At 35.1% G+C, this 144,179-nt stretch overlaps 2 protein-coding genes, 1 long non-coding RNA gene, 1 other non-coding gene and 3 pseudogenes across 7 annotated transcripts; 3 read left to right on the top strand and 4 right to left on the bottom strand.

Annotated features, from left to right (window-relative positions):
* Positions 1-9,500: 9,500 nt before the first annotated feature.
* Positions 9,501-34,878, bottom strand: SKIL (SKI like proto-oncogene). Its single transcript, XM_039865020.1, has 7 exons — positions 34,733-34,878; positions 31,351-33,114; positions 20,164-20,261; positions 18,843-19,075; positions 15,347-15,588; positions 14,828-15,052; positions 9,501-14,193 (listed from the first exon to the last, which is right to left on the bottom strand). The coding sequence occupies exons 2-7, from the start codon at positions 32,446-32,448 to the stop codon at positions 14,038-14,040; spliced, it is 2,052 nt and encodes a 683-aa protein (XP_039720954.1). The 5' UTR covers positions 32,449-33,114; positions 34,733-34,878; the 3' UTR covers positions 9,501-14,037.
* Positions 11,433-11,554, bottom strand: LOC120604746 (uncharacterized; annotated as a pseudogene).
* Positions 16,052-16,170, top strand: LOC120604719 (5S ribosomal RNA). The gene has a single exon (XR_005653395.1). It is a non-coding gene; the product is annotated as a 5S ribosomal RNA (ribosomal RNA).
* LOC120604804 (uncharacterized) lies at positions 28,533-28,651 on the top strand (annotated as a pseudogene).
* A 28,794-nt stretch (positions 34,879-63,672) lies between the features above and the next one.
* Positions 63,673-129,125, bottom strand: PRKCI (protein kinase C iota). Of its 4 annotated transcripts, XM_039865016.1 has the most exons (19): positions 128,789-128,923; positions 119,227-119,271; positions 115,836-115,957; positions 99,293-99,382; positions 97,618-97,668; positions 94,782-94,867; positions 93,529-93,669; positions 90,873-90,927; positions 89,492-89,550; positions 81,330-81,506; positions 80,786-80,883; positions 80,032-80,118; positions 77,840-77,975; positions 74,188-74,275; positions 73,101-73,226; positions 72,235-72,314; positions 70,659-70,748; positions 70,175-70,290; positions 66,452-66,539 (listed from the first exon to the last, which is right to left on the bottom strand). In XM_039865016.1, exons 3-19 carry the CDS (start codon positions 115,948-115,950, stop codon positions 66,452-66,454), a joined length of 1,683 nt encoding a protein of 560 aa, XP_039720950.1. In that variant the 5' UTR covers positions 115,951-115,957; positions 119,227-119,271; positions 128,789-128,923. The 4 variants fall into 4 exon arrangements, with proteins under 4 accessions (XP_039720949.1, XP_039720951.1, XP_039720950.1 ...); XM_039865015.1 differs by lacking the exon at positions 119,227-119,271 and having other exon boundaries at positions 63,673-66,539; positions 128,789-129,125; XM_039865017.1 differs by lacking the exons at positions 93,529-93,669; positions 119,227-119,271 and having other exon boundaries at positions 63,673-66,539; positions 128,789-129,047.
* On the bottom strand, positions 111,196-111,314 carry LOC120604801 (uncharacterized; annotated as a pseudogene).
* Positions 129,126-129,202: 77 nt separating the features above from the next.
* On the top strand, positions 129,203-142,551 carry LOC120604377 (uncharacterized). The gene is made up of 3 exons (XR_005653321.1): positions 129,203-129,342; positions 135,760-135,806; positions 142,394-142,551. It is a non-coding gene; the product is annotated as an uncharacterized LOC120604377 (long non-coding RNA).
* The last annotated feature ends 1,628 nt before the right edge of the window (positions 142,552-144,179 follow it).

Below are 144,179 nucleotides of genomic sequence, written 5' to 3'. Positions count from 1 at the left end.
GTGATGATTCAGAACTCTTTGCTTTTGCACTCTTATATTTTCTTTCTGTATTCATACAAGTTTGATTTGCAGAAATTATTTTATAGGAGTATGTCCCTTTTCTGAGTGAGCCATTGTGTTTGGGGGCATTTCATCACCAGGGTCTCTTGATCTGGATGTTTTCAGATATTTTTTTTTTAGAACATTAAGAGAAACAGCTTTTGTATTACTACAATATAAAATATAAAACCTAAGCAACATCATTTCACTGAAAAAGCAGTTATAATATCTGCACTCTTGTGACTCCATTAGCATTTGATATTCTAATGAGAAAAATTCAACCAATCAGAACTCAAAAATGCCCAGATCACACAAGTCACATGCACAGAAGCATTTGCAAAGCCAGATTTCAGAACTCAAGCACCAAAAGATAGAGAGAGTTGTCAAGTTGTTAAGATTTTGGAATGGAACCTTCTGAGTTCATATTCTCATTTCATCGTTTGGGCTGTCTCTTAACCTATGTGACTCTCAATTTCTTCATCTATAAAGGAGAAACAGCAGACACCCTCATAGGGTTATTGTGAGGATTAAGTGAGATAACTTATATAAAGTGCATAGCACAGTACTAGGCACTCATAAATGCTAGCTACTCTTAGTATTATTAATAAGCAATATAAAGCAATCAGAAACATGAGTTGCCTTTGATAGAGACTAAAGCTAAAGTAATCAACTGATTATCATTGTGTATTAATAGGAGAGAAACCATAAAGTGAATGTCTAAATGATCCCAGCACAGATGTACAAAAGGCTGGTGGAGTGTAAACTGTTTGAATTAATATAAGTAAAGAGAGAGCATGTCTATTGAAAAGTTAAGTGGGGCAGCCAGGGAAGCACACAGAACTGGGATACAAGAAGCAGACAGAGGCCTTAAGAATCTTCTACTATCCATAGGAGATGGTGTGGTGGTCCACAGACTCGAGGATAGAGAACTCTTTGGCAAGGTTCTCTATATAGTGGGGAAGTCCCTCGAGTAATCTTGGCTGTGACTCTCTGTCCCAGGCCCTTCTGTGATTAGAATCTGACTTCTTACACAGCATAACTTAACAAAATGACATTCCAGGTCTACCATCATCCCAGGCACTGTTACTTTTAAGAGTCAGTCTCTCGGGGTCCAGTCACTCCAAACAAGTGTCAACAGTGGGTCCCCAGACCTTCTGGACAAAGACCTTTCCAGTAATTTTCTCTTGGAAAACTTTGCCATGCATACCATCCATCTTTTCACATTTCTGCAATATGTAACAAAACTAGAAAGCTGTACCTGAGACATGATTCCAGGTCTTCCAGTCTTAGGACCAATATTCTTCCCATTATGAAAAATGTAAGTCTTTCCTGTGGCTTAAGCATACGTTTCTTAACCTTATTCTTATTTGAAGATATTTTAAAGGGGAAGATTAGAAAGCCAGACAGTGCCCTAAACCCCAGATGCATACTAAACAAAGGAAACAGCCTAGTTAACTGTTTTTCTACTATTTACACCTAAAAATAGTCAATCGAACTAACATATGATTCAGTTAGAGAGATGATGTACATGGTACTGGCAAAAGTGTTTTCTGGCAAGCATTTAAAGCCTATATTGAAAGCAAAGATTGGGCTAAAGGAGTGGGCTCGCAGTGACTACTAGTGGTTGTCTTTTATCATTGCATGGCTGGTAAAACATTTCTGTATAAAGGGGCCAATGTCTTACAGAGAACATGACTGACTGCAACTTCCCACATTCCACATGTGGGACTGTTAGACCCAAATGAAGTGTACATTGCTCTTTGAAAACTTTCTTCATATAGTTAGAAAGATGCATCTCTTTAGGAAACCAAACATGAAAACAGGATTTATATGAAATTACTTAGGTGAGATTATTCATTTAAAAATAAAGCACTTTTAATAAGACTCCCATTTAAAAAATAAATCCTTTTAGTGGACTTTAATATTTGATAATTCAAAAATTTAACATACACACACATTTTTAGAAATATCGTAGTACAAATTCTGGATGTTTTCAGATATTCTTATTTGTAGACATTTTAAAGAGGAGGATTAGAGAGCCAGTATACAAATGTATCAAACATAGACTTCAAAAATGACATGATCTGTGAGTTTTGGGTTTTGTCTGTTTTGCTGACACTGACATCTCTGTGTGGCACAGTGCCTCACAAACATAAAGACACTCGATACACATTTGTTCAAGGAGCTTAACTGAAGGGTTCAAAAAGAAAGAGAGAGATTGAATTTGCAAGCCTCCAAGTTTCACTAGGATGTTGTCTTTGTTTGTTTGGGCTGCAATAACAGAATACCACAGACTGGGTGGTTTATAGACAACAGACTTATTTCTCACAATTTTGGAGGCTGGAAGTCCACGATCAAGGCACAAACCAGCAAATTCAGTTTCTGGTGAGAGTCCTCCTCCTGGTTCATAGACAGCAGTCTTCTCCCTGTGTCCTCACATGGTGGAAGGGACAAGGAAATTCTCTGGGGCCTTTTTTACAAACACATTAATCTCATTCATGAGGGCTCCATCCTCATGATCTATTCACCTCCCAAAACTCCACCTCCAAGCATCATCACATCGGAGATTAGGTTTCAACAAATGAGTTGGGGGAGATACAAATATTCAGAAAAGGTGCAGAATAAATCAGAAGGTGGGAATTAGAACTGGTCTGGGAGTGAGCAGGAGACCAAGCGAAGGTCTTTTGTTGTCTTGGGTACCCAACTGTTGTCCTCGGTACAACAGAGCCATCTCCAATCAAAGGAAAGTGTGCTGCTCAGGTCTCAAGCAGAAAAGTCTGATCACCTAGAGACGCTGGTCTCAACCACAGTATCTCCACCAAAAGAAGAGCAGCACCTTCTCAAGTTAATTCCATTTAGAATTGCGAATTCAGCTACTATGGGTGAAAAATTGCCCTTTCAGGGTTCCGTTTCTTGACCTTTATGTTTCAATTGTAATACCATTCCTTTACAAGCCATTTTATTCCAAATTTCCCCTCCTTCAGTGTGAAGATAAAGCAAAATAATGAAAAGCTTGCACCTGGAATGTTAGGTCTCAGTCCTTTCTAGAATGTTTTTTCTCTCTTCTGCCTTCAAACAGACAATTCTATTTATCTGTTTCTCGACGAGCAGTTTCAGAATACACTGGATTATATCGTATCTAATTCAGCCTATAAGATCATACTTCCTGAGGAACAATAAAAGTCATTTTTAGTTCAAACTTGAAATGATATTTTCCAAAAATATAATAGTAATAAAGTAACGAAAGTAAAAAGAAAATTAACTAGAAAGCCACACCATTGAATTCTCTTAGAAATTAAGAGCAGCTATTTCCATTTAGCTACCTAGGACATCAAAATACAGAGCAATTTGTCCAACTTCAAGTCTTTTACTGAAAATGTATGAATTATAAAGTGATCTAAACTATCATGTGTGCTCTTATTATTCATTCAGTACATAATACAAAAGCATGAATTATGTTATCAACACTATACTGCTCCATTAAAAAAATGGTCAGAAGAGAAGCCTCTGTCTCAATCTTACCAACTGTTTTCCTTTGTTTGTTTTTTACATAAATAAAGATTCTACTTTATGAAATTATGGGGACATTTTTGGACACCAAGATCCAAGGGAGACGTTAGAGCAGGGTGGTTAGGGCACACTGAGTTGGAATCCTGGCTCCATTACTTACTAGTTGTAAATAACTTGACTTTAGACAAGTTATTTAATCTTTTTGTTAAGTAACTCTGTTTAGTAACTAATATTCTATTTCCTGCCAGTAAATGGTATTAAAAATAGTAATTATTTTTTAATTGCTATGTGAATTAAATGCATTGCTATATGTAAAATGGACAACATAGTAAATACTCAATAATGTTAGCTTTTATACCAAAAATAGTTAATCATTTGTTTGTAACCCTGTTTGAAACCAATATGATATCTTAACCTTCAAATTACATAGTAATGAAATTCAAAACATTTCATTATCTGGTAGCAGATGAACAAGAATTTGAAAGGAAAACAAATGGCATCTCTTCTCTAACTACAGGATAAGGTCTTCTTTAACTGCTAAGAAATTTCTAGTCACGCCCCTCTTTTTGCCATTAATATTTAACAACTAGATATAATTCCTTTTTAATTTTACTGATAATATTTTTGCAGAAATTAGCTTGGCCACTGGAGGGCTCTCACAGCCTCTCATTAATGATAAAGGGATTCAATAAAAATAAAACTAAGAATGAACATTACAAAATACCAATAGCACAACTGATACACTCCATTTCAAAAGTAATTCAGCAATACATAGTAAAAGGATTTAAAATATGTATATTCTTTGATCCAGTTTCTAAAAGTCTAAGAAAATTTACTATTAAATGTTCAAGTTTTTCAATTTACGTTTCAATCGTATTCAACTAAGAAGTAGATGATATGTTATAAATTATAAATTTCAAAATACAAATTGTTAGGTTTTATTTTGAAATATCTGTACAGTTGGATACTGATTTTTAAATATGTATAAATATCTTTGAAAAATATACACAGAAATGTTAACAAGCAGTTCCTTTGGATAATGAAACTGAAGGTTTTTCTCTCTCTTGTTCTTTAGGTATTGTCCAATTTTCCATAATGAACATGAGTTAATTTTATAATGAAAAAAATAACTTTTTAATTTAAAATATTTCCGACATTTTTAAATATTCATTATTATAAGGTTCTATAAAGAATACTTGTATCCCTAAACACTATGTGACTATCCTGATGATTACATCACCATCTCATTGGCAGTCCTCTTTACCTTCAGAACACAGTTCAAATCCTTTAGATCACACGGGCCTTTTATGACACAACTCTCACAGCAACCCCTCCCCTTCTTTGTGCAGCCCACTACCCCAAGCAGCATCCACACCATTTATAATGAACTTCTTGGTAGCTCCTCATAGAAGATTTGCCACACTTTTTCATTCCCTATTTACACCTACCCATCCTGCAGGAAATGACCTCCACCCAGCTACTTTCCAGTCACCTAAAACTTGTTAGCCCAAGAACCTCCTGTGACAGGACTGCCCTGTGTCTTCCTATGAAGTTCTAAAGGGTTCCTATAGGGCTTGTGCATGCTTTTATCAAAATATGAATTACTCATATTATAGTGTTTTGTCTCTAATTTAACTGTTTGAATCATTTTCTCAGAAAGTATATAATATTGCACTCATTACTAGCCTGAAAACTTTCCTCATGCCAATTCCTTCTGCCTAGAATACTTTCCAAGACAGCCACAGCTCTCTCCTCCCCACAGCTCACATTTCTCCAAGTTCTGTTCAGGTGTCATTTGAAACAGGAATATATCTCATCCTCCAGGTTGAACTCCTCATGTTCCCCCACCCTTCTGTGAAGAACTTAGCCACACTGCTTTGAAATTATCTGTTCAAGGTGTCTGGGAGTTCTTCAAAGGCAGGGGCTGTGCCTGACTCATTGTGGTAAGTCCAGTATCTAGCAGCGTCAGTGCCAGGTCAGCACAAATATTAATCATTGTTATTGGAGCTAAACAGCTTCCCTTAAAAGCTTTCTAAACTAAAGTTCTAGCTATACTAAGTATGCTCAAAAAACTAAAGGAAAACCTGCACAAAGAACTAAAGAAATAGAAATTATAAAAAGAAACAAAACAGAAATTCTGAAGCATTACGAGAGTCGTAGAAGAGAAAAAGAGGACTAGAGATTTTTTTGAGGAAATAATAGCTGAAAACTGCAAATTTGATGAAACACATGAATTTACAAATCCAACAAGCTCAAAGAACTGCATATAAGAAAAAAAAATCAACAAAACTGACAAACATTTAGCTAGATTAAGAAAAAAGAAGACTCAAATTCTAAAATCAAGAATGAAAATAGGTACATTTTAACCTACTACACAGAAATAAAAAGAATTTTAAGAGAATACTATGAACAATCATAAGCCATCAAATTAGATGACCTAGGTGAAATGAATAAATTCTTAGAAAGCAACTTAGGAAGAAAATAGAAAAACTGAATAAACCTATAATTATTAAGGAGATTATATCAGTAATCAAAAACCTCCAAACAAAGAAAAGCCAAGAAACAGATGGCTTCACTGGCGAGTTCTACCAAATATTTAAAGAATTAACACCAATCCTTCTCACTCTTCCAAAAAATCAAAGCAAAGACATTTTTTAACTCATTACATGAGGTAGGATTTCCCCAATTCCAAGACCAAAGACCCTACAAAAAGAAAAAATAAAACTACAGACCAATATCCCTCATATCGATGCAAAAATCCTCAACAAAATCCTCAAACTGAATTCAACAGCATCTACATAATATTTAACATATCAAATTAAAGTGGCACGTCTTAAATTTTTACTATGCTGTATGTCAAATATATTTCAAATAAATAAATAAATAAATAAATAGTATATTGAAAGGATTATACACCCTAGTAACTGGGACTTATCCTTGGAATGCAAAAGATGGTTCAATTTACAAAAACCAAGCAAAGTAACACATCATAGTAATAGAATGAAAAAAAAAACCACAATCATCTCAATTTATATGATAAAATTCAACACCCTTTCATGATAAAAATACTCAATAAACTGAGAATTTCTTCAACATGATAAATAGGCCATATATAAAAAACCCATAGCTGACATCATATTCAATGATGAAAAACTAAAATCCTTCCAGGGTTAGAACAAAACAAGGATATCTACTTTCACCCTTCTATCAACATAGTATTAGATATTCTAGCTAGAGCAATTAGGAAAGGAAAAATTTAATTAAAAGCATCCAAACTGAAAAGGAAGAAGTAAAACTATCTGTTATCAGATGATGTGCTCTTATATGTAAAAACTCTTAATGACTATACACACACTTGTGCACACACGCACACAGTTAGATCTAATAAATCAATTCAGCAAAGTTCCAGAATACACAATCAACTTGCAAAAATCAACTGCATTTGGTATATACTAGCAATGAACAATCCAAAATGGAAATTAAGAAAAGAATTCCATTTACAATACATCAAAAACAACAAAATACTTAAGAATAAATTTGACCACAGAGAAGAAAGATTTGTACAATAAAGACTGCAAAACATTGCTGAATGAAATTTAAGATGACATAAATAAATGGGTACACATTCCAAATTCACAGGTTGGAAGACAACATGGTTAAGATGACAATCTTATCCAAAGTGCTCCATAGATTCAATGCAATCCCTATCAGAATACCAATATGATAAAATTCAACACCCTTTTTTTTGTAAAAATAGAAAATCTCATGCTAAAATTTATATAGAATTTCAAGAGACCCCAAAGAGCCAAAACAATCTTTTAAAAAAGAACAAATTTGGAAGACTCACATTTCCTCATTTTAAAACTTACTACTAAGCTACCATAATCAAAACAGTGTGGTACTGGCATAAGAACAGATACATAGACCATTGGAATAAAACAGCCCAGAAATAAACCCTCACATACATGAGCAATGATTTTCAACAAAGGTGTCAAAACCATTCAATGGAAAGGATAGTTTTCACCAAATGGTGGGAACTGGATACTCATATACAAAAGAATAAAATCAGAAATCTTACCTTACACTATATACAAAATTAACTCAAAATGGATCAAAGACCTAAATGTAAAAACTAAAAATATAAAACCCTTAAAAGAAAATATAGGGGGAAATCTTCATGACATTGGATTTGGCAATGATTTCTTGGCTATGACACCAAAAACCCAGACAATAAAAGAAAACACAGATAAACTGGACTTCGTCAAAATTTAAAACTTTTGTACATCAAAGGACACTATTAAGAGTGAAAAGGTAGCTTACAGAATGGAAGAATATATTTGCAAATCATCTATCTGACAAGGGACCAATATCCAGAATATATAACTCCTACAACCCAACAACAAAAAACCCAATTAAAAAATAGGCAAAGGACTTGAACAGACATTTCTTTAAAGATATACGAAAGGCCAATAAGCACATGAAAAGATGTTCAGTGCCATTAGTCACTAAGGAAATGCAAATCAAACCACAATGAAATAACACTTCACATCCATTAGGATGGCTATTACCAATAAAATGGAAAATAAGTGCTGAAGAGCATATGAAAAAAATTAGAAACCTTATGCATTCCTGGTGAGAACGTAAAATGAAGCAGCTGCTGCAATGAAGTTTGGCGATTCCTCAAAAAGGTAAACATATGTTTAACCAATATATTGAAACTAATAAAATGCTTTTAAAAAAGTTAAATATAGAATTACCATATGATCCAGCAATTCCACTTCTTGGTGTCTATGTACCCAAAAGTATTAAGCAGGGACTTAAACAGATACTTGTAAAACAATGTTCATAGCAGCATTATTCTAATAGCTAAAGTGTGCAAACAACCCGAAATGTCCATCAATAGATGAATGGACAAACAGAATGTAGTACACACACACACACACACACAATGGATTGTTCAGCCTTAAAAGGAAAGGACTTATGACACATGGTTGTACCATAAAAGCATGCTAAGTGAAAGAAGTCAGACACAAAAGAACAAATATTTATGATTCTGCTCATAGACAGAAACTAGAATAGAGGATATCAAAAGCTGAGGGAGAGAGGTGAATAGGGTGTTATTATTTAATATTGTTTCAGATAATGAAAAAGTTCTGGAAATTGTGGTGATAGTTCTGCAACATTGTGAATGTACCTACTGCCACTGAATTATACACCTTTTATGGTATGTATATTTTGCCACAGAAAAAAATAATTGGAGGGTATGGTAACCAGACTCTAAGATGGCCTTCAATGATCCCTGACTCCTGGTATTCGCACTCTTGTGTAATCCCTAGAATTGATATAGACCAGATTTAATGACTCACTTCTAATAAATAGGATAGGGTAAAAGTAAGTGCGTGACTTAAGAATCCAGGTCATCAGATTGTGGCATCACTTTCTCTCCTTTGGATCACTGTTATGAAGGGCTCCATGACAGGTGCACACAGTGAGGAACTTGAGTGGCTGTCAATAGCCATGTGAGAGCTTAGAAGCAGTCACCAGGTAACACCAAAACTTCAGCCCAGATAACATAAAATTGCACCCTTCTAAGACTCCTGAGCCAGCACTCAGCTAACCTACTCTTGGATTTCTGCCCTTCAGATACTGTGTGAGGTATTTGTTGCTGTAAGGTGCTGAACTTTGGAGTAATTTGTTATACAGTAATGGATAACTAATACCAGAGTTGTGGGTATGTGCTAAGTTAAAGCATTACACCAAGTATCATGAAAGAGAATAATCACTAAATGCCAGTATATTCATCACCTGAAATATTGCATAAATTTCACATTGTATAATTTAAAAAAGGTTTCTCAACTCAATCACTTAGTGTGTAATGAATAAGACTTTAAAGGAGCAAAGGAGAAAATGTCAACCTTAAGGGACAAGAAAGTAGAGCTCATACAGGATACTAAGATGGCTTGAATCAATTTTATTGGCATTAAAAGTTTTCATTTGGAATTCAATCCACGATCTACACAAGTTATTTACAAGGCATGAAAATGGAAACAGCACAAAATACAATTGAGGTATAAGCTAAGAGCACAGTATGTCATGTTTCAATAAATATAATTCAAAATTTGTAAACTAAGTAACCAGATAGATGAGTCTTGTTTTATAGTAAAACCATATAAAATATTTATTTCACGTGAGGTAGAGGACAGTTTTGTGTCATGTAATGCAACCAACCACAGCAATTTTAACCATAAAACTATACATCATTGGCAAATTTTTAAATTGAATTATGGTCAATATAGTCAACAATTTGTTTCAACAGTTGCAGAACAGGTATTTCATTTACTGCCTTCACAGATTAAAAATTCTGAAATAATTTAAGACTACTGTGTTGGCTTAATAGTATCAGGATAAACAAATACTTCTAACAGAATGGTTGAAAGCATGTATATTTTACTTCCCCCAAACTATAATTCCCCAAAAGATATCCTATATTTAGCAATTTTTAGTAGGACTTTTTTAAACTAGAACTACTTTAAGTATGCTGTGCTTTATTTTCAAATGAGGTATCTATATTAAAGAAAAAAAAAATCTTATAAATTCTTTTACATTCAACTAATTTAATATACTATTTTGTTTTCTGGGCTTAATTTTTAAATTTTAGTTTTTACATTTGAACACTTTCTAATTCAAAAACAGTAGCACTATATAAGACATTTAATTCTATTACTTAAAAAAAAAAGGCCCCAATTTTTATTGTGTAGTTTAAAGCCATTTAAAATGGAAAGATTTTACAAAAACAAAAAAACCAAAACACTGTCCTTTTAAACAAGATGTAATATAGAATACCTACATGAATTTTTCCAATAATGGAAATGCTTAAGTACTCTATACTTGAAAAAAAATTAAGCCGTTTATTCAATCCCACAATGTATAATACAGCAGTAATATGTCCCTTATTGCTGACAGCTTCAATATAAACTATAAACAAGTAGTTCCAAGCACAGAAATAGATATACAGTATGAGCACAACTTTTGTTGTTAATTTGTAATGTCCTGTTGTATGAATTAAATGCATAAAAGCAAATAAAAATGAGGATTAGTCCCTAAACAATCAAAATATGTCTTTTCATTAAGAAGAAAATTTTAGAAGCTCATCAAAAGCCTTCAGCACCAGATTTACAATTAATTTTAGAGAAATACCTTGAGCATGTTTCATATTGAGTTTCCTTATCATTTTATTTTCCTTCAAAAAGTCACAGGTGTGCAAATAAATTGGTTGTTTTGTCTAAAAATATATGGATAACCTGCAAATATCATTGTACTTGGTCTATTTCACCTACTTTAGTAACTGGTTTTTAATTCAATATGTACAAATGATTTTATATCTCAATAGGTAATATATTAAGTATACTATAAAATTAGTTTAAGAAGCATAAAAGCATCCTAATTCTCATGGACACAGAAATTCAAGCTAAAGAATATGCTTCACAAAACTAAAGCACAAGCCAAACCTATGTTGTTGGTTAAATCTTTTCATAGTGTTACAAGTTGCATTTATGAAATTAGGGTGGTTTTGAGCTTCCTCGAAGACAGCAGATTTTACATTTACTACCTTTATAGATTTGGTACCTTTTTCTCATAGAGTACAGAAACTATCATCACCCAAATTAAACATCACCCATCACCCAGTAAGCTAGTATTCTATCTTTTCTTCCTTCTAAAGATGCTCTAGCACTCTCGATAGGCCGTTCCTTCAATGCAGCTTTTTAAAGCATTTTTATATTTTTCCTAAAAAGAACATTACAAAATCTGAGGGAAAATCTGCTTACCTAATGATTTAGCACACAAAACAACACAAACTTTAAACTAGCAATCAACACACAAAATGAGCATGCAAAGAATAGAAGAATAAGTTTATATGGATAAGATATTTTAGCAGAGGAAACTTTTATTAAACTGACAAAAACAGATGCTACACTTGATCTTAGCCAAAAGGCTGAGATGTGATAGAGGCCACTTTTAAAATATTACAAAATCTCTATATTTTCAAGCTATGTGGTGCAGTTTAACTTAAAATTATTTTTAACTAGAATAGGTATAATATTTACAAGTGACTAAAAAACTATTTTCAAGGAAGTTAAGACAGAAACCTATGGCACATCGAAGTATCTTCTGGAAAATGAAGACTACACAATTTCACGTAACAAGTTTTCATTATGTGAAGAACTAGAAAAAATATTTCTTTACTCAATTGTAAATTAAAAGTTTATGATAATTTAAAGTGTTTAAGCATTGCTTAGAATTTTGCAATTCTAAGTAAAATATTGCAAAGATGAAGCAATTTATTTTAGAAGTTTTGGGTTGAAACTTAAGTAAATTTAACATTTACTAAATAACAAACAGAAAGATCTTGAGTGAATTAGAAAAATAAATGAAACTACAGGAGCTTGAGTTTGTCTCTTAAAAACCTTAGCTGTAACACGGGTAATTCACAACTAAAGCGAAACTGTATCATAAAATGTCTTTCTGATTTTTCTTTCTCCAGATCTAAATAAAAAGTATTATGAGGGTAGGTCATTTTAAATTTGTTCCTCTATGTCATTTTTACATTTGTTCCTCCTTGAGAAGATTCTAAAAGTCAACGAATTTAATTGCAGGATTGATACAGTAAAATTTAAATGGAAAATAGATAATACACATTTAGATTACACTCTAGCGAAGAAACTATACTTTGGGGAGTACAAAAATTCATAAGCCCGATCCTGTCTGATCTCAAGCTAAGCAGTGTCAGGCCTGGTTAGTACTTGGATGGGAGACCACCAAGAAAGATCAGGTGCTGCAGGCGTAAAAAATAAAAAAATAAAAGATTGTAAATTGACAAGATCCTTGCAATCTGTGAGGTCAATCAAGGGTTGCCTGTACAAAAAAAAAAAAGGAAGTACAAAAATTCATTTAGGATACATTAGTATCACTAAGCAAAATATAAAAATAACTAGTTTAACCTACTGATTTTTGAAGTTCTGTATCATTTGAGTAGCTATCATTTACGCTGGGAACAGCATATAACCTTAACTCTAGCTGATTTATTTTAAAAATAAACTTAGATCTCAAGTAATTTCATTCAGTACCTTACGCGAGAACATGAGAAACATAAAATTCATGGGATAAGAATATCAATTAATAGTAGCTTCAGGAAACTTCCTTTAAAAAATGCATACTAAGAATTTTACTGAATATCTTTTAAGCCACGAATTAACTAATAAGAAATTTGCCATTAAGGAATGAGACTTTTCTGTGCAAAAAAAAAAAAAAGTGCAGAAGATGTTGCCCCTCTACCAAACTACAGAATTCCTCTCTTCTAAAAATTATCTAAAAATCTTTTAGTAGCAGATGACTAAAACTCCCTATATTAACCTATCATACACTAATCAGTTGACTGTAAATTCCTGATTTTGATAATAAGTAGTAATTGAAATGGTCCATTCGGGCAAATTTTGATAAGACAACATTTAAACATACAAAAGTCCAAAATAACCTTCAAGGCATTTAATATTTTACAATTTAAAGGAAAACAAATTATATAAATTTCAGTAAGACCCATAACTACATATAAAAACTGTACAGGAAGATTATGGATTGTATAGAAACTGATGTACATCAACAGTATCAGTTTTTCTCAAGAACATTAACATTTCACACCACTATTAACATAAACAAAAGTTCAGAAACTTTTACATTTTATTCTCTCTCTCCTGACATTTCCTCATAAAAAAAATAATTCTAAATATAACCACGTATAAACCAAAAATCAAATTACAACTGCTTCTTGTGTTTAGCAGCAGGATTATAACAAAGCATACTATCATTCCCCATTTATGCCCACGGGGTGTGCTATAACTTCATCAATGAAATTCTTCTTTTGATAAAATGTCTCTTAGGAGACATTAAAAAGAAGAAAACTGATGGAAATTCACTCCACAGTATGAACAAAATAAAAGCAAATTTTGTATATAATAATAAATATATCAACTTAGAAAGTAGATCGTTAATGGAAAAAACTGGAGATTCAACCCCTTGAGCTCTATATATTTGAAATATGACACCACCATTGTTATCTAAAATTGAGTCTGAAATATGGATAACAAAATTGACCACAATTATTTTCCACCATACAATGAAGCTTTTAAAAAGTATGCAACTGTTAAATCTGCATTAGAAATATAGGCAGGTCATCTAATAGTTGAAACCACAGAGTACTGTTACTAAGCTGGTTGCAAAAAAAAAGTACAAAGAAACATACATTTCCATTCATTTGGAAAATGTAAAAATTTATGTACTAATATATATAATTTCTTCATTTTCTCTGATCTACAAATGGATAAAACACCTAAGTTATCTTCATGCAGATAAACTGTTCGGAATTCAATTAGCAAAGCAAACAAGCAAAATAAACCCTGTCGAGAATACACAGACGAATCTCTTTAAAGGTTTCTATTCTTTAGCAGTCTTTGATTTCAAAATCTGCAGCTTTAGCTCTTTTATCATCATTTCTAACTTCTGTCTTGCCTCCCGTTCCTGTCTGAGTTCATCTTGGAGTTCTTGCCTATCCGCCTCGGCATGGTCCAATCTCTGTCTTAATTCTGCCAACTGTGTGATTTAAAACAACTTTGTCAGTTTTCATTCAGTTTGTGTTTCCATTTAATCCTCACATAATGGCAAAGATCTTCCTTCAAATTCATCTTTATAAAATGAGCTATTTAATGCATACTATAATCTTTTGAATATCTAATACTATTAATCTGACTTTGATATGACATTGAACTGAAGGAAAAACAAAGGGTTGAGAGAACTGAACACCCAGCATATTTTCATTATGCACTAGCTTTAGCACACCTCTCATCATCACCGCCTACCCATGTTAAGTGTTATTTGTTCATCTTCTCCAAGTTCATTTTTGCTCCGGTGTTTTTAAACAGTGGACAACAGTTCATGTTTATTAATTTGTTGGTCTGAAAGCTAATATACTACATTAAAATATAATATAACACTTGATATTCAGATGGAGATTAGCAATTTGGGCAACTAAACTATGGAAACCCAATAAAAGTTTAAAGTAATAAAGCAATCGAGGTCAAAAAGTCACCTTGGATGATATAGCATAAAGTTATCTATAACAGAACTATTTTGAAATCTAACCCAATAAAATGAGCTTGACAAAAAATAATTTCTTTAACAGCTTCAATTTCCATGTTGAAAGGGCACTACAAACAGTAATTCTTACCTGTGCCGCATATTCAGCTTCTTTGTCTTTTTCCAAATTTGAGTCACAAGTACATTTTTGCTTCATTACCTGCTCTAATTTTTTCTCTAAGTCTTTCTGTTCAACATAAAATTCTTCCATTCTTTGAGCATGTTCATTCTGTAAAGATTCAAGCTCTTTCTGTAAATTCTGCTGTTCTTCAGTGAGTTCCTTCATAGCTTTTGAACTATTCAACAATTCAACTTCCTGTAATATTAAAAAATCACAATATAAATTGTATTTACTTTATTTCTATCATGTTAAAAATTTCAATTCAGGAAAAATAGGACATATAATAGCTAAAAGTCAGTTGTCATATCAGTTTTATGTAGAAGTAATTATCTTGAAAAACTATTTTCTCTAAAAACAAAGTACATTAAAATTGCTTGAGTATAAAACTGAATAATCTTAAATATATCAGCAGCATCTCATCTTGATTTATCTTAAGAATAGGCAAAAGTATTTTTTCATAATGGGCTATTATTTAGATAATAATTTTACCATCTGAAGTTGTTGCTTCTTCTGCAAAATTGAGTCCAATTTTTCTTGCTGTTTTACATAAGTTCTCATTGCTTCTTCCATGATTTTTCCCTTATCATCCTCACAAATGACATCTTTGACAAGAAGTGGAGATGAAGCTGCAGTATCATGGTCAATTCCCGCCTTGCTTGTGTCTCTGACTGAGTTGCAAGTGGTAGACTCGGGTTTCTTTTTACTTACAGAATTATTTGAGATGAATGGATCTTTATAAAGCAAAAATGAAGAAAAAGAGTATGAATATCACTCTTAAAAAGTCACTAGAGCAATCCATAGATTAAAAACTAATCCCATTTACAAATGAAATAAAAAAATACTTAGAAATTTAACAAAAGTAGTACAAGACTTGAACAATAAAAACCACACAACATCATTGAAAGAAATTAAAGACCTAAATAAATGGAAAGGTATCCCATGTTCATGGATTAGAAGACTTAATATTGTTAAGAAGGTGTCATGAACTGAATGTTAGTGACACCTTCCTGCCTAGAATTCGTATGTTGAAATCCTGACCGCCAATGTGATGGTATTAGGAGGTGGGGCCTCTGGGAGGTGATTAGGTCATACATATAGAGCCACTACGATGGGATTTATGCCCTTATAAAAGAGATTCCAGAGAGCTCTCCTGTGCTTTCAACCATGTGAGGACCCAGTAAGAAGATGGCTATTGTCTACGGCCATGCCACCCTGAACACACCCGATCTCGTCTGATCTTGGAAGCTAAGCAGGGTCGGGCCTGGTTTGTACTTGGATGGGAGACCACCTAGGAAGACTAGGTGCTATAGGCATTAAAAAAAAAATTAAAAAGATGATGGCTATGAACCAGGAAGCAGGCCCTTGCCATACACCAAATTTGCTGATGCCTTGACCTTACACAGTTCCTCCAGAACTGTGAAAAATAAATGTTTATGATACCAGCAGTCCCCAACCTTTTTGGCACCAGGGACCAGTGCTCCTATGAGAATCTAATGCCTGATGATCTAAGGTGGCGCTGAAGCACTGGGGTGCGACTGCATATACAGATGAAGTTTTACTCACTTGCCCACCACTTATCTCCTGCTGTGCAACCCAATTCCTAACAGGCCATGCATGGACTGGTACCGGTCTGTGGCCCAGGGATTGGGGAACCCAAGTGTAAGCTACCCAGTCTATGGTACTTTTGCTATAGCATCCCAAATGGACTAAGACAGCTGGTAATACTCACCAAACTAATCTACTTTTTCAATGCAATATATATCAAAATCCCAGTTGGCTTTGTGGCAGAAACTGACAAGCTAATTCTAAAATTCATATAGAAATGCAAAGAATCCAAAATAGCCAAAACAATCTTGAAAAAGAGTAACAAAGTTGAGGACTCACAGCTTATTACAAAGCTACAGAAATCAAGACTGTGTATAGTACTGGCATAAGGATTAAGTCCATAAATAAACCCATACTTATATGGGCAACAGGTTTTCAACAAAGGCACCATGACAATTCAATCAGGAGAGAATATTCTTTTTGACAGTGCTGAGACAACTGTATCCACATACAAACAATGAAGTTGAACCTCATACCATATATAAAAAGTAACTCAAAATGCATAAAAGACCTAACTGTAAGAGCTAAGACTCTTCTATGTAAATCTTTGTGACCTTGGTGTTTTAGACATGACACCTATAGAGAATCAAAGAAAAAATAAATTAGATTTCATCAAACTTTAGAACTTGCGTGCTTCAAAGGACACTAACAAGAAAATGAAAAGACAACAGACAAAATGGCAAATGATATATCTGATAAAGGTCTAGTATCCAGAATATATAAGGAGCTCTTAAAACCCAATATAAAGAGAAATAACCCAATTTTAAAATAGGCAAAGGATCTAAATATATATTTCTCCAGATTTGCAATGTCCAATAAAAACATGAAAAAACACTCAATATCATTAGTCACTGAGGACTGCAAATCAAAACCATGAAATACCACTTCACAACCACTAGGATGGTTATAATCAAAAAGACAGACAATAACAAGTGTTGACAAAGATGCAGAAATTAGAACCCTCATAAAGTGCTAGTGGGAATGAAATTGTGCAGCTGCTTTGAAAAACAGTTTGACAGTCTATGTTAAACATAGAGTTACCACATGAAACAACAATTTCACTCCTAAATATATACCCAAGAGAAATGAAAACATACATCCACATTAAAACGTGTGCGTAAGTGTTTAGAACAGCCAAAAAGTAGACACAATACAAATGTCCATCAACTGATGAACAAAACATGGTAAATATCTATCCACACAATAGAATATTATTGAGCCATAAAAGAGGAAAGTACAACATGAACTGAGAAAATATGCTTAGCGAAAGAAGCCAAACAACAAAAGGCCACAACATATTGTATGATCTCTTTTATATGAAAATGTCCAGAGTCTATAAAGACAGAAACTAGATTAGTGGTTGACAGAGGCTGGGGAACGGGGAGAATAGACAGTAACTTCTAATGGATTCCAGGGTTTCTTTTAGGGTGATGAAAATGTTCTGAAATTAAGCAGTTGTGATCATTGCACAACTTTTGTGAATTTACTAAAAAACCACTGAATTATACCCATTAAAAGCATAAATTTCAAGGTATGAATTATATCTCAATTATTTTAAGGTACTAGAATTCATTAACCTGGGAAATAAAATATAATGAAAATAGAGTATAAAGGTACATTCAAATTATTTACCATATTTAAATCCAAAGAAAACTAAACTTTAAAAATCTCAAAATTAAAGTACAGAAAACTCCCCAAGAATCTCAATTATCTATGTAAAGAGTTAAATGACTAGAAGACTCTTCAACTGCTCCCAAAAAGCTGAAATAACTGTTAAACTTATCTAAGCTATAAGCAAAGCTCTGCAGCTACATGGAGGGTAATATAGGAAGCATTTAAGCAAACATATCTTGTTTGGTCTGCGCTGTAACTAGGCAGCTTTTTTTTTAGATATCCAGCCAGCGTTCTGCATTCATGCCATCTGCCTGGCTCCCACAGCTATGAGTTTTCTATCCTTCCTTATCCCATGACTAAGTTTCCCTGAGTCCTATACCCAACTACTGTTCCATATACTTCTTAGCATTATTAAACAGGTTCTCAGTTCACAGCAAATTAGAAAGAAAAATAAGGACCTTCTGAAGAAATCTGACAGCAAAGAAAAGGCAGGAAGGGGAAAAAGTAATTAGACAAAAATCACTTGCAGTATGAAGCCACGTAGCCTATACATCAATCTCATTAGCCTCTGTAACTATCGCCATTCTACAAAAGTACAGCAACTGAGGTTCTAAATAGTCACTCCGAATTTTGAAAGGTGGCATTTTTTTACAATAAAAGCTTCAATTACCTGAAAAGTTCTCTTAAATGGAAATCCTCTTTGAAAATGCTGAATAGGTGTTTATTAGACACTTGATTTTTAAAAAGATAAGTTCTGAATACTTACCTAAACGGCTACATAATTCTCTACTTGTTTTTAAATCCATTTTTTCCTGTTCCTCCAGTGAGACATCTGGATAAGACACTGTTTTCTGATGTTTCCCACTACTGTGAGGCTTCTCTGACTGTCGTGGTAAGGATCTACTTGCCTCTGTCTTTGTGATCTCTTTAGACTGGGATACAGCAGAAGTAAGTGACACATTTGGGGCAACCACTTTATCACACATGTATAAGTAGTAGCTGAAAACAAAGAAAGGCATAATAAGACATGTGTTACCTTTAGGTAAAAAGCAAAATGTGTTACATCTATTTCAATGGTTAAACTTTTTTTTTTTTTTTTCACCAAAACAGACAACATAACAACTCAGAAAATAAGGGGCATAAAAAAGAATTCTTGAAAAAGTCAGTACTTTAGGCAATAAGAGCAAAATTACAAGAAATTTTTGTTATTTTGCACAAAGTAATTTCTAAGCACGAAAAAGGTACTCACTGGAAAAGAAAATCAGTCTCTTCTCCTACCTTCAAAACCACTTGAGAACTAAGAGCATGAAGTACTTTACAGCTCTGAGTAGGTAAGGTTTATGCCAGAAAGAAATCAAGACTATATGCTACTTTGGAGGACCATTTTCTTGCCTATCACCCCTCCAAAGGAAGGAATCATTGCTCTTTGTTATAGTGAGGCTGATTCAGTCCCGCCCTGTATGGCTATGGCTGGGTTCACCACAGGCCTAATGAGGAGCTCCCAGGGCCCTTACAAAGCTCTGAGAGAGAACAGGCACTCTGAATGCTGCCCCAGCTACTGGGCAGTCCTTGAATCAAACTCCACAGAACAATCTTCCTAAAATACTTTAGTACTTCCTAAGTATTTGATAAAACAGCAATAATAAACTGCAAAACTAAATCGAACTAAGATCATTTTTATTTAAAATATAAAAACTTGATTTTGAGTGAGGAGTGTAGTTACAATGAAAGCTTCTAATTTTCAAAAAGATTTCTTTTTAAAACATCAAACTTGCACACTAGACTCTTGAAGAGTTGGTTTACCTCTTGAAAGGAAGTAAGGAAATTAAAAGAAAACTTTCATTTTTTACTTCAGGGAAAAGGGGAAATGACCTCTTTCTAGAAAATAACACAGAAATACAAGAAAAGGTTATCTTAAATATTCAACACAATTTATAATTCATTTCACTGATTAATAAGAAAGTAAAGCTAAATAATGAATTCTCAAAGCCTAGAACAGACCTAACATATAGATGTTGGTTGAATAAATTAATGAATGAATGAACAAACAAACAAATGAATAAACTAACGAGCTAATATCCACTCACCTGGGGTGTAATAATGAATGTGTCTGAGAAACATGATCATGTTCCTGCTTTATAACAGGATACCATGACGGTAATTCCATTCCTGATGGTGTATCTATCTGTAGAAAAATGTAGAAGGGAAAGTTTATGGAGAGAAGATATTATAGTTAAAATTTTAATGTGTCAATCTGATAGGGCCTTAGGGTATCCCTGGAGAACCCTGACAAAGAAGAGTTACATTAATTACGGTCATCTTCTAATAAGACAATCTTTCTTTAAAGTACCATGTCTAGTCACTTGAAACTCAAAGAGACTGCTACATGAACTCTCCCATCACAAGAAGTTTCACTATGCATGTTAACATGGATTCCCACAAGTGATCTGATCCAATTTTATACTTATGGAATCTATTTTTTAAATCCATTTTAAATAATAGTACTCTGAAAATGTACAGCATTTATAAGTTGGTTCTTCTACAATCAGCTAGAATATACTCCATTCATATTGTATTTATTAGCATGTAACATTCTACATCAATAAATACTTTGCCAAACTAAATGTGAATCCACTTTGCTAATAACACGTATCAGTAAACCATATTTCCTCATAAACTGTACCTGTAAATAAAGAAGGTAACTGGCTACTTAATGAATCTACCTGATAAAAACTTTATACATCCTGCTTAATTCTAACAAATACTTCATTATGTAGATATCATTATCTGTTTTACAGGTTAGAAGACTGAGGTTCAGAAACTGAGAAAGAATAAATAACCTGTTACTAACTGCTCCCTTATTTTGGTTTGCTTTATTACTTTGTCTCCCCTCCGTATACACACAAATATTTCATATTATAGTAATTACCCTGCTCTTTTGGGAAAAGGGTGTCTTAAAAGAGGGCAATTCACTAATGGAGAAGGGGAAAATGAACTGAAAGGAGGCATGGTTCAGGTGAGCAACAAATATAGGAGGTTAACAGACAAATCTAAGAGTGAGGGAGAAGGGAATTGGGATTGAGATAAAGGAAAGATGGGACAAAAAGGAGAGCTGGATATTCTTTGGACCCTGCCTCTGAGAGGCTCCATTCCCTTCTGCAACTAGCTAAGGTGTGTGGAGAATGACATCCTTATTCGAGAATGGATAAACACCACACTCAGGGGGACAGCCACTAAATACCAAGGAATTAGGAAAACTGTCCCACCTGACATCCTAATATTCAGTTCAGAACCAAGAAACTAAGTAAAATGAATGAAAATATCTCCAGATGCTAAGCAGTTGTGATTAAAGCAAAACCAATTCATAAACTGTCCATGGTTTGATCAGGGAGTTCTTGCTAATGGAAGAAACCAATGAGGGATGAAAAACCTCAGGAGAGGCCTGAGAAGTAACCCACTGTGCCAACACAACAGGCTGAAAATGGAAAGGAAACAGCTTTGGAGCATACATTACATAACTTGACCAATTAGATGATTCAAAGCCAATTAAAAGCCAAAAACAAAAATACGGTAATTTGTATTGGTAGGAGACTGACATTTTTGTTGAGAATCACTAGGCAAGAAGTTTGAAAAACTAACAAGACCACAAGATGATGGGGCGGGGGAGGGGGGGTACGGAATCACATTTTTAAAGGATTTAAGAGTTGAGGATTCAGTGATGGCCTCTAGCCTCTAGAGTAGATTTAAAAAAACAAAAACAAAAAACTTCATAATCCTGATCAAATATTCTAAAGAAGTTCAGAATCTGAGGCAAAATCAACTGCTTATTAATAAAGTAAACCAATCACTTGTTAACATAGTTTCTCAATCTACAGCTCAGTTCTACCAGTAAATTAGAAAGGGAGCTGACTGCTGGCAACAGAAATACTAAATGATAGATGCTAGGTGACAGCTGACAGCCTAAGGAGAGGAGAATTACAGAACGTAAATATAAAAACTGATTCAAAAAGCAAAACAATTTGAGAGATTTTTTATAGGCTAGGCAAATAATTCAATATATCTCAACTGTCCCCGACCCTTATCACAACATAGTATAGTAACCAATGTTTAAGAAGTCTTGAGTCAACATGACATCATTAAATTATATTCTATATTTATACCACATATAAATAGTATGTCAGATACATATATACCATACTACGTACCACTTAAAAAGACTGAAAACTATTAAGACATTGTAGAATTCATGACAAAGTTTAAAGTTTTAAAAAACATGTGCTGAGAAAAGTAGCTTCATTATCCAGAAAATTCACTTAGGCAGAACATTTGCCACCCCAACACTGTATGATAAAAGAGGTGTTAATTGGCATGGATAAGCTCACACTAACAAATCAAGGAAATATAAGATCAGCTTGAATTAAATAAGAATTTCTTTTCTATAAGTCATTTGTTAAATTCATTATTCAGAAAATAAAAATTCCACTTTAAATCAGTTTTATATTTGAAACAATGTACTGCCCAAGAAATAAACTGTTTCCATATTTTTAAAATTAAAATTACTAAAACTGATTTATATGTTCAAAAAGTTTTCCTATTATGGATATCTGGAATCTCAAATCTTCAGAATAGCAAATTCTAAACTTTGGCCAAAGATCTTGACTTAAAATCTGACTCAATTTTGATCATTTCAAAACTCTACAGCTTGATTTGTCTAAGTTTTACTTTTATTCATGATTTAAACTCAAGTATCTTTATTGGATGGGAGACCACCTAGGAAGACCAGGTGCTGTAGGCATAAAAAAATAAAAAATGAAGGATTGTAAACTGACAAGGTCCTTGCAATCTGTGAGGTCAACCAAGGGTTGCCTCATCTTAAAAAAAAAAAAAAAAAAAAAAGACAAACTCATGTATATCTATGTTTCTACACTTCAAATGCCACCTTAAATAATTGTTAGTACATTTATTTAAACATCCATCCCTCTCTAGTTTCTGTCCCTTATTTGATCTCCTATTCTCACACAATCCCACTAACAGAGTTACAGATTAGGGGTTCTAAGGAAATTTTCCTTAAAGATCAACTAGTGTAGTCCCCTGGCCAATGTCTGAATTCCCTATTCAAAATCCCTGACGAGTGGCTGCTGGGTCTCAACTTGAACAGCAGCTTGAGGTCAAGGAGTGTCTTACTTTTGTATTTTCAAAAGTAAGCCTGGCATGTAGTAGGGATTCAATAAATATTTGTCAAATGAATTCTGAATGACAACATTGCTCATTAATTCCCAGGGTGGCCTTTTATAAGGTTATTCTGCTACCAAGATAGTTACAAGATTAGTCTCTTTCACATTCCATATCCTACTCCAAGAAGTACCAGAGGCCCAAAGGTCTTTGGGATGTATTTTTATGGATCAGATCCACAAATTAAGTGTAAATGATAGGGAAATGTACAACACCAACCATAATAAAATGTTGAGAGTTAATTTTACCTAATATGCTGTGGTAAGCCATAAATACATTTATAACAAATTATGCCAACTGCATGTTAAAAATAATTAAGAAAAGCACATATTACACAACAGAACATTCACAGGCATGCCAGATTTTTTCATCTAGTCTGCATTTATGTCAACATACAAATTAGGTCTTCAAAAAAAGAACAACATAATTAAATCGCATAGTAGTAAAGCTACTACTGATCAGGAATAAAAATTAAGATACCAAGAGATGTGCATCTATTGCCTTTTATCTTACCTTTCAATATTGAAATAATTTATTCTCTTTGTGTATTTAAACATTAAAATAGAATACATTAAATGACTTGGCAAAGGAGAGAAGTAGATCACTTAGTAGCTTAAGCTAGAGCCTTAACATTTTTAAATGCTTTTGTCACCCAACTTCCCTATCATTATCTACCACAAAATGAACGGATGGCATTCTCCACTGAAGCACATAAGAAAAATATCAGGCATATTATTTCATTCTAAAAGTTCTTTCTCTAGGTCATAAAACAATAAATAATGTCTAGGAAAGCAAAATTTAAACAATACCAAAATATATGAAGGAGGTAATTTTAAATAAGTAAAAATTAGGGAATGTTTTATGAAAGTTTCTCTAAATTTCAACTTACTGTGTTATGTATACATGACCCTTTGATAATCAGACTTCCTAATAAAGAACCATTGTATTTTGGAAAAACAATGCTTATTAGTCTCACAATGAAATAACTTAGAGAACTTGATTTCATTTACAAAAAAAAAACCAATAAGCATTTTTGTCACCACTTTCTAGATACAACAGCAATTTCACCCACTCAGCACTATTCATAAACAAACATTCCAATTTGCATTAAAAAAAATCTTAAAATTCCTAGACTTATCTTCAATAACTTTGCTTTTAAGTGACACTCTAGTTTTTAATTACAGTAACAGATTAATATTTATGACCTTTAAGTCCTAGTGACAAATATTGATGAACTAAAGAAAGACAATGCCTCAAAATATTGGTAGGATTTTCAAAATCCCCCTAAAAATCAAAATTAAATCTTTTTAAAATATGTGGAAAAGTTATTTTTAAAAATATGAAAGGTAAAGATTATACATTTTAGTATTCATAAGACAGTAAATGTAAGGGCTATAAATTGCTAAATTTAAGTCTATCCTCCTAATGGTATGATTAAATAAGAAATGTAATATAATACATATTAAATACACATTACAACATAAATCATTAGCAACCTTACTAAACACATGACTGAATACATAGTTAAGCAACAACTCCTTAGGTATAAAGTGAATATACCTGTAAAGGTCTTTTTACTGTGTATAACAGTTAAGACATTCAAGTGGTCAATAAATGATTTCAGGACACAAGAGACACCCTGCTATTCATATTCAGCTGCCAACAACTCTTACCAAAAGAAACTGAATCTCTCTCAGTACAGGATCAGGTTTCCTCAGTACTTCCAACATGTTGTGAATGAGTGTTTCAACAACTGAAACAGGAATAGTGTTACAAGGTAGCAAATAGCTACTTAAGGGATTTTAAGGCTTAGTCTTGTGCCTCACTTCACTGTCATTATTAGAATTTATCAACCTAAAGCAAAACTGGAACAATATGATCTAAGCATCTGCACTAACTTACCAAAGACAGATCTTCAGGAGTTACAGCAAGGACTGCCATTCCCCTACACTGAAAGATCATACCACCTACCTCACAAAGCCAATTTAAAGTGATTAAAATGCTCACAGGAAAAGCAAAGGCTCATTTTCTTAAAATGTGCAACTGTTAAATTCTTCATGGAAGCTAAGCCATGTGAAGTCAGTAGTATGATATCACTCCCTTTACAACTTGAAGGAAAAAGAACTGATAAAAAAAAAAAAACTCTATTAATTCCTGGGACTTTTGCTTTTCTATCCCATTTCAGTATATATGCTATAAAAAAAAAAATTATGATCTTAGATTATTTTGGCCTTTACCCAATGTAAATTGACAACAGCAAAGTGCAGATTAACTAATTTACTCATACGCAATGTACTCTATTTTTTATTTTACTCTATTTTGCTTTGTTTTGTTTTTAATGCTGGTGACCCACTAAATTGATTTCATGGCTTCCTGGTTCTTTCTCACCTGGGGTTCTCAAGAGAATAAGGCCAAATGTCCCCAGGCATCCATTGTATGCAATGAATTACCTTCTCTACAAAGTATTTAAAATGGTACTATATACCATCCTTGGGAGAAATAACAAACCATCACTCATATCTTTTTCTGAAAGGCTTAATTCTCCTCTCATGGAACCCCAGATTTAAAAAAAAAAAAAAAGGCTGCATAAGTGATAAACTGCAATTTGAAAAATACTGCTCTAAGCAAACTATCTTAAAATTGGTCCAAAAATATTACTATTTCAATAACTAGTCCTGTATTAACACTTGTGCAATGTAGAGATGCTTTTGCACAGATTTACAAAGCATTACATATGCAAAGGAATAAATTACAATGGTAAATTTACTCCATTGTAAAATGATGAGGAACGTGTTTTCTTAGTATTTACAATGGGTCTGCATTGCTTTCAAAATCACACCAAAGAATTTTAACATGGAATAAAAGCCCTAGTATTTTTTACCAAAATGGTCTTTAGTTTCTTAAACTTTTATTCCTTGTTCTCGTAAGATAAACAAAATATACCCTTTAAATGCTATTTGAAATCTCAAATTCAGTATCACGAATAAAAATAAAATGCTTTCTTTAAAACTAATCATATGCTCTTCCTCAAAGATCACTGGTAACTTTATAGGGCTACTAAGACTTTTCATTCTGTTATTCAAATCGTTATTAAGCATCTACCACATTCTAGATTCAGAAACTAGATGAATTCCTGCCTTAGGACACTTTCATCTACTGTTTATGTACATATTTCTGTGACACACTTCTAAGTCTTGAAATCAAAATGACTTGTAAATTAATTGTATATCTTTCCTATTCATTCCTCTTTCTGCCTACCATGGTGCTATAATACTGTAGTAATGAAGCGAACTATGCCTTAAAAAACCGGTGTATGGTTTATTTATATATTCCTTTTGCTTTTTGTAGTCTAATAAAATCCTTATTTTATGTATATAAACTCTCAACAGACCAAAATTCTGTATGTAGGCAAAATACAGGTTCAAGCCATTACTAAAGCTATTCATAACTAGTTCTATCTCTTTACTTGAACAAATTGAGTTCTGGCTCCACAATCACTTTCCACTCCCAGAATTCTAAAGAGACTGAAATTAACCCAATTCCTGTTTACATCCTTGTACTCCCAGTGGCATAAATTATAATGTATGCATAGCTATGAGAACACTATTGGCTGAGTAAACACTGATTCCCTGAAGTTTAATTTTTTCAGGCCAAAAGAATAAATTTCTAAGGTTTTTCTCATAAATATTTTTTAAAATATTAACATTTTTAAATGTTTTACCATTTAACGGTAAAATGAATATATACACTCTGTATTTCCCAAACCATAAGGGGGCACTATTCCTAAAGCCATTCTAAAGATTTCATTGAAATGTCCTTATAACCTGTTTTGCACCTTCTTTTTGCACATTTCATTTTAGTAGGTAAACAAATATCCAATTAGTGTAATTCCTGTGTACAAACAACTAAGAGTGAGATACATTTGAACCCAACACTCAGTTATCTTATTTGTCTTAAAAATATCTTCACATAATTCTAAGTAAGTCAAAATGCTTGGGGAAAGGAAAAAAACGTCTTCAAATATATAATAGTAAATAGTTCAACCACAGTTTAAAGTATCATCCTGCATTTTAAGACCTTTAACTTCCCAAATGCTTCACATCCAAACTCTCATTTGATCAGTTATCTTATTCATTTATTTGCAAATTATGTTTATTAAAGGTCAAACCATCATTTCTCCAAAAAAATTCCAAATATTCTAAAATAAAAGTGGTTTTTTTTTGTTTTTTTTTTTTACATTTAATCAGTAAAGGAAAAAAAATATTCACTGAGTGCCTTGGACGTGCCAGTCACTAAGCTATGTTCTAGGAAAACAGGAAAAACATAGTCTCTAAACTCATAATGACAATTATTAATTTTAGAAAGTTAGACAAAACATTCATATTGGCCCTTCATAGGAATAAATACTTTACTTGATTCTGACCGATTCCCAACTTGATCAAAATTTTTGCTAATAACAATGCAAACTATACCACTAATGTAACAAATTATCATCAAAGCTACCACAATTATTACTGAAACATATTTTGTCCCAACACTACTCTTTGTAGTCGTCCATTCTCTCTAGTGTATTTCTTTACTTCCTAAACAAGGAAGTATATTAACTTCTGAAACGAAAGTATAGTAGCTTACAGGAGTAGAGAAATTTTTTGTACTATTATCATTATTCCAATGACCTCTGCAGAAATGATGAACTAAAAGGAAAATGCAAAACTAAAAATAGTGAAATATTTAATAAGCTTTAAGAGTAAATTTTTTAGTTAATATCTTTAGGTCATCTACTTGCATCATAGATAATGAGTTTGAAAATAATATCACCTTTCAAATTTTATTTACAAATGGTCCATTTGCTTAACAACCTTTTTTCCCACAGACAAGAATGTAGGATTCAACAAAATCAGAATTAGATCAAATAAATAATATCCACTGAGGATATGGAGAATCAGGAATATGATATTCTTGCATATATTTGTACATTGTGAAATATGAGAACCATTTTTCTAATAAAAAGCACAAAAAACTCAAGTGATTGAAAAGATAAATAGGTTTTCAACATCATTTTGCAAAGCAACCTAGGCAGATCTAAACTCAAGTGTATTTCTTGCAGTGACCTGAGTAAAAAAGTTCAAAATATAGCTTTAGTTTCTACAAAGAATACAGTCAGTCCTTCACATAGAACACTGATCTTATACCACTTATTTCTCTCACCTAAAATACAGTTACTGTCTATGGCCATGCCACCCTGAACGTGCCCAATCTCGTCTCATCTCGGAAGCTAAGCAGGGTCGGGCCTGGTGAGTACTTGGATGGGAGACCACCTAAGAATACCAGGTGCCATAGGCGTTTAAAAAATTAATTAATTTAATTTAATATAGCTACTAAATATGCAAATTAAATACAGCTATTAGCTATGCAAATTAAATATAGCTATTAGCTATACAAATAGTTTAGTGATCATCACTAATATAATTTCCATCCTTAGAAATAATTTAATAGTTGCTATATTTCAAACAATTGCCTATTTAGTTTCAGGGTTTTTTTTTTTTAAATCCAAAAACAATACTTTGACTACATAAACATATAAAATTACATTCATAGTTACACTAAACATCGTCCTTTATATAAGGTTACATTTAGTACATACATACACACACACACACACACACACACACATAATTTTTTTAGGTCTTTCGACTTTTAAAAATGAGCTTTCCTCGGCCTAACTTGGTTTGTTTGGCAATCACAGATGATACTAAAAAATGTTTCCCAGTCAAGGAATATCTCCTTGCCCCTCTTACCAGTTAAATACCTTAGTCTAAATACAAGTTAACACAGAGGTTAAGAACCATTATATGAAACTGACTTGTTTTTTAAGTTTCCATTACTAAATTTGCTTTAGAGAAAACCAGTTAAAAGTCCTAGACCTATGTCAGAATGCCTGCATTTAACTCCTGATTCTACCACCTACCTGTTATACAACCAGGAGCATGTGACCCATCTGAGCCTGGTTTCTCATCTGAGAAACCTTGTTCAACAGACTTTCAAAAAAGAACTACCTCACAGTCTTAAGGAGTAAATTTTTTAAATGTGAAATGAAATGACAAGCATAACAAAACAACCACTCAAGTATGTATTACACATGAACCCAAAAAATCTCCTTCAAGGTTTGCTGAAATTTTTCTTAAATTCTCTTAAATTGTTTAAAACTCATATAAAGTCGGAAACAATTCAAAATATACCAGAAACACTGTAGAAAATACTGCAAAAAATAATAGGAAAAGATGGAAAAATTCTCACATCTTCCCCAAAGAAAAAATAAATCCAAATTAATAAGTTCTGAGACAATAAAGGACTATATCCAGATGAAGGGTGGTTTCCATTTTAACCAAACCCTAGCACACTCAGTTTCAGTTAAGTAAATTCATCATCCTTTTTTTTTTTAACCCTTATCATAGCTCTCAGATATTTTTTTCATAAACAGAGCAGAAATATTAGGAAAAGTAGTTTATCCTAAAGAATGCAACAAAGATTGGAGCAAGAATATTTGGCAAATATTGGCAAATGCAGTCATCTATGGCCACATAAGGGCAGAAGCCCTAAATAACTTGGGGGTATACACATCATAAATATCGAATGGGGCATTCCATACTTTCAGAATATAATCTCTAAGGCACAAGCTTTACTATGGGTGCAGTCCAGCTGTAAGCAAGTCCAGCAATTTGAGAACTGGCTTGAAGTCACTCCTGCTTCAAAATCTGTTACAACTGCACATGAACAACATGAACTTATCTAGTAGCCACAGGCAAGGAATTTCGAAGACCTGCAGATCCTTTGGAAGGAGCAGTAGTTTAAAATTAGTTTAAAATTATCTTCATGGGGCTTCAAAAGCAAATCACCATCTTAAAACTACACTGTTAACTAAATTTCCCTCAAAACCCTAAGGGCACTATAATAAAGCACAGGATACCAAATCTTAGATTCTAGCCAAGTTCTACAGTTGCTGTGAATAACCTTCCATCATTTAATATGCTCCATTCATTTCTTCCGTGAAGTAGAAAGGGCAGACATTATTTCAAGGAATAAAAATAGTGGAAAACTTAGATTCTTTAAAATGAAACATGGCCAATCTTTTGTACAAATCAAACAAAATTATACATGTAAAACTGCTCAAAAACAATGCTTGCCACATTTCAAACACTTAGTGTTAGCTATTACACTGACTTTAATGAAATAGCAAAATATATTTAAAAACTAGGCCAATAAACTGTTTAATAACCCAAATCTCATCTATAACCCAGGCATTCAAACTCATGGATATTAGTTTAGCCTACCACATAATACAGTGGGGGAAAAAAAATAAGTTTAAGATCTCTTTGTTGATAGGTTTTTATGTTAACATGTATTTAGTCTAAAATAACCTTTCATCTGTTCCGGCTGTCAATTTTTTTAAATTATTCCTTTAAAACAAATGTTGGTTATTAGAATCACAAATTCTTCAGTAAAATCTCTTTTCCATTTGTTTCCAACACTGATCAAGCCTAAATACTCACGTATGTAAACAATGTCAGAAATCCTAGATGTACCTTTGAAAAATGCTGTTTGGAGCTCACCACCAAAACTGTTTTGACTAGCTATTATACCATTTGGGAATGAGGTAACACCAACGTGTAAATTATCATGAATTCTAGGAAAACAACAGATTTACTCATCAAAAAGCAGGATGTGAGAGAGGATATAACTTGAGAAAGAAGCCCCAAATCCTCCACTCCCTCGCTACATAATCTTGAGAAAGCCACTTGATCTGAGCCTCGTTCTCCTTACCTGTAAAATGGGAATAATCCTACTTCTCTTACTAGGTTGTTCAGAAGCTCGAATGACAACACGCACAGGAAAGTACTTTATAGACTAAAACATGTAATACAAACATTACGTGGATCCATTGTTGTTGTTGCATGTCATTTCTTAACAAATTATAATCTAAATACTTTTGATCGCAAAGTAAACCATCAGTTATTCAAAATTGCTATTAAAAAAAAACTTGCCTTAGATTGAGTTCTCTTTCCATTTCTCATGCTAAATTTCTCCTTCATTTCTTCTAAAACTATCTTCAGTTTCTTTTCTTCAGGTGTCCCTAAGTATTTTTGGTTCACATGAAGATAGCAATGCCATTTAGCTGATTCAAAGCCCCAGTGGCAAGTCCTTTTGTCAGGTGATCTGTGAGAATGCATCACAAATGTCTGGGGTGCAAACATTCCACAGCACTCCAGACACTGAATACACGGAGCATCAGGCTGAACATAAAACTGGGGTGCAAATAAGCCCTGACATTTGCCCAAGCATTCATGTTCCACTTCAAAGGCACTGCCAGTTTCTTTTAACTGAGCCAATGAGTTTTTAGCAGGAAGTATGCTACCATTTTGCGGAAAAGTACGTGGCCGCAATAAAGCATTACATAGTCTTTGTGCATCAGTTAATGTGATCAGCCCACAAGATGGGGCATTGAATGGAAGTATTCCCAGGACCTTTAAGATATGAAGCTGGTCTGAAGTACACCTTGAACAATAGATGTACAATTCGTCACACACTGTATTTATTTGCTGGAGTGAAAATTCTCGGAGAACAGAATTTAAGACTTGGGGCAAACAGAGTCTCTTCTCTCCTCCAACCTGAAAACAAGAAATTGACTCCCCTTCCAACACAGTCTGGGTAAGTTCTGTGGAGCTATCAGAAGGGATGAGCAATGGACCAGGAAGAACCTGAGGAGATGGAAGAGGCAAAAATACAGTAGGTGACATGCTTTCTTGGGAGTATCGAGCGGAAAATGCTGCTGGTCCACCCAGAGAGCTCTGACTACTTAAATGGAATTGTGCCAAAGTGTGTTTCAAACTGGGATTTAAATGTAAAGGTTCAGGCACAGAGGTACAGGTTCGCTTGACATGCTCTCCATCAGTTTCCATTGGCGTTTCATAGTCATCCAAGTGTTCCTTCTTTACTGTTGGCATCTTGTTTATCATCATTTTTCCATTTGCATGAATGTCTGTCATCATTTTTTTCACTGGAGGGCTGCCATCATCTCCCAACCCATTCATTTTTTTATTCGAGCCCTGAACCAAGGAGAAATTTGTCTGTAGGTTTTCCATTGCTAAAAACTATTGTATTAAATAAGTAAATCTGAGATTTGCATTGTTATTTAATTGCTTACTTGAAGAAAGTAATGTATACCAATACTTATGGTAACTTACTCCCATAGAAAATTTAAACTTCCAAAGAGATCTCTTCCTAAATTACTCAATAAACATTGAAATTTGTTCGGTTCTGCTTATACTCTCGTAAGATTTCACTCCAAGTACTATAAAATTTGTTTCCAATAATAAAGAATTTTAAGAGGCACACCTCTGAGGAAACTTTTGTTTTTTTAATTCTTCGGATACATTAACTTAAAGTTACCAATTCTCTCAATTCAAGATTTCCAGGTTCAATGCAATGGTTTGGTTTGGTTTGGTTTTAAGCAAGACAAGTGAAAAGTTTATGAAATTACTTCCGTCATAAAACCTAGACACAAACACGAGTCAAGTGATGCACCCAAATTTAATTTTTGGCACCAAGGACAACAAAAAAAGAAAAAAAAAATCTTCTCTAAAGATGATAATCTGTTGGTCTGTGTTGACAAACTGAAGACTTGTATAAATCGTCAGGCCAGTAAGAAGAGCCTCTGACTCCACTTGAACTTTTACAATTAAAGATGATTTAAAGAAAAACTGCCCAGTTATCTTCAAGGATTACTGTTTGTTCTTCTTTTAATTAATCTGGAAGAGAAGGAAGATTGGGGTTACATTTGAATTTGCTCCAGAGGCCAAAGGGTCAGTTTGAAACCAGTTTCTTAATCTTAAACCTGAGTTCTTTTTACCAAAGGTGACACCTGAGTGATTTCTTTAAATTTAACACCAGTTAACTAGAAGAACCTTCATTTAATAAGGAAATTTGGAGAACGGGTAAAAGGAGCAATAATATCCCTCAAAAGGGAGACAGGGGTACTCCAACTCAGAATAGGAAAAACATTCTATTTGAACAGACCATCTCCCCCAAACTCCATACGAGGCTTTCCAGCTGTGTCACTTTAACTAAAACAATCCATTACTTCATCTCCTAATTTAAAAAGAAACACTAGTTTCATCTCCAAAAATCGGATAAGTTAACATATCTACCATATGTAACTAAGTTACAATCTTAAGTGCATTAATTCATCTTCAGTGTATGTTATTTTTCTGAAGTGACTATAGACAAAAATCAATTTTCCTTTAAAAGGTTAACGAATTTGATTAATGGAAGCCAGAAGCTATAGCCTCCATGCCTGGGAATCTCCATCCTTGAACAAGGCTAATCTGGGACAAAAAGCACACGGCAGACAGACCTCACAAAGACTGCAAATGGAAGAAGAGGGGGAGAAAAGATTCTTCTTCCACTTCTATCCTGAGAGAAAACCCAAAGAATTTCAATAAATAAAAAATTTTACCTCTCAAACTCCCAGCAATTTACCTTAAAACAGACCCAATGGGTTAAGGACCAAGGCCACTAGCCAACGTAGTGACTTTCGCCCACCACAAGAACACCCCAGCCAACGCAAACCAAGAAAAAGGGCAGAAGGCATGACCTAGAATTGGGGAGTCCCCTCATCCCTGATATCTTCCACCCACGCAAAGCCACCCACCCATCTCAAACCTGAGGGGGAGGAGGAGTGGAGGACAAGGGACCCGGGACGTTTTGGGGTGTGTGCAAGGGGGTAGTGGGAAGTAGAGGAAGAGGAGTCCCCCAACCCCCACCCGCGACTTGGGACAACCCCGAGTGCCCTCCTAACACGGTCCCACTGCGGAGGCCGCGGGGAGGACTGTGGAAATCCCCCGTGCACCCTCTCCCCGGGAAGTTCTCGGACGTCACCCCGGCACCCCTAAAGCTACACCACCGCCCGCCCTCCCGCCCAGGGCCTGAGGAAGAAGGGTCAGCGAGCGGGTGGGGCGCCAAGCCGGAATCCCCATGCCGCCGGGCGCCGACCGACCGGGTCTAGCCCGGGGCATCCCCGCAGAGAGCAGACGGGAGGCGGAAGGGAGGTGGGACGGTGACGGGTGTCCCAGTCTCCGGGGTCCCGACGGCTAGGGTCAAGTGCAGCGCCCTTCTCTGCCCACGCCCACCGCCCGGGGTCAGCGAGGCACGATCCGCCGTAGGACACCCGCCCACGACCCCGTTGGCCCCGACCCCACCCGGGACCCGCGCATCTAGACCCTGGACTCCGGCCTCCACGCCCGCGGAAGCTCGACGAGCTTTGTTAACTCCTCGCCACCCCCGCGGCCGCCGTCGGGTTCCCCAGGGGCCGCGCGACCCCTGCCTCCCGCCGCGTCCGCCGCGTCCCCCCGCGAGCCGGGGCCGCACCTGTGCCCGCCGCCGCCGCCGCTCGCCTGCTCCCTTCGGCTGTGCCGGCGCCGCTCCGAACCCCACACACATCGCTACACACAGCCCTCTGACGTCACCGAGCCCTCGGCCCGCCCACGTCACTGCGGAGACACACGGCTTCCCGCAGACGCCGCCGCCGTCTCCGGCCGCCCGGGGGAGAGCGAGGGCGGCGGGGAGGGGAGGGAACCGAGCCAGCGGCGGCAGCGCGCGCGCGGGCCCGCCACCGTCGCCCCGCGGCTTCCAATCCCTCGGGGACGCGCGCGCCGTCTGGCCTATTGTGGTTCCTCAGGGCTCCCCGCGCCCCGTCGTCTCGCGCGCGCGCCCCTCCCCCCAGGCGCGCGCCTGGCGTTCCTGGCTCCGCGCGCCGTCTGGGCGGCTGGCGCGCGACGCTGTCTGCGGTGCACCCGGCGCAGACAGGATGTTCCCTCCCCGCCCCACCCCCACCGTCGCCCTCCCTCCTTCCTTCCTCGAGTCGCCCAGCCGGCTGTCTGGGACCGCCACTGCCCCGCCCCCGCCCCACCCGCTGCTCTGTGGTGACGGGCCAGACCCGGGGGCGCCCTGGCCGCTCGGTCTCCGCGCGACAGGGAGAGAGGGGGCAGGGCGGCCGCGCGGTGCACTGTGCGCGACCCCAGCAGCCGGCTGGGCGGAGGCAGGGCCCGCCCGAGCGCCGCCGCCCGAGGTCAGGCACGGGCGACCCTCCCCCCGCGGGGCCGCAGCTGGGCCGCCCCGCCCCGGAGGCAGCCGGGAGGCGGCCGCCCTGCGGCGCCCCCAGTGTGGGCCCTGTTCTCCCGGGCGCGCCGGGGCTGCCCCCCGCCCCCGTGGGGCCTCCCGCCCGAGGGCCGCCCAGCCAGCTGCCTGTGCTTCGCCCCACCCCGGCGGTCCCCGCCTTGCCCGGGCGGCCTCCGCCCAGACGCCTTCCCCGAGCTGACCTCCATCCGCCTTCGGGCCAGGCTTGGAGGACTCGTCAAAGTTCCGGCGAAACCGCGAGAAAGCATTTTGTCCCTACTTCTCAGCCTCCCTCCCTACCAGACCGCTCTCTCGGTTCTAAGAGGGAGGGAGAAAATACATGTTTCGACAGTGTATACTGAGAGGTTTTTGTTTTGAAAGGGAACATGAGACCAGAAAAGATACAACTTAAGTAAGAGCTTCCGGCTGTGACCCTCAGGGTGGTCTTCCTGGTCGGTGTTCCCAGGATAGGCAATTAGCATACAGAACTCTGCCGAGCTGCTCCGTCACATTTCGAAACACCAAGAAATCCCCTTTTCTCCACCCCCACCGCAAGAGCAGGAACTGAAATAGTCCACCAAGTCGCAAAGCACAGAATTCAGAAGACTAAAGCTTTGTCCCTTTTTCTCTTTTTTCCCATTTTCGAACAATTGCTTCTCGTTTTACCTTTTCGAGGTCGCTTATATGGGGTCCACATTTGGAACCGACCTTAGTTTTTTCCCCCTCTTTTCCTCCCAATGGGCCTACTAAAGGTCACAAGCCTCTACTTCCCTCCACTCTGAAGTTCCTGTCCTTACTGCCCCATTGCCTCCATCTCAGTGCTCCCAGGTCGTGCCCCCTCTCCCAGGTCGTGCCCCTTCTCCCACCCCTCTACCTTCCCCTTCTTGACTGCCTCCTTTCCTGAACATGAATAATTCCGCAGCACTTCCCATCTGTTATTGCCATAGAGACAGAAGCTCGGCAAAGATAATGATGTTCTGTGCAGAGCCTGTGGGGGGAGAACAGCATCTGCGAGTCTGGGGGATAGATTTTCGAACCGGGAGAACATTCAGAAGGCCCGGCTGAAAAGCCGATGTGGAAGACTGGACGGTCCTGCGACTGAGCATCCAGTCAACTCTCGGCACCTGCTCGTGCCTAGCGAGAAGAAACAATTTTTAGAAATCAAAATGACAGATTTTTTTTTTTAATAAGCGATTCCAAACTGTAGTTAATGATACAGTTTAGTACTTATTTTATCAGCCATAAAAACAATTACTTGCTAACATGTCCAATGGCATAATGACCACATAAATTGGACAGTAAATAAACTTTTAAGAAATCAAACACGTTATCCCCGCCCCTCTTCTTTTGATTTGCTTTCCCCAGGAATCTGTTTTTGAGGGAAGGCTCTTTTGTGCCAATGATTTTATGTACAATTGTTTGAGAAATAGTGACAGGCAAATGTGGCTAGACCCAAATAGGCTTTAAGGACTTTTTTTTTTTTTTCATTATACATCAAAGTATAAAATGTACCAAATTAAAATTCACTTTGCCCTTCAATTCCCAAGGTCTTGGCCTCAAAAGTACATCTTTGAATGCAAGTGAAACTAAACAGGGTTCATTTACATAAATCTTATGCAGGTGGGGAGGCTCACACATTTTTTGCAGGCCTACTGAAGGATTTTCAGAAATTATCAATAGAGTTGTAGAACATGAATTTAAAACACTGAAACAAATGATAATGGTTCTTTATCTCAGAAACAATTGAACGGACACATAGAATACAGGCCTTAGAAGAATAAGCACTGTGAGGTAATTAATGTTGTAATTCCCACATACTGATGGTCTACATTGGTTATGAGAAGTCAACCTAAGTATTGGTTAGTAAATGGCAATTAGATGGGTTTGCATGGACTCCTACCACACTTTCTTGCCTGCCAGCAGATGCTAAGTAAGGCCACTTTGAGAGTGTGTGCCTGTGTGCATGTAAGAATTCCAAATGAGTGGGGGTTGGTGGGGAAACCCTAACCATTGTCTCATCTTCCACTAAGTAGTACAGATAAAAGATCCAAACTAACTGGTACTAGGTTGTCTAGAATTTCTTATTCAGTAGTTATAGCCGTCTGGTAATAATAGAAACTAAGAACTTAGAGGTTATAAATTCCAAGACCAGTTCTGCCCTCTGACCTGACAAATGGTTTGAGGCAAATGCTTTCTTTCCTCTTGTCCCATTTACTGATCTATTAATAAAGACCTAATAGTAATTATGAAGAATATAAAAGCAAAAAAGATAGAGTAAAATGCATACATTCAATGTAAAGTATTTTTATGTTTATGAAGGAGGGGAAAGAAAAGTCAAATAAATGTTTATCTAGCATACAAACACTGGCTTGTGTTTTTGTTTACACCTTCTGGTCTTTTCTGAGGAGAGAAACCAGTTGTAGCTTGATGATTCTAGTGCTTCGCCCCCTTCCTTGATCCTCAACAAAAAACTTTTTCGAAAAACTTTTTCAGCAGCAAGTCAAATGCTACAAAATCCTTCGATTTCACAGAAGAATCTCAACTATTTCCTTTTCCATCTCATTTTTTTTCTGTAGCTTTTCACTTATTTCTACTTGTCAGAATTATGATGATGACGATGCTTTTTAACTTCCTCATAGCACTTTAATCTTTTTCCTACCTATCCTCTTCCCCCGTGCACTTTACTCCCCACATTAGTTTAGTGTTGCTGTCCCGGTCAGTGCAAAGTTCCTTCCTGTTATTGACAAGGCTTTCTCCTCAGGGCTACTTTCTCCTCTTAGCTACCACGTCAATATTGGATCTACAAGATCCCAATTCCCATTTTCATGCTTTAAATAAGATGAGAACCAGATGCTTAAAAACTATTAACCCCCTCTTCCTGAATAGTGTCACACAGCTGTTTTTCAGGTTTTAACTTGGGCTCTATGAAATTGGAAGGGGAGTAAGAAGAAGGAAGCAAAAGGAATAGCCAGAAATGGTAAAATAGAGAAATATTATGTTAGAAATCGTTGAATTTTCAATGTTTAAATTGCAATAAACTGTAAAGTCAATGTAACAGATGCATTAAGAGTATTTCACTGTCAATTCTAGGAATTTCATGAGAGTTTGAAAATTTGGCAAAGTTTGATTTATTGCAAATCAGAGAACTTCCTCTGTTTTTCCCCCCAAAAAAGGAGGAGGGGAGTCATATTTAGTTCTGATGTTCCCAAGCTATGATTTGAAACCTGCTAGTTGAGAAGTGTTGTCTAATATGTACTGCTGGACTATAAAAGTAGTTCAAAGTGCTTCACAGTTTCCTATGAGATACATACGAGAAATTCCCTTTTCTTTATTAATTTATTTAACTTATTAAAAGAGAAGTAGAGGCAGAGTTTGGGTTACATGCCAACCGCTTTGCTAATCAGCAGCAGAGCGGGCGTTAAAACCAAATGCATTTGACCCACATAAGTGAAGCTTCCATTCTTCATTTTCTCACTACTCTTCGTGTTCATTCAAGTAAGCTGTAAGGACTAATTCGAATTAGCCAAAACAGAGCAAATATTGAAACATATAGGGTAGGTAGCATTGTACCAAGCTCTGTGGTATTTATCACAACCTATGATAATTCTTACCCTTACTAATGTGCAATGCTCTCTGATATTTTATTCTGTTCTATTCTGTTCCTTTATATTATAATTCACTACCAGTGCATTGCAACCTACAGTTTAAGAAACAATGCATGAAAGAATAATAACCCATGTTAACATTTACATAGTGTGCACTATCGCTAGGCTCTATTCTAAGCACTTCACCTATAACAACTCATTTAATCCTCACAGTAACCCTATGAGGTAGTGGCTATTATTACGTCATTTTACAGATGAAGTAACTAGTTCATAGTTGTGCTCAAGATCACTTAGTTAGATAAATCCTTCCCTTTGAATTGTGTAAAAGATTATACATGATTTTCAAGTCTGAGTTCTATGTAGGCTCAATCTGGATGTAAAAAAATAAGATTAAAGTTTATGTTATGGGACAGGGTGGGGAGAGACTAGAAGGTAAATGGGGTCAAATATATGGTGACAGAGGGAGATCTGACTTTGGGTGGTGAACACACAATGCAATATACAGATGATGTGTTATTGAATTGTACACTTGAAACCTATGTAATTTTATTAGCCAATGTCACTGCAATAAATGTAATTTAAAATTTTTTTAAAGGAAAAAAGTTTATGTTATAAAAGACCGCAAATAACCAAAGAAATCCTGAGAAAGAACAGAGCAAGAATTATCACACTTCCTGATTTCAAGCTATACTATAAAGCAATAGTAATTGAAACAGTATGGTACTGGCATAAAAACAGACAAATAGACCAATGGAACACAATAGAGAGTCCAGAAATAAATATAGAAACCTACAGTCAACTAATATTTGACAAGGGAGCCAAGAATACTCAATGGAGATAAGACAGTCTCTTTAATAAATGGTGCTGGGATAATTGGATATTTATCAGTAAAAGAATAAAACTGGACCCATATCTTATACCACTCATAAAAACTAACTCAAAATGGGTTAAAGACTTAAATGTAAGGCCTGAAACCATGAAACTCCTAGAAGAAAAGAGAAGAACAAGCTTTTGACATGGGTTTTGGTAATAATTTTTTTTGGAAATGACACCTAAAGCATAAGCAATAAAATCAAAAATAACAAGTGGGACTACATCAAACTAAAAGCTTCTGCACAGCAAAAGAAACCATCGAGGAAGTGAAAAAACAACATATGAAACAGGAAAACTATTTGCAAACCACATATCTGATAAGGGGTTAATCCCCAAAACATGTAAAGAGCTCAAACAACTCAACAGCAATAAAACAGTAACCCAATTGAAATATAGGCAAAGGACCTGAATAGACATTTCTCCAAAGAAGATATACAGAAGACCAACAGGTACAGAAAAAAGATGTTCAACATAACTAGTTGTTAGGAAAATGCAAATTAAAACCACAATGAGATATCACCTCATGCCTGTTAGAATGTTCATTTTCAAAAAGACATAAGATAACAAATGCTGGCATAAATGTAGAAAAAGGACCCTTTGTGCACTGTTGGTGGAAATGTAAATTGCTACAGCCACTATGGGAAATAGTATGGAAGTTTCTTAAAAACATGAAATATATACTATTATATATTTATGACCCTGCAATTCCACTTCTGGGAATATATCCAAAGGTAATAAACACTAACTTGAAAAGATAGCTGTACCTGCATGTTCATAGCAGCTCTATATACATAGCCAAGACATAGAAACAACCTAAGTATCCTTCAGTGAACTAATGGAATATTATTCAGCCGTAAAAAAAAAAAAAAAAAAATCCTACCATTTGCAACAACATGGATGGATCTTGAAGGCATTGCACTGAGTAATACGTCAAACAGAGAAAGACAAATACTGTATGATCTCACTTATATTTGGAATCTTAAAAAAAGAAAATCAAAACCATAAAAAAGAGATCAGACTTGTGGTTACCAGAGGTAAAGGTGGGGAGATGGGGAATTGGAGGAAGGTGGTCAAAGGTACAAACTTCTAGTTATAAGATAAATAAGTACTAGGGATGTAATGTACAACATGATGACTATAGCCAACACTGCTGTATAGTATATAGGAAAGTTGTTAAGAGTAAATCCTAAGGCTGTGATTAGGAGAGAAAATTTTTTTCCCTTTATTTTTTTCTCATTTCTTTTCTTTTTATTATATCTATATGAGAAAATAAATAAATGTTAGTTGAACCTATTGTGGTAATCCTTTCACAATATATGCAAATCAAACCATATGCTCTCTGCATTAAACTTATATGTTTCAATTATCTCTCAACACTGAAAAAAAAATTTTAGTTATGTGATTTGAGGATCACTAAAGATTCTATCTGCCCCACTACCTTTCTGACATAGTATTTGAAATTCCCATAAGATATTTTATCTCCATTAATATCCAGGTTAAAGTGAAAATGCATTACTTAGAAGAGAATAAACACTATTATTATTATTATTATTATTATTATTAATCTCTAAACCTCACAAAAATGCCTCAAGTTAGACAATATTATTCCCACTATCAGATGAGAAAAGCAATATTCTGGTTTTATCTGAAACCATTGCTGCAGTTTGTTGTCTATAACAGATTAACTGGTCACCTAGTAGAATCCTATTGTAATAGTACACAAAGTAAAGAAACCTTGATTAGAAGAGGATGGAGAAATAGAGCAGATTTATTGCATAGCTCAGAGAGGGAAAGCTCAGGCAAAGGACCAAAATGGGTTGTTTTGGGCCACTGAATGGTAAAGTGAAAATGGCCTCCCATGGGGTTGGCTGCCCAACTCTATGTCTTTTCCTGGTTTTGTTTTCACCCTCTGAACCACAGTGGCCACTGCTGGGCTTCATGCAGCTGGGGTTGACCTTGCCCTCCCTCACAGCCATTTGGACCAGGACTAGACACCTGAGCCAAAATAGGCCAATGAGCACCTTCCTAGAGATGTTTGGAATGAGCACTGAAGAGTCCAGCCTCGGTCTGGCTAGTGTATTGAATGGAGGAAATATGATTTCCGGAGCTATTGGTGGTCATGCTTGCTGTATCTGGAGTGGAAAAGCAGTGTAAGCCAGTCTGCAGAGAGAAACCAAAATGAGGCAGATGTAGAGATAGAAGAATTTATAGAGTGCTAATAAGACTATATCTTAGATTCCAGTTTGTTCCCAGGCTGAGCTGTATTCCTGTCCTTGGATGCTCCTGCATGCAACCTTGAACCAAATCCCCTGTTTTTTGCGACCTAGTCAGAATGGGTTTCTGTTACTTGCAACCAAAAGTGTCTGGAAAAATTGAAAAGATGGGGTAGTGGCAGAAAGATACTTCGATTTTACATATCACTGGACTAACTATAACTGCAAAATCTCACTAGCATTAAATTTAAAAAAAAAAAGTCAAACAAATACCCTTTTTTTTTTTTTGCCTTTGGTATAGAAAACACTTAAGGACCCTCTTGCTCCTTTTAAATGTAACCGTCTCTAGGCCAGTGCTGTCCAATAGAACTTTCTGCAATGGTGGATATGTTCTATGTCTACATTATTCAATAGAAAGCCCTAGTGACATGTGGCTTTTGAGCACTTAAAATATGCCTAGTGCAACTAAGAAACTACATTTTTTATTTTATTTAATTTTAATAGATTAAATTTAAATAGTCACCATATGTGGCTAGTGGCTACCATATGGGACAGAACAGCTCTCTAATCATTGAAAAATAGGTTTTCTTCTGTGACAAGATGCAAATAGTAAAGTTGGTTTGCAGTGTCAAGACGAGAATCACAAGAAAACTGGCAGTAGTGCAGAAACACTAGGGGACAATTATGAAGTGCCCGACCCAGTAATTGTAAACCGCATCCCTACCTCCCACTCAACACAGCAACTTAGGAAAAGGGTATTAACATGGATAAAGGATAACAAGAATTAAATGCAAAACAAACAGAAAGAAAGAAAAGAACAAAGAAGCAAAGGAAGAAAGGAGGGAAGCAGAGAGAGGCAAAGTCACTTTGAAGAGATAAAATGGTTCTCTGATCAGAGTAAAATTTAACTGATGACAACAAATCTACAAAATGCAGTATCCCTCGGGAGGCTTAACTGATCAAGATTAACTAAGCTATCTCTATTGTGGAGGTGAATGCATCAGCCTCAATGTATCCAGAAAGCAAATTATGTATTTAACCTCTCTTTTTCTGATTTGTTACCCATGAAGCAAACTTTTGATTATAATTGGGCTTCCAAAACCACTCACATGTGGGGAGGTCCATGCCAATGCAAATATTTCAGTTCCTTTCAAACTGTAAATAAATGCGTGGCATGCTGTGAGTTTGGTTAAATTGAGCCTGCTCATAGACTAGATCTGATTTTGTTGACCAAATCAAGTGTCAGAACCTTCAAGGCAAAGAGCCAGGTTCTAACTCACTCAGATAATGTCGGCCAGTCAGTCCCTGGCAAACAGTCAAATGACCTCCCCACATCCTCCCTGACCTCTCCCAGGAATTTGTCTTCAAAATATTAATTCCTAAAGTAGTATTAGGAGAGACTGTAGGGCTCCTCAGTAGAATCTGTTATGGCCCAATTAAAACAGGAGAACCAGAGGGGTTAGGAGTGGAAAACTCTGAGACAGATGGAGTTAATTAAAAAGGATGGCTAGTAGAAAAAAAGCAAGCGCCAGCAGCATTCTTGTTTGAGAAGTATTAGGGAGACAGTTCAATATCCTCTTTAAGAAAGTTGTTTGACAACACCCATAACTGACTTACTGGAACAAAGAGTAGCATAATCAATTATTTTATAGAAAAACATTTTTTAAATAGAAAACTTTTAAGTTTGATTTCCTCCCACGCAAAGTCCCCAAAGCAATTTTTCTCAGTGTGGGATTTACCATGTATCTGTACCAGAGTTATCTAAGGAGCTTGTTAAAAAATACAAGTTTGGGAGCCCCAGAACTACCTAATCAGAATCTCAGGGTTTGGAGTGCAGGAATCTGAACTTTGAATAAGCTCCCAGCTACTTCTCTGCCTTCTCACATTCGAGGGGCTCTACACCAGGGAAGTATAAAGAAAAGGTAGAGGGAAAAATTCTCCTACCTGAGTGTGACTAGGGACAACTATGGCAGCAGGATCACTCAGACCAGCCTCTTGGAAAGGCAGAGTACAAATGCAGACTTTCCTGAGAGGACAGCCAGGCCCAGCTTTCCAAACTTTATTAACTGTTCTACCACCCTGAGAGAAGTTTGTTTTTAAAAAATCTTTATAAAATTTGCAAAATTAAGTGAAAAAGAACACCTGGAATTTTATCTTTTTCTCTCTTGGTTTCTAGCCTCCCTAGCAGAAGTCAAGCCGCCCTAACCTTTTCTTGAAGTAAAAAACATTCTAGAGATATGACTATTTCCCAAAATAACATTAAAATTCTTTCATAAACAGTTTCACAGAAAACCAAGGAAAAGAACAAGGTTGTAAAGTTCAATTATTTTTGTGCACTAATTACAGAAGAGAAACTTTTATTTCTTACATGTTAACGAACATGAAAAGTGGGAATATTATATTCTTGGTATTCAATAAGTGAACTATTAATAGACTGAGAGAAATATATTGGTAAAAATATGACAGGATAAGTAGCAAAATTTAAATTTTTCATACCCTTTGACTCAACAGTTACTCTTCTAGAAATTCATCCTGACAAAGTTAATGGACAAACACAAAAATAGGGATAACAAGGGTGTACATCAATGTTGCTTACAATACAGAAAGATTGAAAACTTCTAATATGAAACATATCGATCATGATACATGTAACTTCTTTATCCTCTTCTAACAGAACCCACCCAGCTCACAGTCTCTGTGGCCTTAGACTATTTCATGAGCAAAAGGTAGTCACTGAATAGGTCAGGAGTCCCCTGAACCATATGCTGGCCAATAACCTAGACATAGCCTGACCCAAAAAGCCTGGCTCAGAGGGATTGATACTAATTAAGTAGGCCAAAGAGACTTTCTCTTTTTACAGTTTAAGAGAAAAATAAAGAACTGGCCAATTGGTATTGACGTATACATTTTTCTTCACAAATAAATTATAAAATATATATTAAAACCTCCAGAAGTAAAATGATTATTTGCAAATATGCTTAATATAAATATAAAAGTTATTTTCCTAAGAAAAATATTAACAACACTGTGGTTTTATCCATTAATGACTCAACCTTTAATTTACCAGATAAATTAGTTATAGTGGGTGGTCAACATATTCTTTCAATTGATAGCATGGGAAATAAGTGTTGATAATAAAGTCTTATATTCACAAAGTTAAATATCTTGGAATTTAAAACGCACTAGAATTGGCCTCTGTGGGATATGAATATTGGCTCTGTTACCAAAATCAGATACTGGGTTTCTAATGAATAGATTTTCTTTACACAGGTAATATAGATTTTAAAGAAACCACATGGACTCATTAAAGGTTAATATAAATGTGAAATTACTGCCCTGAAGTTCCATTGCCACTTTGTTGATTTTTAAATAAATCAACTTGTCAAATAAAGCTCTGTATAATATTTTCCTCATGTGCTTTAGTCACTTATTCCTGCATGGACAAGTGCCAGTCATTCACTATGTTTTACACATTTAAAAATAAATAAAATAAACACTGCGTTATCATAATTTTAGGAAAATGGAGAACAACTTGCCAATTAATGTTACAAAATTACTTAATTGTCAACAACTATCCGCACTGACGTGGCCCCCTAAGACTCCCCGTGAAACATACAGAGGTTATGGTGAGCCAAAATAAATAGGAAATAGGAGTTCAGTCTCCCACAGGCCCCTATGACTCCACCAGCAGCCCCACACCTGCTCAGATGTTCTGTTGAGACTTCTACCTAAACTGGAAGATCTGGTGTCACCTCTCCTGGTTTGGCTCTTTGCTTCCAGAAAATAATTCCAACCATAACACCTGCTCCATTGATTGTCCACATATCAAAATGTCGGAAATATGCATCTGCTGTTAATCAGCCATATCCAATTTCTGCCCTTCAGGATATAACCTCTCTGCTCTTTAATTCTTATCAAAGAGCAATTGTGAGGCATGCTATTCATCAAAGATTGCCCAGAGGGCCGGGAGGCCATCTACTCTTCTAAGCATGCTATATTTCTTCTCCCTTTTTCCTTGGATCAAATCAAATCATCAGATATGTTCATACTTAAAAAGAAGAGAGTTCCCTTCCTTAGGAGGATTCTGGCATTATGCTCTCCATCTGCATAAGAGATTTTATATGAAAGAGCCACCTGTCGTTTTTTGGTTGAGGATGACATGGTGTTCAACCCAAGAAAGAAGTTTCTGTTGAGCCACAACTGCTTTGCTTCTGTCTTACAAATACTAAAAAGGTTTGTTATTAACCATGTTTCCCCTAGCTCCTTAAGAGCTCAGAATCAAATTTGTAGACTACCTCCAGCTACAGTTGTATGTTGACTCTGTGCCTGGTGTGATATTATTTCTCACCTTTAATTTCTCATTGCTCTCATTTCATCCATGGCACAAGAAGAGAGGGAGGCAGGAATGGAGGGAAGTTGGAAGTAAGAGAAACTGGAAGTTCTGGTTAACCTATGCCATTTGTTGATTCCTCTCACATACACATATAAGGGCAATGACCACCTTATAAACACTAAGATGGCTTTCAAGGTATTTGTACGAAGACAGTCTCAGAGCCGAGAGAGAGAGAAAGAGAAAGAGAGAGAGAGAGAGACCCGTTACTATTTCCATTTATCATGTCCATATAATCTAATCAGATAATTTGGTAAAGAAACAGATATCCATTCTGTTTACCTAAAGTCACATAGAGATGGAGTATTATAGGGAGACCTGAAACTGGAACCAGAAAGTCCTCAGGCTCCTAGGTAGCCTGGCACTACCTTCCTTTCTTAACTTTGATTTACACTGGCATGTTTTCGCATGAGTTCTTTCCATGTTTCTGCAGTTAAATTGTCAAGAAGGAGACTCAGAATGTCTTTCTAAGCTTGGCTATGCTGCTCAGGCCACACCGGGGAGTGACAGTCCTGAATCAGGTAACTACCTGTTGCCTAACCTGCTGGAACAGGGGGTTCATGGACATAAAAAACATGACTGCCTAAAAGAGCCTTTGAGTAAGGTAGCTTCTTTGAAGGGAATACAGACAAGCAGGCACTGGAAACATCTAGTATACCATGAAAGACTTGGATAAGAAGAAGGCTCTCTCTCCCCTTAACACCTACTGAAATTCAGACCACTCTTCAAAGCTGGAGTCAATTCCCAGATCTTCTGCAATGTCTACCCATCTTAGCCTTTCTTAATCTCATAGTCATTTACGTTTATCACATTATGTCTTAGAATGTAATTTTGTGTTCTTATATCTTCATCCGTATTGTAAGATCTGGTAGGGCAGGAAGTGCATTTTTTTGTTTCTGTATCCCCCACAGAGCTTGGTAGAGTTCCTTTGTACAGTACTCTGAATATGTATTTGTTCTTAGCAATGCAGAAGTTGATGCAGTCAGCCTTCCTGCTAACCCGCTAGATAAATTAATAATCCTACCTGGTGAACAGGATTCTGAGACATATCAAAAATCCTGTGTTTTGGTAATAGTTTTCTACCACATTCTGATATTTTCTCTAGTATTCAGGAAGAATCTCAGAATTATTTTTAAATTGAATAAAAATCAACCAATCACAGGGAGGACAGAAGAAGTCAGTTTCTTGCTTCTTTCTTAGGCCCCAAATACCCCACCTTTTTATACCCTTTCAGTGTCCAGAAAAGTCTGCAGTGGCTGGGAAGTCTAGATATGCCCTTTCCCTGTATGTGTAAAGAGTGCCCTTTGGAGCCGATCGATGTGGCCAGTACTGACTGGGGCACTTCTGACTCTTCAGCAGGATGGATTTCCTGTGCTGGCTGACACCCTTGGTGTACAGATTCTTATCATTAAATCAACAGAGTCAGGCTCCCCAAAGGGACTGCCTTTTTCCTGGTAGTGCATTTCCTACACATTCTTGCTTTGTCCATTTAATAAACATAATTTTTTTAATCCACTCTGACTAGGTGCTAGCGTTCTCTACAGATAGTCAAAGAGATGGATCTGGCCAAAAGTCGTACTTCCAAGAAAAGTCTAGATTCAGCTCAAGTATGGGTTTAGGTCTACTACAGGGATCATGAATTTGGCTAAAAGATATAGCCCGGATATAGCTGTGCTCTTTTTGGTCTCCAGGGTTCACCTGCTTCCACCACCACCACTACCCGCTTCACTGAATTTGAATGTTTTCAGATAGAGCATGTATTCTTCAATTTACCATGACCCCACCACTCCCTATCATTGACTCTGGCACACATTTCACACTCAGCAATTACAACCATGCATAGTGGCCAGCTACCTTGGATCTTCTTTGGCTCTGAAGACCTAGACTGACTCCAAGGGACCACACAGAGCAGGCTCTGTGACAAGCCAGAGGGGGCATGGGCACCTACACTAGCTTTCTGACTGTTGTAAAGAAGCCAATCTTGTGGGATGACAGTTTGTGAAACAAAGAAGGCAGGTGAAACGAGCCTCTCTATTTTGGAATATATCTCTAAACAACAAAAAGTCTTTGTAAAACATAGTCATAATACCACTGTCATACTTTAAACAGTTAACAATAATTCCTTAATATTATTAAATATATAGTCAGTGTTCACATTTTCCCAGTTGTCTCAAAAAGTTTTTCTACTTTTATAGTAGGTATATTTGAATCAAGAATCACTTTCAAGAGTGTTTCTTGAGTCTTCAAATCTGTAGTTACTTTCTTGTAATTTATTTGTGGAAGAAACTGTGTCATTCGTCCTGTAGAGTTTCCTATATTCTGATTTTTGATGATTTTGTTGACTGCATTCCTATAATATCAATTTATCATGTTCCTGCTCCCTCTATTTTCCTGAGTGGTAGTAAAATCTAGAGATTTGATCAGATGACGTGTGATATTTTGGCAAAAACCTTTTATTGACAGTATTATATACTTCCTGTTTACATCATATGGAACACATAATGTCTGTTTGTCTCTTTTTTGTAATATTAAGATTGATCAGTATTGTCAGGTGTAGTCAGCCTGATCTGTATATTATAAAGTTCCCTGTCAATTTTCAGCAAATGGTTTCAGTAGCCATGGATGATCAATGCCTAGATCAATTATTCCATTAGGGATTCCAATATAATTTATTCCTTCCTCATTTATTAGCTGGAAATGTTTTTTTAAAAAGAACTCTCACCCTTAACACCTATTGGTTACTTTTAGGTATAGTTTTGTTTGTTTGGTTTTCTGTTGTTTTTTTTTTATTTTCAGAAAAGGCAGAACATTTGATTCTTTCAGAATAATGTTTTCAGAATAATGGTCATCCTCCAAAGAGGGTTTTGTGTGTGTCCTTAGGAATTCATGGATTTAAGCATATTTTATATATCTGAATCCATTATAGTTTGGTTTTGCTCAAAATGTTCCACTTTAGGCTACAGAAGTTGCTTTGGGCCTTGAAGGTGAATGATCCACAATCACATACGTGCTTACTTTCCCATATGACTAAGAGCTACTTTCCAGAACTTACAAAATGATTTGTTCTGAGTTACTTAAATCTGGTATTTATAGAACAAAATTAGTAGAGTTTAAGAGGTCTCTACTTTCTACCATGAAGTCCAACTGTCATGCAGATGGTTGGAGTCAGATCCGGTTGGTAGAGGAATTTTTCTTCATTGTGTCATTGGTGTTACACTGGTTACAGTTTTCAAATGCTGTTGGTCCTATGAGGCCGCTGTGACTTTTACTTTACAAGGCTGAAGTTAGAAAACATCATGTTCCCACTACCCAATAAGCAGCCCTCCTGAAAAAAGTTATATCTGTACCTTCCTTAACCCTTATAAAAAGGAAGTAAATGAATAAAGTAATTATGAACCCAAAAAAACAAAAAAATTACAAGAGATGAGGACAAAGGGAAATGTGAGACTGATGGAAAGGAAAAACCCAGGACGACAAGCATACTCCAGTCCAAATTAGTGCAGGAGGATGAGAAAGGACAGAAAATGACATATTTTCTAATGTGTGAACATACTGAGAGAGTCTTATTGTGTAATGAGAAAGCTTGAAGATGAATGAATGATAAATAGGTAAATAAAAATCTAAGCAGTTTTTTAAAGGTAGTGTCCAGAAAAAAAACAAAAAGTTATTTTCCTTCAAGAAAGGACAATCATAATATATTACCTGGCTCTGCTGTGAATAAAACTATGTAGTCATAATAATGTAAATACTCTATTAATATCCAAAATTGTGAAATGGTAATGTAACTATATTGAGAGGAGGAAGAGGAGTAAAGTGTGTGTGTGTGTGTGTGTGCGCACGCGCGTGTGTGTGTGCGCGTGTGTGTGCGCATGTGTGTGTGTGTGTAAGAGAGTTGACTTCACTTTCCATAATAAGAAGTCCTTAGATAATATATAAAACTCAAAAACTTCAGAAATAATAAGAATACCTTATTTAGAATTATGGCGGTAAATGTGAGAAGACACAGTTTAAAAAATTGAAGGTGGTTGTTCCAGGGCAGTGGGAATCTGGAGTGTGGAGGTGAGACAAGGGACTTTTCTTTTCATTTCTATTTGACATTTTAAATTATGTAACTATGTACATTCATTAATTAAACATGTTTTGTTATTAAAACTTGTCACTTTTCTATGTCTTTCTAATTCAAATAATTCTGCTGCCAGGAAATTAAAGTCAGTCATGATTTGGAGTTCTCCCTGTTCCTAAGGTCATGCAAGAGATCCAGAGGGTCCGTGTATTCTAGAATATATGGAGCAGGTTCTCTAGTCTCTAATACACGTAGGTCCCCACACCTTGCCCAAACCCATAATTTCTTCAGTTCTTGGACCAAACTTGGGCAGAGGAGTCTTTCACTGCTGCCCTCAAATCTTAGCATCTCCCAATACTTCTCCTCAGAAAGGTCTTATTTCCTCTTGGGGCCCCATATGGAGCAAGCTCCATGTCCCTGCTCATAGAATCTCAGAACATAGGCAAGAGTTCCTTCTCCACTTCTTTTTTTCCTGGCACTTTCTTTTCCCGCTCCTCTTATAAACTTTTAGAAACCCAGAGCCTGTCCCTCTTTACTATAGGTGGTGGTGGTAAGAGAAGTTATCAAAGAGAACCTTGAGTGTGCCTTAGACCCTTCCCTAAAATCTTTGATTCAAACAATTGACATCTTCCTGATCCCTGTAAAGTTCTGTGAAGACACAGCTTCTGGACTAAATCTCGTCATCTCTCACGTAGCCCCTCTTCCACTTGCCCACCGTCCAACAAAATTCTGCAGGAGCAACTAAGAACCTATCATTAGCCTTTTTTTCTTATTCAGGTTGTGATAGTTGTAGTATTTCGTTTTGGTTGTACTTGTGTAATCTGTGTATTGTTACAATTTTTATGGTAATTTTGTTTTTCTCCAGTCACTGAATCATCCAGTTCCCTCATTCCTCAAGGAGTGTGATAAATGGGTCCTCTGCCTCATCAAAAGCCAGTTCTAAGGAGGCAGTTTCCAAAGGGGCATGAGCACTTCCCAGGGTACCCGTGGCGATCTTTGGGGTGTGGGAAGAAGATATGAGGACCTCCATTCATACGTTTGCTTTCTATTTTTACATCTATTCTCATGTATATAAAGTATACTTATAAACAGAAAAATATACATACTTTGGGAGTGCATTCTCAAACTTATTATAACTGATAAAGTATGTAGTCTAAGATATTTGAGAATTATGTTCTGGGGCAACACTGTCCAATAGAAACATAAATGTGGGAGACTTCCAGTCATGATGGCAGAGTAGAGTTTGCAAGAAAGCAAAAAGAATCTTTAGGAATATATATATATATATATATATATATATATATATTGTCTATATCCTTTCCTACCTGAATTCTTCTCATTGAGTAGTCAAAATCTGAGGATATGTGGCTCGCCACTAACTTTGAACATTAAGAATTTTATTCTGAGAAGACCACGAATTCTGTTAATACTGATGGTGAATAATCTTGCTAAGAATTCTTTTAAATTCTACTAATAGACATGGACCTGCCTTTGTTTTTTCCTGTGGTTGCCAAACTGATTTTTTGTAATTAAAAAATAAGCTTTTATTTAAAAAAAAACAAAAACATAAATGTGAACCACAAATTTGCGCTCCCCATGTAGCTCTAAGTCTTCCATAAAAAGTAAAAAGGTAGAATTAATTTTAATATATTTTATTTAACTCAATATGTATTAAATAGTCTCAACTCAATATATAATAAGTATAAAAATCATTAATAAAATGTTTCGCATTCCTTTTTGTAAAAGCTAAATCTTCAAAATCTGATGTGTAGTTTACAGGGACAGATCATCTCTACTTGCACTGGTCACATTGCCAGTGCTCTCAACAGGACATAGGTTCATGGCTGCCATGTTGGACGGTGCAACTCAGGGTGTTGGAGGGTATCTGAGATGCCTGCTGACTCTAGAACTGATTCCAACAACGACAGACCTCCTGGGGTTGGGACAGAATTGTAACTGCCTCCTATCTGCAGCACGCCTGCGGTCATAAGGAAGAGAGAACTACAATTCACTGAGCATCTACTCTGCGCTTAAGCAGTTTTATGTCCATTTCATTTCATTTTCTAGCACCTGCTTTCAGATAGAGATTATTAAACCAAATAAAGATTAAAAAACAAAAAACAAAAAACAGAGACTTGGGTTACAGAATTGGTTAGAACAGCAGTCTTCCTTATCCAAAGACCTGAACTGAAGACTCTTCTGAACAGCACTCATCCCCTCCTCTAAAAGCTACTGAACTGATCCCACTCGCCACTGTGTAATGCTGTTACCTGTTGAGACCGCTTTCATCGAGTAAGTGAGCAAACTCTGTGCAGTTGGATCACAGGGCAGTTATGATGCCCTCCCCTATCCCTAAAAGAACAAAAAATGCCTAATTTACTACAGGCCACTTGCCACCATCCTAGACTCTCCAGCTGTGCACTATCAGATTTCCCAGTGTGGCACTTCCCTGGTTGGGGTTCCTTTATGTGAAGTCAGTCTGCAGTAGATTAATTAAACACTGTATTGATTTTCTATTCTCTGAGGTACTTTTATATCCCTGAAGCCCCTTCTCTGAGAGTTAGCAGAACATTTCCTTTTTGCAAATGTGATACTTAGAACTTTATCACCCTCCCCCCCAATCGATCTCACCAGACACTATCCCCTGCCCACACCACCACCATCACCACTTAGCATAAAATCCAACTTCCTGCCTTTCCCAAAAGACAGTTAGAGCAAGAAAAGGGGGAGAGAATCCTGCTGTTTTCAGGTCATGTTGCTTTAACACTTCATGATTTATGCATCCTGGCTGTCTTGCTTGTAGGTTTTCATTTTTACATCCTGCTAAATTACCTTGCAGGGGTGTCATTCTTCTTAATGAGCTACTGTTTGTAAGGCACATACAGAGGAAAGTGCTGTGTCAGTGCTAAATATGAACACTCGGTATCCTCGAGCTGTCCTTTGTCTGCATGGGGCTTTTCAGTATAACACAAATTGTGAGAGATCTGAATTTGGAAAAAGCCTTGGGTATTGCCCCCGCTCTGAATTGTAGATTATTAAAATATACATACTTGGGAATTAAGAGTGATGATAAACACAGGGCATTTTATATTTGCGCAGGTTTCTGCCCCTGCTGTAACAGTGCTTTTCCCACTTACGCTAAGTGCTATGATGTCGGGGAGTGAGGAAAGAACGTTCCCTGTGAATTGTGCTGCCTCAGTGGCAGATCCTTCACCTTCCTGATATGTAGCAAGTAAAGTCATCTTTTTTCCTTTTGTTCAGTGAGTGGGCGACTGAAACAGTTTAGCTGCATTCCCAATGTGTCTGAGTAGGAAAAAAGATTCATTTAAAATTACAGCATGTTAAATTAAGTGTTGAGGAATGTTTCACTGAGAAAAATTTTAAATACCAGTTTCATTTGCTTTCGTTAACATGTTTACTAAACCTGAGTTTATTAAATTTCTAAATGTGTAAAGAATCATGTTAAGCATCTTTATTGAGGTATTGATTTCACTGGCCCATCTTTAAACACAAACAAAAAAGGTTTCCTTTTAGAAGAATTAGTGGCTTTTCAGTCTTTATTGTTTTCTAATCCTCTGCCTTTAAGCTAGATTTATATTTTAAAATAAGAAAAGTGCTTGAAATGGAGTAGGGAAAGTTTCAGGCTTCTATTTTAACAGTGATGATTTAAGAAACATGTGACATTTTGAGAATCTTTCTTTTTTTATAAGCAAAAAAAATGAAATATAAACTTACAGTTTAAAATGCACTTTATACTTCCTCTCAAATCCACAAAATGGCTGTTACCTACCAGTAACTTATAATAATATTAATAATGTTATTTTAGCTGATCAAGATTTCATTCTAGGACTATAGCAAATTATCCTTCATCTTTTAATTGCTTTTAAATGTAAGAAAATCCTAGGTTTATTTTTAGTAATCAAAATTCCTAAATGCTTCAACAGGATCCTCAGTCCATGTAAATTTACATAATTCATCTTCCAGTCAACTTGTTTTTCTATAATTAGTGCAGCTGTCACCAGGGAGCTACATTCTTGTGGGCAGGTAGCTATGGGTACAGCAGGCAGACTTCAGTCAAACATTTCCTTTTAACTCATCCATCAGTTTTTTTTCCCCCTCATTTCAAATGAGTTGGGTTCTGTAAAGAAGAATTTGTTTCCTACCTAGCAGATCTTCCTTTTCAAATTTTGACTATCATTCCATAACTTACAATTCCTTCTCCAGGTCCACTTAGCCAAAAGATAGAAATAAATGAGTCTCTAAAGAATTTCTTGGTCAGGCCAACTTTTAGCGTGCATTATGATATTTCTCTTTATAGCTGCCATATTTTTATCAAGACAGATCCTCATTTCAAAATGTAATTATAATGCTGTTAAAAACATGGCCACGGGAGCATTTGAGATTTTGCTCCCCAGCACATTTTGTCAGTTTGTCTCAAATAAACTCTTACAAAATTTTTTTAATTTAAATAAAAAAGTTAAATAAGTAAATAAATAAACAAACAAACAAACATGGCCAAGCCATGTTATAAGTACAATGGCAAAATGAGCTTCAGAATAGTATAGTAAATTTTTAACTTTATATTATTCTAGTACATATAGTCTTTAAACCACCTTTCTCTTAGTTTTTGATATAATCTTCCTCAGTTGTGCTATATATTCAGCCTTTTCTATTGTCTGTTCTATCATTGTTTCATTTGTAATACTTATTTTAAGGGCTGAGTATCCAACATTTTAAATCATCTAAATCTTCACTACGACCCAGGCCCCTAACACAGAAACAGCCTGGGGTTTGAGAGAACAGGAAGCTGAGTGTCTTTGAGTATGAAAAGGACAGCTTCAAGAAGGGCAAAGCTGCAGTCAGCCAAGAGGAAGGTCAGATGGAGGTAAGAGAACCGAAAGTAGAGACCAAAGTCCTAAAGCCAAGAGGAGACTATAAACAGCAGTGGCCTGGGCCTGGGACATCAGGACAAGGGCTCAGAGGCCTGGTGCTATTGTCCATGTTGAAAGGAACAGAAGAGGAGTCACAAGACACATGAACCAAAAGCCAAGGAGTCCAGCGGGCAGCTGAATAAGGAACTAGGAAACTGGGTTGGCAAATCCTGGGGGCAAGGAAGGACTATGAGCCTGAGGCAGGGCCATGCTGACTGGGAGCAGGGCACAGGGGGACACCACGGAAAGGGGCTAGAGTCCAGCTGAGCCAGAATCAAGGAGGGTGGTCAAAGTGAAACTCACAGTTGCAGACACCAAGAACCAAGAGGGGGTTGTGCTGGTGACCCTCTGAGTGTCAGTTCAGGACTTCTCGCCTGATCCATCTCAGCCTGAAACATGCTGATGTTTCTCCAAGGGTCAGTTCAGGGCTTCTCATCTGATTTGACTCACTCTGGTGGAGGCAGCTGGCAGGCCGCCAATATCTATTTGCCTCTTCTTCCTGGGCACTCAGCTGGCTGACATTCCTCAGCTTCCTTTGCTTTAGGAAAGACCTCAGGACTGAGTTCTAGCCAAAGCAATATAAGCCTAAGTGAGGCAAGTCACTTCCATGCCTGGGCTAGAAAACCTCCCACAGCCAGGCCTCCCAGCTTTTCCGTTTCCTATGGTTTGAAGATGGCAGTCACCATCAGCCTGGGTCCTTCCCAGCTCTGTACCCAGAGCATCTGTCCTGGACTGTTGAGATGAAGACGTAAACTTTTATCGCCTTACGGGTCTATTTGTTAGAGCAGTATGCCCTACCCTAAGTAATAGTCAATGTGGCCAGAGAGTCACCAAGGCCCCAAGAGGGTTATTAGAGCGAGAATGCCCCAGGCCATCACTTTATGTGTGTGATGTGTATGACCACTCATGCATACATATAGAGACTGTTTCCACAGTAACACTAGGTCCACTAGTTTGCATATCTGTCCTTTGTTTGGAACATACACAATCTTTCTATAGATGTATAGATCTGTCATATAGATAGTGTTAGAAATGGTAGTTAGGTCCTCACACCTACACCTGCTTAACCTACAATACTAAAAGCAATAGTTCAGTACAGTCCACCATCATTTATAACATCTCTTTGCCTAATGTCAAAGGGTGAAGCAAACAGGAAATTGGGAAAGGGAAATCATACATAGCTTCTGTCAAGTCAAGATTAATAAACAGGGACATTGTAATGTTACTCTAAGTTTTAAAGGGAGATAGATGCTCTTTTAGGTCCCGAAAGCCCAAGAATTATGTTAGCAGGAAAAGGATCAATTTTAAATGTAGACATGGAGTTGTAGACATAGGATATTAATCCTCACAATGCAAGATGTCTGATTTTTTTTCTAAAAAGAAATTTAGAAGTGAACAAATTAAAAAACAAAAACAAACAAACAAACAAAAAAAACAGAAAACAAAAGCAAGGCAATTGCAATTCTTTCCTCCCTTTCTCCAACCCCAGAATATCTACATTTCCCTTACCCATCTTAGCAATAGAGATGGGGTGTGGGGTAAAAATAGCAGTTACTTACGTGGTAACAAGGGGGGGCAAGGGGCAAGGACTGGGGAGAGAGGAGGGGGATTCTGGGTAGGACAATATCTGCTCTCTTAGCACCCATGTGAGGACTCTCAAAGGTCTGGGGGATGAGCCCCTGAAGTTGTATGAGCTTCTTGTGACAAGGATTTTAAACTAGAGGTGCAATGCCTCTCTTTTCATCCCCATCGCCTCAATCCTATGAAGTCCTATGATGAGGAGCCTGGAGTGCAGAACTAGTTGAACATTCTTCTGGGTTCTTAGAAGCTTTGGAAGAGCTTCAGAACTAGACCTTCCCCACTTCTGGCCCACAGCAAACACCCGAGTTACCTCCAGTGGGTTCAATGCAGAGACAAAGGACACAGCATTTAAGAATCATGGTGCTGGAGAAAAAAATACGTACTCTGGGTCTCTGGATCTTCTTCCTTGAGAAGAACTGAAGTCTTCCTCTGTGGTACAAAGAGAAGGAGCAAAATGCCCTGTTCACCTCCAGAAGTCACCTCAAGAAGTCATCCTGTTGGAGGTTCTTTTATCAGGGGGTAGGAGGAGGGGGATTAAGGTCCATAAGTCCAGCGCAATATTTCTCAGATTTGCCAGTACATTAAACTTGACCCTGAGTGGCTTTTGAGTATTTCTGAGAACCAAATCCATCTTCAAAGGTGAAATGTGCTGCCACTGAGAATTTTCAGTAGTTTTCACCTGGTTAAGGCAACAGAGGCAATCTAAGAATTGCTTTTGTCTTCAGGAGAATCGGAAATTCTTCTGTCCTAAGTTCCTCTTACAAAACAGAAAACTAATAATCAACTAAAATTTCTCTACACTTTTCAGTTTGCAATATTTCAGGAGTCTTATTTCCCTTGATTTCCATTTATTACCTGTGTAATTGGGGCCCTTTTCTAAAAGCTTCTGTTTGCATCAGTGCTGGGGAATTCCACAAAACCCCAGAATGATTCACCTTCCCGACTACAGCAAAAAAGTTTCTCCAGCCTAGGTCAGTATTTAGTGTGTGGGTGAGGGCCTTTCCCTAGTGCAGTTTTCCAAACGTTATTAAAGCGTAAAAATCATCGGCATGGTCTATTAAAAATACCGGTTCCTTAGCCCAAACTATGCTGGAGCAGTGAAAGTTTCCCTGCCAACATCTACTCATGAAAAAACCAAAAGTCAGTGGGAGCTCTCTCTTTCCAAAGTATAGAGCTATCAGTTGTTCATTCACTCATTTATTTATTCATTTAGTAAGTATTTCTGGAGGGTCTGTGTGCCCAGTATTGTTCTAAGTGCTGGAACTGCAATAGTCAATGAAATTGACAGGTCCCCTATCCTCATGGAACATATAGATTTATCGGTGGAAGTGACATGATAGAACAAACCAGCAGATATATAATTATATGTTGTGGGAGATGCCGTGAAGAAAACAAATAAAGTACAATGATAGAGAATAGTGGAGAGACCCACTAGATAATGTGGCCTTAGGTTGTTCACTCTGTAGAAGTGACACAGATACCTGAAGGATATAAGGTGACCACCGTGAGTAAGGGGGATGTTGGGGGAGATTATTACAAACACGGGAAGAGCATGTGCTGAGGTCCTTAGGTGGAAACAAGTGTTGGTAGGAAAAAGACTGATAAGAAAGGACAGGATTTGATGTTTGGTTGGATACTGGATCCCTGGGTCACTGAGACATTGTCTCAAAGTGAAGATGGCAGGCCTTAGGGCTGTGAGACAGGTGCTCAATCTTCCTCAAATGTAAAAGTAGGAGTATGTTAAATGACAGAGGCTAAGGCTGAATCCAAAGAAGTAGGTTTTCATATATAGGCGGAGTGACAGCATGCAGTGGCATTAAGGAAGCAGGAGATTGCTAAATCCTGGAAATCAGAACTCAGAGCCTTCACTTGAGAAGGTGACAGGAAAAGCAACGTCCTCAGGGGATGGGTCAGAAGGGAGGGAAAGTGCAATAAATAGGCTGAGAACATTTTTGTTCATTTACCCAGGAAGGAAGGTCCCAGTGAGCAAAGAAGAAATGTTAAGGGGGAGGAGGGAAAGTTGAGTTGGGGGAAGCAAGAACAAAGAATGGGAATGAGAGTGCAAGGCAAGCAAGCTACCGCACTGGAGTCACATCTGGATGGTCACCACAGATAACCAGCACATGGGTATAACTAACTCCAAAATGTCTAACAGAACTAATCCCAGCAGGAGGGAGGGAGCAACTGAGGGGATTGTTTTATGAACTATATAGATGTCTAACCAATGTATTGTATACTTGAAACTAATTTAAATAAATAAATTTAAAAAAGAACCCCAGCAGTCACCTAGTGGATTAGAGGAGTGTGTGTGTGTTTTGGAGGACATCCTAGTTTCCTGGAAATCAGCAGCATCCTGGACTTTCTGTCCTGAGGGAGTCATAGGTAGGCAGAGGCCAGTCACAGGATTATTTTACTGGGCAGGCTCACACCAAGTGTTCAACATAGTAGCAATTTCTGATAGGCCACATCACAGTTCTGGGTGCCTGAAAGAAAGGGGTCATGGGCTTTCCAAGAAAGTGTATTTCATAGGTCTATGATGTGGGAGGCTCAGACCAGGGAAAGATGGAGTGCGATATCATAGGAAAAGGCTGGCAGGGTTGAGGCAACACAAATAGTTGTAGAGAAGAGACTAAACAGACCCACAGAGATGGCCATCAAGGATTTAGTTCGCAAGATGGAGTTTGAAAAACAGTGCCTTAGTAGTGTGTAATTTCTCAAAAAAAGACTGAGATTTTAGAGCAAATTTTATTTAAACTGTCTTGAGAAGCATTAGACCCTGGAACTATATGGACCTTCAGCAAATTAACTTCCTTAAATCTTTTTTTTTTCATCTGTTGAACAGTGATAATAGTACATATTAACATAGGTTAGTGGTTCTCAAAATTTAACATGAAACTAGCTTGATATGCTAGTCTGAGGTCCCACCTACCAAGACTGCAGTTCAACAGCTCTGGAGTGAAAGACAGTGTCAGAGGATTGTTAGGATTAAATGAAATGTGTGCAGAATGCTCAGCACATGCCTGGCCCATGTCAGCTATTAAAATTCATAAATGATCTCTCTCTATGGGTGGACCAGACATCAAGGAGCAACTTTCCTTGGGAAACTTAATTTCCTTTCGCATCTCTGAAAAATCAAAGCTTTCTCTTCTATTTCAAAATACAAAAAGGAATTCTTATACTTTTAAGAATACTTTGTAAGTGGACAGATTTCATATTTCTCAGTTACTCCTACTACCAAGTTACAATGAGTGAATTATAAAGTGGTGTCAACAACATAACAAATCTAAAAAAGTTGTTGATGAAAAACCTGTGAAGGAGAAGGTGTGAGGTTGTTTAATACAACTTACGGTACATTGTACAATCAGTTATTTGGGGCAATGAAGTAAATAACTGCCTGGAATTGAGGCACGGTGGAAATTAATTTTCACTGGGAATACCAAGAAAAATTTCTTTCCTTGGCAAACTGATGCTTTCAACTATTTATCTCCAGTACAAAAGTGTTTAGTGTTTTTGAAATAGTAACATAGTGAAAAATTCTGAAATTGTGTCTTTAATGGATAATTTGAGTGCCTACAAATATCTATGGGTTAAATCTGTGAAAGACACTTTTTAAAGTCATGAATATTTAATATAGAACGTTCCACAACTAAAGAATGTGGACAATTTCTTGGATTTTGTTTTAACGGAATTTGTCTGTAGTAAAACGATCAATATCAGCCCATTTCATTTTCAGCTAAAGATATCTTTCATAGGTGGAAGAGTGCCCAGACAATACGAAATAAGACATGACTAGACTCTTGCTTGCTCTATCTCAGTGCAGGTCACATAGTAGGTCCTTGTCTGTACTGAAGAAATATGGAAAGTCTAACACTCAGAACAGTTAAAGGCAATTCTATGAAAACTTGCCATACCCACAGATAACATATTTGGTATTTCCTTCAGAGCAATTTCAAATGGTATCTTTTTAACAGTTTTATAAAATCAAAATACACATAATCAGCACTGGGAAAATCTTGGAACGTCTTGGTAACTAGCCTGTTGTGAGTGAATACTGCCTCCTCCAGAGGGCTAAGGTGCTGGCAACTCTGACCTTCCTTACAGCAAGACTGGCCCCTGGTGGTGGTGAAACAGATGGAATCATCATTCTGAGAACCAGATACACAGCTGTGTCCCCTCATTTTCATATTTTTCAGATCTCAGTACTTGGGGGAGAATGTTAATTTTTATTTTAATCACAGCATATATCCCCTGCCTAAAGGGATAACGTACACAAAGAATTCTGTTTTAAACTTAAGCCAACTTTCCTGGAATGAATTTATTCCTCATATCATAAAAAATTCCTTATGATAAAACTTTTCTAAATTCTGCAGAATCAATATAGTACTAGACACATTGTAAAGCCTCCAATAAATACATAAATTAAAAATTTTAACCTAAAAAAAGGAATAATTTAGCAAAATATCAAGTATTTGTCACACTGATTCAAATTTCCTCATTAAAATATTCTTAAACAGGATAAACAAGTCAAATAGTTCACAAATGCACCTTTTCATTATCCTTAAATTTTCTAATCTGAATTTTAAATAAAAGCTTAGATTTCCTAGAAAAAATTTTACTTAGAAAAAAACTTTCTGTAAAGGGCCATAAAATGTGTTAGAATTAGGTTCCTGTACTTAACTACCTTTACATGATTTTACTCCTAATTATGAATAATGTAATGTCACCAAGGGTAGCCACCCACATTGCAGATAGTTTATATCATGTAAGTTTTAAATCTGATTACGTGGCACTACCTCTAGAAATTCAGCACACTTCCCTTTTATGGAAAAAACAAAGTGTCTAATTTTTTCAAGGATTTTGCTAGAGCCTTTCAATGGGCTTTCTTACGCAATCAGAATTTGCTTCTGACAAGCTAAGCTGTGGATGAAAACTTAAGCTAAAGCTCTCTCGAGTCCAGTGAATCCATCTGTCGCGGGTTATAACTTTCAGATATCCTGTGAAAGCTCAGACTAAATACGTAGCCACTTAATTCTTAGATACTTGTAATTTCATTTTCTTCAATAAAATCATTAAAAATACTAATTCAAGTTAAAAGGCACTGTTAATCCCTATAAGATACAAATTGCTTCATGAAGGTGAACTGTATTGCCCCATTTCACATCCAAAAATCACTCTGAGCTGGATTCATTTTAATTATAAATTTCAAAGATGGACTGAATCTAAGCAAAAGCATCTGACAAATTTCTCTCCCATTCCCATGTAGTCCAATTCATATTTCTGAGCTCAGAAGCCAAAAATAACCATATATTATATACACATATATACTATACTTGTGTATATATATTAGATCTCATATACTACGTATACATAAGCATCTAAGATTTTACTCTTATTAAATGTATACGAATTTTGAAAGCTTTGTAGAATCTACCATAAACCTAAAAATTCCTAGCATGGATCAATTATATGTCAAGCAAAACTCATGTTTCACTGGTGAAGCTGATAAACTATCATGACCACATAATGTATGTGTTTTACTGCACTTATTTGGCTTTTATTACTGGACTATTTGTTGTGGAGACAAACATTTTTCTCTGAATGTGTTTTCTATCTTGAATGTCGGGGTAGATGTTCTGCCTTTTTATTAGCCTTATTTAGCACCAATGCATAGTAAATTTCAGTATATTCTGGAGCAATAAACTATAGAAACAAACTACTCAGACTCTCTGTTAAGAGTTATCCAGAACCAACCTGTTGAATTTTAAAAGTAAAAGGCTTTTACCTTTCAGGGAGAAACTGGTTGTCCCAGTGTCTAAATGAAATGCCTAATGCAAAATTTCCATAAAGCATCAAATTCCTCTTTGGACTCTGTTTTGGGATTTTACTAATTCAGAGCAAACAACCAAATTTATGATTTGATACAGGGAATTGCCTGAACAGTTCTTTAATAATACTGCCTTTAACTCCATTTTGAGCAAGAGTTGAATTTAGGATAAAATAACAGACATAGGAGATCAGTCTTTGACCGTTTTAATACACAAGCCCCAGCTCTCTGACAAGTCAATTAAGAAAAAAAGTTAAGGCACTTAAGATTTAATTCTTCTTGCGAAGGAAAGGAAACATTAACTTATGTTAAAGATGGTTGTAAATGTGGGACACCAGGCTCACACTTGTTTATATATGGACAATAGCTAGAAGTGAGAAAGGAGTTCTAAAACTTTAGATCACTGTAGAACACAATTTGGGAATAATCTGCTGATTGTTTAAATTTGCTTCAGTTGTAAAAGTTAAAATGTTCTATGTTCAGCTGATCTTTCAATAATTTGTTTACCAACAGAAGAGATGCAACGAAGGGCAAGTTTAAAAGTATACTAAATATTTTATGAGTTCCAATCTACAATATGGCATCAGTACTACCAGAATGCTGTTTTACATACAGCAAAATTCCAAACTCTAAAATTCTCATTTTCCTTTTTAAACAAATTTTGATACACCTTCAACAAATTTCTGGTGTTATATATTAAATAAATTCCAATCTTAATGGGTATTAAACATTTTATTTAAAGATTTTAAAATAAAAAACAAAACAAAACACACCAATACAGATTACATTATGATGACCAAGGCAATACTCTACATGACAAGAGTCAAAACAAAATTTAAAAAGTAAATGTACAAAGTAAAATACCTGCTATCCAATTAAGGCTGCATATACAGAAAGTGATCTGACCACATGCTTATACAAAATAAATTTTTTTCTTAGAACATCACAATTCCAACCATTCTGACTGTCAACTGCCTTATTCTTCTGATGAGTATTTTGAGAGAACTTCTGTATAATATAAAAAGAATTGTCATGGCACTTGAAGACTACAAAAAACAGAACATGATTAAAAACATATTTGTAATGCAATTACATAAAATATACACAGTGAATCTTACTAGTTAAAAAAAAAAAAGATTTAAAAACAAAAGACTACCATGAATAGTGTTTAAAACTTAACCATAGAAAAATGCTCACCATTTGTAACATTATTGATAGAACACTGATGGATTTTTTTTGAGAAGATATCTAATTTGAAGAAGTTATTTGTTCAACATTTATTTAAAATTATTGATATGAAATTCATTGCCTACCCCTTCTCAAAATGTTTTAGCATTGAATAATCTTTTCTAATATTTAACTACAGGACAAAATAAAAGAATAACTCATAGAAAATGTTTCTCAGAATGTAGTTCATTCAAAGACCTAACAGAATTCTAAGGTAGGAACAGTAATGTGCATTTTAAACTTCCTTGGTGATTATTCCACATCCTAAAATTTTAGAACTAATGCCATAGAGGAAACAGCACCACTTAAAAGCAAGATCATAAACATATTTCTTACATAAGATATCAGAATTTTCTCTAAGTTTATGGTTTGAAGTGAATACTGCTTTTTGTTTTAAAACAAGTTTCTGGTATTAAAAGAAACACATATCTCTAAAATAAATATGTGAATGTATGTCAACACTTTTCCTTTGAGGTTTTCATTGCTTTTAGACTTAGTTATTAATGAAAAGAAGTATACATGGTCAGAAACTTTGGGGAAAATTACATTTCTAATGAAATGTAGCATCCCCCTCCCCCTCAAAAAAGTTAATTAAATGCCTACAAATTTTAAATCATTCTAAGTTTAAGACTAGATAGCTTTCCCCAAAATTAAATTGTACTAAGATTAAGCAATTATATGTAATTTAGATGATTATAGTTACTTTTTAAATCCCTTTTCATAAAAAGAATACTTAAACAACAGAAGGATGCTATCACTGGCATCCCTATTCAGGGGTCTCCAACCCCCAGTCCGTGGCCTATAAGGAACCTGGCCACTCAGCAGGAAGTGAGCGGCAGGCAAGCGAAGCTTCATCTGTACTTGCAGCAGCTCTCCAGCCCTAGCATCACCGCCTCAGCTCCACCTCAGAGGTCAGGCATTAGATTCTCATAGGAGCACAGATCCCTGGTGCCAAAAAGGTCTAGGACTGCTGCTTTAAATACTACATTGCTAAAACACTAACATGAATAAAAATAATTTGAAAAACTTTGCCCCTGAAATGTATTCTACTCTGTATTACATGTATTACCTACTTAACAAAAATTCACTTAAGGACTTAGAATTGTGATGTGTGTGAGTATGTATGTATGTGTGTATGGGTATGTCCTGAATGTTTATTCATGTTTATTATTTTTCTTGGATTTCACTGATGATGCCATAAAGTGTCCAAAAATATGGATAGTGTGGTCTGAGGGAAGAATAATCATGGTTAACACATTGATTAGAAGATAAGTTTTTTTCCTGTATACTAAATTATAAGGTAAAAATAGTATACATTCTGCCTCCGCCTGATAGGTGGAATGCATTTAAAAGTTTGGTATCAATCTTTTATTTAAATCATATCACAGAAAGCAACTGTGAGATTTATTCTCCAATAAGAAATAAATATGACCATTGAAATTTTTTGTATCTATTTTAAATTTCTATTTTTTCCTTTCTATATACTCAGTAATTTTCCATTCAACTGCATCCTGGATCCTCTGAACTACATGTATTAACTAACATTCCAGTTAAAGTTCTGGCTAAAGGGACAAGCTCAGAAGCTAACCCCTTCATATATTAAAGAAATCACTTGTATTAGTTTTTTAAAAATAGCTAATGATTTGGAATCTTAAGAAAATGTCTATTATTTTTCTCAAGAAAGATCTGTATTCCCCAATTCTAAGCAAGCAATATCTTTTATTATCATTCAATTTAATAACTGTTGCCTTAAAAATCAATAATTTAATTATCCAAAGCAATGATAAAATTTACAGTTGAATTTTTAAACACAAAGAATTCAGAAACTAACAGGTAATATAACAGGTTGCTGTACTTTGAATTAATCTTTTTTCCAAAATTAACCACTTAAATGACTTACGGAAGAATGACAAAAATCATGGGAGGCTTATGATATAATCCCACCATATGCCTTAATGTAACAGATACTCTTTTTAAAAGGAGTGGTATTTCCTTCAGAAAAAAAGGACAACTTCGTTACTTATCAGTAGCCTGCTAGATTATCAGTATAACTAAATTTTAACATGATTACCTGGAAATAGTCTCAATTTTTTTTCATAGTTAAACTTAGATGTAATAATTGACTCTTACAGTCAACAACAGAAGATACTGAAGTGCTTTTCTGTAGGTGGCAAATATAATACAGTTCATTGACTCCAGGCTGGTAATGACTTTTCCATGCATTAAATGGCAACAAAAACAAAATGCACAGTTGAGAAATGAGGATCAGACGCATTCTTCTGCAGACATCAAAAGGGGATTGATATATTCAAAACCTTCAAATTCAGACTGATCAATCTTCTTTACAATATCACTGTTGAAAAAATTTAATTTTCATAATCAAGATTTCATCAATTTTTTTATTTAAGCGGTAAAATAAGATTAATACAAAAAATAAGGCTAATTTATATATCTTATGGAAAAAATATTTTATGAGTTTTTAGATTAATCCCAAAATATTATCTAGAAGACTCATGAGTACTGAAAATCAAAAAAGACTAATAAGTGAATAAGCAAGTTTATACTAAAAGGTAGTCTAAAACTGAAGACTGAGAATAAAAAAGGAGCAAGTTGTCACAATTCTAGTTAATTTTAACTATTGACCTGAACATTCATAACTACAGGTAAACATCGAGGTCTGAACTAGTATTCAATTTAGCAGTCACTTCAACGGCCAGATGGAATATGGTGAAGAGAATCCCAGAAGTTAACCGAAAGGAAAAGGCAATAGGAACAAGTAAGTACACTGAGAGACCTGGAATAAGGAGCGACCACCACAGAGAAGTAGTGGGTCGCAGGGCGTGGAGAGGTGGACACTGTTACACTGGGCTTCTACTTCAAAAGTGATCAGTGAGTAGTACTATCGAATATTTTAACACTCAAACACCATAGTGCAGAGCACAGTTAACACAGGTATAGTGCCCTTGTTCAAGGAGGGAAGGTACCTCGTACAAAAAGAAAGCTACAAGAGAAAGTAGTATCTGTTAAGTTTTAGACAGGACAAGCTAAGTCCTGTTCTAATCACAGTTCTGAAGAAAAGGGTGACTTCTAGAAATCAAAAAAGGCAGCATTCATTCCACAAACACTTACTGAACAGAATGATGAAAGATTATGCTAGGTCTGGGGAAATACAGGACATTTATTAGAGCTGGAGCACAGGAAGAGAAGGGTGTTAAGTGGCAGATGATGCTGGAAGGAAGGTAATGGCTAGCTCAAAGAATCCAGTGATGTTTACACTAAGAAGATTTACCTCAATCCATCAAAGATCAGGTTGCATTTGAGATAGCTTTAAAAGATGGGGAAAGTTTCAATAGATGCAAATGAAGGAAGAATATAGAGGAAACAGCATGAGCAAAGGTTAACAGCACACTATCAGGGAATGCTGAGTAACTGAGACTGATCAGAACATAGCATTTGTGTTAACATATAGTGAGAGATATGGCTATTAAGTCAGGCTGGAACAGATGGTGGGAGGCCTTAAATGCTAGCCAAGAGGATAGATTTTATCTTCTAGGCAATGCAGGAGTTACTAAAGGTTTCTGATTTAAGTATTTAAAGAACTGGAGTGGTACTTCATGAGATGTATAGAATGGGTTGCAAAGTAAAGAAGGAGCCCAATTAAGAGGATGGTATAATATTCTAGGTCTGATTTGGAAAAGGTCTAAACTGAGCTTATGGCAATGCAAATGGAAAAGAAGGATCTGATGCAAATGATAAAGTAAAGGAAAAACAGACATAGACTTGGCAGCTGAAGATATTTTCTAGTTAAGGAAAAGAAGGAGTCAACAGTCACTGATATTTGAAATCTGAATACAGGAATACATGCTGATGCAATGAGCAGAAAAAGGTGAATAAGAACAAGGAACTGATTGAGAACAACAGAAAAAGAGACCATAAAAGGGCATTACTTTGATTTCAGACTTAATATGTTTGAGGTGCTTATCTGACGAGCTAGGGGAGATGCTATCTGACAAGAGATGGAAATGCAGCTCAAAACAGACATCAGGGTGGGAGCTAAATCCTTTAAAAACCATCACTCATTTATTCTTAACAACAACTTTGTGAGTTAGACAATACAAGAAGAAATAGCCTCAGAGAAGTTATGTAATTCACACCCAGGTTACCCAGCTGGTAAAAGGTGGTGTCTGGATTCAAACCCTTATCTTTTGATTAAATCTAGTGCTCCTTCTGATACCTGGTGCTGTCTGAAATAATGATTTTGGTATACATCTCTCTCCTCTAGAAAGCAGTAAGCTTTTTTGTAAGATGGACCTATGTCTTGATCATCTTTGAATGTCTAGTACTTAGTGGAGCACCTTTTGCTCAATAATTATTTGCCAATTAAGCTGGGAGTCATTTAAGTAACTGGTATCCATGCGACAGGGCTGGAACAAATCTCCAAGGTACAAAGTGCATATAGCAAAGAAAAGGCTGCCATGAATAGAACCGCAGTACATTCTAGTCTCAAGGAGACAGGGCAAAAAAAGATGACAAATGGTCACAGAGATGAAGTAGAACCAGGATAGACAGTGACAACCAAAGCAAGGCCATGCTTTATAGATATCAGGGGAAATGGGAACTGATCAAAAAATACCTTAATATTTAGAAATTAAGAAGTCATTCAACCTTCAAAGCTGAAAGAGCAGGTTAAGCTGTAAGAGGTTAAAATGCTGGCAGTAAAAAAGTACAACACAATCGATGTTGACTGTAATCAACGCTGACTACTCTGAAGGCATCCGATAAAAGATACTTCTTATTTATTTTTCCTTTACCATGACCATCTATTGACTGCCTTTGAAAAAGCTGGGAGATAAAAAGAAAATGAGAAAAAAATGGTGCTTCAAAGAAGTGCTAAGATTCAGCGGGGGGGGCGGGAGGGACAGGATATTTGAGCATGTTTATAAGCAGAGGGGAAAAAGGTGAAAACGAGAAGTTAAAGGTGTTTTAATGGAGGCAACTGACAAAATGAAATCCTGGAGGAAAATAAGGGAACAAGTCTGGGAAAACGGAGGGCCCCTTGTAAAGGAAGGATAGCCTTCCGAGAACAGGGAAAAAGAAAACGTTTGAGAAGAGAGAGAGATCAATTCTGAGATGCAAGCTGGTCTGGTGACAGCTGAAAGGGAGAAAGCTCACACCAAGGAGGTCTCAAGGCTTGTAGTCAAGTTAAGGCAAGGTTAATCCATTAAGAGTGATGGAGGCAGGGGTAGGAATGAAGGCTTCTAAAATGTTGAGACAGTTTAGAACAGCTGCTATGAGGAATGGGGTAAGAATCAACAAGATGTAAATGACTGCCAAGCAGTAAGGGCCTCCTTGAGATGAGAGAATGAATCTGCAAAGACATGTAAATGATCAAAATATTCCCAAGTTACTCTAAACCATGTTTTAAAAACATGTAATATAAACACAAAAAACAGGTCAGATCACTGATGGCTGGACTTGATAAGCTGATGCAATCTTTTAAAAAAGCAATTTGGCAATACATATCAAGAGCTCTAAAATTTCATACCCTTTAACCTAATTCCCTTTCTAGGAGTCTATCTTAATATGCAGGAACTCAAGACACCTGGTCATCATCAGAATGGAAAACAGTGCAACACAGTGGGAAGAGCACAGGCCTTGGTCACTCAGATTTGGGTATGAATCCTGGCTCTGTCACCTGACAGCTACGTAACTTTACTTAACCTCTCTGAGCCTCGGTTTCTTCATCTGTAAACTGAAGATGACAATAACTAGGTTTACAAGGTTGTTGTGAGAATCAGAGATAATGCATGTAAAGCAAAATAGAAAATGGCAGTTGTTATAATTTATAATAGTATAATAGGTTCAAATATCCTGTAACTGAATTGTTAGATAAATTATAGTATAATATGATAATAAAACATTGCATAGCCACTAAAAATGGGACTTTCAAAGAACTTTAAAAATATTTCAGTCTATAGAAATACTTACTCATCATCTGGAGTGAGCTGGACAGGTTCATTAGTAAATTGAGAATCAAAGTTGTCCAAACCAAATTCTCCAGAAATATTTGGTTTAAAGGGAGGTACCACCTGCTTTTGCTCCATCTAGAAAGACATATTGGATGACAGTTCAAGCCTGTATTCTTAGAAAAATTCCACCTCCACATTTCTCATCTGCTGTCACATGTTTCCCAGTCTTATTAAAGTGAGTCCCTAGGCAAGGTTCTACAATATTCATAATAATGAAAATGATTTATAAATCTGAACATCAATGCAGGTATCAATAATATCACAACTTGCTCCACTAAATTAATGTTCTAAGCTGTTAAAAGCTTTTGAAAAAGCACTTTAGAGAACGATTTTAAGTAATTTAATCTGTGATATACTAGTTTTCTGGTATTCTTTTAAGACAATAAAATTTGGCCCAAGGTAATAATGAAATCTAATACAGCAAACAATCAAAATTTACATACCATATCCCAATCAACGTTTCGGAAAAATGGGTGTCCTTGAATATCAGCAAATCCTGTTTGAGGATGACAACCTAATCGTTCCTTTGGGTCCTATGGTGCAAAGAAATGTTTCAAAATTGGGTGAATATCATGCATTAGAATACATCACCTTTGTGACCTGTGTTTTGTGTCTGTTACACCTTTATAACTGAAATCAGAATGGTCTACCTTTCATTTCTAGAAGGTACAACACTAGATGCAAATGAGTATCTGAAGCTTGTGACAAGTTATGATTTTTCATGGCTCCTTCTCCAGCTATCATGTAATTAAAATGGAGCTATGTCACCAGTCCTTGCTAAAGAAAAATGGGAGGAAAATGAGAGCAGCAGAATCATTTGAGCGACATCCAGCTATTTCTTTGGCATGGGTTACGGTGACAGTTGAAATATGCAAACCCCCAAACTTCACAAGTTTTTAGCTTAATTTAAAAACCCCATGCCTAATTATGGCAACAATCCATAAACTGTGTACAATAATGATACAACCATTATCTAAATCATTGGACTAAGAAGGGGAATGCAACTTGTAAAAAGTCTTGGCTTATTCATTACTGAGTGAGAACATGTTCCCATTTTTCTTTCTAATAAAAGGCAATTTATTTTGCATATTAACACCTTTCACCTTCATTTTTCACTGTGTTAAAGCTTAGGTTTCCAGTTAAAGTCTTTCCTCATATAAAGTACTCATTTAAGATAAGCTTCGATTTCTCATCTTATTAAAATTCATCATATATTATTTATCTTAGAAGGTAAATGCACATCAACCTATTTTAAACTACCATTTATTTAAAATGTGATTTATAATTGCCAAGATCATTGTGATACAATAAGTATATATACTTGGTCTTTGTCCCAGGTTCCTGACACAGAGCTTCTAAACCCTTGTAATTTCCTGAGTGAAAGGAGTGTCTTTTGTTACTCATAACAAATCCCTTCTGATCATACCTGAATTTATGTTAATAAGGTGACTCTTGTTGGGCCTCTATATACTTGAGAATGTGGGCTGGTTGCCAGAGGAACCAACTATGTGATGAAGAGGTTGGAACTTTGAGCCCCATTTTCAGAGGGGCTGGAAATTGAGTTCAATCACCATTGGCCAATGATTTAGTTAATCATGCCTACGTAATGGTACCTACATAAAAACCTGAGAATTTGTAGAGGACAGAATTTGTAGAGAACACTATTGCCCCAATTGCTCAACAAGTAAAGAGTGTCTATGAATAATAATCCAAAGAAAATTCAATATTGCGACTGAAAGTATAATTGAAACTATCCCCCAAGAGGCAATTTTTCTCTAATTAAGTACAAGGTATATGTCATTTATGTTAAAAACACCATACATAATATGTAGCTGGGAGTACACTGGCAAAACGGAAAGGACAACTCATCTCAGGATCTAATGTCAAATTACTCTGGTGAAGAGACAAATCCCAGATCTAACTACATCCTCTGCTATTCTGGAATTTTACATTGCGTGAACCTACTTACCAGTTTAATTTATATAGAACTAAACCACTAAAGATTATTATACACTATACCTTGTTGAGAAAACTCTTCAGGACACTCGCAGCTTTCACAGACAGAGAACGTGGTATGCGAATTTGTTTTTCCAAAATAACTGGAAAGATAAAAATAATGGCATTATATTTAACACTGCCAAATTATTCTCCAAAGATGTTTTATCAACTTTCACTATCACCAGCAGTCTATGAGAGTTCCAGTTGCTACACGTCCTCACCAGCACTGATATTACCAGCTTTAAAATTTGTGCCAAATGGATGGAATAGTATAGTTCGTTAATGTTTTAATGCGCATACCCCTAATTAGTAGTGAGGTTGAACATCCTTCCACATAGTTCAGGTCCATCTGAAGTTCCTATTATATAAAATATCTATTCATTTCCTGGAATGGTCTTAATTATTAAATGCAGAATTTTACAGCAGCCTTCACACTTCTTTGGACTATGTGTTGTGTTGGGAGTCCTGTGCTTATCTGCTTGCTTCTGTTCTGTTCAATTCTTTGTATTCTCAATTGTGGGGCTCCTCCCACCTTTCAATCTCTCTTCTTGGTACTCTATTTTTTTCCCCATATTGTTCTTGAACTTAAGCACTCAGCCTTGGGTCCATGTCCCCCCTACCCACAGGATTCCTTCTTCCAATCTGTTTGTGACATACAATCTAAAGGAATCTGTTATGTTTTTGAGAATGAGAAGGTAACTGGCAAATGGGAATGAAGAGTAGTGAGGTAGAAAAGAATGTATTCCAAAAAATTAAAGCCTCACATATTATGATGTATATTGTCCAGATTATTTTCATCTTTCTTACTCAAAGCAGTAACTTGTGCTACCCTCATTCATGCTCTAGAATACATTTACAGAGAATCTGCGTAAAATACTACAAATTACCTTGGAAGAGATAATCTTCCGTGTTTTGATCAGGGTTATCAGAGCTCCCAACAATATCAAATGGAGACCTTCCTGCCATCATCTCAAACATTAGTACTCCGAGAGCCCACCAGTCAACACTGAATCCTTCAAAAAAGAAATTTTAAAGTAACAAATTATCCAATCTTCATTCTTGATTCATTTTATTACATAATGAAAAAGTAAACTCTAAATGCATAACTATCATCGTAGGCATGGAGGATTATAGGAATATTTCACTTATCAATAAAGGGAGGTCCCTAAAATATTTAAAAATATGAAAAATGTGAAAAAAATATGAAAATAAATCTATAATTTCATACTCATGGCCTGTATCTACTGTTTTGTGTTAAGGATATAATTAAATTTCATTTGTGAATAACCTTCCTTGGTCTGAAACTTAATCTTCTGCTAGCTCATTAAAGATCCCTGAAGAACCTTGGAATCAGATTATGAGCAGCTACCAAAAGTACACATCTTCCTTTACATCTGCTGAAATCAGAGGGCCAGAACTCAAGTAGTAAAACATTTTCTTAAGATAAACATATCCTTTGGTTCCTGACAATCTCTCCACTATCTTTCAAGATTCCTGGGGGAAATATTCCAGGAAATCTGAACAATCTTCTAGAAGTTCACGACTCTGAGGTTACATGGCTGAAGTTTTAAATCGCTATTCTGCCTTTTTCTAGCTGTATAACCTTGGGGAAATTATTTAAACTTCCTATACATTAGTTTCCTCGTCTATAAAATAGGAATTAACAGTGCTTACCTCACAGAATTATTTAGAGGATTAACTTAATAATACTTGTAAACTGCTTAGAATAGTGCCTAGTGCTCTTTAGTGCTGTCGTTAATGAAATATTATGCAAATATGTAACTCTAGATATTGCCTAGGTTCTGCTTTCTTTCATTGCAGAGTCTGGGGTTTTCATGTAGGTTTCAAGGGGATCAAGAAAGTTTATATTAATAAGGTCAGTACTGAAATACTATAGTGTACTATAATGCAATTTGCACCACATTTAACTACTGTTCTAGCACATAACTAAAATACCACCTACTAATTTATTACCATAATCTTCTCCTCTTAAAATTTCAGGAGCGATGTAATTGGGAGTACCACAGAAAGTGCTGGTTGTATCTCCTGGCCGTAATCCTTCCTTTTATTAAAAAAAAAAAAAAAAAAAGAAGAAGAAGAAGAAAATAAATAAACAATAAGACCCAAAATTCTGTTTTAAAGTCACCTCTTTTATCTATTATATAAGCTCAGCATCTGTAGGTAACTTATTAAGCTTAAATAAAATATCACTAACACAGTTGCTTTTTTTATTAAAATCATGGACTGCCACTAAATAGCTTAAAGAAAAGCTGTCATCATTAGTTGTTGGCAAAGAGTCAGTTCAATTAGATAAAAATTGCATTAAAAAATTTTATATACAAGTAAAAATTTAATAGAAAAATTTAAATTATATGAGTAAAAGGAATCACATTTTATAAAGAAGCACTTTAAAGCCCACCTAACACAACCACAGCTGGCATTATGTTTCCCTTCTAGCTGCTATTCCTAAGGCACACGTTTTTGATTTTGTATTTTACTAGCTACAGGATGGAGAAAATTAAGGCAAAACACACTAATATGCATAAATAGACAAGCTACACAATAACAAATGGAATAGTCACCAAGAAGTTATAACAAACTTGTATGCACATAACAACATGGCCTCGAAATACAAAGAGTACAAACAGACAAAATTATTAGGATAATTTCACAATCCCCGCAATGGACTGAATGTTTGTGTGCCCAAGTTCATATGTTGAAGCCCTAATGTGATACCATTGGGAGGGAGGCCTTTGGGAGGTAATTAAGTCATGAATTTGAAGCCTCCATGATGGGATTAGTGTCCTTATAAGAAGAGAGCTTGCCCTTTCTTTTCCCTGCCATGTGACGATACAGTAAGAAGACAACCATCTGCATACCATGAAGAGGGTCTTCACCAGACAATGGATCTGTTGGCACTTTAATCCTGGACTTCCTAGACTCCAGAACCACGAGAAATAAATGTTTTTGAAGACACCTAGTCTATATCATATCTTGTTACCACAACCCAACTGATAATACAATCACAAATGATCACAGATGATTTTAACACATTTATATTAGAAAATGATAGATCACTCAAACAAAAAAATTAGCAAGCAGAGAAAGATTTGGACAAAAGCCAGATAGAGCTAAAAAATATATATAAATTATACAAAGAATACATATATCTGTGTGTGAAGAAGGGAAGAGAGAGTGTGTGAAAGACAGAGACTCTTTGTAGGCAAAATAGAGATTATATATCCTTTTTAAGTATTCATGGGATACTGACCAAATACTAAATCGCAAAGGAATACATGTCAAGAACCAATATCATTCAGACTATTCTCTAGTCATGAGGCAATTAAATAAGATATTAACAATAAAAGCTAGTGTAAAAACAAGCTGAATAATATTAAATATACAATTAAAGATGTTTTTTACTTTATACTTCCTATTATTGAGTATATAAAATTAAACAACATAGGTACTTAGAATTTAACCATTTCCCTATTGTTACATTATACGGTACAAATTCCAAACAACAAAAAAAGGGGAGATATAGATTGCAAATCAAGCCTTCTTCCCATTCCTGTCCCTGACACACCCAGTTTCAGCTTCTTAGAGGCAACCACTGTTATGAGGTTCTTATGTGTCCCTCCAGAGATATTCTGGGTATGGTGTATGTATTTTTCTTTAAATTTTACTCTATTAAATATAACACATCTATAAGATATACTTAGTAAGTAATATGTTGTGATTCCAATGATTTTTTTGTGTGTGATTCTTAAGCAGCTCCTGCAAAGGGAGGAAAAACATTAAGGGAGGTAGACAGGAGAACCAATTTAAAGACTTACTAAATAAGACCTCTAAGATTTATCAAAGATCCTAATTAATTTGGTTGAGGATCTCCAGAAAGAATGAGAATGTAAAATAAACCAATTTTATTCTTCATTAAGATTAAGAAAAGATTAAGTAATTTTTCTCTCATAAAATCTTCCAGGCAAAACAAGATTCTCAAATTTCTTTGAATAAAAAATGACAGAAAGAAAGCCTTAATTCATTTTTGTAAATTTCATTGTTTAAGTAATGCATACGCATTAGAATAACTTTAAAAAAATGTAAAAGTAAACAGAATAAATATGTGATGCTACATAATAGAATATATAATAGGATATATAACATATAGAATGAGAGAATATACTTTAAAACTTTACTTAATGTTATAAGCATTTTGCATTGTTACGAACTTTTTATAAACATCTTTTTAAATGACTTTGTATGCCATGTTTTTTAGTCATTCCACAACTTCCTTAAATCATTCTCCTTACCAGTAGCCATTTCAATTATCTAAAATATTTATCAGAAAAAACAATAAAATATTTTGGTCATAAACCTATCTTCACAGACCAAAATATTTACTCAAGATATCCCAAAGACAGAATTCCTAGATCAAAGAATATGGTCATTTTTAAAGAGTCTTAATACATCTCTACCAAACTGCTTAAAAAAGGTTACAACAATATATACACTCACCAATGACATATGAGAATGTCCATTTCATTAAACTCTTGTAGACTATTATAATTATAAAATCAGTATCTGGGCATGCAAAATAAGCCTCATTGTTTTAATTTGTACATTTTTTAACAAGGCTAACATTCTTCATATTTTTTGTTCAGTTTTATTTTCCCTTGACAAATTATAAGACTTCTTTCTTCTTCTTTTTTTTTTTTTTTTTTTTATGAAATGAGAAAAAGATCCACTGGGGGGAAAACGACACACAGATCAAAAGGTATCGCAAATCTGAGTGACGGATTCACAATGGGTTACCTACTAAATCTCTACTTATGATCAAAACTTACATAATAAAAAAATTTAAGAAAAAATTAATATAAGAAAAGATAAAATGTCTGAGTTGTGTACATAAAAGTTGTGTACCTTTAGGTGAAGATTTTCTTTTCTAATGTTGATGAACAGATAATAAGGTTAAATCTGCAGTCCTATTAGACTGTCTTACTTAATGTTAGCCTTTAAATAATCTCCTGGCTCTGGAGGCAATTCCTTCAGGTGAATGAGGGAATGTAATTCACACACCATATCACTGTGTAAGAACAATTCTGTCCCAGCTACTTTAACAAGGAGTGTGTAGCTCCCTATACATTTTGTGGAAAAAGACTGAGCCTTTAAATAAAACATTGTTACAAAAAAGAAAAAACCACCAAGAAATAAAGGACATGTCCTGAGAATAACTAAAATTCTTATTTTGTTCTGCTGTACTTTATGTCAGATGTTTACATTTTAATTATTAAAAATGTTAGATTGCCTAGGAAAATGTTAAATTAAGAGTTATAATCAAATGACAAAAAATTGATGGTGATATGCAAGTAGTTGTGTTAAAGTTGCGGGACTATAGGCAATTTTTATTTCCAGATTTTTAATAGTGTCACAACTTTCAAGACAAAAAGTTGCAGACAATAAAGAGAAATTAACTCATAGCACATATAATACAGAAAATATGAAATTTCATAAATGGTTAGGAAATAAGTAAATTTATCTTTGTGCTAGAATTTCAAAAAGTATTCTAAATAAAGTAGCAATCATTTCTCCATCTCTGTAGTTATATTACCAAAATAACTTCTCTCACCTTACACATGCCGTAGTCAGTGAGTTTAATGTGTCCTTCTGAGTCCAGCAATACATTGTCCAATTTCAAATCTCTATAAATTATCCCTCGTTCATGAAGATAATTTAATGCTAGACTGATTTCTGCAGAGTAAAATCTAAAATAAAATGAAAAATAACCCATCTGGTTCAAATTTTTCAATTGTGGTAAGTTTCTAGAGGAAGATATATAAGTCCTACTCCTGTCTGCAAACAAAACATCAAAACCATGTCAAAAGATTTTCTTCTTCCAATGATTTTAGGACACTATCAAACACAAGTGAAGTACCACTTTAAAATATCTGAACCCAAAACACAATTACAAAAGTTTCACTATAAGTTAAATCACACTTTTCACGAAGTTAACAGTTTGAAAGTCTCAAACAGGGGTCCTTAACCTGGGTCCTTAGATGGACTTCGGGCAGTCCATATTCCTACAACTGGAAGTTGTATGTACATCTTTTATATCTATAGAGTTTCCACAGCTTGCATCACTTCTTTAAGGGACCAGTGACTTCCCAAAATGCTAAGACCCACTGATTGGTCTAGAATAGAAAGAATACTAAAAGTTTACTACTTGAACCATAAAATACATACCAAAATTCTAGAAAAGGAATCTAAAGAAATCACTCTACAACAATAACATTTTAAAGAAAAAAGTTTTAAAAAGTGCCTCCAGCTCATTGGTGATAACCAGAACTTGTCACCTGAATAATGAAAATTGAAACACCCAAGCTGGTTTATGGCTGCTTTGGTGAATATTATCACAATCATATTTGGAGGTACATTATTACATAACTTCTAGCTACTTAATTTTATGAATAGGTAACTTGAGTCCTTATTCTACATTCAGGTTTCTAGAAAAGCAAAGATGGTATAAAACCAGAATTGGCACTTTAACGCAGTAAAACTAGACTACATTCCCCAAGTCCAACTGAACAAACAAGAAACAAATACTGGCTATGTTCACAATTTAAAATATCATCTGTGGCTTTGCTATGAAGGGTGACCATTTGATAAAGCCTAAATAAACAATAAACATACAGTATATTAAAAAAAAAAAAAGTTTAGCCCTGAGATTAGATTAGTACAATTTATACCTTCCTATGAAATTGAAGGACACTATCTCTTTCTGACAAGGAAAACAAATCAATGAATTAGCAAGATTTCCACTAAATAAAGTATTTAAAAAAATAAAATCACTCAGAGACACAGACAACATTATGGTGGTTACCAGAGGGAAAAGGGGATGGGGGAGGTAGAAGAAGGTAAACCGGATTAAATATTTGGTAACAGAAGAAGACTCGACTTTGGGTGGTAAACATACAATGTGGTATACGGCTGATATATTACAAAATCGTATACTTGAAATCTATATAATCTTATTAACTAATGTCACTCCAATAAATTTAATTAAAAAAATCTCTACCCTTAGTTATAGACATTTATAAATTCATACACTTCATTTTGACTTTACTCTCATGAAGCAAAAAAGGGTGAGAATAACTAATTATGACTAACAAAATAAAATAAATATGGCACTGATGATCACAATTGTTATCCAAGGCCATGATCCTTCCCCACTCTTCCAACATATAAACAACTTACAATCTTGTATAATAATATCAAAGAAAGGATACTAAATAAATAAAACTTAACACTCTGCTCTTATTCATCAACATGCATGGGATCATAGGACAGAAAGCCAATAAAACAATTAAAAAATTATAATTACAAGAAGAATAGTCAGAATTACACAGTAGCTTAAGAACTATTTTATTACTCAAGTATATATGAATAATCGTCCTCTAATAAAAACTGTCCTAGATCACTGCAAACCTGATAAAATTAATGTTTGTTAATTCATCGATTACTTCAGAGGCTGATGCCAAATAGGCAAAATATTTGAAAATTACTGGGTTTCCCAGACTAACGGTTTCCCCTTTAATACTGTTTATACTTTTGAATTGCTTATATTATTATATAATATGTTATATGTATTATGTTATATATTATAATGTAAACTAACTTTTAGCTTAGCTTCTACATGACTTATAAAGAATTAACTAGTATCAAAATAAATGATTTATCCACTGTTTTCAACCACTGGCACATAAAGAGTCCCACAGCTCCCCTCAAAATCTAACCCAAACAAACAATAAACAAAAAACTTACCTGGCATGTTCTTCAGGAAGTTTTCTTTGTCGCTGCATATGAAACATTAGATCTCCTCCATTTACATACTCTATGACAAAGAACAATCTAAAACAAAGGAGGGAACTCATGAAACCAAGATCCATAATAAGGTTGTGTAACTTTGCATTTTAACATAGAGAGTACTTTACATGATCTACTCTTAACCAGTCACAACACAGAGAGTACGTTATATGATCTACTCTTAACAAAAAATCTCAGTAATTCAATGAAAACAAAAGGGTAGTTGGAATAGAAAGCTGTTTAATGGCGGAAGATATAAGAAAGTACACCAGCAAGATAATAATTCTGTAACCTACTTCTAAAGTAGTACCACTTGCAATCCAGAGCCTCTCACTCCCACTTCAATTGTAGCATTTGCAAGATAAGTCATTTTCAACTGTCACTTAAGGTAAAGAAGTTAAGATTCCTCCCCCTAGTTAAACTCTGGGAAACTTTTAAGTCCTAAAACTAAAATCTTAGGGATATTTAAGAGGTTGAGTTTCTACAGCCATAATTACAACCTGCCTATTTTTTTTTTTAAAACAGGTAATTTCTTCATGCTGATCCAAACTGATATCTCTGATTAGAGTGAGTGGCAGGAAACCATTGCATAATACTGTTATGTCTGTATCCATGACTTCCACTTCAGGAATCACAGTAGGAAAGGTTCTTATGGTGTAATATACTGAAGTGTGTAAAGCCCAATAATCATGCCACTGTCCTTCAATCTTACCTGCTTTCTGTCTGAAAGCAAGAATGCAGCCCAACAAGAAAGGGATGATTGGATGCTTGCTCAAAAACATGCTTCTCTGTCTGTACCCAATCAATATCCTATTTTAAAATATGAAAGAAATATATGTAAAAATGAAATGTCATCGAAACTATGATAAATTTGTTCTTAGCAATTCAATTATCACAAATGTCATTATTAAGTAGGCTAAATATCAAAAGCACTGATAATCATGAAACAACAATTTATATACAAAAAGAAAAATACCACCAGTAAATCTTTCAATATTACAAAACAGTCTAGAAAACTTTTACAAAGCTCAATCAACTTTCCCTTAATAATATGACTTGATATTTTTTTTAATTTAATAATCATCAGATTACTTTAAATATATCCTATATAATCTGATTGAACCATATATTTAGAAAAGCAGGCTGAAATAATAAAGCACAGACATTGAGGTTTTCTCTGAAAAGGTACACTTAAGCAATAGAAGTAATTGTTTACAAGTACAGTTTAAAAGTAATAAAGCAATCATTGTGTTTACCTCATCATCATTGACAAGCTCTTTTTTCACAACCTTCATTGCATAAATACGATCTGTTTTTTTTAATCGCACCAATAGTACTTTGGCATAACTTCCTCTTCCTATTACCCGGAGCAAATCAAAATCCTGAAGACCTAGACTGGATGAAGCTTTGCCACTTTCCCTGGTGTTCATTGCCTGTTAAGAACATTTATATCAAAGAGTTAGTTATACCTGGAAGCATTTTGCATAATAATTATATTTCTAATACCTAGTTATACCTATGATGATTTTTTAAATATTTTCTGATTTTAAGTTCTTAACAATTCTCTTCTTACATCATTCCAAATAATGTAATCTAACTACTCAAGAGGTAGGATGAATTCATGAGTTGATGTCAGAGGGGTGGGTGGTGACAGGAATGAGGTGAAATCTGAAAATGTTAAAGGGTGTCTTTAAAAGGATCTGGTAACTTTGGGTGTAGGGGAAATGAAGATGCACGAATGAAACAAACAATACCAACTTTGGTGACTGGGAGACTGGATGCACCAGTGACAGAAAAATGAAGTATTAAATATAGGGTAAGATTGACAGAGTTGTTGAGATAATGAGCTTGGTTTTTCATTTTGAAGTTAGAAGTTACAATGCGATAACAAGATGAAAGAGTCTGCAAGAAGCTTGATATATGAAATCTGAGTTATGAGAGGACACATTCAGAAACACTGGAAACTATAAGCAGAAAACAAGCATGGAAAACATTCTTTCTACATAATACCAAGGCTCCAATACAAAATCAGCCTTATAATTCATTCACAACTAGAAACGTAGGCTTCTGGTAATTTATAGAGAAGAGTGAAGATAATCTTTTATTAGATACCTGCAAAACCCTCACCACACAATCAACAGATGTACCCATGAGAATTAAGTATGAATTTTCTGAAGCATATTAAGAAAAGCAAAGAGAAAATTTTAAGATAAATAAGCACAAAGAAGAAAAATTATGAAAACTGAACAAAAAGATTCAAAAGAAAGGTCAGACATGAAAATTTCGAAATAATAATTTGATTTGGTAACAAGGAAAATAAAAAGGAGTAAAAAAGAAACCAGATTAGGGCAGATTCAGAAAGCAGAGAATGGTTAGAAGATAAGGCGATGTACAGACTTTAAATATGGTTAACTAGAAACTACAAAGGAGAATGAATGGGGCAAAAGCAGAGTACTTTCACAGAAACAACAGGAAGACTGAGTGAAGTGAGAGAAGCCAGAAAATTGGGGAATGTCACCTTAAAAGGACCATAATTCCCCACCCCAACCCAATGACCTATAATTCTAGATCCTGCAAAAATAGCCTTCAAAATAAAAGTAAAATAAAAATGTTTTCAGACAAACAAAAACAAAGGAAATCCATCACTAGTCGGCTCTCACTAAAGGAAACATTGAGTTCTTCAAGAATAAAGATGATCGATCTCATATAGCACAGGCATGCAAGAAGGAATGCAGAACAAAAAGAATAAAACCTAAATGAGGACTGACTGTTTAAAAACACTAATACATACAATTTTTAAATATGACAAAAAATAGACCAAAAGCAGAAGGGAGAGTAAATTTAAAGTCGTTTAAACTTTAAATAACAATAAGCTCATAAAATAGAAAGATCTATATTTTAAACAGTACTGCCAAGTATTCTAAACACCATTCTTAAATACATTATAATTTTTAGATTATGCTTTCTTAAAGTGAAAATAAATTATGCTACCAGATTAATTTAAATACAATTAGTAATTTAATTATCAAATTAAATCGTAATAAAACTCTAGAATCATTAAAAATCATTCTTGCATTTTACCATTATGATCTAAAATCTAAGCTAGTTAATTTGTCATATTTTGACAATGTCAAGTCTTATTAAAAAGCTATTGACGAGATTGGATTAAACATGGTGGAGTGAGAGACATCCCCAGACCTCTCCCCTTGAAACCACAATAAGCTGAACATCTAAAACTAAACAAAAAACACCCGAACTGCACAGCAGCACATCTGAGCATGGGATCTGCGCATAAGAGCTATCATAGGTCAGAACCCCAGAGTGTCAGGCAGTGGACTGGGAGAAATAAAGAAGCTGCCTCCCGCAGCCACCAGCGCTCCCTGTAGGAAGAGGGGAGAGGGGAGAAGCAGCAGCAATGTCCCTGAACAGCCCTGCCTGGAAAAGTTGTGAGCTCCCTGCGGCCAACGGCAGGGCGTGGTCATTAGGGCAGAAGACAAAGAAGCAGGACGGCAGAAAAATAAGTTGATTTTTACCAGCCGTGGTTGCAAAATTGAGGCTGAGCCGCAGTCCCCAACTCCCAACCCAGAGGATTCCTCCCCGCTTACCCTCCAAGACCCATCACCATGGAGCCCCAGGGGAATCTGAGCAAATGCTACCGAAACTGTCGCTAACACTGACAGGAACTGAGAATAAGGGTAGTGAGTATGATTAAACATCTATAAGGGAAAAAAAGACATTATTAAGACTTTATATAAATCAGAGATCCAAGAGGCTTAGACGCCACCTACTGGAAACCAAAAGAAAAACATCTTCTTTGCAATAGGCTAGAAACCATTACATAATAAATCTCCTTTCTGGAAAAAAAAGCAGAACACACTTCCATTAATGCCCAGGTGGAGAAATAGTCCATTAAACACCATGAACAACTAAGGTGACAAGGCATCTCAGAAAGAAAGAGAAAAATCTCTAAAAAATAAGCTTACAGACATAGAAATATGAGACTTAAGTGAGAGAGAATTCGGGATGGTACTTCTGAAAAAACTTCGTGAGTTCCGAAACGAGTCCTATCAACAATTTCAGGAGCTGAAAAACAACTAGATGAGCAGAATGAGTTCTTTAACAAGGAGATTGAAACCCTCAAAAAGAACCGAACAGGATTTCTGGAGATGAAGAACACACTGCAAGAGTTGAAAAACGAAATAGCAAGCTTGGGAAACAGAGTCGACCAAATGAGGAAAGTATCAGTGATATTGAAGACAGAAATCTAGAAATAAATCAGAAGGAAGAAGAAAGAAACCGAAGAATTAAATATAAGAGAAATATAAGAACTAGCTGATATCATTAGGAGAGGAAACATAAGAATAATGGGAATTCTCGAAGGGGAGGAAAAGGAGCAGCGATTGTCTGAAAGCATTTTCAGACAAATAGTTGATGAGAATTTCCCAAATCTAAGGAGGGAGCTGGAGCCCGGAATTCAAGAAATCAATAGAACACCCAATTATCTCAACCCAAAAAGGCCTTCACCAAGACACACTGTATTAAAAATATCAAAAATCGAGGACAAAGAGAATTCTCAGGGCATCCAGGGAAAAGAAGATGGTAACTTATAAAGAAAAACCCATTAGATTATCGTCAGACTTCTCGGCACAAACTTTACAAGCCAGAAAGGAGTGAAATCAAATATTCAAACTATTAAATGAAAGGACTATCAGCCAAGAATAATGCACCCAGCTAAGCTCTCCTTTAGATATGAAAAAGAAATAAAGACCTTTCCAGACATACAAAAATTGAGGGGATTCTTCACTATGAGGCCTGCACTACAGGAAATACTGAAAGGGGTCAGCTCAACTAAAACAAAATGACGAAAAAAAAATACATAATTAGGAGTAAGGAGACTAGCAGGTTGATAAAAGCAAAGGAGTGCAACCCTTACTAGGAACAGGGCATTATAAGCTTAAAATAAGAAGAGATTTGCTATAGCAAGATAGTAATGAACATTCAGCATACACATGGACAAATTGAGACAACAATGACTGAAAAGGGGAGGATTCAAAGATCCAAATTCACAAAGGGGAATGGAGATAAGGTACATGCAGAAGAAAAGAGACAACTGTGTGTGTGTATGTGTATGTATGTATGCATGTGTGTATATATATATGTATATATATGTATATATGTGTATATATGTATACGCATATATATACATATATATATAACTATCCTTTACATATTCGTAATGGTACCTACATGCCAAAGATTCAGAACTGAAGTTTATAACATAACACCAGAAGAACCAGAGGGAAAACCCACAAAAGCCAACCAAAATAAAGAAAACAGAAACACAAGGACAAGGAAGCAATGGAAACACCGAGCTACCAGAAAGCAAAAGATAAAATGGCTATAAGACCTCATATTTCAATAATCACCCTAAATGTAAATGGATTGAACTCACCAATAAAAAGGCACAGAGTTACAAATTGGATCAAAAAGCAAAACCCAACCATACGCTGCCTCCAGGAGACACATCTCAGTTCCGAAGACAAATACAGACTCAAAGTGAAAGGGTGGAAAATGATATTTCAAGCAAACGGCATTCAGAGAAAAGCGGGAGAAGCAGTACTAATATCAGACGAAATAAACTTCGAAATAAAAAATGTAAAGAAAGATACTGAGGGATACTTCATAATGATAAAGGGAATCATGTACCAATCATAACTTATTAATATTTATGCTTCCAATCAGGGAGCCCCGAAATATATAAAGCAATTACTAACAGAACTAAAGGGAGAAACAGACCAAAACACTATCATAGTAGGGGACCTAAATACTCCACTGTTGGATATAGATAGATCATCCAAACAGAAAATCAATAAAGAAATAACACTCTTAAATGACACATTAGACTAACTGGACAAAATTGACATTTACAGAGCCTTTCATCCCAAAACAGCTGTTTATACATTCTTCACTAGTGCACATGGAACATCCTCAAGGACTAACCATATACTGGGACACAGAGATAGCCTCAACAAATATAAGAGGGTTGAAATCAAACCAACCATATTCTATGATCATAATACTTTGAAACTAGAGATCAACTGTAAAAAGAAAGTGGAAAGAACCACAAATACATGGAGATTAAACAATATATTCTTCTACTGAAGAATAACTGGGTCAGAGAAGAAATAAAAAGAGAGATCAAGAAATATGTAGAAATGAATGATAACGATAGTACAACGTATCAAAACTTTTGGGACACAGCAAAAGTGGTCATAAGAGGAAAGTTCATATCATTACAGGACTATCTCCAAAAACGAGTCCCAATAAACGACCTAACGCTTCATCTTAAAAAACCAGAAAAACAAATGAAGTCTAAAGTCAGCAGAAGGAAAGAAATAATCAAAATTAGAGCAGAAATAAATGAAATTGAAAACAAAACGAAAAAAAATAGAAAAAATAAATGCAACGAAGAGCTGGTTCTTTGAGAAAGTTAATAAAATTGATAAACTCTTGGCTAGACTCACTAAAAAAAAAGAGAAAGGACACAAATAAACAAAACCAGGAATGAAAGAGGGGAAATTATGACAGACACTACAGAAATACAAAGGATCATACAAGAATACTATGAAAAAGTATATAACACAAAATTTAATAATGTAGAGGAAATGGACCAGTACTTAGAAAAATACAATCTTCTTAGACTGAATCAAGAAAAATTAGAAAATACAAATAGACTGATAAGTAATATGGAAATTGAAACAATCATCAAAAACCTACCAAAACGTAAAAGTCCAGGACCAGATGGCTTTACCAGTGAATTCCACCAAACATTCAAAGACGATTTAATACATATTCTCCTCAAAATCTTGCAAAAAATCGAAGGGGAGGCAATAATTCCCAACTCATTTTATGAGGCCAGTATCACCCTGATACTGGTAAAGTTAACACACAAAAAAGAAAACTACAGACCAATATCTCTCATGAACACAGATGCAAAAATCCGAAATAAGATACTAGTGGACCGAATATAGCAACATATTAAAAAGACTATACACCACGATTAAGTGGGCTTCATCCCAGAGGCACAAGGATGGTTCAACATACGCAAATCGATTAATGTGATATGCCACATAAACAAATTAAAAAATAAGAATCATATGATCATATCAAGAGATGCAGAAAAAGTCTTCGACAAGATACAGCATCTTATGATCAAAATCCTTAACAGAATTGGTATAGAAGGAAAGTATCTTAACATAATAAAGGCCATATATGACAAACCCTCAGCCGACATTACACTGAATGGTGAAAAACTAAAAACCCCTCTAAGATCAGGAACAAGGCAAGGCTGTCCACGGTTGCCACTGTTATTCAATATAACATTGGAGGTCCTAGCGAGTACAATCAGACAAAAGATATAAAAGGCATCCAAATAGGAAATGAAGAAGTCCAAGTGTTATTATTTGTGGATGACATGATTCTCTATATAGAAAATCCTAAAGACTCCACAAGAACAATAAGTAAATACAGTAAAGTTTCTGAATACAAAATCAATGTCCAAAAATCCATAGCGTTCCTATACTAATAATGAAGTGTCAGAGAAAGAAGTGGAAAAAATAATTCCTTTTGCAATTGCAACAACATGAATAAAATACCTAGGAATAAATCTAACGAAACATGTGAAGGACCTATATAATGAAAACTATAAGACCCTATTAAAAGAAATCAAAGAAATACAAAGAAATAGAAAGATATTCTGTGTTCTTGGATTAGAAGAATCAACATAGTTAAAATGATCTTATTACCTAAAGCATTATACAGATTTAATGCAATCCCCATCAAAATCCCATCGGCATTTTTTAAAGAAATAGAACAAAAAAAAAAAATCATCAGATTTGTATGGAAGCACAAAAGACCCCTGAGCACAAAGCCATGCTGAGAAAAAAGAATGAGGCTGGAGGCATCACTCTGCCCGACCTCAAATTATACTACAAAGCGACAGAAATCAAAACGGCATGGTATTGGCAGCAAAACAGACACATGAATCAGTGGAGCAGAATCGAGAGTCCAGAAGTAAACCCGTATTTATATGGGTAAATAATTTTTGACCAAGAAGCCAAAAACATACAGTGGAGAAAGGAAAGCCTTTTCAAAAAATGGTGCTGGGAAAACTAGAAAGCCACTTGTAAAAGAATGAAACTAGACTGTGGCCTATTACCACACACCAAAATTAACTCAAAATAGATTAAAGACCTGAATATGAGACCTGAATATGAGACCTGAAATAATAAAATGCATAGAAGAAAACATAGGAACTAAACTCAAGGACCTTGGACTTAAAGAGGATTTTATGAATTTGACCTCAAAGGCAAGGGAAGTAAACGCAAAAATAAATGAATGGGACTACATCAAACTAAAAAGCTTTTGCTCAGCAAAAGAAACCGTCAACAAGGTAAAGAGACAACCATCAGAATGGGAAAATATATTTGCAAGCAATGTCTCCGATAAAGGCTTAATATCCAAAACATACAAAGAACTCATACAACTGAATAACAACAAAAAAACAAATGATCCAATCAAAAAATGGGCAGAAGACCTGAACAGACACTTCTCCCTAGAGGACATACAAATGGCCAACAAATATATGAAAAGATGCTCAACATTGCTAGCTATTAGGGAAATGTAAATCAAAATCACTATGAGATACCATTTCACCCATTAGAATGGCTATCATCAACAGGACAAGTAATGACAAATGTTGGAGTGGATGTGGAGAAATAGGATCCCTTATACACTGCTGGTGGGACTGCAAATTGGTACAGCCACTATGGAAAACAGTATGGAGGTCCCTCAAAAAACTTAGAATTGATCTACCATATGACCCAGCAATCCCTCTACTGGGTATTTATCCCAAAGACTTGAAAATCCATATCCAAAAAGATATTCGCATACCGATGTTCACAGCAGCATTATTCACAGTGGCCAGAACATGGAAGCAACCAAAACGTCCTACGATGGATAATTGGCTAAAGAAGCTGTGGTACATGAATACAATGGAATATTACTCAGCCATAAGAAGAGATGAAATTTGCAACAACATGGATAGACCTTGAAATAATCATACAAAGCGAAATAAGCCAGAAAGAAAAGGTTGAAAACCACATGATGTCACTTATACGTGGGATATAAACCTAAAAGCAACAAATGAACAGGACAAATAAACAAGAGACTCATGGACATGGACAGTGGACTAGTGGTTACCAGAGGGGAGGGGATGAAAGGAGGGTGAAAAAATAAGATGCAAAAAAAAAAAAAGATATAAACAGTTTGTCTAAAAAGAAATAAAAATTATATTGGCTAAAAAAACAAATAAATAAAAAGCTATTGACATAATTTACAATGAGACTAATTATCTTACCTCCTTTTCTTCACCAACTTGGTCCAAACTCTCATGACTTGAAGGATTATATGGAATTACTAAAACCCCAATCCCAAACATAAAAAGAAAGAAAAATATAGCAACCATTAACTGAGTTCGACTTAAATTTTCTCTTGATTTGATTTTTTATTTAGATTTTATTTCTGAGTAAGTTTTCAACATTTAAAAGTAAGTACCTGTGCTACTCACAACAAATTGTCTGTAAATATGAGTTAAATCCTAATCTTTAATGAGGGTTAAAAAAGCAAGAACCAATCAGTAAGTAAGTAGCCAAGTATAGATTTTAACAAATATTCTTGCTATTTTAAAAATATTTATCTTCTATACAAATTAATCAATTCCTTCTATAAAGGTGACTCTATAAACCTTATTTAATTATTTTAGCATGACTGAGGCATGGAGATAGAGGGTCTCTGGTTTTTACTCACTTCTTCATACTCAAAATGTTCCTAATCATTATATCACATAAGTCAAGTAAAGCAGCGGTCCCCAATCTTTTTGGCGCATGCTGTTATGACAATCTAATGCCTGGTGATCTGAGGTGGATCTGAGGCTGCGATGCTAGCACTGGGGAGGGCCTGAAAATACAGATGGAGCTTCGCTTGCTTGCCTGCCACTCACCTCCTGCTGTGCGGCCCGGTTCCTAACATGCCACGGACCGGTACTGGTCCATGGCCCGGGAGTTGGGGACCCTTGAAGTAAAGGACTGACAAAGTTTGGACTCTAGGTTTCTATTCCTTGAAGCAACTTGGGGAGGAAAAAAGTCTATATTTCATATAACCAGCTTCTTCCATGAATAAGACACTGCATTCTGTCTGTCCTTTCAGAAAAACTCCTTGCCTTGCCTTTCTTGATTCATCCCAGATCAGGATGCTCTGTCCCATTTAATTGCTCTTTAAATTTCCCAGATACATATTTAAGGTTTGTATCTACTTAACACTTGAACTTACATAATCTTTTTTGAATTTTCTATACTGCATCTCTATCTTTTACATCACATTTTCTACTTCTGATAATACAACTTTTAATAAAAACAGGTCACTTTAACTTAGTAAACGTGGCCCACAAAATCAGCATGTTTTCATTATTTGAAATAACTAGGTTTGCTGAATTTAAAAAGGTCTCAAAAATAATTTATCTAAATTACAGAAAATAGTCATTTGTTGTAGTTTACACAGTTGTCTTTTTAAAATGCCAAATGTGTATGTTAAATATTACTACAATATTACCACCGCAAAATATGGTTATCTAACTTTTATTTGGGAAGAACCTAAATGTTTTTAAACATCGGTGCAAGAGTCACCTAAAGAAATCTTTAAATGATGTTCTGTTAATGAACAATGGTTCTTGACATTCTTACCTGTCTGTGCGTGGTCTGAGTGCATGGATGACGGATCCATGGGCATCAATGGCTCCTACAAACATTTCCAAAGAAACAGTAACTTAGTGAATTCTTTTGAAATCTCTGTATCTCTATAAATCCAGAAACATTATTTTGATGAGACATAGCATATTAAAATTAAAATTTGAAAGAATATAACTTAAGTAAAAATTATATTACTGTATTTAATTCACTTTTAATTTTATTACATGAAACCAACATAATATTCCTGTAAATGAGGTAATGTTAGTCACATTTTACAGAGTAACAGAAGAAACACAAAACTAATTTCAGACCAACAATTACAAACCAAATTAAACTCTGATTTTTCTCCTCTACATTACTGATTCTTCCTTTGAGCTCACTTCCATATTCTCACTTTAGTCTCTGGCAAAAGGAGTCTCTAGTACTTGATTTCTTTAACTGAGGTCACGAGATAGACTTCAAGATGTCTATAAACCTCTTGAAATTATATGCAAAATTTTGAGGACACCTCATTTTTCTAAAGTCTCAAAGGTGTCAGTGACCCCAAAAAGAAAAAGAAATACCTCCTAGAAACTGACCTAACCAGCCACCTGTCAATAACCTCAGGTAAAGCTAATTCAAACCAAAATGTTACTAATTCATTAATCTTGGACCCAAGTTTAATGAATACCAAAAAGAAGGTAAGTTTGAGAAGGAGCATTAATTGTACAGTTATAATTTAAGGCTGCCTTAAAGATAGGCTCATGCGTTTTTCAATGTGTTTAACACCTATCCTAAATATAATCACTAACTTTGTCCCTCTTTTCTTCCACATTTATAAACTCACACAAATCATCTATCACCTAAGAATATTAAAAAATGTCAACAGTACCCTGGATAAATTGTTTGAAATTTCTGACCTTCTATTTTTTATTGAGATTGGACTTTTAGCTCCCTAACAACAAACCCATTTCTAACCTTATATGAACTAGCTAAATAATTCTAATACCAAAGAGCTACTAGTAATAAACTATTTTTATAATGCCCAAAGAAGGTACTATGAATAACATGGTATAATCTTTCTAGAAGACAATTTAGAAAGATGCATTCAGATCTTTCTAAAAATGCATATCCTTTAACCAAGTACTTCTGAATCCTTAAGGAAATAATAAAATTTATTTACCAGAAAGTTCACTATGATTTTCTTTATAGGAAAATTTAGGAAACAACTCAAATATTCCATCATGGGGAACAGGTTAAAAAAATTATAGTACAGACACGTAAGAAAATATTATGCTAAGAATAATGAAAATATAGATAGCTAAATAGATATAGAAAGATCACCAAAATATATTGTTCAGTAAAAAAAATGAGTTAGAAAACAATAGTACATATGTGATCCCACTTTTATTTAAAAGTATGTAGAACGAGACACAACCAAATATTACGTGCGTTCTGATGAATAAACACTCCATCTTCTATGAAGTATTCTCGAAAACAAAAACCAGAATCTAATCAAACTTCTAGATCCAACTATAGTATACAGAAAATAAAGAGGACAGGGGAACATTTTAAACATAACCATGGAAAAACAAAGAGAAAATTCAAGGACACTTTAAACGTCAATACAGTTTCTTCTACAGTTAATTGTAAGGGGAAAAGAGAGCAAGAGTGAGCAAGCAAGAAAAAGCAAGGGTGGGGAGGAATCGTAAATTTAAAAATATCTAAAACATATATCAATCAATTGCAAATATGGACTTCAACTGGATTCCAATTCATAATGAAAATTGTAAAAACAAAATAATAACATTTATGAGATAACTGAAATTTTGAACATTGCCTGTATGGGTATTTGATATAAGGAATTTGGTTTTCAGTTTTTAAAGAGTCCTTACATTTTAGAGGTACATACTGAAATATGTCTGGCATTTGTTTGAAAATAATACAGGGCAAGGGCAGGTTAAATGGGTGAAACAAAATTGGTCATGAATTGGTAACTGTTGGAGCAGGATGATTTATTGGTACAAGGAAGTTCATTATACTGTTCTATCTACTCTTATATATGTTTAAAATTTTCCATGTGGAAAAATTTTAAATGTTTATGCATATAAATTTGCACAGAAAAAGTTCTGGAAGGATATACGCAAATGACAATTACTTTTAGATGGTAGATTTTGTGGGGGATTTAATTTAATTTTTCTTTATTCATCTGTATTCTCTATTTTTTCTATAGTGAACATGTTTTAATTACATATTTAAAATAGAAAGGAAAAAAATCAAAAGTTTAAATGCAAAAAGTCCTCAGTAGTCTGACACTTTAAATAGCAAACATGAAGCTTCTGACTCTTACCTGGTATCTGCTTAGTATAGTTGCCAGAATCATGGAAGCTATAAAATCATGAGTTTAGCTTAAAGAAGAAAAAAAATCTCTTAAATGGTTCTCCCTACATCTTCCTAATTTACACAAGAGGATTTTGTAGAAAGTTAAACAAAAAAATTAACTATACCGTACCAACAAATTTGTAATAGTTACAGAATTCCCACTATCTTAACTGGACTGTGATCTTATGCCCACTGTTGAGTTGTGGTTCCTTAACACCCTCCATTTAAGCCCTTTCTTCTAGTAGTACCATCAAAAATGCTCTATTAAAATTAGACAATTGTGTCTTACCGGTGGCAAAGAATGCCGCCCACATTCAATTGTGACAAGTTTGTGGCACTTCTTATGAACCAGGAGTTTGCAATTGATGCACTTATATCCCTGGCGTCCTAGTCCCCATATTCGATCAGTACAGATGGCACAGTGGGCACGCTGGAAAGAGTAATTCAACAGAATTTAGTAACAAAAAAAGGGGTCATAATCATTTCCCAACAGTTTGCTCATAGAATAGTGAAAATAAGTGACTTTCTTCTCTAACTCAAATCTCTTCATCATACATACTTTTCCAAAGCTTTGATGGTTAGGAAAAAAAAAACAGAAAAGAGAACTTATTTTAAAGAGAGTGAAATTTACAACCATGTTGTTTTCTGTTTTAAGTCCAAGAAGTTTGTCTTCATGTAATTAGACCGAGAATAATAAAAACAGGAAAAGTAAATTAAACTTGACAAACATATGGCAGAAAAGGCTGTACAAAGATTCCTGGGCAAAGATAAACCTTCCACACTGTTCAGAGGTAAAACCAAAGCCCTGCTCTCTTAAAAAACAATACCTAAAGTGATTTTCCATTTTGAAGCTTTTTAAATATCAGTGCTACTGAGAACAAGAGTTTGGGAACCCCGGGTGGTGGCTTCTATTTATAGTAATGAATTTAGAACATGGCATCAGTTTTAAATAGAAATGGGAGTCCATAACTATTTAAGAATAGTTAAAAACATGAACTCCTGAAGACAGATTGCTTTCAAACCTTGGTTCTGTCACTTACTGTGTCATCTTGAGCAAGTTATTTAACTGCCCTACACCTTGGTTTCTTCATCTATAAAATGGAAACATATACTATCTATCTCACGAGGTTATTGTAAGGATTAAATGAATCAATATATGTCAAGCATTTGGAAAGGCGCCTGGTACATAGTAAAAGCTAAATAAGTGTTTGCAATTATTATTTTCTACACAGTGAGAATTAAAATTATAATATTAAATGGTTTCCAAAATAAACCTAGCTTATTTTCTGGCTATCTTAAATTATATCAAAAAATCCGACTGTCTTATAGCTAGGGTAATAATATAATTAATCATCCAATCTGGAACATTTTTAAGACTGAAAGGAGATGCTATTAAAAATTACCTCAAGAAAAAAGGTAACTGGGAATGTTAGGTAACCCAACTTATCCCTTTAAAAGGAAAGAACAAGACTACCTTTCTTTTACAGTAGAGGAAAAAAATAGTTGTCTCAAATTATCCACATTCAACAAACCAAGGTTTACCCTGTTGAAACGCTTGGCTTGAAAAGTGTGGCCATTTGCACAATAAAGCTTTCTCCATCGGCGTGCACCTCTGCGGTAGATGGATTCTGAAGAGAGATTCAAAGTTAAAAAAGAGCAAGTGTGAATAAAAGCCATTTTATTATAATTAAGTCTGTGATTTTTTTTTTCATGATATTCATTGCAAGAAAAAAATAAATACAGGTAAAAACCTGAAAGTGAAAAAACAAAACATTCCTTCACGGACTAGATGAAAATAAAGCCCATGGAATACAAATGTTTGAACAATTATTATTGCTTTTCTGTTTGTTCATTTTCCCCCAAATTTTAATTCTGAAAAAATTTTAAACCCACAGAAGAGTTGAAAAAACAGAACACTAAACTTCATCAAGATTTAGCAATGACTGACATTTTGCCACATTTTGCTTTCTTCTCTTTTTAATATACTTTTTTATTTGGATCATTTAAAAGTAAGTTGCAAACAACATAACACTTCACCCTTAAATACCTAAGTGTCCACTGCCTGAGATTAAGTTCATTCCCTCTAATTCTACTTATGAACAGTAGTACTACCATGTCTTAGAAAATTAAAATGAATTCAATATTACCTGATATATGGTTCATATGCAAATTTCCCCAACTGCCTTCAAAGTATCATTCATAGCTTTCATGTTCCTTACGGGATCCAATCAAGATTCAGGCATTGCATTTTGATGCTATACTTTTTTTGTCTCTTTAATGTATGCTAAAACATTCATTCTGCCTTATTTGTTGTTTGTTTTCAAGATGTTGACTTTTTTTAGTTTAGGCAGTTGTCTTGTGTCCTACATTCTGGATTTGTCAGTTTCCTCATTAGAGTTGGTATTATTATTTGGTAAAAATAATACATAGGCGATGTGTATTTCTTATCACATTACATCAAGAGATGCATAAATGTCATATTACCGACTCCCACTCCTGGTGTTCACTCTGTTAAAAGGCAGTGATTCCTAGTTTTCTTCATTGTAAAGGTACCTTTCCTTTTTGTAAGTACTCTTACAGATGTCTCAGGGTCATTTTATAACCACACAAGATATTCTTTTCTTCAATAACCTTCCATCAAATGGTTTTTATATTAATACTTTTCCTAAACAAAGAAATTCCATAAAAATTAAATCTAGACCATCTGTGTAATTTTGGTTAAGTCAATCATTATTTTACACACACACACAGTCTATTAGTCATTAATAGTAATATTCCACTGTAACAGTTAATAATGTGGAAAGATTCCATTAGGTTTGTAAACTCATTTTAAAGCAAATGTAACACTGAGTTTACTATTTAAAATTTAGAAAAGACCAGTTGAAATTCTCTGAATAAGAAATCTTGAGATAGTATAATACACAACTTTAAATATAGATGCTTTTATTTTTAATTATTTATTCTGTTAGGAGTAACCAAAGCAGAAAGTTACTATTAATAATATCTTCACCTAAAAGAACATCTTATTTCAGAAGCTTTCATGAACTATAACTTGATATATCTTAAACATGTTAATGTTTCCTACGAATTAAAAGAGCCCAGAAACCACATTAATGGCTACTGATTTCTCCTCATGCACTAGAGTTTGGTAATATTTGTCATGCTGGGGAAGGAGTAGTGTCAAAATCTCCATCAGCAAAATTTAAAGAGGAAAAATGGGCATGAAATACAATGAAAAGTTAGGAAATAATATTTTATCTGGGAAGTGTGCTACAGACCCATAATAGATCTGGCGATGGGACTCAAGCCAAGATCTGCTACAATGGCAAGTCTTTTAAAACTCTGGGTTGGCCAAAGGGAGAATAGCTTGCTTCTCCAAGAGCTCTTTGAAGGCAGCCTATACTGGCTTAAACCCAGCCGCCACTGGAACCACAGCAAAATATTCCTAGCTGAATACAAACCTAAAATTTTCACTGTTGCTTCAGAGTTCTACCTATTCCTTATAGTTCCCCACCTTCCGATATAGTATATGGCCCCCATTCAACTCCATATACAAACGCTCAAAGTTTTTAATTTTCTCTTTTCACCAAGTTGCATGAAGAGTCATAGAATTGCAAGTTTAGATCTATTTCACTTAATTCAAAGCAAAACACCACAATTACTAAGTCATGGATATGTGCAGAAAACACAAATAAAAATGAGTTGCTTAATAGCCACAACTAATAAATTATACCATATAGCAAAAGCAATAACTTATGATCATATACAAGTTTGCATACTTAAATTACATCAGACCAAATAACTGTTTGACTCTTTCGATTCATTCATTACTTACTTACTAGCTTAGACATTCAAAAGAAAATCTCGTAACAATTCCTAAGGACTCACGCTTAAGTTTGTAAAGTGAGATGTCAGTTACTTACTCTTAAATGGTACAGCAAAAATATAAAACAAATGTGTTTGTTATGTATACAAATGTATGCATTTGCGTGCACAGATACACAGTTAAAGCAAACAAAAATGTTAAAAACTGGTGAATCTAGGCAAAGAACATATGGGTATTTTTGTTTTTAACATTGTTTCAACTTCTTCATAGCTTTGAAAATTTCCAAAATTAAAGACTAAGAAGAAACATGACCTAAAATTAATTTAATTTTCCTTTCAAATGCATAATAGACAATTATGTCAGTAAGTTATAACAACTGCCTGATTTTGATTTGGCAAAAGGAGACTTTAGGCAGTTGCTATTATATTCAAATGAGATTGAAGAATGGAAAAAAAATCAAATGAATTAAAAATTCTATTTCTGACTTCTCTGACTTGTGCCACTGTATCATAAACAACTTTATTCAAAGTTATGAAGTATGTAAACACTCACTATCTTCTCCTGGACAGGGCATTCCAGGACGTTCTGGTACGCAAGGAAAGACTGAAAGAAAATAAACTAAAATCAATACATGTTTAAAACATGCAAATTACACAGAATTCAAATATCAAAAAATTGACCCAAATTTCAACCTTATCCTCGCTTGACACAAGATATTTAGCATATGGTCAGTATTACTTTTTAAAGAGACCCACTTTACCAGGGCCACCTAAAAGAAGTTTTATGAAAATGAACATCCATAAATAACATATTAAAAGCTCAAATTACTCATTCCAATCCCTGTTATGTCACTAATTGATTTTTTTTGTCCTTAGAGAAATCATTAAGAACTAGTTCCTTAACTCCTTATTGTAGTGACAAGTTTACTGCAATGAAGAATTAAAATTAAGTTATAAAATGTATATAAGTATGAACATAAACCAGTACAGTTTTTAAAAAATGTATGCTAAACTTAGGAATAAATTAACACTGGAAACAGTACCAAGTCCAAAAATGTAAGTTTTATCTTAGAACTATATATTTGTAAACAAACAAATTCAGGCCATTTTTATAAAGAGATAGAATATAAAGAAATTGTATGTTTAAGAACATCTAGTCAAATATTTGTAGTCCGTGATACACAAAAGGACATGGTTTAATAAAGAGCACAGAGTATGCCAGAACGTAAGCTAACCTCTAAAAACAGATCTGTGACAAAATACTGAAAGCAACAAAGCTTAAACTGGTTTTAATTGATCACTCATTTCTTTAAACATTCATTATAGCTTTATTTTAGAAAGACATGATCCAAAAAATGGAAGACTTGTAAAGTTCTGCTAAGATCTTAACGAATTAGATTAAAGATCACTATGTCAAATTCTTAAGGAAGAAAAAAAATCAAACTACTGTTTAAAAAAAATACTGTATAGAAAAATATAAATGAATTATAACAAGGCATTAAAATCATTCATTATACTTATGGGAGATTTGTATCTGTTTCAAGTTTTAAAGAGTTCCCTAGGTCTGGTCTCATAAAGCTCCCATAAAATATTGCCAATATATTGCAATTAAATGCAGTACATTAAGTTCTACATGGCATAAAAATTTGAGGGGTAGCAGAGTCGAATTAAAAGAACACAGACTTGGAATCAGAACACCGAGATTTACAACCCGGGTCTACAATGTACATGATGGCTGAAGTTAGGTTTTTTCTCTATACTACTACCTACCTTTCAGATGTGCAGACATTTAACACAGTAATACCTGTAAGAACTGTGTAAATAATTTCACTGTTAACCCTTCAACAAAATAAAAGACTTTTAAGATACCTTACCTTTGGAGATCATTATTTGCATACATTGGAAAACTGCATAGGGATGACAGATGTAACTAGGCTTTTGATTCTTAAATTCTACCCTAAACTTTGCTATGAAAACACTGTTCGATGATCACACTTTAATATCCAAAAAGGCATACACAAATAACAAATATCCCAAGATTATAAGAAGCTGATTGATTTTACCTTCTCTCGCAATTGAGAAACTACTGAATAAGGACAATTACATAGCAATGAGGAATAGAGATTAAGAAAATAACATCAGGATTATGTTTTACAATGGTCAAGAATACAGGGCTATTTAAAAAAAAAATATTGCTCTAGAAGAGTAAGAAATGACTACCCCTTTACCATGAATCAAGAGTTCAGAGTCCTTGTTTAGCTCATAAAGTCTAAAGGCTTCTTCTAACTCCAGCTGAGATGATACTGTACATGGGTCTCCTACAAAATAAAAAGTAAAGCTCACTTTTAAAATCCTCTAAATGTGATGCTTAGTAAACAATTTCCATTACATAAAATCTTGAGGAAAAAAGTTATATATAGAGGGAGAAATATTTGACAAGGACAACTCTTTAGATATTTATTTAGACAATTCTATTCTCTAAAGTAGATAATATAATTTCCATTTCTATTTCTACAGAATATTACAAGGTTCACAGATACCAAATTTTGTACATATAAAACCATTTAATTCTCAATAATGTATATATTCCAAATATAGCAAACAGAATCTACCACTGACCACATTTTAGATTGTCACTGCAATATGACTAATGGGCAGGGACAAGCTTTCTGTTACCGCTTTCCTTTGTTCCATTGCCACGATATGGTCTATTAGAGCTCTCCATGTAACTAACCATATTGTCAAATTCTCCCTTCCCCCGAGAGCCTACTCAAGAGACTCACAGAAAGGAAGTACAGCTAATAAAGAACTCTGGACTGAAGCGCTGTCCTATTTGAGCTGCTTTTAAATATGAATGTATATTTTTAGTCAGCTTACACACAGAGGGGGGAAGGAAGAAACACCTTCCTTATAGTCAACCAGCCAAAAAACTGAGTCATCCTTGGCAATCAATAAGATGACACATCTCCCTGTGGGATGGCATTCCTCAATGAAAAAGTCATTTTGAGCATAGTTGAGGCCTGAGCTGGGTCCTCCACACTGTCATTCTTTTGCTCATTGCTGTACTTATACCAAATGTTACCACACATTAGATGCCACCAACCTTATTATAACCTCTATTACTCTCAGCAGAGAATTTGGTCTACCACTTGAGAGAAAAATGAAGTCATTTCCTTTCCTGTTGTCTCAAAGAAATGAATGCCTGTTTTTTTCTCTAACTTGCCCACTGAATCCCTACTTTCTTCTGTCTTCTCTGGGTATTATTCCATTAAGTCCTCCTCAGTTTCATTTTTATTTTTGCTTTCTTTCTACTAGATCTTCTCAGGCAAAGGCATGTTTGAGTTTCCCTCTCAAAAATCTCTCTCCTACTCAATTGCCATTCCATTCGCTCAGTAGCCACACATCTTAAGAGTAAACTGTGGGCCTAAACTGGAGGGGATGGGTGAGAAGAAGGGGAAGTAAAAGCAATATGGTCCTTGATTTTTCACTTCATACTTTTTTCTTTTCTTAATTACAGGTTTGTAACCTTTTAGACTTATTAAAAACAACTTTTCTTGACATCAGGAGTGATCCCACACTGCTTTCTCCATATTCCTGTCTCACGTGTATTTCTCAACATTCTGTTATCAGGTTTTACTTCACTCTTCTAAAACAGCTGCTGAAATCAATAGCATCTTTTCTTAATTCTAGTTGACCTCTCTACAGCATCTAACAAAGTTGCCCACTGACTGACTACAGAAACTGTGTCTAGGCTTCTAAAACACCATTCCCCTGGTTTACCAATTCTTCTTTTTAAATTTTTATTTTGGAAATTTTCAAATATATAACAAAACCTTGTTTCACTTGCATACTCACTTATCCCCCTCCACAGTATCATTTTCAGCAAATATAACTCTAGATAAAAATCTCTTAATGTAATCACAATACCATTATATAAATCTATAAAAACAAAAAATTCACTATAAAATATCCAAACATAACCATATGCAAAAAATGAAGTTGAACCTTTTTTCTCTAAAGACATAAAAAGGGCCAATAAACACATGAAAAGATGCTCAATATCATTAATCATTAGGAAAAGGCAAATCAATGAAATTCCACTTCACACCCATAAGGATGACTATTACTGAAAAAGAGAAAAAAGAAAATAACAAGTATGGGCAAGAAAGTGAAGAAACTGGAACTCTTGTGTACTGTTGGTAGGAATGTTAAATAAAATTACCATATGGTCCAGCAAGTCCACTTCTGGGTATATATCCAAAATAAGTTAAAGTGGAGACTCTAAAAGATATTTGTATCCCCATGTACATAGCAGCATTATTCACAATAGACATAAGATAGAAGCAATCCAAGTGTCCATTGACAGATGAATGGATAGACAAAATGTAGTATATACATACAAAGGAATACTATTCAGCCTTAAAAAGGAAATTCTGACACATATTACAATGCAAAGAAATCTTAAAAACATTATGCTAAGTGAAATGAACCACTTGCAAAAAGATAAATATTGTATGATTCTACTTATATATGGTGCTTAGTGAAATTCATAGAAACAGAAAGCAAAATGGTGGGAGGGAAGAATGAGGAGTTACTGTTTAATGGGTACAGAGTTTCAGCGTGAGAAGATAAAAAAGTTCTGGAGATGGTGGTGATGGTTGCACAACAATGTGCACTGGGACTGGCTGTGACTACTACATTAACTAAGAAAAAGCCACGAAGTGGTACTGTATCAGTTCTAGGTCTCAACCTTAAATAAGTCTGGCACCTTTTGCTTTTTGTGCTTTTGAGAGCCCTAAGCCACCATGTAGGAAGTTCAGCTACCTCTGTAGTAAAGACAATAAGAAGAAACCATAGAGAGTAGAAACCCTGAGATTACAGAGAGGGAGAGAGATCCAACTATGCCAGCATCCCAGGTGTGCCTCCCTATGACTCCAGACCCAGCTGCTATCTGATTGCCACTGCATGAGAGAGCTCAAATGAGGCCAGCAGGGCCAGTCAATTCAGAAGTGTGAGAGATTATAACATAAAATGGTGGGGTTTTTTTTTTTTAAGTCACTAAGCTTAGAAGTGATCTGTTATTTGCTACCATCTTTCCCACCATCTTTCAAGTTGAATCTTGAAATTCTGTGAATCTTACAAGATCCAAGACAAATGCCACCTCTTCTGAAAGCCTTACCTAAGGAGGTAGTATTTCGCATATTTTTTTAAATGCTAAATATAATCTAATTTTTTAATAACAGCTTTAAGATATAATTAACATAGCATTCAATTTACCCATTTGAAGTTTACAGTTCAATGGCTGTATGTTCAAAGGGCGGTGCAGCTACCACCTTAATCAATTTTAGAACGTTTTCACCAGCTCTCCCTCAAAAAACTCCTTACCTGTTAGCAGTCACGCAGCATTTCCCCTCAGCCTCTCCTCCAGCTGCCAGGCCTAGGTAACCACTAATTTACTTTTAGACTCTAGATTTGCCTTTTCTAGACATTTTATACAAATAGAATTATACAATATGTGGTGTTTAATGTGTGGCTTTTTTTTACTTAGAATATTTTCAAGGTTCATCCCTGTTGTAGCATATATTAGGTACTTAGGCGCTTTTTATTGGTGAATTATATAGTAAATATTCTTGAACTGAAATATTTGTGAGTTTGAATAACTTCCCATAATGATTTTCTATAAGTATAATTGATTCAAAGTGTGCCCAATATTTGACAATTATCTCAAAATTTGGAACAACAGTAACTCCAAAAAGGTTATGACATATACGCTCAACCGATAATGTATCTTTCCTAGCTCCCTACAGGTAATTATTAAATTTTAAATATTTTCCAATCTGATAGGTGAAAACTGACATCTTATTTTTAAATCTTTGTTACTTGATTAGTGATCCCTGAGCTTTTTTGTTATTTCTGAATTAGTTATTTATACCTCTTTAAATAGATTTTTCATGTATTTCTCTTTTACATATTTTATATTAGAGAGAACAATCCTTTGTAAACGCTGCAGATATTTTCTCTCAGTTGTTACTATTCTTATATCTGTGCTTAGGGTGTTTTTTGACATAAAGAATCAGGAAAAGTCTTCCCTCTTCACATTTCTTTTTTTCAGAATTTTCCTGTTTATCCTTGAGCATTTTTTTCTCCAGATAAAATTGTTTTTTTTAAAAAAATCCTATTAGAATTTTGGGTGGGATTGTGTTTTTTATAGATTGATGAGTAGGGACTTCACATTTTTACCTTTTACATGTTGCTTCTCCCCAACACCATTCATTCAAATTTTGTTTATGAACCGAATTATTTTTGTTTATTTTCTTTATAAGGTTTCTATATTTATCATTAAATTTTATTCCTTGATTTAAAAAATAACTATTTTTATGCTTTACTGTGGATGAAATGTTTTCGTTCAATATACTTTCTGACTGAGTATTATCTATAAAAAGGAAAGATATTGGTTATTATATATACTTACTTTATAACTATCTTAGTGTTGTTGATATCTTAAGAGGCTAGATGAAAAATAGTTAGGCCAATATGATTGAAAGAGATTGCACAGATATACCATTTTTGGATCAAAACGCAGCACACTGAAAATAATCGATTTTGGTAAGAATATAGAGAAACTAGAATCTTCACGTACTGCTGATGGGAATGTAAAATGGTGCTGAAACAGTCTGGTAGTTACTCGAAAGGTTAAACATAGTTCCATTTGACCTAGCAATTCCACTTTTAGGTATATACCCAAGAGAAATTAAAACATATATCCACACAAATAGTTCTAACTATATGTTCACAGCAGCATTATTCATAATAGCCAAAAAGTAGAAATAACTGGAAAATTCATCAACTGGTAAATAAAATGTGGTATGTCCATACAATGGAGTATTATTCAGCCATTAAAAAAATGAATAAATACTAATACCTTATATGACATCTCTAGATTAGGCAAATCTATAGAAGGGAGAGGTAGATCAGTTGTCCCAAATGTGGGAACTGGAAGAGAGGGCCTTAGGGGGAAACAGGCAGTGACTGCTAATGAGCATGGGCTTTCTTTTTGGGGTGATGATAATGTTCTAAAATTGTGCTGATGGTTGCACAACTCTGAATATACCAAAAACCACTGAATTGTACACTTTCAGGGATAAATTATATTTCGATAAAGCTGTTTTTAAAAATATTTACTGCAGCATTTTTATGAGTCTGATAATAAAACTAACACTCTAGTCCAAAAGCAAAGTCTGTTTTGCCTTGCCTCAAAGAAATAATCCATTTAAAAAGACTCACTTTTTCAGCTATGCATGTTTCTTGTATTTTGCCACACATATGAAAGTGAAAGATAATATATTTACATTTTGTTTTTGACACAGGTTTTGAAAAACTTTTGCTTCTATAGAAGTACATTAAGTGTACGCCAAGGTTAAAAAATAGAAAAGGAATACAAAAAGAATAAAAATTTCATACTTCATTGAGTGTACAAATATCATCTGAGTTAGAATAAGCCAGTTGACTAAATTAATTCCAAATAATGAAATATTGGAAGAATCTAGAAATAGAATGAATCTGAACACTTCATTTCCAATTTTCCAGGTAAAGAAACTGAGTCCATGATGGCAAATACATGTAAGCTCACTTCACAATGTTTTCTAAACAATGAGAAACATATGTATCATTCGCATGTCTGCATATGTATATGTACATATGCATATATGGATATCTACATATGTATCTATCTCTGTACACACACACCTACCAATGCATGCTTTATACGCATCTTTTTTTTAAATTTTTTATTTTTTTTATTTTTGGGCATCTTGATTTTTAAAAATTTAAACATTAAATCCAATTTTCCCTAGACTCACTGGCTGATTTTCATGTCCTAATAGGGTATTTCTACAAATTTTTCCAAAAAGCCTAAAAAGACTGAAGCAAATTCAACACCCAACAAACCGATTTCCACAATTCAAGTGACTCCTGCAATTAGGATGAATTTACTGCAGTAGTCTGTGAATCAAAAAACCCCACTTTCTGAGCAATCTCAGGTAAACTACTTCTTTAAAATGGTCTTTGATTTCCTTAATTGCAGAAAAACAAAAAAGGATACAAAAACTGATTAAATACTATCTGTTATGGGCTGGGAGCATCGTAATGGAAAAGTACTTCAGAAATAAACACAAAATAGCACAAAAGAAACACACAAAATACATATAAAATGAACAACTAAATTTAGAAAAGATTGTTGAAAAGATTATAAGGCTCTATGAAAAATAGCCACTGTTCTAACGACCACTATAGAACACCATCTGGAGGTTTCTCAAAAAATTAACAATAGATATACCTTCTGACACAGCAATTGCACTTCTGGGTATTTATCCAAAGAAAACTGAAACAATAATTCGTAAAGATCTATGCACCTCAATATTCGTGGCAGCACAATTTACAATAGCCAAGATATGGAAGCAACCTAAATGCCCCTCAATAGACGACTGGATAAAGCCATTAAAAAAAAATGAAATCCTACCATTTGCAACAAAATGGATGGACGTTATTATGCTGAGTGAAATAAGTCAGACAGAGAAAGATAAATACCATATGATTTCACTTATATGTGGAATCTAAAGAACAAAAAGAACAAACTAATCAAAAAATAGACTCACAAATATAGTGGACAATTTGGTGATGGAGAGAGGGGAGGGGGTTGAGGGCCTGAGACAATTGAGTGAAGGGTTAAAGAAGTACAAATTAGTGGTGGATAGATGGTCACGGAGGTGGGGAGCATGGCATAGGGAATGCAGTTAGCATTAATATGTTGGCTAGGTAGAAAACCAGAGGAGAGAAGGAGCAATTAGGGGGATTGTTTTATAAACTATATTAATGTCTAACCAATATACTGTATACTTGAAACTAATGAAAATAAATAAACTTATTTTAAAAAAAAACCTGAAAAACAAAAAATAAACATGATTCTGCATCAGGATGATGGGATTATGGATGGAGTTTTTACAGTTTCCTGTTTTAAAGTTGACTTAATATTAAATTCTTAACTAGCATTTACAGTAATAGTAAAAAGCCTGGAAAAACCTTTAAGGAGTTGTGTGCCCTGGAGAACGACGTCATATTCCCAATTCATATCAACCTTTATTATACGGTTCTGTGCTTCTGGAACAAAAGGAAAAATCAGCCATAGATTACAAGGCTGTGTGTAATGTAAATAAATGTTATATAAATAATGTTCTCAGGAAACACCTCAGTCAGGCCTTTAAAAAAGGAGCATCAAAAATCTCTCAAAGAGGTGTCCTACTTTGCACCCAGGCTCGCTCCCAGGCTCCAGATCCCATCTCTCTGTATGACTTGAGGGAAATTACTTCTTTGAGCTTCAGTTTTCGCCTATGTAAACACAGGAGTATTACCTACATTGCAAACATGATGAGAAAACTAAAGATCATATATTTAAAATGACTCACAGTATGCTTGGTCCATTATAGGTGTGGCTTTAATGCACGTTGATAAAAAGCTATAAATGGAATTAACTACTGTGAAAGGTATCATTGTAACCATGTTTTTTAAAAATCAATTTTTCCTTTTTGTTAGCTATTACCTTTTGCCAGACTATTATCTACTTGCTGTTGGTTGAAATGTAGGTCAAGTCAAGCACTTGCTTTCAACATGTACCTAGAGACTGATACTTCTGAATGCCCACAAGGAAGTGTGAAAATAAGTGTTAATCACTGACATTACGTATATTCAAATCTATTTTGTTTTTATTAGACTGAATGTCTTTGGTTCTAGTATTACCTTTCTGAGCCAACTGTTTAATGCCTGATAAAGCAGGGTACATAACTCAAAAGTAAAACCTTCCATGGAGAGTCATCATGAAGCAAAGATGAGAAGAAAGCTATTTCTGAAGGCCGACTCTATTACTAAAGTCCAAATTCACATTCTAAAACAGGCATATACCTAGAGTGAGGTCTGCTTAATTCAGTAAATTTCAAGGTAATGAAATCTGTATATTAACCAGAAGAACTGGTCTTTTTCCTTTTTATTTATTTTTTTGCATTAGTTTGAGGTATACAACACAATGGTTAGACATTTATATAATTAACAAAGTGATCCCCTGATTATGCACAGCCATTATAATATTATTAACTATATTCCCTATGCTGTACTCCCCATCCCCATGACTGTTCTTAACTAATAATTTGTACTTTTTAATCCCTTCACCTTTTTCAACCAGCCCCTCAACCCCAACAAATCTGGCAATCACCGGATTGTACTTTGTACCTGTCTGTCTTCATTTTGTTTGTTCATTTATTTTGTTCCTTAGATTCCACATATAAATGAAATCATATGGTATTTGTCTTTCTCTGTCTGACTTATTTCACTTAACGTAATACCCTCTAGGTCCATTCATGTCATTGCAAATGATATGATTTCATTTTTTTAATGGGTGAGTAATATTCCAATGTATATATGTACCATTACTTCTTCATCCAATTGTCTATTGATGGGCACTTAGGTTGATTCCATATTTTGGCTATTGTGAATAGTGCTGCCATGAACACAGGGGTACATAAATCTTTATGAATTATTGTTTTGGTTTTCTTTGGATAAATACCCAGAAGTGCAATTGAGGGGTCAAAAGGTAGTTCTATTTTTATTTTTTTGAGGAACCTCCAAACTTTTTCCATAGTGGCTGTACCAACTTGCATTCCCAAGAACTGACCTTTTTTCAATACACCTATATTTTCTTCTCATCTATAAAAAGACAGAAGTAGAGCATTAGACCTCAAAGTGTTTGGGGTCTATGCAAGATCCAATTATTTATGAGATAATCTGACAATATGCACAACATGAAACATATATAACACTAGTTATATTAGATATTTTAGCATATGACTGAATTCAGTGCCCCACATTTGAAAGAATCGACACAGCCTAAAACCACAATTGGCAACCTTTAACATTTGCCTGAGATAGCGCCACCACACTCCTCTCTCCTTGATGTTAGATTTTCAGACTCACTGTCTGTTCCCTCCAGGACCTTCCAACTGCCACCCTGCCTCTGGATACTGGGTCCAGAAGACTATATACCACTTGTGAAAGTCACTGTACTCCCTATTCTATTGCTTAAAATATAGATTTGTAAAAATTTTCCAAGAATGCTATGGTGTTTAGGTGATAATCCTTTCAACATTGGGCCCAATCACAAAAGTAATGAATTTCTGACTTCTCGCTTTATTTTTCTGGAAAGTGGAAATCAGTGGTTACAGAAGTATCAGCTATCCTATGAAGCTACCCATTCTCAACTTCTACTTCTGGAAAAGATGGAGTAATAGGAACTGGATTTAACATTCCAGCTTAAAAAAAAAATAGACAAAATAAATGAAAAAAGTGGTTTAGCATATTGGAAATCAAGAAACAAAAAATTAACTGTTTCCAAGTAACTTAAATGCATCCCAGAACGAAACTCAGAAATGTTAACAAGAATTCAAATATATTCAACACACAATAAGGCAAAAGTCAAAATGTCTAGAACCTAATAAAATATAACAAGGCATGTGAAGAAGCAGGAAAATGTGACCCTTAACAGGAGAAAAAAAATCAATCAATTGAAACCCTTAACTGACACAGAACAAAGAATCTATAGACATGGACATTAAAAATCATATCCAATATGTTCAAGAAACTAGATGTATTGAGCATGTTACATAAACACAGAAAATATTTTAAAAGACAAACTGAATGTCTAGAAATAAAAACTCTAATGTCTGAAATGAAAATTACATTAGATGGTAATAACGGAAGATTAGACATTGTAGAAGAAAAGATTAATGAACTCAAATTCACAACAATAAAACTATCCAAAAAGAAATGCAGAGAAAAAGAAAAAAAAAACATAAAAAAAGAACAGAGCATTACTGAGATTTATGACAACTTCAAAAGGCCTAATATACACGTAACTGGAGTCTATGAAGGAGGGATCTGATGACAGAAAAAACTTTTTTTAGAAATAATGACCAAAACTTTTCCAAATTCAATAAAAACTAGAAACTCATGGATCAACAAATCTTAAGAAAAGAAACATGAAGAAAATTAAAGGTCTATCATTATCAAATTGCATAAAACCAGTGATAAAAAGAAAAATCTTAAAAGCAGTCAAAGAGATACACTACGTTTAGAGATACAAAGATAGTTGACAGATTTTGCATCAGAAACAATGTAAGCAAGAAGAAAGTGCACTGAATGAAAAAAAAAAATGTCAACCTGGGTAAAATTATTTACCCCAGAAAATTAATTATCTTTCAAAACCAAAGGTGCTCTAGAGACAAAGTCATAGAGAAATTCATAATGACAAAAAAAGTATAAGAGAGGCTCCCAGGAGCTAGCAGAGAGGGGATGAGGAGTTTTGAATGGGTATAGAGTTTCTGTTTGGATGATGAAAAAATTCTGGAACTGGGTAACCAGGATGGTTGTATAACACTGTGAATGTGCTTAATGCCACTGAATTATATACTTAAAACAGTTAAAATGGTAAATTTTATGTTATATATATATATATATATATATATATATAATCATAATGACAAAAAAGAATTTAAAAAAGGGAGTATACCAGTGTTCATTCCACATGAACAGAACTCAAGACATAATCCCCAGAGAAAAAAGGGAACTTACACAATTATGTGCTGAATAATGCCATTTATATGAATTTAAAAGCACATAAAATCACTATACTTTGTCATTTATATACACAGAATAGTAACAGAAAGCAGATCAGTGGTTGCCTAGGGACAAAGGGATGAGAGTAAAAGAATAGTTTGGATTATAAAGGTATCCTATGATAGTAGTTGCCTCTTAGGGAAGAGAAGGGGATGCCAACAAGGACAGACCTTCCAAGAAACCAGAGCATAAGCTGCGGTCTGGGAGCCCTGGTCCCTATCAGGCTTCTATACCCTCTCTTGACTCACTTCTCAACCCATCCCCACCCCACCACTGGAAAGGGTTTCTCCCAGATGGGCCCCAGTCTGATCTCTTTGCCTCTCTGACATCTACACAGCCTGAGGTATAAAAGGTAGCAGCCACCAATTACTGGGCAGAATGTCTGGAGCACAAAGGAGGGGCAGATCCCAGAACTAAGAGAAGTGCTTGGGGACTTCTCTAAATCAACTGTCTTCAACATGGGATACTCTATGCCTGGGCGTGCAGGAAGACTTTCCAGGGACCACCGAGCACAGACAGTTTTAAAAAAGGATCAATTTCCAGATCCTTAATTTCCATATAAACTCCTTTCTAAAAAACATCTGTCTGAGAATGTGCCTGGGGTACAGTACCCCGCTTCCTCTCTTTTCCAAATTTTTCTTTTCCTATATTATAAAAAGCAAGCATATATACCTACCACATGATCCACTTCTATAATATATATCCACACAAAGACTTGTACATGAGTACCATAGCCAAAAACTGGAAACAATCTCAATGTCCATTGACAGATGAATGGATAAACAAATTGTGGTACATCCACAGGATGAAATACAACTTAGCAAAAAAAAAAGAAATAAACTAATACATACAACCCATATATTAATAATTATGCTGAGTAAAAGAAGCCAAACGAGGGGGAGTGGAGGGAGAGAGGGAGGGGGAGATACAGTAACACACTGTATGATTCCATTCCCATAAAACTTTGGAAAATGCAAACTAATCTATAGTGACAGAAACAGCTCAATAGCTGCCTGGGATGGAGGGGCAGGAGTGAGGAACTGCAAAGTTAAGGAAATGTGTTTTGAGATGGTGGCTATGTTCTCTATCTTGCTTGTGGTGATAGTTTCCTGAGCATGAAAACTCATAAATCAAACACTTTTAATATGCATAGTTTGTTGTATGTCAATTATACCTCAATAAAGCCATTTTTAAGGTGAAATAAAAATCTGAAAAACCTGAAAGAATTCATCGCCAGCAAACCTCCACTACAAGAAATGTTATAGGAAGTTCTCTAAGCAGAAGGAAAACATCAGTTACAAAATGAGAACTGCTCAGGGTTACTTAGTCTTTCTTCCTCTCTTCCTCCCTCCCTCTCTCCTTCCTTACCTTATTTATTCATTCATTCATTCATTCATTCATTCATTCATTTTTACATCTATAGCACCTGGTTTTCCTAAGTGGTCTCCCATCCAAGTACTAACCAGGCCCGACCCTGCTTAGCTTCTGAGATCAGACAGGATCAAGCTTGTTCGGGGTGGCATGGCTGTAGACTAGCTTTTCTTATTGATATTGATTTTCATTGTAAAATTTCCAGGTTTGGAGCCTGGAAATTTTAAATAATACAGCTATAAGCAACTGAAATAACACTGAATATACATTCAATCAAAAAGTTTTCCCTTCGCCATTTTTTTCTGACATTATTACCATGGTGGTATAGTGTTGGATGATAAGAAAAAGTATGAAGAATGATTTGCTATTTTAGTTTTTAATACATCAGCTAAAATTAAACCAGACTAAAGATGTTTGGAAAATATCACATAAGAGAAGTCTGTTTCTTACCATCCTAAGTATGGTTTTGTTACATTTTGGCATTCAATCTGGCCCCCTATGAACACATCAGAGTCTATAATGCGAGTAAGGAAGTTTAACCTTCCTAGGATTCAAAAACACTCCATACTCTTTATGGCAAAGAATGCTTATATTCATATTCAATTTCCATGAATCTCACTTACTGAAACCAACAGGAAATGAATTAAAGAACTATATCCAAATAATACCTTCTCCTACTCTCCGAAAATCATGTATATTTTCAACTTTTTTTCCCTCACATATGCTATGGGTGAATGAATAAAAAAGGTACAATATTTTTGGAGGTCATTTTGGTACCACCTATCATCAAGGACACATTTCATTTCAGGGTATTTACCTTACGGAAAATACAATACAGGTGCCCCAAAAAATATATGCACAAAAACAGTCTCTGAATCAATATTTTTGATAGACTGCAAACAATCCAAATATTCGTCAAAAAGGAACTGGTTAAATAAATTAGGGCATGACCATGTTATATAATACATGACATTCAAGAGGAGCAAGATAAATCTACACGGACTGATGTGTAAAAATATCTGCGACACATTAAGTGAAAAAGGTTTAAATAACAGCCTGTACAATATCAGTCTATTTATAAGAAAGAAAAAAATTGTTACCCTGTCCCTTCTAGTTGTATACTCACAGAAAAAGACATCATCAATTTGTTTACAGCAGCTATTTCTAGGGATCTGAGGATTCCTGAAGTTACTTTTTCCTTCAAACAAATCAATATTTTTATAACAAAAACCTGTACTATTCTTAATAAAAAAAAAACTTTAATAAGAAACAAAATATCCAAAGGCTACTTTCTAGTAAAAGAGAAATGACAGAAAAGAAACACAGTTAAATTTAAACCAGGTAATCAGATTCTGAATAAATTAGAAATTTATAAAATTAGAAATTTAGAAAATACTTTTAGGTTGTAAATACAAAAAGTATAAAGAAAAACAGTCACAATTAAAACATGATGAATTAAAAAGTCACATTTATCATTCTCTGCCTAGCATATGAGAAAGGGGGTATGATTGTTAGAACATTTCTATTCATCCTAAAATCTTTAGTTACATTAAGCAAACCAGTTTTTCCACAAGCGAATCAAAACAAATGAGTAAAACTGGTTTTGAACACAAGGAAAAAGGGCGGTAGTCACGAAATCTGTTTAAAGGAATGAAGTAAGCTCATAATTTTTATTTGCTCTAACATAAAATCCCATAATTAAATGTTTAGCTTCTAGAACAGCATTTCTCATAAACTAGAGAAATAAAATTATACTTCTGTCTTGCATTGATCCTAGAGAAAATATTTTCTCTTGATAAGGAAGTCCTAATGCCTTTATGGCTAAAAATGAAGGTGACAAAATCACAACTGAAAAATAATTGCAAGGAATTTAAAAATAATTACAACTATCTCTCTATGTCTAAAATTAAGAAAAGACCGGTAACAATTAAAAAGGGTAAGAAGGATCACATGGGAATCAATAGATCTTAATGGAAAGTTTAATCTTTTACTTGCATGAGGCAAAGGCTACAGTTTTGCTTTCCCTAGAAAATTAGGACACTTAGTAGCTATTTAGAGAGACAGAACTATGAATAGCATTATAAAAGGATTAATCCGTTTCATCAGATAATTTACTACCTGAATCTGTTAATTAAAATATGCTATTGCTGAAGAAAAATAGAATGAACCAAAACTCCCCATGCTTAAATCTTCAATAACAGACATAAAACTAATCTGAGAAAAGGCTTGCTACTAGCCTTTGTACAATTCCCAATATTTTTTGAGTATACTATTATTGAGTTCTGCTCTAGGCATTGGTGGTCCATGGTGAAAGACAAGACTTTTGCTCTCAAGCTTACATTCCATCATACAAATAAGATCCAATGTGAATAGAGGTAAAAGTCTTCTTGGAGGACATGACATTTAAGACCTGAATGACAAGAGATAGCCATGTGACAATCTGGGGACAGAACTCTCCAGGCAAAGATAATTCAAAGCATAATGGTACTATAATATTTTTAAATGGACTGTCTCTAAACCAATTTCTTTTAATAAAATCTAGTGATTCTTATGTGCACTACAGTTTGAAAACCACTGATTACAAAAACCTTAAATAGCAAATAAATAGCATGAAATGATCAGAACAGGATTAAAATGAAAATAACATTGGCTCATGATAAGATTCAGTTTATTGATGCCAACTATATTCTATGCACTCTGCTAAATTATACAGTCTCATTTTTAGGCTGAAGACATACTATAAGATATCCACACCATTTATAATAATATGTAAGCTAACCTTGCGATACAGTAGGTCAAAAAGTAGTTGAATAGATGAAGATACTCAGTCTTACTCTTAAATAATGCAAAAGTTAAAATACCAAGTTAGCATTTCACTTATTAGATTTCAGAAAATGTCAAGGACTCACAATATCTGAGAGGCTGGTAAGGGCAATATAGTTTTGCCATAAATTGGTTTAACTTTTTTTGAAAGCAAATTATCACTAGCTACCAAATTTACAATGTGCATATTCTGCAAATTTACTAAACAGAATCCCACACAATAGCACAAAATTACATAAAAAATGTTCATTATATACTGCTCATAGTAGCAAAAAACTGGAAAAAGTCCAAATGTACATCAATAAGGGATTAAATAAATAAATCATGAAATATTTACAATATGGAATACTATGCAGTGTTATAAAGGTGATGATGCAAACTGATGCACACTGAAATAAAAATTGTCCAATACACAATATAAAAGGAAAATATTGCTTAACGGTTTATATACAATTCTTTGTGTAAAAAGAAATGTGCTTATAAATAGCATACACAAACAAGAATGTTTGTATATGTACTGAAAATACCCAGAATGTATAAATTTTTACCAGTGGTTTCCTCTTAGGACTGTAATTAGTGAGGGAGGAGAAGAGAAAGAACAAAAGACTTCTTTTTAAATTTCATGGACTATTTCCCCCTGCCCCCCCGCCACACACAGTGAACATAGATTACTTTAGAGAAACTTTAAAAAATGACTTTAAAAAATGAAAATAGATTTAATTTACCTATTGCTTAGAGCTGGGATAGTATCTTTCCAGGGCTCTTATATCAGAGAACATAGAAATGGCCCCCATATTGAGCTAAATATTATAACAACATTCCTTAAAATGAAATTCCATTCATATGACAATAAAAAACCATTATACAAAACTAGTATATTTAGGGTAACTTTTAACTACACTGACATTCCACCGTGTAAAATAAAGTCTAATGTGGTCTGCAAACTCTTCAGGAATCGAATCCTACGCTTCTCAACCTTCAGTATTCATGCAACTCACCTGTAGACCCTGATAAAATAGAGATTCTAATTCAGCAGTCTGTGATGGGCCTGAGAGTACCCTTTCTATTAAGTTCCACAGACCACGCTTTGAGTGGGAAGGATCCAGGCCAAATTCATACCTCACCACTCCCCATACTTCAGATTTAGTGAATTACTGTTCTTCATTCCACTGTGCCTTTTTTATATCTTATTCTTCATCGTAAATGGTTTTCCCCTCACCTCCTCCACTTCAAAAACTTTTACTCTTTGTTATAAGTTTAGTCCAAATATCACAGATATTTCAGGCATACATACTTGCTGCTCCTTTTGTATTCCAAGGCTTCTATGCATTAATGTTTAACTTACCTCATTTGTTATTCACGTTTGTCTCTCTATGAGATTATGAGCTTGAGGACAGAAAATACCTATCCTTAGCACACAGATAGTCAATAAATGTTTTCTGAATACAACTCACTAAGGTATGGAGTTTTCGCCGCCATCTTTGAAACAGTGTTTGTCACAATTACTTTTATTTCATAATATTTTTTAAAAGTAATATTCAGTAAATTACTATCAAATTACTGAAAGTCTCTTAAAATATAAGACATTCAAAATTAAAGTAAAATATTACACTATGATGAGACGTTTACTATTGCTGGAAAAAAGTCATTTGATTTCACTATTTTAGGGTAAAAAGGACAAAACAGAGATTGCGCTCTTTGGTACTCTTTCAATTAAATTCTTAAAGAAAAACAAGAATGACATTAAATTTCTAATATACCTTTTGCCCCTTAATTAGAAACTTTATGTTTTAAACACAAATGACAGAATAGTATCCTAAATCAAATGCTTACACAGGCAGCCCTCTCTTTACCACTCACCTTCCTCATCTATCCATTTCATAGTGAAAAGCTGTTCATTGTCAAAAGAACACATGTCTCGAACCTCACCGCAAAGGCCCTCAAAGGAGATTGAAGGTTCAAAATGTGTTATCATGATATCCCTGAAAAAGAAAGAGAATTTTAAGTTTGACAATGATTAAAACTAATAACACTCTACACATTACCGAACGCCTGACAATATGATGGACTTCAGCTATTCTGTGTGTGCATCAACTGTTTCTTCCAGTAAACTATCACTATAAAGTAAAAAATAAAATATCGGTATTAAGTAATGCTTTAAAAACTAGTGAATTTCTGAGACACCTTAATTTAATCTCTCTCACTCAAGAAATCCACCCTAATTCCTCTAAGAGATGGTAGGTAGTCCCATCTTTGCTTTAATATTAGTTCTCAGAAGATCACTCTTTTGTAAGGCACTGCACTCTTCCAATGAATATCAATATTATTGATAAGCTCTGCCTCATATTTAATGGAAAACTGTTCCAATCATTACTTCCAGATCTCCCCTCATCTAAAAGTCTACCTTTTGTCCAAGAAATGGCCCTTTAATAATTTGACAAAGATCTGTCATGTCTTCTTCCTCAGCCTTAACTTCCACAGATTAGCCATCCATCAGAATGTCAACCACTTTGTACGGAATTGTTTTTAGATTTCACACCTTAATTTTTACCCTTTTCCAAAATAATTCCCATTTGCCAAAATTGGTTTTAAATATGATTCATACCCAAAAAACATAAGACTAGACATAAATGTGTAAGCAACAGTATTTAAACAAGTCCAACTAGCAGCTAGCTATTTATTCACTATAAAATTTAAAATTTCAACAAAATGTTTTAGAGCAGAAGCCTGGGGTTTCCTCCAAGGAGCTATAAGAAGACTCCCTATGATCTAATCACACAGTAGCCAGCCACAGTCATCCTTCCAAAGATAAGTCAAATGAATGACTAATTTATATAATGATCTGTATGTGTCAGACTCTGTTCTAAGGGTTTTACAAAATCAACGCAATTTACGACTTTCCCATTTTAAACTTTTCAAATGTCTTTTGTCTCTCAAGCAGAGTAAAATCCCAAGTCCCTAGCAGTCTACAAGGCCCTGTGTACCGGCCCTGGCTACCTCTCTGACCTACCTGTTCTACTACCAGAAAGACAAACCTATGTTTCTAGTAGACCACCTATCCTTGCTAGAATGTAAACTTGGTGAAAGTGGAGATTTTGTTTTGTTCATTTTATTCCTAGTGGCCAATGCAGTGCCTAGCACGCAATGGGTACAGGATAAATATTTGTTGAAGGAAGGAAATTATACCGAGTTAGGAACTATGAACAAACATGGGTTAGTTGGAACATAGAGCAGGAAATAAATTAAAATTTTTAGTCATCTGCAAAAAAAGTTACACGTGCAGTCTTAGGGGCTATTAAAGGTAAGCAGAGAGCCAAGCATAGAAATTGAATGGCTTTTTCTTGATAATCATTCTCTTCCTAAGCATCTCATAGATATTTCTGCTCCTAGCTCTTAGAACCTTCTTGCTTGGCTTTCATAATAGTATGTTTCCCTGGCTCTTTCTACTATTCTGAACACTTAATTCTCTTTTTGTCTTCAATCACAAGACATTCTTTACACCAGGTCTCATAACTCTTTCTCTGCCTCTGTCTCACACTCTTTCTCTCTGAAACCTAATTCACATTCAGTGTTTTAACTATTATCACTATGTAGGGGGTCTCCTAAATCTGTAATTCCAGCTCTCTGTGTGCTATTTAAAACTCCTGATAATCTGGTTCTAATCTTTATTCTCAACTTGATCCCACCATTCCCAATACAAATACTCTCCTGCAGACATCTATCTGGTTTGCTCACAACTCCAACACATAAGACCTTGATGATCCAAGTTTTAATCCCAACATTTCCTCTGTTTAAGACTCAGTTTATGGATGGAGGTGGGAATCAATCTTCAACAGGTACTTTAACATCAACTTCCATTAAAACTTTTTCAACCACACAAGCCCAATGTCCTCTACTTCTAAAACTGTTCAACAAGTATCTTCTGTTCCATCTTTTGTTATTTAACTAATTATATACTGATAACACATCTTCAACTAAGTTATACACTGGAAAACAAAAATTCTTTGACTTTTTAGCATATGCATATAACTATTAATATAACTGGGACTCAAATATTTAACTGAATGTAGATTTTATAGGAGAAACCAATCTTCCAGAAAAAACACTTTTGACAAAGAAATGTCACTGTTTGTTTCCTTTGCCTATAAACATTTATAAAATACTTAGTATGTTCCATTAAGTTCCAAACTTTACCTTATATAATCCTCAAAATAACCATCAAATGAGACATACAAACCTATTTTACAGATTTAAAAAGCAAAACACTTTTAACTCTGGAATATTTGCCAGAGTCTCAGTTAGGAAAGAGACTATGAATTCAAATCCAAATCTCCTAACGATTCTTGGGTGGATGTTATGATTGGACCTTCCCCCTCTCTACCCCACCACCCCCAGCAGTCCCCATTAGCAATGGAACATTTATTACATCAACCGCTGAGAGTGTTACCAGTAAACAATCCCCAGCTGTCAGCCTCTTTCAGAGATCTGACTCCTCAGTATGGTCACATACCCTTCCTAGAGCAGCCCACAAGCAATAACTGATTAGATGTGGGGGTAATAAAAGTCCTAGATGTGACTCCAGAAAGCTCTGAAGTGTCAACTCAACTTCAGAACTCCCTGGAGGGTCCACTGAGGTTTCTGCTGAAACTTTAGGGCGTCTTGATTTTTTTCCGACCTAAGCATGATTTCTTCCTTTCTCTTCCCTTCACAGCTGAGTCTCAAGAGCACTCCTGAATAAACCTCCTACATGCTAATCTGAGAAATCACTTTCCACAGCAGTATCCATTCAATGCATAGCTATTATCGGATGATAATTTTTGACAAAAACATAATGAATATAAACAGTCAATCTCACTTTTAAGAGACTGGCTAATGAAAAACGTAATCCTTGTTTTGGAGACTAAATTACCCTACTTTAGTACATGAAGCTAATTTTTCTTTTCTTCAGAGAAAATACATTGTTAGCATATATAAATTATACATATTTTATAGTCTGTCTCCCCCAAATAAGTATAAAATCCATGAGAGGAGGCACTTTGTTTTGCTCATGGCTGTATCACCAATAGCTGCAGCACCGTCTGGTCCAGAGTAGACATTCTGTTAATATATGTTAAGTCAAGGGAGGTGTCACATGTTAGACTCTAACGAAAGCATGAGGAATGGCATATAAGATGTAGCCACAGTATAATGGTTAAGACCATGAAAGTTAAAGATAGGATGCTTGAGTTTGAATCCAAGCTCTATCACTTACCAGCTATGTAACAGGAGTTACTTTTGTGTGGCTCAATTTCCTCATCTATAAAATAGAAATAATATCTCATATGGTATTATAAGGATTTAATGGATTAAGTGAATTGATATTTATAATATTTAGAATAGTGCCTAGCATATAGCCACTCTATATGCTTAATAAATTTTTAAAACATTATGTATTCATATAACACTTTAAATAGAAGTAAAACCTCATTAGAGAGATAAAGATAATCCAAACTTCTAAAAACAACACACAGATGCTTCTGTTTAATACGGTAGGGGGAACACACATCTACAACCTTTCATCCTAAGGGCCCACTGAAATGACAAATTATCAAAGCCTTAAAAAACAAAAAAGGCACCAGCAGCAGATCATAAAATAAAAGAAAGTCCTAGATGACTGAAAACAAATGAGATAAAATTGACCCAGAAAACATACTGGCCCCAAACAAAAAAAGTTAAGAGGACCCTTTAAAAAGAGAAATTTTATGGACACAAGATTAATTTTCTTTCTCTAAGCATCTAATCACACTGCTTGGCTCAAGTGTATAATACTTACATAAGCGTTCATTGTAAATGCTTTTTAAAATCACTTTAAAGAAAATCTACAAGTTAAAGAAAAGAATGTTATAAACATTTAAAATGTAAAAATTACTAAAGGAAAAAATCAAGATATAGAGAAAGTGAAAGGAAGTGTGAAATCAAAAATGTTTCTTTCCTAGTGGGGAGTCAATATCTAAAACTACTAATTTAAAAATAAAAGCAGGGAACAATAACAAAATAACCTGAATAAAAAATGGGCAAAGGACGTGAACAAACATTCCTCCAAAGAGGATATACAAATGAACAACAAGCTTATGAAAAGATAGTCAACATCACTAATAATTAGAGAAATGCAAATCAAAACCATAAGAAATATCACTTCACACCCATCAGGATGGCTACTATCAAAAAACAGAATAACAAATGTTGACAAGGTTGTGGAGAAATAGGAGCCTTGTGCAGAAGTGGTGAGAATGTAAAACCAGAATTTCCATATGATCCAGCAATTCCACTTCTGGGTATATATCCAGAAGAACTGAAAGCAGAGAGAGACTACAACAGATATGTGGACACCCATGTTCATGGCAGCATTATTCACCATAGCTGAAAGGTGGAAACAACCCAAGTGTCCATCAACAAAAAGTGATATATAAACACAAAGGATTAAAAAGTAAGGAAATCTGGCCTGTACTACAACATGGTTGAACCTTGAAGACATGATGCTAAGTGAAAAAGACCAGTCACAAAATGACAGATACTGTATGATTCTACTTACGTGAGGTATCTACAGTGGTCAAATTCATAGAAACAGAAAGTAGCACAGTAGTTGCCAGGTGTTGGGGGGAGGAGAAATAAGGAGTTGTTCCACAGGTAAAGAGTTTCAGTTTTGCAAATGCAAAATTCTGGAGATTGGTTGCACAACAATATGAATACAGTTAACTACTGAACTATACTTAACTAACTACTGAACTTTACTTAAAATGGTTAAGATGGTAGGTAAATTTAATAGTTGTTGTTGTTTTTTACCACATGATAAATAAAAAAGAAAAATAGGAGTTGTATTATTTAAGCTTTGTACTGTCAGGAAGGAGGCAATGAAGAAGTGCTAAATTTCTCATCTTTTATATTGGTCGACAGCTATAATAAAACAAAATAAAATTTTAAAGTAGTTAACACTGGGTGGTGGAACTGGGGATTGGGGCAAGACTAGAGATGAAAAGATGTATTTTGTACTTAGACCCTTCTGAATGGTATAAATTATTACCTTTTCTACCATGTAAAAGTATGATAAAATTTACTTTCTAATAAATATAAATAAAATATAAAACAAATTTTGAATAACTTCTATAAAAAAATTGTTTTAAACATTTTAAATTTTTATTTAAAAAATAAAAACAGAAAACCTTTTATTTTTCTAATGATATTAAAGGAGAACCTGCTTACCTTAAAGCAATTTTTCTTTCAAAATACCCTCAGATTTACTAGTGTGAGGGGGTAAGGGTTTCGAGTAACATATTTTAGAATGAAATCAGAAAAGAAGGAAAGGCTCCCGCAGACTTTCTCTGGCAAAGAATAGGTGTGGCGTTATCACTTTTGAATGCAAGGGGAAAGAAATTGGTATGATCAGACATCCTCGAATTATGACTTCCTTATCAAGGTCCACATGGAGTTAAAATTAACACGCATGTAAGCTTGTCTATAAACAATGGGGATTTTTCAGAAATCTTATTTTTCAAGAGCTAAAAAATATTTATCGAAAGATACAAATATTTTTAAAACATCTGTGTAATCTTTAAAAAACTTAAGTACATACTTCCTAAAGAGACTCAATGAAGGAGTCATGCTTTATCAACTGCCACTCCTTAGGTTCCAGGAACTAAAATATTTAAGGGAGTTTTATATAAACACTTCTCTAAGTAATTGGGAAAGCATCATACACTCCACAATCACAAGATCCTTATAGTACCCGAACTAAAAATGAGTTTCAAAATAAAGATATTACATTTTAAAGGTATAAAACGAATTATGTACGAAAGATATTTTTTTTCTGGTTTTAACTTCGGTGTTAGTGTAAATTATCTTACCACTGGTCTTCGAAAGAATAGAGTCTGCTTCAACACAAAGATTTCCAAAATGACAAATTTAGACACAGTTTTAGCTGAATTTTTAAAAAAGAAAAAAAAGCATTTTTAATCTTGTTATTGAGCTTCAGAAGACAAACTGCTTTAAGCATTCATAATGTTACTATGTTCCAAAAAATGGAATCAAACATTTTTCCTTAGGACTAATTGCTTTCAGAATATACCTGGAAAAGAATCACAGTCAGCCCTTCTGTTATCTCAATATAAGCTTTTCTCCTCAATTAAATGTAATCAGAAAAAGTTTTATTTGTAATCACCAATATAACAGATTTAGGCAGGATTACCTATAAATGGTAAAATCACTGGGTAAGAAGTTTTGGAGGAATAGAATATTCATACATTCTCAAAGTATTACCCTTCAAATTAACTGTTAATTACAGAAGTCATAAAGAAACTTCTATTTCTTAATAATCAAGGAGATAGAAAGGTGACTCAAAAAGAATAACTGAAATATGACTATGACAATAACACAAAAAAGTAATTTTAAAAAGCCTCTTTGATATAGTAAAAAGGAAAACAGAAAATTCCCTAAAGGGTAGGACTCAGCTTTGTATTGTGGCTTACTAAGGCTCAATGTTATCATCCATAAAATAGAGATAATGATGTCTACCTTTGAATATTTTTGTGAAGATTAAATAAAAACAAATGCCAAACACTTATCACAGTTCTTGGAACATGTGGGTACATTACAAGATTCTAAGGGGAAAAAAAAAGTTTCTATGATTTTTAACGTACTTCAAAGGAAGAAAGGAGACTGGATATCTTTGAAGATGATTTATCAAATTTTTCTAACTATTGATATTTCATTAAATAATCGATCACTGCTAAAATTCAACACTGTCTGGAAAACCTAGCCAAATGGTTAAGAAAAATGAATGAGCTATATAGAAAAGAAGAGGCAAAATCTTTATCTACAGATGACATCATCTACCTATAAGACAATTAACTGAGAAATTATCAGAACAATGTGGCCAGTTCAACTTAAACTGCCAGAGCAACCTACTCAATATTAGTATTAGTCAAGTACATTTTCAAAAAAATTAAGTTGTATCAGTACACCACAAATAACTAAATCTCCAAATACCAGATTTATTGAAAAGAGGATCACTTTAAAAACTGCATAATTAATAGAAGAAAAAATAGAATAGTTTTAGATGAGAAACACATCTACCAAAGAAAGCAAACCCAGAAGCCATAAAGAAAAGGACAGATTTGATTAATAAAAATGAGCAACTCCAGACAAGCAACAGGTTAGAGAACTGCTGGCAACTTTTTTAACAAGCAAAATGTCAATGTCCCTTCAAAGAAATTAATAAAAAAAAAAAAAAATCCAAGAGAAAAAATGGGCAACAGACATAAAAAGACAACCCACAGGAAAAATACAAATGATCAATAATATATAAAAAGATACTTGTAAAAAGAGTTAGTATTTTTTGCCAATCTTACTGGCAAAATTTAAAAAACCGATAATATGAAATGAGAGCAAAAGGAAATGCTTCATCCATACAGTTGTTGGGAATGTAAATTCTTAAGTTTTTGGAGGACAATTGCCAAGTTTTAAAACAGGCATATCTTTGACCATGTTTGCAAGAATGTATGTTAAAAACAAGAAAGTTCCTTCAGCGTGATTTGAAATAGTGATTTAATGAAAGCAACTTTAAATATTCATCAATGAGAAAAAAGGATTGAATAAATTATCGTGTAAGGATACTGTAGTATACTATGTAACAATTATAAAGAAAAAGGCAGATTGCTCTATCTCTATCTATCATCTATCCTGACATGGAAAGATGACCATGAATGAAAAAAATCAAGTTGCAGAAACTTGTGTATGAACCTGTTTATTGGAAAAATAAATGGGTGTGTCTATGTGTATACATATCTATCCTTATAGATATGATGTATATCCCAAACTATTAACAGTGGCTACCCCCTAGGAAGTGGAGGCGACAGGGGGAACCTTCTACTTTATATATTTCTGTATTTAAAATGTTTTAGTGCCTTGCCTTTGTGATCTATATTAGGCCGCTAGTGGCATTTTGGTTTCTATCATTCACATGCCTGTACAGGTTAGCCGTCATGCACAGTGCTTGGGACATAGAGCCAGAACACAATGACTGTTCAATTAATTCTGGACATTTCCACCTGGATGCTCCCAAAGCACCTTGAGCTCAAAATTCAGAATTGCCCATTCCACAAATACCTTCCTTCTACAGTCCCTAGCCTCTCTCAAATAAGAAACTACGAGTTGTCAGAACCCACCCCCTTTCCTATAAGCAATCAGTCTCTAATCCATATTGATTTTACCACCTAAAATCGCCACTGAATCCATATCCTCTTTTCCATCCCCTCAGAAACTCTCACCTGGACTACTTCCAAAGCTTCCAAATTAGTCTTATCCATTGCCAATTTATCTCCCATACTGGTTCCAAGAGTGTTCATCCTACAATGAAAATCTAATTATGCATCTCTCTTTCTTAAAACCTTCAGCATTGAGAAAAAGTCTGAAGCACAAAGTATAGGATATTCAAGAGGCTTCACGAATTAGTGCCTGCGAACCTTCATACTAGCCTTCTCATCAGTTTCCACTTCACACTTTGTGTCCTAATAAGGCATGCATATGGGACTACCAACTAAAATGATCTTAATTCCTCAAACATATCATGCAGTTGTGCAATGCCTGGAATGACAGTGCCCCACCCAACATCACCATCCATAGGGCAAACCTATTTATCTTTTAAAAGCCTCCAATATTTTGTCCTCTAGGAAGGCTTCCCTCACCTCAAACTCCTCCTCAATATCCATCCTGCAAGTACCTTACACAAACACACACACAAGCACATGCATGCACGCACACCTATTAACTCTTCTATGTCTTTCCTCCTACAGGTCTCTTAGTTCCATGAGGGCAGAGCCTTGTATTATCCACCTCTACATCCTCTGTGCCCACCTAGTACTGGGTGCCTGGTTTACAGTAGGTGTTCAACAACATTTATTAAACTGGATTTAAACACACTTAAGTAAAATGTGAAATCCTAAGCAAGACTGGAGTTTTAAAAATTCATGTTTTAATTAGGCTCATTTCAACCATAAAAAAAAAAACAAACATTCGAGTTATCTTAAAAAGAAGGCTGAGAGTTGTATTAGAAAGCTATTATGGACCTCTAGGGAGAATTTTTCTGTAGAGCACTGCTTCTGTCTCCTCTGCTTCCTCAGACCTTCAATTTGCACATGGTTGGTCCCAGCCTCACTAGCCTCTCCCTCAACTCTCAGCTTCAGTCCTCGCTGCTAACAAGCAACTTATCTCCATGATATCTAATTCAAATTTCTGAGAGTTGTTTTGGTTTTGATTGTTGGCACCAGGCCACCATGTCCTTTCTCTCTGGTGAAACTATGGATCAGTTACCCTATAGTTAGGTGCCACGCCAGAAGCTCCAGGACCAATAACTAACATTTCCCCAACCTCAATTCAATATATTATTTTTATTTACTCAGAACCATTACTAAAGAATATCACTAAAATTATTTTGCAATACTTTTAAAAACAAGTCTTGTCAAGACTTGTTAAGAGTGAAAAAAAAATCCTGCCCATTTCTTCACTGAACCAGCTATACATTCCAAATGTACAAGTTAACGATTGTTTTATTTGTAGATGTGCAAACAAAGAATCCTCTCCATTATCATAACTGCTTAACAGCAGTGGTTTAAAAAGCATTTTTTACAAGCTTTTTGCAGTTTCCCATACACTTATAATGTAAAGAAAAGAGTAGTCAACACATTTTCTTGTTAAATTTTATTCCAAAATATCAAATAATTTTAAAAAAGGATAATCACATACAATGGCAATCTATCACTAATCAACAAAACCTGTTTCTCTTCCTCCAAACTAACACCACTAGGTAATGATTTAAGAAGGAAGGCCACTCACTGACAAGCTACCGTGGTGAGCAAAGAGGAGTACAGGCTGTGAGACAGGTACTCTTAGGGGGTCTTCAATAAAACCAAATTCTCAGTGCTATTAATCTCCTGCTTCAAAACTAGAAAAAAAATCTAATTAAATGTCTGCTATATCTAGAGAGACATCACATTTACACTAAAAGCAAATTTAACATAATTATAACACTATACACGTCTTTGAAAGGAAAGGGCAATTTATTCACTAAAAGATGCTGCTATTCTAAGGTTCAACATTCACTGGAAAGAAATATTGTTAAAAGGGAATAGGGGAAAACTCTCTGATAATGGCCATTCAGAAGATCTGAAGAAAAAACTTTTCCCAGTGCAGATTGTCCTTATATTTCTTGATAGAGGAAGGATTTTCTATTTTAAAATCAGGTAGGTGTTCTAGTTAGCCGACCTGTTTATTAACTATCCTCACTGGTGACTCATTTTAGCTTCATCTGTAGTAATGAGCAGCTGACTGTGATATCATAACCATCAGTTTAGACTATTGTTAATAAACATATAATCTTAACAGATCTCATTTCAGAAGACAGAAACTGGTACAATTTAGAGTACCGATGTTGTCTTTAAATGAGTCTTGTAATGAAAGCACTATTAGAAAGCTTATATTAAATTAAAAGCACTAAAGAGCAAAGGGTTGTTTCATTCCTTAGCAAAAATTCATAGGTGCTAGAAAATGTTAACTTGAATGTCTTGGGAGAACTTTTAGTCAAGCACTAAACAGGTTATATATCCTTATTCTGTCTCTTTTTTTCAATAATTGGAGCAATAAACTAAGATATATGATAAAGCATTTCTAAAATATAGCAACTTTGATCTCTTTGCAAAGGAGAAACTCACAATGATTTAAATTTACCAATTAGGCCTATTTACATTTGTCAAACTAATAAAAATGGGGAAAAAAGAAAGAAGCGCTAGATTCTTCGTCTTTCATAGTTGGAATCATTGGAAACTATCTAAATTTAATAAGTCAAGAATTTATGATGAGTGCCTCACAATTAAAAATAGAATGTATATTATTTAAAGTTACAAAAGTAAACTGTTGAACCAAAAATAACAGTTTATCAAAAATCGAGAGGCACCAGGAAAAGAAAAAAAGGTAGTGTGCACCCAATTTCTCATCTTAGAGTATCAATAGATACTATCTAAAGCTGATAAATCACAAAACGGAAGTATAACTTTTAAAGCAAAAAAGGCAACTTCCAGGAGAACCAAAAATAAACTGTAAACAGTAGTTACCTCTGGAGGTTGGGAGGATGAGCTGGGGAAACTTTTTATTTTATAACTCTATACAATTTGTACTTTCTTACTATGAGTGTATATGCATTTTTTAAATCTAGTTTTTAAACTGTCAATAATGAACACCTTAAAAAAAATACGTATTGTTTTTCAATCTCTGTCAACTCATGGACTGTTGACATTATAAAATGGAACACATTCTAAAGTGAAATATCTCATCTATCAAATTAAAAGTAAGGTAAAGGGAGCAAAGCTTTTTTCCCACAGTGCAACGTTCATAGCTGACCATTCTCAAGTCAAAACAGCTCTGTGACAACTACAAACTTTCAGGAAACCTACACACACTTCTTGATACTGTTTTAAAACTAAGACCTCCTTGATAAATTTAAGCAAAAACACTGATACTGTCCAAAATAACTCCTGTAAACTACTCCTGAATACAGTCATGCTAATAATACACAGAGGTCAGGGGCTTCATGGCAGCACACAAACTGAACTAGCATGTCCTTACATCAGATCAATAAGACATTAAGGGGCTTATATTTTCTTTGAAATCAAAACGAAAGGCATTTTTAAAGTTTGCTATCTTCACTGATCCTCTCAGGAATGTTAAAGTATGCATTGCAGTTTCAACCTCCTAGTGCTTGAGGTTTTTTTTTTTTTAACAGCAATTTACTTCTGCTTGGACAAGCCGTAGGACAAGCCAAACGGCTGGGTTTTCTGTTAACCCTTAGTTTCAAACCTTTATGCTCATAATAACATTTCAGCTTTCTAATGTGCCTAACATAATTATCTCAAAGAAATTTCAAACCACAACTTAATTCAAGGGAAGGTGGACACTTCAGATCACTGATTACAGAATATGATTTAATACAACGATCTCAGAACTGGATTATTTCCGGTAATCAAAGGAGTTATAACTTAGGTAATAATACGAGTAAGAATCACAGATTTTCAAGCTGTGCCTAGGCTCGTCCTCTTCTCACCTTGCAATACCTCACCCTATCGGACAATCCTTGAAGCAACAATGAGAAAGAAGCGTTCGCAATATTTTAATTTGCACATGCACAACCTAATCTTGGCGAGACTAAGTATCTAATGCACATCCTGAAAACGCACCAACTTTACTCTTGAATAATAACTGTCTAATTTACTGGCAGCCTGATCATGTTGAGATGCACTTCGTTAACTCGTAGGCGATGAAAATAAACCTGACTTGGAGAACCAGAGGCTTTAGGCCTGCTGGAAATCAAAAAGGCCAGCAAACTGAAGCAGTCCTGTCTTTTAAACCCATAGCAAACTTAGTTAACTGAGGCATCACTTGAAATCAACTCTGAACTCCAAATATATCTAGACTTAATGACGTAAACCCTTGTAAATTTCTTAGGAGGAGAGTATCTCGAACCCACCAGGTGGATCTACTCTATTCTAAAGCTCCTCTCTCGGACCCTACTCTGGACCCTCAGCCGCGCTACCCCCGGGAGTTCTGCACACCCTGGGAGCGCTCCATGCTCCTCCCCCGACCCCTCGGTCTCCATCCCGAGTCCTCAGGGTCTCCCTCCCAGACCAACTTACCACAACATCTCTAGCCTCTCACCCTCTCCTCCTCCAGCCCAAAACGAGCTGGTCTTTTCCCTTCCCTTTCCTCCTACCCCTCTATTCCAGGACACTCACCCGCGGTAGTAAGCTTTCACCCGGACCTGGTGCGAATGGTCCCCGCTGCCGCCGCCTGCGATCGGGTGAGACATGGTAGTGCTGTCCCTCTGGGTCGGCATCTCCTTACTCCCCCGCCTCAACGCCAGAGGCCGCGGGTGCCGGGGGCGCGCCGGGCGCGGTGCGGGATTCGGCTGCCCGAGCCTCTCCCGGAGCTGCGGATGTCCGCTCCCCTACCTGTTCTCCCCGCTCGCGGCGCGGACCTAAGGGTCGCCTCGCCCCGGCAGCCGGAACCGCACGACTCCTCCCACCACCCACCGCCGCCGCCGCCTCTACCGCCGCCTGGGCCCAGCACGCCTCCCTGCCTGGGTTCCTCCCACCTCGTTGGCTCCAAAGGCCCACATTCCGGGGGAGGGGGGACACAACCACTGATCCAACTCAAGCCCTAATGCCCGGCTGCACCATTCTTACAGAGGGCAAGAAAAAGGGGGAGAGTGAATGGAAGACGCTGATCATCACAACAAATACGCTTGCAGAGGGCTTGTCATGGAAGCTGTGATTGAGAGAATGCGAAGGTTCGTGTAACTATAGTTCTGTAAAATAGCCCTCTCCCTATAGGGAAAATGGTAGGGGACAAGTGCTGCGGCATCTCACCCAGTTTCTTAACTTGGTCGCGTCCGCGGTCTGCGATTTGGGATTCGGGTAGTTTTGTAGTGCAGGTTTCTGGGATTTGGAGTCCCTGGGGCATTCTGGGACTTGAGGTTCCTTACGTGTAGAGCGCCCCGCCCTCTCGCTGACAATCTGTCTCCTGCACGCTCCCCTGGAGCCGTCCGTCCGCGTGGAAATCCTGAATCCAGCTTCGGTATCTCAGGTCACTGGGCTTCGTCACGATCTAGACTTTGTTCTCTGATAAATTTTCCCTTCCAATTGCATCAATCATCTCAATTATACGGAACAAGAATTCAGTTACCTGCTTAGCACAGCCTATTTTATAGAACATATAATAATGAATGTAATAAAGGAGGAAACTCAACTAGAAGATACGATGGAAGACTGACTTTGACTTTTCTTCTTTTGTGGCCCCCATATCTACGCTCTAGTTTATCGCCATTGCCTGGATCAGGTGCACGGTGAATATTTATCCAATCCATCAAACAGCATTTTTTTTTTTTTTTTCTGTTAACACTGGCTAACCATGGGTTTAAAGAATCCGTCCTTGTACAATAGGCCCTGACGTTCCACTGGTCCTGGCTCTGTCACATACTGCAATTAGAGGTAGCACAAATCCAGTCCCTTCATCAGCCATGGTACCAACCCATGCTAAACGGGTTAGATTAATCATAGAAATAACTTCTAAACTTCTTTTTACTATGATAAAATAGGGCTGAGAGATCGACTCATCAGAGTTATTTATAACAGCCTAGTATGATGTTCTTCAACTGCTACAAACTTGGATTATATGCTCTTAATAAAAATCCCATTGAAATACTTGGTATCCGGATTTTTGGCAATTGGGGACCTGCATCAGCATGTTAAATATGAATCAGTTAGCTATGGAATATAAGCTATTTGTAAAGTGAGATTATGAAAATTTAATCGCATTAATGGAAAATTTGGTATACTTGTGAAGAATTTGAAAGATTATATAATGCTATAGAAAAGGAGATTTATGCTATATGGGAAGTGAGACTTTAGAAAGGTAAGGCATGAAAACCTTTTTATTTTGGGTTCTTATTCCTTAGCAGTTTGAAAAATCCTTTATCATTGGCCTCGGCATGCTTGAAGGTAACCATTTTCTCAGAAGAGGTTTATTGCTTACTTCGTCATCAAGAAGAATCTATAAATATTGATAATTTACATCAATCCCATCATATAAATAAGTTTTCCTTTTCTGAATGATGGAAGCTTTTAGTTGTGATTATCAGAAAGCATGGCCTTAATTTTTTAACAGCATTATTGAGATATAATTCACATACCATGTAATTCATTCATTGAAAGTGTACAATTCAGTAGTTTTTAGTACATTCACAAAGTTATGCAATCATGACAACTGTCTAATACCAGAACAATTTTATTCCTCCAAAAAGAAACTGCACATGCATTAGCAGTAACTCCCCATTCTTAGCCTCTGGCAACCACTAGTGTATTTTCTGTCTCTAGGGATTTTCCTATTCTGGACATTTCATATAAATGAAATCATACATATGGCTTTTTATATCTGGCTCCTTATATTGAGCTTAATGTTTTCAAAGTTCATCCATGTCATAGCCTATCAGTTCTGCATTCCCATATGTGCTGAATAATGTTTTACTGTATAGGTTTCACATTAATGATGCTATGAACATTCATGTATAAGTTTTTGTGTGAGATATGTTTTTAATTCTATTGGGTATATACCTAAGAGAAGAATTGCTGAGTCATATAATGACTCTATGTTTAACATCTTAAGGGAATGCCAAACTCTTTTCCAAAATGGCGATACCATTTTACATTTGGACTAGCCTTGTGTGAGGGTTCCAATTTCTTTACATCCTTGCTAGCACTTATTATTGACTGTATTCTTTGTTACAATCATCTTAGTGGCTGTGACAGTAGTAGCTCATTATGGTTTTGATTCACATTTACCTATTGACTAATGATGTTGATCATCTTTTCATGTTTTTATTGTCCATTTGTGTATTTCCTTTGGAGAAATGTCTATTTAAATCCTTTGGCCATTTTGAAATTGGGTGATCTGTCTCTTTTTATTGAGTTGTAAGAGTTCTTTATATATTCTGGGGGGAAAAATCCCTTATTAGATGATTGCAAATATTTTCTCCTATTCTGTGCATCGTTGTTGTTTTTGTTTTTGTTTTTGTTTTGTTTCTTGGTGGTATTTGCAGCACAAAAGTTTTTGATTTTGATGAAGTCAAATGTATCTATTTTGTTGTTGTTGCTTATGCTTTCAGTGTCATGTCCAAGAAGGCTTTGCCTAACCCAAGGTCATGAAGATTTACAACTATTTTTTTCTAACAGTTTTATAGTCTAATGTTTAGGTCTATGATCCAAACTGAGTTAATTTTTGTGTGTAATATAAGTAAGTGATCCAAATTTATTTCTTTGCATATGGATATTTAGTTGTCCCAGCATCGTTTGTTGAAAAGCCTATTCTTGCCCCATGTAATTGTCTCGCACCCTTGTCAAAAATCAATCGACCAAAATTGAGCTCCTGATTCTATTCCATTGATCTGTATATATCTATCCTTATGCAAAAATCACAGTTTTCATTATTGTAGTTTTGTAGTAACTCTTAAAACAGGAAAATATGAGTCTTACAGCTTTGCTTTTTTCAACATTGTTTTAACTGTTCTGGGTTCTTTATATTTCCATATAAATTTTAGGATCAATTTGTCATTTCCTCAAAATAGCCAATTGGGATTTTGATAGGGATATTGTTGAAACTGTAGAGCAGTGTGTGGAATATGGTCATATCAATAGTATACATAGCCTTCTAATCATGAACACACAATGTCTTTTCTATTTATTTAGATCTTTAATTTTTTCAACAATGCTTCATAGTTTCCGTAGTATAAGTTTTGCATTCTTTTGTTAAATTTATTTCTAAGTATTTTATTTTTTTGATGCTATTATAAATGAGTTTTCTTAATTTCATTTTTTTTTTCTCTTTTTATTCTAGCATTCTAAGTGAGCATTTTATATGCCTGGAATCCTGAACTGTTTGAGAAATAATTACTTGAAAGTGTGTTAATTCGTGAGGTTTTAGAATTTGATTTAGCCTAGAAGTACAGAAAATGGTTCTGACACCAGTGGCTTTTAGCTCTGGCTACACACGTGAATCACCTGAGGAGCTTTTACAAACTATTTTGATGGTGGTATGGGGGGCATCCCAGACCAATTGAAACAGAACCTCAGGGTGGCATCTTGAGCATCAGAATCTTTCCTTCCTTCCTTCCTTCCTTCCTTCCTTCCTTCCTTCCTTCCTTCCTTCCCTCCTTCCTTTCTTTCTTTCTTTCTTTTAATTGAGATATAAAAGACATATAATTTTATATTAGTTTCAGGTATACAAAATGATTCCATATATGTAAATTTTGCAAAATGATCACAATAAGTCTAGTTAACATCCATCACCACATAGTTACAGGTTTTTTTCTTGAAATGAGCACTTTAAGATTTATTTTCTTAACCACTTTTAAATGTATAATACAGTATCAACTATAATCACCATGCTATACCTTACATCTCCAGGAGTTGTTTATTTTATATTTGGATGTTTATACCTTTTGACCACCTTCACTCATTTCTTCCCTTCCCCTTCCTGTTACCTCTGGCAACAACCAATCTGCTCTCTGTATCTATAAGTTCAGGTTGTATTTTTATTTTTTTAAATTTTAGATTTCATATATAAATGCGATCATACAGTATTTGTCTTTTGGTATTCACTTAGTATAAAACCCTCAAGACATATTCACATTGTCACAAATGGCAGGATATTTTTCTTTTTTATGGATGAATAAGGTTTTGGGGTGTGTGTGTGTGTATCACATTTTTTTCTAATCCATTCATCCATTGATGGATATTCAAGTTGTTTCCATGTCTTGGCTGTTATAAATAATGCTAAAATGAACATGGGGGTGCAGATATCTTTTTGAGTGAGTGTTCATGTTTTCTTTGGATAAATACCCAGAAGTGGGATGGCTAAATCATATGATAGTTTTATTTTTGATTTTTTGAGGACCTCCATACTGTTTTCTATAGTGGCTGCACCAATTTACATTCCCTTCTTAACTTCATTTTTAATTATTCATTGCTAGTGTATAGAAATACAATTAATTTTGCGTATATCTTGTATCTTACAAGCTTGCTGAATCATTAATTAGTTTTAATAGTGTTTTGGTGGATTCCTTAGAATTTCCTATGTACAAGATTATGCCATTTTAGAATACGGACCGATTTACATCTATCTTTCCAATCTGGATGCCTTTTATTTCTTTTTCTTATCTGATTGCCTTAGCATTATGTCGAATAAAGAGAAGAGTGTGAATGAACACTCTTGTCTTATTTTCAATTTTACATGGATAGTTTTCAGTTTTTCACCATCAAATGTGATGATTATTCTAGATTTTTTTTAATAGATATCTTTTATCAGATTGAGGAAGTTTCATTCTATTCCTAGTTTGTTGACTATTTTTATTATGAAAGGGTGTTGGGTTTTTTTGTGTGTGTGCTTTTTCTGTGTCTATTGAGATAATCATGTGGTTTGTACTTTATTCTATTGATATGGTATGTTATATTAATTGATTTTTGAATGTAAGCTAATCTTGCATTCCTGGGAAAAATATCACTTGGTTATGGTATATACTTCTTTTTATATATTGCTGGATTCAGTTCGCTAAAATTTTGGTGAGAAATTTTGAATCTATGCTCATAAGCATGATTTCCTTTCGTTATTTGAAGATAATTTATAATAGCTGCTTTGAAGTCTTTGTCTTCTAAGTCCAACACTAAAAGGCAGTCTCTGTGTGTATGGGTCCCACCTGCCTGTTTCTTTACATGTCTCATCACTTTTTGGTCTCAGACCATACATTTCCATTGTAGCAACTCTGAAGATTGATCCAGACTGGCTCTAGGGCTTGTCATTGTTGTTGTTTGCTTGTTTATTTGTTTAGTGACTCAGCTAGACAAATTCAGTAAATTCTATTTCCACCACAGTGTGTAGCCCCTGATGTCTCTCCTCAGCGGGTGTGGCTTTGGCATGCACACTGTCACCCTGACTCCTTCTCCTTTCCCTGGGGAATGACAGTGTAGTTTTAGTCAGGTTCTCTTTGACAGTCTCTTTCACTCATTTCCCTATTAAGTTTTGGCTATTTTGCCTTTATTAATATCAGTCCTAATTGTTAGCTTCCACTATTTGGCAACTGATTGCCTCAGTGTTTTTGACAATGCCCTGGGCATAAATTGCTTCACAGTCTGAGCCAATGGTCATTTTTTCAATTTATAATTTTCACCAGTTATGGTTGTTTCATTAAGGAGAGAGTATACAGGGAACTCCTCATGGAAGTGCTCTGATATTAATTTTTGAAGTCAGTATGATGCAATTAAAATAGATATAAGGCACAGTCATGCATATAGAATGATCAAGGCATGGAAATTATGTTATTTTTAGTAACAAAATACTAGAAAATATTGAGCCATCTCTGGTTTAAAAAAAACAGGAGTCTATAAAAGTGTTTAAAAGGAATCTGGCATCACATTAATCATATCTTTAGGAAAAATTGGCTTTCTTTCTAGAGATTGGGCTGCTCCAACAAGAAAATGACTAATCGGAATAGACAGACCTTTATGTTCAGTCTTAATTAGCATCACTACCGAGCCCTGCAGCAAGGACCAAATATGAACATTTGTTTGCCTTGTTCTTTACATCATCTAATAAATTCTGCTACTGGATCTTTCATGCCTGTTTCTCAACTGAGAACTAAATGCTATAAAATGGGAAGTCAATGGTAGACACTGCGAACAAGCCTCCCACAGCCCATTTTCTTCCTGTTGTACTTAAAATGGTACTTATTAATAGCCTCAACTTTGGATAAGACTGCTGCTCTTAACCTAAAATTCTTCAGTGATTACACTGAGCATGTGATAATGTCATTTAAAGGAAAGAAAAATGTTTAAAGTGCAAGTCCTGATCATTTGGAGGGAATTTGTGACCTTTGGAGATAAAGACTGGGCCCTGGGCTGAATTATACTTGCCTTTGGCTCACTGCAATAACTTTAATAGGAAAAAAATAATTAATGCTCAAATCTACAAGCTTAAGGGATTTAAAATATTTTTGGCCAATATTTCTTTCATTCTGTCGTCATCAGATTGCTGGTCCCAACGTGGAACCAAGAAAATAACCTACTTAGAGAAAGGTGAAAGAGATAATAAATAGTAGCCCCAGATCCTGTGTAATCATGTCCTAATATCACATTAATTGTTTCAGTTAACCTTCAAGAGCAGAAGACACGACCCAAACTCCTGATGAGAGCCCTGACAGCTGAGGTGAGTAAGAGAATTTAGTTTTTATCCTGTTAATTAACCTTGCTGAGTCAGCATGGATAGCAAACAATACCCCCAAGACTTCCCTTTCCTCCTTCTTTCTCTTATGCCCTCTCGCTGCCCCATTGACATCAGGCCAACTTTATCTTCAAGTTATCTGGGTGCGCCCTTTGCTCCATCCACATAAACTTATTTCCATTATAGTTCCCCAATCTCTCTTCCACACAACAGGCAATATAACAGCTTAGGCCTGTTATATTTATATTTATTTTGCCTTTGAAACAAAATGTCTTCACTTTGAAATTAAAATAACTTTAAAATTCATGTCATAGGTTCCCTGATAATCAAAGAAAAAAAGCTCATTCATTGATGCCAATGACACATATACCTGTCTTTGTATATATAGTACCCTCTGCCTAGACTGAAATGCCCTCCCTAACGCAGTCCCCACCACTCCTGACCAACTTCCACTCTCCTCTAGGAACCATTTACAAACTCACCTCTGCTCCCCTGGCTGTTAGGTACCCATTCTCTTCATGTTTCCTCTTCTTCTGCACTCCTACTCTACACTCTGCTTATATATTAATTACAGCATGTATTGCCCAGTATCATAGTTTATTTTCTTGCTGGCACTTTCATAAGGTTGAGACTATAATTTGTTTTTTCTCTGTGTTCCCTGCACCTAGCACATAATAAGTTCTCAATGTCTGTTGACATTGAACAATACCGCTTTGCTTCATTCCTCTTATTTATAAGAAAAAGGGTAAGCATTTGCTTTACTTGATGAGGATTTCCTGAGACTGAACTAAAATGTAAAATAACACATTGTTAATACAAAAAAACAAAACAACACACACACACACACATGAAAGAAGAGGTTTGTTTTAATTAACCATCAGTGGATAGTTCCTTTAAGCAAAAGAGTCAGCAATAAAATAAATTATAAAATTTATTTATAAATTTACTTAGTGAAAGTCATTTCATTTACTTAATGAAAGTCACTGAATAGTTAAAGAAGTCTAAGAAACCTCAACACAATTAACTCCTATGGGGTTAATTGATGCCAAGCACTATGCTCTCTCTTTCTTTTCAAAAGAGTTACAATCCAAATAGAAAGTCAGGACATATACTAATAAAGAGAACAAAATGCAAATGTGCCAGTAAATGACAATAATTGCAGCAGCTGCTGAGTACTAACCCCTCTTCTTTGGAAACCAGAAGGCCCCACTTATGTCTGGCTAAACTGAAAGACACAAAGTTGGCTGGTAAAATGATGTTGAAAGAGCCTCCAACAAAATATAGAAACTTCATTTAGAAGTATCATTCATTGTTAAAGGACGTTCACACACCAAATATTGTGTCACCAATAACAATCAACTATATGTAAACTACCCTTCAATTTGAAATGGAAAATTTGCTCTTGAGAATGGTATATTCAATTGAAAATGTAAACCTTACGTAATAAATTTTCCCTGCTCTAGCAGATCACCCACCCTAACATTGGTCTCCTTCTGTGATCTAGTTCTCTCTCATAGCCTCTGGAATGAATTCCCCTCCCCCATAAGTTTGCCAGCCCTTCTCCCCCGACATGAGGGCTAGCTCATTTCTTCACCCCCTCCACCTACTTCTTATTGGACTCAAATATTTTTGTATGGAATTTGTGCTGACCTTGACCCAAATAGGGGCCACAGAGATATCAGGAGAAAAAGCAGAGCTCGCAGTCTATATTGATGTCTAGCTCCTTAATCACTGGCACAATCTCAATGAGAACAGCACTCCACACATCGTGCTTATTACCCTGTGACTTAAACACGAGATATTTTATTGGCTTGGTATGCCTTCCTATTCTGGTTAATGACAAATTACAAATCAGCCTATAAATAAATCAACAATGATTTCCAGAAACTGAGACTTTTAAAACAAAGCTACCATATTCATTAGATGCCTCAAGAGTAGGAATCTTACCTTTTAAGTTCTTTTTGACACTTAGAAAATTGTAGGTATCCAACAAAGTTTAAACTATTATTAATATTTAAATAGTTTTACATTGTTTTATGTCCACTTAAATACTAAAATTAATCTTAGTGTGATAGGAAGAAAGCTGAGCAACTCTTTATTTTCTCTTTGCCTTGTTAAAGCTGTGACCTGAAGGTTAGTTCAACTTGCTGAGCAATCTGTTTACTCAAGTCAAGCACAACTCCTAAGAAAGTGTCTCATTTTCCCTAACTTGCAACCTTTCAACTAGAATCGTGGGATGGTAGAATTTACTAGCTGGAAGTTACTTTATATCATCTAGACCAGTTCTCTCACACTTTAACATGCATACAAATTAAGTGGGGATTTTGTGAAAATGAACATTCTGATTTAAAAAGTCTAGGATGGGACCCAGATTCTGCATTTCAAATCAACTTTCACATGATGCTGATGTTGCTGATCCACTGATTGTAATTTGAGGAGCATAAAGACTAGGACTCATTTTATGAATGAAGTCCAGAGAAGTGAAATGATAATGATTTTATTATTGTTTCAATGTTTTTTATTCTTTAGCATAATTTTAAAATGCTGTGAATTTGAAACGGACTAAGTGATTTCTAGCAGATGAGAAAAAAAATTAACTTTACAAAATCCTTAGTTTTGTTTTTTGTTTTTAGTTTTCCATGATCTAACCCCATGCTAAAATGATGTCTGTATTCATTGTTATTAGAGAATCACTTTAGCCCACACATAATTTGTTCTTATCACAGTAAATTAACAGACTCATTGTATTCCCATAGAGGCATAACAGTGTGTACTAAGTATTATGTTATGACATACTCATTCTTTCTCATTCAGCAACCTTTTATTTAGTCTTAATTTTATATTTTAACTCAGATAAACACTTGCAAAGATTCTGGTTATGTTCTATAGGCACTGTTCAGTACGAGGCTAGATTATTCTATCTCCTTCCTCCACCTCATAACTAGAAAGAAAGCTTAAGATAAGAGAAACAGGATGGCTTTCTCTATTTCCTGACTCAGTAATTCAAAACTATAACTCGGAGTTCTCTTGAGAGTTAGTTTAATTTACTAAATTCTTGGGGGAATTTTGCCAAATTCTTTTATCTTTTTAATAGAATTTGAAAACTTCTTATAGTAATATTAAGGAATATTTAAATATATATATGTACATATATAAATATATACATAGTAATACATTTGTGTATATATGTTATACATATTACATATACTACATATGTGTATATATTACATATATACCTATATATTATATATATTATGTATATACATATATATTATAATAATTATATACATACATATACCTATTATTAGGTCTCCAGTTTTTCTATTCCTCTAGGAAAGCAAGTAGAGGAACATAAGAGCAAGTTGTCTTAGGGGAAACAGAATGAAACTTAGGCCTAACAGCTTCTTATTTTAAAAAATGAAAAAAAAAATCTAAAAACACAAATAATATCAAGAAACATCTGCTCCATGTCCAGTAGATACAATAAAGTGTAAAAACTAACTTTTCCCCCTGTGTCTACTTGAGTAGTCTATTTAGGAAGCCACTCTTAAACCCGTGATAAATAACAATTCAAGATTATATAACAATCCATAACAATAGGCAGTACAAAACAGAGTGCTAATTTTGTGGAAGAGTGAGTAAGATCTATTAAAAAATCACAGAAAGGAGTAATTATGTACAGCTAGGATGGGAGAAAAATTTTTTTAAATCTCTGATAAGCAGTTATCTCAGAAGATAAGTGTGGTATGAAACAGAAGCATTGTCTTCCATCTGGAAAGGACTTTATTAAAAACTAACTGAAAAAATTCTTTGTTAGCTTGTAACAGTCAGAATATAAGTTCAAAGAGACCACCCCTGGCAAATTTACATGAGATAGGCCTCAGGCTGCTATTTAGCCTTCTAAGTTCTGCTTTTCCTTACTGGCAAAGGAGGAGGTCTATGATCTCAGAGACTCATTCCAGTCTAGGAGTGCAGGATTCTAGGACCCCTTGCAAATGTTTCATTTGAAAAATTCACTAGACTTGAGCTTTATGTGTAAAACTTCTCAACACCTAGCCAAGACTATGGCACTTGGCATTTGTTGGTTAACACTAGGAATCTGCAATCAGCTTTTCATTCATTGAACATGTTTGTTGAAGATTTACTATATCATAGTCCGTGATAGACATGGAAGTAGGAATTCAAAAAAACTTGCCCTCAATGAGCTCACAGTAGCAAATATGTGTCAGCATTTATTTAAAAACACGTGATAGGGCCCAAGATAATTCAATTGGGGAAATGATAGTTTTGTCTTCGTTTTTGTTTTAAAAAGTGATGCTAGAACAATTAGATATCCACATATAAAGGAATAAAATTGATCCCTATGTAAACCATTTACAAAAATTAGCTCAAAATGGATCAAAGACCTGAATGTGAGAGCTAAAATTATAAAACTCTTAGAAGACATAGGAGGAAATCTTTGTGGCTTTGCATTAGGCAATAGTTTCTTATATTGACATCAAAAGCATAAATAAAAATAAATAAATAAATTGAACTTCATCAAAATTAAAAACGCTGGTATTTCAAAGGATAGCATCAAAAAGTGAAAAGTCATTCCACAGAATGGGAGAATACATTTGCAAATCATATCTCTGATAAGAGACTAGTATTCAGATATATAAGTAACTTTTAGAACTAAACAATAAAAAGACAAATAACTCAATTTCTCTTTGTGGGCAAAGGCTTTGAATACATATTTGTCCAAAGAAGACATACAAATGGCCAAAGAAAAACCATGAAAAATATTCATTATTAGTCATTAGAGAAATGCAACTGAAAATTACAGTGACATACCACTTCACACCTGTAGGTCGACTATAATAATTTTTTTAAAAAGGGTAATAATTAGTGTTGGCAAAGACGTGCAGAAATTGGAACTCTCATATGTTGCTGGTGGGAATAGAAAGTGATGCAGCTGCATTGGAAAACAGTTTGACAGTTCTTCAAGATGTTGAACATCAGGTTACCATATGACCCAACAATTCCACTCTGGTTATATAACCAAGAGAATTAAAAACATATGTCTACACAAAAACTAGTACATGAATGTTTATAGAAGCATTATCTGTAATAGCTAAAAAGTGAAATCAAACCAAATGTTCATTAACTGAAGAATGGATAAACAAAATGCGGTATATCCACAAAATGGAATAGTATTTATCTATAAAAAGGAGTGAAGTACTGAAACATATTACAGTGTGGATGAACCTTGAAAGTATTAAGCTAAGTAAAAGAAACCAGACACGAAATGCCATGTGTTGTGTGATTCCACTTGTGTGAACTGTCCAGATTAGGCAAATCCATAGAGACAGGAAGCAAATTAGTGGTTGCTGGAATTGCAGGGAAGGGGAAATAGGAATTGATTGCTTAATGGTCATGGAGGTTCTTTTGGAGTGATGAAAATGTTCTGGAATTAGTAATGACAGTTACACAACATTGTGAATATACACTGATGAATTTTATATTATGTGAGTTATACCTCAATTAAAAACAAATACCTGGTATGTACTATTAGAGGAGTATAAACAGGGGTTTATGGGAGCAGCTAACTCCATCTGGGAGAGGCTGTGAATGCTGAGGGAAGATTCTGTTGAGCAGAATCTGAAGAATAATGCCAGGTGACAACAGTGGGTAGAGAGATTCTGAAGATGAAACAGGCCAGAACATGTATTTTGGAGTTGGACTTTGGTCTCAAAGCTAGTCCTGCTACTTACTAGCTCTGTGACCTTGGACAGATTACTTAATACCACTAAAATAATTATCTTCATCATCAAAATGGTTAGTAATAATACCTCTTCATGGGTCTGCTGTACATATAATATCTTAGATATCTTATTACTATTTCTTAGATAAGATATTATTTGTAGAACACTCAATAAGTATTCAACAAATGTATCTTCTTTTTCTCCCTGCAATCTCTTCTTTTTGCCATTTTAAGTGGAGTTAATGTTGAGTGTAAAGGCAGAGCCGTGAAAAGGCCAAGCTTGTGTCTGAATGATGAGAAATTCAAAGAGGCTTCAATATAAAGGCAGTTGGAAGCAGAAGAAGATGTTTTAGGGTCAGAAAATAAGGACCTCATAAGCCAAGGAAGAAGCTTTGGATTTAGTCCTAAATCAGTAAAGTTTTAGGGAGAAGAGGAATGTGGGGATATTTGTTCTTTAAATGAAAGCAGAAGAAAGGATGGCCCAGAATAGATAAAAATGGTAACTCTGGTACCTCAGGAGAGGATTCAGATTCTTAACTTCATTAAGTGTAACCTAAGGCCTGTATCTTAGAGGCACTTGATGTGGCCTATTTGCTGATAATGAGTTGCTAATAATCCTTTGATGACAGATTTTCTAAATTTTAATTGCTTACATCAGCAAGTATTTTGATAAAACCAAACCTTAGATGAGTCCAGGAAAAAGAAAGTACTTGTTATGGGGAGCAGGGCAATTTCCAGTCTGAGTACTATTTGGCGAAACTGAAAGCCTTTGTTCCAATTTTGACTTAAGCAGGTTATGTAACTTGCTGCGTATTTATTTTCCTTTCAGAGAGCAAATGACGACAACTTTAACCCAACTGACTTCAAATATTATGAAAAGAAATAAACATTTCAAAGCTCTTTGAAGTTCATTGATGGGAAGTACCCTTAAACCCAAAATTTCACTAAATAAATAGACAACGAATTATTATTCTTTTCCTGAATCAATTTTTAGTGTCCCCCCCACCTGCTGGCCTGTCTTGCACTTTAACACTTCTACAATTGCAACGAAAACAAAAAACCTTCTGAATTCTTATTCTGAAAACAATGTCTCTGCAGTATATTGATGTAAAAGTAAACACATGCACATAGTACATTGCAGTTATAAAACTTCGACAAATACAATCACATTTAGATTAATTGATTTCTCCCCAAAGTCCATCTGGTAAAGATTGCTGTTATCCCTGCTTTCGTGATGATAAACTTGGTGTTCAGAGAGGTTACATGAATTGCCAAAGAGCACCGGCAGGAAATGAACAGAACCAATGCTTAAACTCAGGTTTTAACTCCATATTTTCAGCCCTACCTCTCTTTCTGCATTGAAATAGACAAAGATTCACACACACACACACACACACACACACACACACATACACACACACTCCATCTATTACATTACACACACACACACACACATTTAATTACCTACAAAATATTCCATACGTGTTACAAAGAATAGATTGCTTCTTGGCTCTTAAATATATCATATTAAGACAGAGGACATTTATTGTAGGTTAAGATTAAGTAGTATGGTATTGGGTAAGAGAAAATTATCAGGTGTTACATATTTTATTTCCATAAAACTACTTCAAATGAGTAACCAAAGCATTTCTCAAAATATGGCAATATCATACAAATTATTTGAATAAAACTAGATATACATTAAATCATCATAACAAATCATTCTGAAATCAATGCATATTGTACTGTGCTTTGCATAAATACATGGTGTATTTAAAATACCACATAGTAATAATGATTTTTATCTTTCATCCAAAGATTTTAACCAGAAAATAAACTTTCATAATACCTAAATAAAGTAATAAATGTATTAAATATGTTTTGGGGAGTATATTTTATGGTATTTTGACATCTTAGTGGTTTTATTGACAGAGAGACTGCCCCTCTTGGAGTTAGCTAACCTAGAGATAGCCAATGACTAAGCTGTGAATGTGACTTTTATATGCAAACAAACAATCCAAAACTGATATCCCCAAACATCTAATTCTCACATACCAAATCGATATTCCCCCTGCCCTAAATCACCCCAGGGCCAGGTACTGGACAACTAGAGACCACCCCTATAGACCAGAGCCTGCCAAAATTATTCAAACTGTCATTCTCAAATTTGCTCAGACTTTCCTTCACTGCTTCACTCATTTCTTCCTGCAGAAACCACAATAAAGGCTCTGGATCATTCTTTTTCACTTCTTCTGCCTCTGACCCTGGTACTTCCCCATGTGGCTCTCTGCATCGTGTGCCATATACCCCCTACTTTTGGGAACTATAAATAATAAACTCTTCTTTTAAAAGCAGTTGTCTCTGATTAAAACAAATTCCAAGTACAAATCAAGATAAGTATAGTATTGTTTCTTAACTAAGAGTAAAGAAAGAACTAAAGAAAAAAGAAGGCAATACTCCATCCACTGTGCGCAGGAAGAAAAGATCAGATATACTTTTTTTAATGTGTTAATTACAAGTTTATTTATCTTCCAACACTTATTTATTGAGAGCTTATTATGCACCTGGCACTGTGATAGGCACTGAATATACTAATGAACAAAACCGGTTTGGTC

The sequence above is a fragment of the Pteropus medius genome, unplaced genomic scaffold (assembly GCF_902729225.1).
Source record: "Pteropus medius unplaced genomic scaffold, Ma_sr-lr_union100, whole genome shotgun sequence".
NCBI classification, from domain to species: Eukaryota; Metazoa; Chordata; class Mammalia; order Chiroptera; family Pteropodidae; genus Pteropus; species Pteropus medius.
Note: the sequence above shows the minus strand (reverse complement) of the source record. Positions and strands in the feature narration are given on the sequence as shown.

Excerpts from the sequence above, each read along its gene's own strand:
- SKIL (XM_039865020.1), bottom strand. The coding sequence starts at position 32,448 with ATGGAAAACCTACAGACAAATTTCTCCTTGGTTCAGGGCTCGAATAAA. Across the intron at positions 19,076-20,163 it reads CATTCATTATTACACCCCAG|CTACTACTTATACATGTGTG; the intron begins GTGAGTGGATAT and ends CTTTGTTTTCAG. Across the intron at positions 14,194-14,827 it reads AAGCTGAATATGCGGCACAG|TTGGCAGAATTAAGACAGAG; the intron begins GTAAGAATTACT and ends TAAATCACACAG.
- PRKCI (XM_039865015.1), bottom strand. The coding sequence starts at position 128,889 with ATGCCGACCCAGAGGGACAGCACTACCATGTCTCACCCGATCGCAGGC. Across the intron at positions 81,507-89,491 it reads AAGTTGGTGAAGAAAAGGAG|GCAATGAACACCAGGGAAAG; the intron begins GTAAGATAATTA and ends TGTTCTTAACAG. Across the intron at positions 77,976-80,031 it reads CTTCCTGAAGAACATGCCAG|ATTTTACTCTGCAGAAATCA; the intron begins GTAAGTTTTTTG and ends ATTTTATTTTAG.